Source organism: Pongo abelii, chromosome 21 (genome assembly GCF_028885655.2).
Source record: "Pongo abelii isolate AG06213 chromosome 21, NHGRI_mPonAbe1-v2.0_pri, whole genome shotgun sequence".
NCBI lineage: Eukaryota > Metazoa > Chordata > Mammalia > Primates > Hominidae > Pongo > Pongo abelii.
The window spans coordinates 59,816,435-59,960,613 of NC_072006.2; positions in this window are offsets into that span (position 1 = coordinate 59,816,435).

A 144,179-nucleotide genomic window follows, 5' to 3' on the forward strand; every position below is an offset into this window, starting at 1 on the left:
CCTTTTTAGACTCAGTCTCCTCAGCCATGTAAGGTGAAGCTAAGGCAAGGTTGTTATAAGAATTAAATGAAATGATGCATATAAAGTATTTAACACAGTGCTGGACTCTTACGTGGGCAGATACTGATAATTATAATGATTACCTGGTTCCCCAACATGCCTGGTGAGATCAATCATTAACCATCACTAAATAAATAAATCCCTCCTCTACTAATCTTGGAGTATATTGCACATAGCGGTCCATTTGAGAGACAGCTCAGTTGGAAATAGGCAACCATCAACTTCTATGGCCTATGTCACTCAATTTTCAATCCTTCTTGCACTTCTGTTACAACTTCTCTAAAAGATAACTGTCTCTCTTTTTATGGTGTCCCCAGCCCTACACACCTACACCCAGTGACTTTTGCACATGCTGTATCCTCTTCTTTGGTATTAATCTTTAATGCAAATTTATCCAGCCTTTTTGAGTATGAATAGGAACATGATGGGTAAATACATAATAAATAGATAGATACATATATACATGGATACATATATACAGTTACAGAGTAGATATGAACATATATCTATGTAGATATAGCTATGTGCATATAGTACAGATATATTAGATGGAGTTATAGATATAGTATATGCAGATACAAATATAGATATATAGACACAGACATATAGACATATAGTTATAGACAAAAAGAGATATTGAAGGCTAGGAGGTTGTGTGAATGCACTCACAGCTTTTTCTTGGCCTGGGAAAAATACCTTTTAGTATTTTTCTTGTACCAGGGTAAGGATCTCAATAGCATTCATTATGCTGATTTTGAAGAATAATTTCCCAAATAAAAGAATGTAGTGATGATAAGCTCTTAGTTAGATTTTTCTAAACTTTTAGCTTTGAAAAAATCTACCAAATAAGAATAATGTTGTTTACAAAACCTCAAAGTACTGGTATCTGATAGAAAAGATAGGGACATGGTTGAAAGAATGAACAGCAATCCAAAATCAAAAGCTATTGACTCTGATCATGATCTTTATGTCTCTACAGAGGTATATATTTATGATTTTTATACTTGAACTTTCAACTCTTTGCCAAGTGCATAATCATTTAAAAAAATCTAAAATGACTGATATCTTATTCTAGTCCAAATTGCTGATACTAGGATGGTGTATTATCTGTCTTTTAAACAAAAGAATCTACAAAGGAATGAAAACTATACAAACCCATGATGAAGAATTGAGCTTCAAAACTTGAAATGTTAATTCCTTTTTTTTTTTAATTATACTTTAAGTTTTAGAGTACATGTGCACAATGTGCAGGTTAGTTACATACGTATACATGTGCCATGCTGGTGTGCTGCACCCATTAACTCGTCATTTAGCATTAGGTATATATCCTAATGCTATCCCTCCCCCCTCCCCTCACCCCACAACAGTCCCCAGAGTGTGATGTTTCCCTTCCTGTGTCCATGTGTTCTCATTGTTCAATTCCCATCTATGAGTGAGAACATGCGGTGTTTGGTTTTTTGTCCTTGCGATAGTTTACTGAGAATGATGCCATCAGTCTTTGGAAAAAGTCACAAAATGTATAACGATAATTGGTCTGCATTCTTGTCTGGTAATTAAACTTCTTTATCATGCGGACTTAGTGGTTTGAGTGTAGAAGAACATAGTGGTTTTAATAAAATATTAATTATTGAATTATGTTCAGAAACACGTAGAAAATCATGTGTTTCAAAAATAATATTAGAGCTACTTTTATCTAGTCTTTTATATTTTGAAAGAGTTTGAAGAATAACCTCTCTAGGAACAACAATTGTTTGGTAATGAAGTACAGAAACACACTCTGGCTAATAGAAGCTGAAGGGAATTTTTTGGACTATAAGGAAAGAAGGAAGCTGTCTCTAGAAAGCCAGAATGATAGAATCACAGGCATGTTTTCATCTGAAAGTAAACTGCATGGGCAACCACATTTGGGAAGACCTACTGCTTCCAGATTTTCTGGTCATTATGCATTACAGGGAGGAGCATCAAATCCCTGTAGCTTGAGTCACATGCCCATCTTGATCCTACCAGAAAATAAAAAGAAGGACAGGGTGCAAGGACTCTTCAGAACTCCCTTTGGCTACCCTAACTCTTGCATGTAATAGTCCACTCTCCAACGAAGGACTAGCATGTTTCCCCTTAGATAAAACCAGACTGCTGTTAGGGAAGGAAATAGATTCTAGGCTGCCTTAAAATAAGTGGTTTTTTTTTGTTGTTTGTTTTTTTTGTTTGTTTGTTTGTTTTGTCTTCCCCTTAGATCCTTTCTGCATAGCCTTTTGAATAAGGCAATACGTTATTACTATCTACTGCACATGGAAATGGAGGTTGTTTGAGTTTAAGCAGACTATCCAAGTTCATGGGGCCAGTAAGGAAAACAGACAAGGCTAGAGACCATATTCTTGTGTCTTTTCTAGTAGTTTTCCTACTACACCCTTCTGAACAGACATTTATTTATTATTTGGTTTCTTTCAACTACAAATCACCTCATTTTTCCCTTTTCCTCTAAATCATTTTAGTGGATAACAAGCTACAGAGAAAGTCTGTGTATCACTGTCAAATCACCTTTTGGACAATATCACCCTGCCATGTTTCTGTCAAAATGAATCTGCAACATTGACGGGAGAAAAAATACATAAAGGAAATGTCCTCATTGTTCATTCAGGGACGGACTCAACTGGAAGGAACCTTGGGAGGTGGCATCACCAGTGCAGACTGGATACAATTAGGAGATGCTGGATGCCTCTCTGTGTTCCTGGGCACTTTTGCACTCCCTTAAAAGAGCAATTTCACTTTGTCTCCATCCCAAGCATTTATTCTACCCTTGCAGTTCGCAGCCGTGGCAAACACTGAACCCAATTTTATTTTTGGATGTGTGGACAGTGTCTGTGACATATTGACCATGCCTAAGGTATGGAAGCCTGCGGCTCTTTCTTCTAAGTGTAGGGGAAGAAGCCATGCGGGTATGTACTGACATGGAATGAAAGAACTTCAGAAGCTGTTTACAGGGTTTCCTGAAATTCAGGAGAATGAAGCTTGAGACGTTTAAAATTCTCTTTATAGTTGATTCGAATTTGCTCAGTAGAACACAGATCCCAGAAAAGCCTATCTCATGACACCTACTCACACGGCTCTTTTGTGGGTAGAAAGGAATATCTCCTTTTCCCCTCACTCTGGAATTAAATTTCTGGGGCTTATGAGTTCCTAGGAGTGAGGGAGAAGGGTGTGGACTACAGTGTGTGCTAATTGTTATTATGATCATTCATCCATCTGACAAATGATGCCTAAGTGATATCTGACAGGAAGGCTAGTACTTACTTCCAGAAGTATACGCCCATGAGTTTTTAATCTCAGATGTACTTAGACTCAGAAAATTCAGATATTTCTGTGTCCCTGTTTGACAAACTTCTACCAGCATCCCAGCAACAAGGTAAAGGAAGGGGGCTATAAAGGATGTTTTCTGAAAATACTTTGAGTCACCCCATTTGGTATCCAGCCATAAACAGAACTCTCAAGGAAGGGCTCCCCAACCCCCAGGCCATGGACTGGTATCAGTTTGTGGCCTGTTAGGAACTGAGCCACACAGCAGGAGGTGAGGGCTGGGCAAGCAAGCAAAGCTTCATCTGTATTGACAGCCACTCCCCATTGCTCACATTACTGCCTGAGCTCCACCTCCTGTCAGATCAGCCACAGTATTAGATTCTCATAGGAGCACAAACCCTATTGAACTGCGCATGATCTCGGTTGTGTCTTTATGAGAATCTAATACTCAATGATCTGTCGCTGTCTCCCATCACCCCCAGATGAGACTGTCTAGTTGCAGGAAAACAAGCTCATGGCTCTCACTGATTTTGCCCTGTGGTGAACTATATAATTATTCCATTATATATTATATATTATGTTGTAATATATAGCATTTCTATTATTATTACATTGTAATATATTATTATTACATTTGTAATATAGTACATTGTAATGTATATTACATATATGATTACATGTAATATATTATTACATATAATAATATAATAAAATATATAATAATATAATAACATACATATAATGTATATTACTATATTATTACATGTAATATATTGTTACAATGTAAGTAATATATTACAATGTAATAATAATGGAAATAAAGTGCAGAACAAATGTAATGCATTTGTATCATCCCAAAACCATCCCCCTAACCCCCTGGTCTATGGTAAAACTCTCTTCCATGAAACCAGTCCTTGGTGCCAAAAATGTTGGGGACCAGTGCCTAAACGGACAAGTCCTGACTTGGATAAAGACAGGAAATTGCCACAAACATAGAGAGCAGTGGAGTGAAGATTTCTGATCTAGAAAAACAACAACAACAATAATTCATTGTTCACAGCCTGAGTAGATTTGGGATGATTTGCAGAGCAGTTGGCCTAAGATCCTTTTGAGACCACCAGCCTAAATACTAGCTCTTTCCCCAGACTCACCTTACCCCTCACTGGCCACACATGGGTGAAGCCTTGAAAGTCATTTAACAAAGTACTTGGAACTGAAGGAACGAAAAACTAGAGCCGTGTGTCATTCTAACAATCTGTTATTTAGCCTCTGTGACACTTTTATTTTATTGTTAGTGGTTGATCTTTATTTTAAGGTATATAAAATAAGATTCATTCATTTTTTAAGGTATATAAAGTAAGATTCATTTTTTATGGTTTTGACAGATGCACAGAATCACGTATCCACCACCAGAGCAACGATGTAGAAAATTCTCATCACTTCAAAAATTCCCCCTGTGTTTCTATTTTGTAGTGAATTCTTCACTCCACCATCAAACCTTGGCAAACACTATTCTGTTTTCCATCCCTTCAGTTGTGGGTTTTTTTTTTTTTTTTTTTTTTGAGACAGAGTCTTGCTGTGTCGCCCGGGCAAGAGTGCAGTGGCGTGATCTCGGCTCACTGCAAGCTCCGCCTCCCAGGTTTACGCCATTCTCCTGCCTCAGCCTCCCAGCTGGGACTACAGGTGCCCGTCACCAGGCCCGGCTAATTTTTTGTATTTTTAGTAGAGACGGGGTTTCACCATGTTAGTCAGGATGATCTCGATCTCCTGACCTCGTGATCCGCCCTTCTCGGCCTCCCAAACTGCTGGGATCAGTTTATCTTTTAAAAGAATATCGCGTAAACAGAATCATACATATGTAACTGTTTAAGTCTGGCTTCTTTCACCTGCACACAATGCATTTGATATTCATCCATGTTGTCGCATGTATCAGTAGTTTGCTTCTTTTTATTACTGGGAAGTATTCTGTTGCATAGAGGTACCACGTTTTCTACCCATTCTGCAGTTGAGACATAGTTTTCACATTTTAGAGATTATGAATAAAACTAACAAACATTTCTGGATAGGCTTTTATGTGAACATAGGTTTTTATTTCACTTTGATAAATACCTAGGATGGAAATTGCTAGATCAAAAAACAAGTATATATTTAACATTATTAAAAACTTTTTTTTCAAAGCCAATAGCCAAAATGTTTTTCAAAGTGGATGTGGCTATACCATTTTATATTTCCACTTGTGAAGAATGAGTGTTCTGATGAATCTGCACCTTATTCACATCTGAGTGTCATTCACATCTCAGAAGTGTCAGGTTGGTGGGTTTTCTTTTTTCTTTTTTTCCATTGTATTAGGTGTGAAGTAGTACATTGTGGACTTCATTTGCATTTTTTATCACTAGTGATGCTAAGTAGCTTCCCATCTGCTTATTTGCCATCCTTATATTTTCTTAGTGAAATGTCTGTTCAAGTATTTTGCCCATTTCCTAACTGAATTATTTGCTTTCTGATTATTGGGTTTGAGAGTTCTTCATACATTTTGCATAAAAGTCTTTCATCAGATATGAGTTTTGTGAATATTTTCTCCTAATCTGTGCCTTGCCTTCTCATTCTCCTTTCTTTTGAAGAAAAATCCAGTTAATTTTGGTGAAGTTCAATTTGCCTATTTTTAAATTAGTCTATGAATCATGTCTTTGGTGTCATACCTAATAAATCTTTGCCAAACTCAAGGTCACAGAGATTTTCTTTTTTTTTTTTTTTTTTAAGGAATGCTGTGCTTTTAGGTTTCATATTCAAGTCTATGATCTATTCTGAGTTATTTTTGTATAGGGTGCAAAATATCGGTAAAGACTCATTTTTTTTCCATATTGCAGCATAATTTTTTGAAAAAACTATCTTGTCCCTAATTGCTTTTGCATCTTTAAGAGTCAATCAGCTATAATTTGTGAGTCTATTTCTGACTTTTCTAATCTCTTCTATTGATCTATATGTTTATCCTTTCTCTACTATCATACTCTACACTCTTATTATTTAACAATGTTCTGCATTTATAGTATACTTAATTGGAAAATCAAAGGTATTTTTCCCTAAAAATTTATCGTTTTTACTGCATGCATTTTAAAAGGGTAATCTACTCTCTTTGTTCACTTTTTCGTTAATTTTTACTTTCAAAATTCATAAGCCAACCAGTTTGAAAAAGCCACATACTGTATAATTTCATTTATGTGATATTCTGCAAAAGGCAAAACAGTTTAGTAAACAGATCAGTAAAAGATAAACAGAGCAGAAGTTTTTGGGAGTCAAAGGAGAAATGATAAAATAGCTGAAGCATAGTTAATTTTTTTATAGGGAGGTGAAACTATTCTATATGATGCTATAATGCTGAATACATTATACTATGTGTTTGTCAAAAATCCATAGAACTTTATAGTACTAAGAGTCAGCACTAATTTATGCAAACTGAAAATAAAGTATTTAAGAGACCAGGCACTCTCAGAATGGAATATAAACTGTGACGAATAAATATAACTGTATGGCAAATATGTAAAACAAATTTCCTGAAGTGGGAGAAAAAGGTGCTGATCTAAGTAAATCTGGAAAGGAGTAGAATCTATAAGATTAAAGGCAGAAAGAACCTCACATAAGCACTCTAGTTGGTAGAGATGTTTCCCGCAGGGGTGGGAGTTAACAATTCTGAAACCTCTATACGTGTCTGGAATTGAATGATTAGGTAAATGAATGGCAGATGGGTTTCTCATTGTTGGATGGGCAGTTACAGAAAAACAAGTGAAAAGACTAGAAAGATCCATGTGGTAATAGAGTTGGAGTAATTAGTGTGAACTCATGTTTAGCTAAATGTGGATATTGATGGTTGCATACAGAAATATTGATAGGTATGTGTATACGCACAGATTAGTATATACACATGTATCTACTGATAGGGCCTAAACAACAAAACCCTTGCAGCAATGAGCACATCTAGTGCCCAGAATTTGGTCTCTAATTACATTCTCTAATAAAAGGACCCAGGGCTTAATGAAAAAAATGGTTGATTCTAGGACTGGAACAGAAAATGAGCCTGGAGAGCCTTGTGGTGCTATAAAGAAAAACAGATAAACAAACAATAAAAAACCCTCATTGATGGGATAAATCAAAGAGACATAAGAGTCACCTGAACGAGCTCTCAATGGCCAAAACTAAAAAATTTAAGCATCAAAATAAAGTTGTACTGGATCCCAGCCTAAAGTATAAAATCAATATGCATGATATATACTGGCACAAATAAATGATCAAAAAATGCATAGGGGAGAATAAGCAAATCTTCTATGCAGAAGGATTCTAAATAATTCATTTGTCCTTAAGAAGGTAAAACTTAATTCCCCATGCTTTAAGTTTGGGCTGAACATAGTGACTTTCTTCCAAAGAGTTCACTATGGAAAGGAGGAAAAAAAAAATGACTCTACAGCGAAGAAATCTGACAAACACTGCCTCAGCCTGGCAATCAAAGTTAACAATAGCAGTAATAAGTCATGTTGATAATACGAATCCTTGGCCAGGCATGGTGGCTCACGCCTGTAATCCCAGCACTTTGGGAGGCTGAGGTGGGCAGATCACCTGAGGTCAGGAGTTCAAGACCAGCTTTGGGCAACGTGGTGAAACCCCGTCTCTACTAAAAATACAAAAATTAGCTCGTCTTGGTGGTGCTTGCCTGTAATCTCAGCTACTTAGAAGGCTGAGACAGGCGAATCACTTGAACCCAGGAGGCAGAAGTTGCAGTAAGCCGAGATCGCACCACTGCACTCCAGCCTGGACAACAGAGCAAGACTCCATCTCAAAATAAATACACACACACACACACACACACACACACATACACACACACACACATAAATCCTTGACATAATGTGACATAATGTGAAGGGTGCTTCACCTCTGGAGTCTTCCTTCCAATACACTATAGCCCCAGTCTAATCATAAGTAAAGCATCACATGAATCCCCATTGAGGGGATATTCTTAAAAGGTACTTGACTAGTAAACCTCAAAAATTTCAGAGTTACCAAAAGCAAGGAAAGTTTGAGAAGCTATCACAGCCAAGAGGGGCCTAAAGAGACATGATAAACAAATAAAATGGTGAATCCTGGATGCAATCCTGGAAAAACAACAAAGCGACATTAGGTAAAAACTAAGGAAATGTATATAAGTATGGGTTTTAATTAATAATGCTAATCAATATTGATTAATTAATTGTGACAAATGTACTATACAATATGAACTGTAAGAACTGAGCGTGGGGTATATGGGAACTCCCTGTATGAACTTTAAATTTTTATAAATCTAATTCTATTCTAAAACAAAAAGTTTATTTTAAAAGCAAAAAATGAATCAGAAGCTTTTCTGCTTCAGTTGTAAAAATGAGACTCCAAAGAGGCTTCATCTCATTTTCCTTCATTAATCTAAAATTTCTAAAACTGTTCGCTTGGAAGGATTATGAGGCTAGGTTCTATCTCAAGGGCAATAATGCCACATCTTCCATGGGCTCAAGCAAAAGGGCAGTGGCATGCTGCTGTGGCAGACCTCGGTGCATAGGGGAAAAATGACCACACATTGTTTTGTTTGTTTTGGTATTTAATGGATTGACCAACAGAATGTGGCAGATGTGATAATCTGGGTCTTTTGAAGACAAGACCTAACCAAGCCTGCAACCTCTAGAATTCCTTAGAACAGAGAGTCTAAGCACATTGTCTGAGGGGACTGAAATTCCTTGCAGTAAGAGGCCCCAGACCCACAGAGAAACCAGGTGTAAGTGCTCACTTGACAGCCTCGGTTTAGCTCCCCACCAATAGCCGGCAAGTCTGGACAGGACACATTTGTGAGCCATTGGGTACCTCCATCCCAACTGAGCAGTGAATCTTAGAGATGGCTCCTGTTCTGATCACCGTCTAATGGCAAATGCATAGGAGAATCTGGGTGGCAACTCCCCAAGCTGAGCCCAGTCCATCTACAAAATTATGAAGATTAATAATAAATGGTTTTTACAAGGCACTGAGATTCAAGATGGTTTACTATGTAGCAGTAGATATTCAGAACACTCTGCTAAGTGCTGCGGCTCCAAACTAAATTTTCTAAGAGCATTCCATGTACAAACAAACAACTACAAAAAAAAGCAAACGTTTGCCGTGTGCCTCTTATTTGCAAGACATGGTTCAGCACCTGTAACTTGAAGCCTTAGTGCTATCACCCACAGAAAGAAAGCATCTCTCAAGTAACCATTGTGAAATATTTCAAAAGAGCCACTGGTAGTAAAATTTATGTCTTCTTTTTAAAGATTATGTCTTCTTTTATAAGACTACCCACTGCCTTTTCTCAAGTATATCTGAAGTATGGCTGGTTGGAGTATATCAGGACCCTCAGAGGGGAAAAGCACATGAAACCAGCACACCTGAACCCAGGTAAATGTAAAGACCCTCATTATTATCTTTACCAAATATTGATGATACTTTGCATTAATTTAGATTTAACAGACTACTAAGGGCTTTGTCTCCCCACCTAAATCTCATCTTGAATTTAATCCCCATAATCCTCATAATCTCCACATGTCAAGGCAGAGACCAGGTGGAGATGATTGAATCATGGGGGCGGTATCCCCTATGCAGTTCTCGTAACAGTGAGTGAACTCTCACGAGATCTGATGGTTTTATAAGGGCCTCTTCCCCTTTTACGCGACACTTCTTCCTGGACGCTGTGAAGAAGGTGTTTTGCTTCCTCTTTGCCTTCCTCCATGATTGTAGGTTTCCTGAGGCCTCCCAACCATGCTGAACTGTGAGTCAATTAAATCTTTTTCCTTTATAAATTGCCCATTCTTGGGCAGTTTCTTTATAGCAGTATGAAAATGAACTAATACAACTAATAGTAAGCTTCTAATGCAAGATGACATTTCTAAAAATTATTTTACAGAAAAGATTTTTTTATGAATCTGCCAAGACACCATACTGTTTTAAAATCTGAAGTAAAAGTTAAAGTCTCAACAAGTTATTGTATCTAGTCTGCATGAGTTTGTCATTAAATGATTCTGAAATGCAATGAAAATGGAAACACATTGCTTAATGAGAATGATTTTATCAATACCTGCCTTTTCTTTTAAATTGCTTTCACTGTTTAATAAAAGGGGAATACAGTTATATGAAATGTATGCCAGTAACTCAAAGGAAGGGGTGAGATGCTCTGTGCATATAACTTTGGGAAGGAGTGATATACCAGTAAGGAGTCAAATGTCTTAACTCTGTCCCAGGTTAACTCAGAGCCAGGCATTAAGGGAAGCAGGCAGGTCAGTGATTAGAAATTCTTGTCACCTGGAGTGGATGCCGAGCTCTGCTGCTCACCAGATTTGTGACCTAAGGGTTGTAAGCTGTCAGAGATTCATTTGTGAAATAAGGTATAATAGCACTGGCCTTAGAGACCTGTTGGGGGTTAAAATGTGATTAAGCTTCTAAAGTGGTTGACATAATCTATCTGTCTACCATGTACTAAGCAGTGGTAAACACTGGCCTCTAATTGTTAAAATGACCTTGAATCTCTGCATCAGATTCTGTGCCTGGACTTCTCCTATTCCTTTCTCTTCAGGAAAGACACCATTGTTCACAAACAATTTCAGTTCATTGAGAATCAGAATAATTCCTCTGACCCGTCTGCTTTTGAAAATCATAATCTTAGAGCAGGGACGGGCATAAACATCTGTAGGGATTTGCGATCATGGTCAAGTTATTTAACCCATATGTGCCTCATATTTTCATCCATAAAATAGGGATAATATAGTGCCTATCAGATGAGGCAAATAGGATCGAATAACATGATACATGTGTAGAACCTAACGCAGTGTCTGACACATAGAAAGCATTCACTTTGCGATTATTATGTTTTAATCATTTTTATTAATGTAAAATATTTTCATTAGGCATATCATTAGTAACCTCATGTCCTGATATCTTTGCTACTAGTCTTTTTCCTAGCCATTCATTCTTTCATAAAGTGTACATGAGGGTAACACAATGAAAACACTATTAATAGGGTAATAGAGGACACTGAATGTCTCTTAGAGGGAATATTGCTTTATTTTTTTTAGAGCCTCTCTCTGTCATCAAGCTGGAGTGCAGTAGCGCGATCTCCTCTCACTGCAATCTCTGCCTCCCGGGTTCAAGGGATTCTCCTACCTCAGCCTCCAGAGTAGCTGGGACTACAGGCGCACCACCAAACCCGGCCAATTTTTGTATTTTTAGTAGAGACGGGGTTTCACCACGTTAGCCAGGCTGGTCTCGAACTCCTGACCTCCATCCGCATTGTGGATACTCCCAAAGTGGTAGGATTACAGGCATGAGCCACCATACCCGGCCTATATTGCTTTATTTGTAAAGTTATTTTTAAAACCATGTGGAGTGTCGGGTGAAATATTGAGAACGTGTCTAATGGTTCTCAAGCAACAAGGTGAGGTATTAAATGCTTTGCTGGAGAGATTATGGAGAATTTCCCCCAAAAGTGAAGAGGAGAGAGTCAGAAGGTCCAGGAAGAGAGGGAAATAGAAAAAAATTGATTGTGGGAGACTGCAGGATGGGAGCCAGTATGGGGTGGTTGAGGATTTTCTAAGAATAGGCATATTCACTTTTAAGTTTTCTGCTTCACTGAAAGTTCCTTCTCTACCCATCAAGTCATTCCAACCCATCATAAGAAAGTCTATTTTACTCATGAATATGTTGAACCTGTGGGAGCTTTTATGTATGGTCATTAAGAAAGTTAATGTCCTGGATGTGGGGACAGGTTGTGAGCAAAAAATGACACACATCTAGAAATTGGAATTCCGGAAGCAGGGGTCACTCTGCCTCATTCCTTACCCAGTGCAGAATGTATAGAAAACGTTGAGTCTTCAACATGTCCACAAAGCGTGGAATGGAAGACTCAAGCCAGTGTGAACTCACCATCATGTGTTTGTGCCCAGTCCAGGAACTGGCACATTTTTTAAAAAATGAATATATGAATGAATGAGATCACAGCTGACATCCGGGTTACATTTCATCTCAGGCATTATATATGTAAGCAGTAGTTACTTGCAAACTGTTCAGGCATCATTCTCAAAGTTCTCTGGCTGAACGCTTTAGCTCATTGAGAATATGAGTGTACTAAACTAGACTGGTTGTACATTTATTATGCCCAAATTTTATTCATTTAATGTACTTTTCCTAAATTCTACAATGCACTGTTCCAGGTACACAATGTCTTTGCCTTTTTGGATCTTTCATGCTAGGTGGATAAAACAGACCATAAGCTTTTAACAAACAAAAGTATTTCATATAGCGCTATGAAGAATGTCAACCAAGGTGTTTGGTTAGGGAGGGTCTCGGCAGGGAATTGGATAAGAAGACCTGTTAGTGAAGATGGTCAGATAATTCTTCTCTGAAAAGACTTTTGGGTTGAGGTATAAATTATGACATAGGACGTGGGATAATTTGGGGGTAAAACTTTCTATGTGAAGGACTGTGATAAGAGCGAGGCTGATGGAATAAGAACAAGATAAGTGTGCAGGCTTCAATGGGAGATGGTTGAATGAGATTTGGAGAGGGGTCAGTAAAAATTTGGATTTTATTCGGAGAGCAACGGGAAGGCTTTGGAAGGTTTAAACATGAGAGTGGCATGATCCATTATAAGAGTATTTGTTTTACAATAAACAATGCTCATCTTCTCTATTATCTCATTTAACCATCACCACAAACCTGAACTCTAAGCTTTAGTATCAGGAATGCAACTGGTGCTCAGAGAGGATATTTGCTCTATCCAAGGTCATTTGGGTAAAAGGGAAAATTGAGGATTTTGCAGGATGGCCAGCAAGCATTGGCTGCCTCTCAACTGAAGCTCTCTTTGTTTAATAATTGATGGAAGGGAAAAGAAACCTGTCTAAAATTACTGCTAAAAGACACAATGTAGCAGAGTGAATTTTTTTCAACACTCTCTGCAAAGTAAGCTGAAACTCATCTTTCCAATGAGCATGAGTAGAATGCCGTTCCTGATTTTTTCCAAGTCTGTCTTTTACCCACGTCTTTGCTGAGCATGCATGCGCAACTCCCTACCAGCTTCTAAGGCATTAGCTGATGACCTGCAATCTGGAAAAGGGTCAAGAGAGAGAGATCAGAGTGGACGGAATGCTGAGGGGATGTAGGAGGTACCAGAAAGGGGTGATTCACACAGCAGGCTTCAGACAGCCTGACTCAACAACAACAGAGCTGTGTATAAAGGTTTTTGTGATGTTTAGCTTTATGTGAAATCAAGTTATATACCTTGATGAAACACCTACCAGTTTCTAGAGTCAATATATTTAAAATTAGTTTCAATATGACTGATATACATTGTTTGGCTTATGTAAACTTCACTTGAGTGGTATTATAGTGTATGTATTTTAAATATTTCATTACATTTTATGCTGTTTTATGACATTTTTCATGTAATGCTCTGAATTTTATATGAACTCGGTAAAGAAAACTGTACCTAACTTATATACTATAGTTGATCTTCCTTGTAATCCAGGATTTGAGAACTTATTCCAAAACTTATATTAAAAGTAAACACAATAAAAACACCCTTTAAAGACTGGTAGCATTAACACACTAAAGATATTTTGATTTTAAAAATCAATTAACTAAATACAATAGAGTATACCTGAATATCAGAAAAATATTGTTTCTTCTTGTTCTTACCTAATTCTCCTCCTGGGCAATATTATTCACTTCATTTTTGATGACCCAGTATTTGTCAAATTTCTTCTAGTCACCAAGCAGGATGCTAGGTGGTGTGTAGACATTGGTGGGTAAAACAGACATAGATTCTATGGGGACAAAGGGCAATATATAGACAATAAAGAAAGACAAGTAAGTAAATGAATATACCATTACGAATTGTGTCAAGTGATGGCATGTAGTAGAAGAAAATGACAACACCAAAATGAGGGGATGGCATATACTGTCATCTCCCTTACATCCGATTTCTTCCTTTTCCTTAGCAATAGCACTAGTTATTGTTTGGGAGCAGTGGGATGCTAGTGGTGATGGTGAAATTATATCCCACTTAAAAGAACTACAATTCCCAGAATCCCTTTCAACTAGGCATGGCCTGTAATACAGATCTGACCAATTAGGTAGAAGGAGATGGAAACATTGCTTCCTAAGAGGACTACATCCTCAGTGGTTCCTTTCTTTTATCAATTAGGAACATGGACAGGACTCTGGAGCGTGGTCATCCTGTGACCATGAGGCAAGCAGCATGAAGCAGAGTGCAAAGGAATCTGAACTAACCCTGGGCTTCTTGTTATGTGAGGGGGGAAGAATATACAGCAAATTTACTTAAAAATGTGTATTAGTCAGATTTTTAGTTACTCATGGGTAAATGCAATCCCTAATTAAGGGTGTGAAGTGAGTGCTGAAACTTGCTTAGGAAAAGAGGTGGAAAAATTGAATGGGAATTAAGCATAGAGGTACCACGAAGTATCTGAAATTGGTTATGTCTGTGGACAAACCAAATGCTTAAACAAAATAAACTGAAATTTTCAACACATGCGCACACACACAGAGAGAGTCCTCACACTTCTAGATTTTTAGTTTAAAAAATAAGTATTTGGCACACATTCGTATTCACACAACTCTTTTAGCCATCTACTTCCCTTTACCTGTGCAGGCCTATACATTTAATGAGCAGAATAAAAATACCCATCCCTTAGGCTAAGGTTTCATTTTTACATTGGACTAAAATAGTTCCCAGCTTTGGTTTGCAATATTAGAAATTCGGGGAGGTTTGAAATAATAGTCGGCTCCAGGCCTCGCGCAAGACCAAATGAACCTTAGAGATTCTAATTCAGTAGGTCTGGGTACCTTGAGAGGTGTCTGGGCATTAGTATTGTTTTAAAAGCCCCTTAGGTGATTCTATAAGGCCAGGTTTCAGAACCACTGATCTAAAGGAATAAACTTGAGTCTGGCTGTCCACATACCTGAATCACCCCAAAGTGCAGTAAAGTGCAATAATTCAGTGGCTCAGAACATCCTTTATTTCTTCAGAAAGAAAATCTCCATTCCAGTGTTAAATGCACCAGTAAATGACTGCGTGATTTTGAGCAAATTATTGAATCTACTAAGCCTGTCTTTCCTCATTGAAGACTAAATGAAATAGATGCTGTGCACCTACCAAGATAACACTGTATTATTTGTGGGAAGTTGTGCTAGCTAAGTTTTTCAATCACTATTTGCAAATTAGCAGGGGCTCCAAATGTTAAAACCATGCAATATGGTTAAGATCTATGTAAGTACAATGAAATTTCTACATCCAACACAGTCACACAAACATGGCTGGATTTTCAGTGTTTGGAAGCTACTTTGAGGATGAATTCACTCAAAATGTAGACAACATGACAGGCAAAAATGGACTTTTTGAGTTCTATGGAGACAGTAGAATCCAAGGCATGTAAAACTGAACGGTCAGAAACCTTTGTAAATGCATTTGAAAGAGACAAGTCATGTTTATTAAGATGCTATGAAAAAATGAAAACAAAACTTAATGACTTCAAATATGAGCTTCCAATTTTTTTTAAAAAGCCACTAGGGTAGGCCCACCTAGTTGCAGGCTATGATTTGCAAGAATGCTGCTCTTTACAGGACACGTTTGTGTAGCTGCTCCCTGGTGGGTCACAGCAGGAATGTTATTTACTTAACCACGGGGAATGGTTTTTCAGAGCAACCCCAAGGAAGCCAGAAAGTAAAAGTGTCTTCATTATATAATGGTATCATAGTCTTAGAGTTAGAACAAATGCTTAATACCATCTACTCTGAGCTGTTTATCTTCCAGATTTAAAATCTATGGTCTGTATGTTAGGTGCCTCTGTTAACACATTCTAGGTGGTTGATGGAGGGCAATTGCAAGCCTTTAAGTTGAAGTTAATTCTAGTCCCCTCTGTATTTCTCTTTGAGCCATACTGTCCAATGTGGCAGCCACAGGCCACGCACAGCTTTTGAGTTCTTGAAATGTGGCTATTTTGAGTTGAGATGTGCTGTAAGTATAATGTACATATCAAATTTCAAAGACTTAGCATCTGGCTGGGTGCTATGGCTCATGCCTGTAATCCCAACACTTTGGGAGGCTGAGGCCGGCAGATTACTTGAGGCCAAAAGTTTGAGATCAGCCTGGCCAACATGGCAAAACCCTGTCTCTACTAAAAATACAAAATTTAGACAGGCATGGTGGCATGCACCTGTAATCCCAGCTACTCGGGAGGCTGAGACAGGAGAATCACTTGGACCTGGGAGGTGGAGGTTGCAGTGAGCTGAGATTGCACCACTGCACTCCAGCCTGAGCAACACAGTGAGACTCTGACCTTGGGTGCTCTGTCAGCCTCTGCCTCCCAAAGTGCTGGGAAATCAGGCATGAGCCACTGCGCCCGGCTCTCGCATCTGATTTCTATTGGACAGTTTTAACTTAGATTTCCTATGACAAGGTAAGTAAAGATTTCCTATGACAAGGTAATCAGAAACACAGAAAGATTGACAATCATGTAAAAGTTAAAAAGATGTGGTCAGAAATAAAGGGAGAGAGGGATCATGGAATAAAGGGGTGTGAATTGGTGTAGTCAGGTATGAAATCCTAAATATGTTCTCCGTAAGGGGCTACTTGCTCATCTCTTAGAAACATGGAAAATTCACTGAAGAAAAGGGAATGGAAGCATCTCATTCAGTGTTTTCAGGGACAAGACATCAACATTTAGGGGCTACCAGCTTTTCTCCTTTCAAGGTGTCTTTCTTATTCTATAGGAAAAAAAAACTATTACATATATGTTATAAGCCCTGAATTGCATGCTGACAAATAGGTTCCTCTATAGCTTAAGGATATAGGCAAAATTTTAGTAAAGGTAAGTTATTTTTACCTGAGACATGCCTAATAGTGGTATATATTTTCATATGTTTTCTCTTTTTTAAATCATACAGCAAAATAACTTTGTATATCTTCTAATACACTTATAGGTAATAGCAGCAGACTTAGTAAATGTGATACTGTAGATTGGGCCACTCACTGCTCATTACAGAGTTTCTTGTGTATAGTTTTAGCTAATAGCTTTCATTTTTGATGGAGATTTGTCAGATTTGTGTGTGGAGGTGGGTTGGGGGCGTTACTCTGTTGCCCAGATTGGAGTAGAGTGGTGTGATCATAGCTCACTGCAGCCTCAAACTCCTGGACTTAAGCAATCTTCCTGTCTCAGCCTCCCAAGTAACTAGGACTACAGGCAGGAGCCACCACACCTGGCTGATTATTTTTTCTTTTGTTGTTGTTATTTTTTTTGGTAGAGATAGGGTCTCACTCTGTTGCCCCGGCTGGTCTTCACTCTTGGCCTCAAACAATCCTCTTGATTCAGCCTCCAAAATATTTCTATTAGGTTTAAGATGAAAATGGAAATGCCTATCATTATTCATTTTTCATTGAAATAAATAAGCTTCATTACCAGTGGAAGCTTATTAATTTCTTTGTGGAAATGCATTCCTTGCTGATTAACTCCCCCTTTCCTTCATTTTTAAACTGCAAAAGATTTGTTTCAAAACCCAAAGATTAGGTATATTTCATTCTTTATTGAGCAAGTAACAAAAGAAAATACATTCACATTATTCAGGAAGCAATCATGAAGATACTTTATAGCTCATTTGTATCAATATCAAACTAATTTAATGACAAGTCAAACATCATGCCCTTTAATCATGGAAAACTGTAAGGTATTTCAGCTGAATAAATTAAGAGCAATTAACGAAAAAATGAGCTACACACATGAAGCTCATTATTTTAGATTGTGGGATCCCTTCCATTTACCAGGATTATTTTCTTTGATGTACCAGATGCCTGTTTTGCCCAACAAAAATCAAAATACTCCAAAGCATAAAAGTATGTACCCCATGTGTTGTTTAAGGTGGACTTGATAACTAACATTGGACATTAACATTTGCAACTATTATTCCTTGGTGAATAAATATTCCTTGTCCAAAGGAAAGATAGAAATATTCAAAATAATAAAATAAACACAAATCGGATTCAACTGTACAATTCATGCTGGAAAATTAGCCAAGATTAGGAAGAAAGAGGTTGAACATTGGCCGCAAGTTGTCTGATAAAAGGCATAGATAAATGACATGCTGCTAGTCTTTTGTATTAGACAAAGAGAAACATGTTTCATACATCTGCTTGCTTTGAGCAGAAATCTTTTCTAAACATGTATAAATTTTCTAAAATTTTTCATAAAATATGTAAATATTTAGTAACACTGCCTTAGTGTTCCAATGGTTATACCAATGATATTTTTCAATGTTGGTTTTTAATGCACCTATTAAAGGAAATTCAGGTAATTACTATTTTTTTTCTTTTGCCAATGAATGAGATCAATAGCATGGATAATCCAAAATAGTGGGTGAATTGAAAAATAAACTGGATTCTATGATGCACCATACACTCTCAGTCATGTTTATACACATGGATTAGTGTTATGTGTATATGTGTTGAAATGAAACGTCTTATATGTACACGTTAAAGTGTTTACATTTCCTGAGATGTGACAATCGTTGTAAGGACAGAAATCTTGGAAACATTTTGGGTAACTAATATGTGTCTGCCATTTATTCAGATTTTCCAAAAATATTCTTGGAGCATCTTTTATCATTATAGGCAATTAGGATGTAGTCATGATTAAAATAGTCTACTTGAATTATATCCAGAAGGTAGAGCTGTTAAAGTTATAAATAATCATCATGACAATGTTAGATTCTTAGAATACATAGAGCAGCAATGGCATTATTTCCCAACATAAGCCCCAGTTGGGACAGCCTCTCTGAGGAAGTGATTTTGTTTTTCTTAACTGTTTATTTTGAAAACTTGTCAAATCTACAGAAAAGCTGCACAAATGGTATAATGAACTCCCATATTTCCTCCACTGTGCTTAACCAATTGCTAACACTTTGCCCTCTTCTGTATGTCTCTATCCCAATTTTGTTCTGAACCAATTAAGAGTTACAGGCATCTTGACCCTTCTAAATCCTTCAGCATGTGTTTGCTAAGAACAGTGCCATTTGGAACATCACCATGACACAATATTACATTTAAGGCATTTAACATTAATACAAAACTAGAATCTCAAAGCAATCCATATTCTAAATTTGCCAATTGACCCAGAACTGTCCTTTTTAACAGGAGGAAGTGAATTTGACTAATAACCAAATGTTGAGCCCGACGTAGCCTCATAAAAGGGATTTATGGGAATCAAGAAAGAAGGAACAGAAAATCCAAAGACATCTACATAATATTTGTATACACTTATTTTAAAAAGTGTAGACCTAGCTAATATTCTTGGGATAATATTAACAAATAAAATGTGGTTTAAAATAGGCTAATTAAAAATGTTTAGTGTAAAATTACATATAATAACCTTGTAAAAATTGATACTCATATTATTTCTATTTGGTTTTCCTCCATTTTACCCATGTACTCTTTATTTGCTCCTTGATAAAGTCAGTTGAAGCAATCTGCCACATAGCTCTATGTGTGAGATTTAGGAAAATTGTTGCCTGCAGAATTTCAAATATGGATATGAGGCATTTGGAAGCAATTTCTGATAAGAGAGTACCATAAATTGCTACCCTAAGGTACACTGGTCACATTAACCAACCAAATGTTTTTACTTAAACAAGATTCAGAGGGAGGAGGGATATATTCGCCACAAAACTTAATGGACTACAGTGCTGTTACTTATTAAATAGACCTATTTATATGAAAAATGAACATTTAATGTATACATGTAGATAATATAATCCCCTTTATCTTATCTATATACATGGAAGATTCTTATTACCATCAGTCTGGTGGTCCCTTTTTGCTCGTTCCATTTGCTTGAGAACTGTGTCTGGATTAATAATGAGTATATTTCCCAAAATGAGTATAGACAGAAGGCAAACTGGCCCTTTCCCAAGGACAAAGATAATCTTTCTAGGACTTTCAGAGGGACCGAAGGTCAGTTGGCCCTCATCGGGACCATGGAAAGTCTGTAACATCCTTCGTATCCAGCAGAGGAATAGCCTGAATGTCTGATTCTTTCTAACCTTTTAAAATGATAAAATAAATCCAAAGTATTATAGGCCATCTGGTACTTACAATGCAATGTCTCCAGATAAGTCTGAGCAAAGGGTAGACATATTACTCCCCTTGGGAGAGCATTTTGGTTATATTCATTCTATTTCTCTTGCTTGATCATGACCAAAGATATCACAAAAACCTCCTCTTCTGATACAGTCCCCTTTCTTCACTCTTGAAATTGTCATTATTCTTAATTATTGTCTGGATTACATATTTTTTAAAAGTATCAAAATAAAAGCAAAGGTGATGATAACCCTCAAAGATATGTCACATACATATTTGAAATCTTACAGACATTTATTGCAGCATTGTAAAAACCTACAAAATGCCCAAAAGACCAACAAGAATAGAATGAGTAAATAAATTAACTTAATAAATATTAGCGAGATTAGTCATATTAAAGGGGAACACAGATGATACACACCTATGCCAAAGGAGGGCCATAATTTATGGAGCAAGGGGGAAAGAATACAACAAAACAAAAACCAGATAGCCAATTGCAAAATTAGAGTAGTCCTTTATTTTAAAAAGAAAACAAGCACTGTATGTGCTTATGTGTGTGCCAGCGCATGTTTATTTATATGTATGTATACATGTGTATGTGTGTATAGGTCTGTCTGTGTATAAATGAAGGAAGTCTGGACAGATACCAGCTAAGCCGTTGAGAGTAGTTCTCTAACCTGAATACGTCACTTAAAAAATAAAAAGGTGTGTTAGTCTATTCTCACACTGCTACAAAGAACTGCTGAAGACTGGGTAATTAATAAAGAAAAGAGGTTTAATTGACTCACAGTTCCGCGTGGCTGGGGAGGCCTTAGGGAACTTAGAATCATGGCAGAAAGCACCTCTTCACAGGACAGCAAGAGAGAGAATGAGTGCCAAGCAAAGAGGGGAAAGCCCCTTACAGAACCATTAGATCTCATGAGAACTTACTATCACAAGAACAGCATGGGGGTAACTACCCCCATGATTCAATTACCTCCCACCAGGTCCCTCCCATGACATGTGGGGATTATGGGAACTATAATTCAAGATGAGATTTGGGTGGAGACACAGCCAAACCATATCACAAAGATGTAATCATAAGGTGATAATATGATTTGGCTCTGTGTCTCCACCCAAATCTCATGTCCAATCATAATCCCCAATGTTGGAGTTGGGGCCTGGTGGGAGGTGATTGGATCATGGGGCAGTTTCTAATGGTTTAGCACTATTCCTGTAGTGCTGTTTCATGATATAGTTCTCAGAAGTACTGGTTATTTAAAAGTGGCACTGCTCCCCTCTCCTGCTCCAGTCATATGAGACGTACCTGCTTACCATTCGCCTTTCGCCGTGATTGTAAATTTCCTGAGGCTTCCCCAGCCATGCTTTCTGTACAGCCTGTGGAACCATGAGCCAATTAAACCTCTTTTCTTTATAAATTACCCAGTCTTGGGTATTTCTTTATAGCAGTGCAAGAATGGACTAGTACAGTTAGTATAAAGAGCTGGCAGTTCAGCAAGTACCCAGTCTAGCCCCGTGTTCTTGGAACATGTGCCTTATTAAATAGGCAGTGAAAATTGAATCCAGATTAAGCTCCCTGAGTCTTTTAAGAAATGGTAATTTGGCCAATTATTTAATTTAAATTAAACAAAAACAGCACAATACCACCCACCTACTTTCCTCTTAAACATTTGGATATTTTAGAACAGAAAATCTGAGATGATTTAAATACCTCACTTGCATGTTGTTGACAACTGAAGATGAGATTACATTCATTTAAATTCTAAGCTTAATTTATTCCAGGCCATGTTTTCACCAATTTTCGTTAATGGTATGTAAGAAAAGGTTCAAAACTTCATATAAACTAGATTTTCATAAAACTAATTTTGAGTTGAAAGTTGGAGTAAAATCTCACCATTGGGTGATTGCAAAGTAGAAGCAAAGAGATAAAAAGACACTGACTAGTTGTGACTATTACTCTTTTTTGTACCTCTTTTTCTGTGGATACTTGTGTAGTTAAGTATGACTTCTAAGGTTGCCTTCTGCTGCCTTTTGGTTGTTTTCCAAAGCTTAGAACAGGACAAGAGGAGTTCTTATGATAGGAATCCTATTCTAAGTAAAGTTCTCACCAGCTGTGCAGACATTGTGACCCTGGAGGTTCTACCAGAGGTAGTTCATTGCTCACATATTATCTGTGTAAGATTCCAGCTACATGAAGGGCCAGTAGATCAGGCTATTGGAGGGAGAGCAGTAGCTGTGCTGTGTGTTTTATAACCGCACACCACAATGGGAAAATAAAATAAGGTGAGTCTTTTTTTACCTTCAGCCAACTGAGACGAAGATTTTCTTAAAAGGACCATTTGGGGAATTAGACCTATGCCCTCCTTAAGTTTGGGGAACACAGGAGTTGGTATCTGATGTTCAATGGAAGAATTTAAAAAGGAAGGGAGAGGGTAACAGAACAAAGAGAACAAGCTGCATTGCAAGCTGACTGTACCTTCATTAAGTGTAGAGCAAGAGAGTGTGGACCAGACGTTGCCTGCCATGCCTGAAGGGAGCTGTTCCAGGGCTGTCTTAGAAGAGACCCAGCCAATGAGGCAGGAGAATGGTGTGAACCCGGGAGGCGGAGCTTGCAGTAAGCCGAGATCGCGCCACTGCACTCCAGCCTGGGCAACAGAGCGAGACTCCGTCTCAAAAAATAAAAATTAAAATAAAAAATAAAAAATAGAAGAGACCAAGCCAAGAGGACCAGTGTCCACAGAGGAAAAGTCCAGATGCTGACAGAGAAGGCATTGTTCTTGTCAAGTGAACAAGTTTGGACACTCCAGAAGGACCCCTCTAAGAGATTTAAGAATACCCTAGAAATTGGCCCTCCACTCAGGTGAGATGGTCCAAAGCCAGATTACAACAGTTCCTTCATTGACATTGTGCTTTTGTTCACCAAAGGAGTGCACAAGACACCTTTCTGAAGATTTCACAATACTTAAAAAAAAAAAAAAAATGAAGACTTTTCTCAGTGTCTTTTATAAATGTATGAGGTAGAATAAAAAATTAAATAAGCAGTAGAAACTTATTTAAGACAGTTCCACTCTGGCAAGACCTTTATTTTCCTTATTACTCGTCTCTCCTCCATGCACCCAACCCTATAGCAACCATTTGTAGCTGCTGGTGAGGAGGAAGGGACACTAAAGAGGAAGAAGGAAGAACCCAGTCTACCAGTGAATGGAGAGAGAGAAGAGTTAAGATTGCTGAAGGACTGGTGATTTACTATAGCACGGATGGAACTTTTTATTCACCAAAATGACCCTTCTTCTAACTGAAGGAACATTAAAAAATGACGTGTTTAGCAAAAGACTTAATCCAGGATAGAAAAGGGGATAGCACAGAAAAGGAGTTTCAAGGAGCAGAAGAAAAAAAGAATAAAATTATTTTCTGTTCACACTCTTCCAAGTCCAGTTTGTTCAATCCATAGATTATAAATTACTGTTTCAAATGAGTTTCTACCGCTACATTTATAAAAAACACTCTGAGCAAAGTCTTCATTTTTTTTAAGTGTTGTGAAGTCTTTCAGAAAGATGTCTTCTGTGCTCCTTTGGTGAACAAAAGCACAATATCAATGAAGGCATCTCTTCTACAAGGAAAAGTCATGTTAAAAAAGGGACTGCATCGGCAGAGATTCGGGACACTATTAAACCCATAATTCCTACTACTATGAATAGGAATTATGTGTGAACATCAAAAGAAAAACGAATTCTGCCTGGCGTGCTATCATTTGCTATTGAGAGATTCTGGACTTTAATCATAAACCTTGAAAAGAGGCCATCACACCATTCACAAAGGGGAACCTTGGTCTGGACCGTTCAACAAAGAGTTAGAAATGATACCTGTATTGCTTGAAAGAATCAAACAAAAGAGCCTCCAATTAGCAAGCATTCCATTTTGCATTTTAGTATATGTATTTGTGTATTACCCCAAAAGCGAGTCATATACATAGATGTCAGAATTTGCAAACTCACAGCCCCAGGGATCACTGTTTGCCAAAATGGTGTTTTGTTTTTGCTTTTTACTCATGTTGTTTGTTTTATAACATTTTTTATTGAGGTGTAATTAACATTCAATGCCAGATATATTTAAAAAGTAGAATTTGATAGAATTCTTTGTATGTGTATGCCTGCAAACTCATCACCACAGGCAGGATAGTGAACATATCCATCACCTCCAAATGTATCCTCATGCCTCTCTGTATTAGCTCTCTCCTTCCTCTCTCTGCTCTACTCCCATCCCTAAGCAACCCTCAGTCTGTTTCCTATCACTGTAGGTTAGTTCTCTCTAAAGGTTTATAAAAATTGCATCATACAGGATGTATTATTTTTTGTTCTCTTTCACGTAATATAATTATGTTGTAATCCATCAGGTTTTAGCAGGTATTAATAGTTCATTTCTGTTTATTACTGAGTAGTATATCATTGTATAGATATACCACAATTTGTTTACCTTACCTATTGATGAATATGTGGGTTATTTCTATTACTTGACTACTGCAAATTGTTTCTCTGAATATTTGTGTACAAATGTTTGTATGAAAAGAGGTTTAATTGTCTCATGGTTCCACAGGCTGTATAGAATAGCATTACCTAAGAGAGAAAATGTGTACATTCTTCTCTCTCAGGTAAATACCTAAGAATGGAATGGCTAGATCATATGATAGGTAAATTTAGGCTTTTAAGAAACTGTTAAACTGTGTTTCCTAAGTGGTTGTGACCTTCTAATTTCTAATCATAATTTTATTAGTGTTCTAATTCCTTCACATACTTATTGTTTGGTATCGTCAGTTTTTAAACTTCAACTATTGTGATAGGTTGTAGTGGTACTCAATGGGGTTTTAATTCACATTAATAATAATAATACTGAACATCCTTTGATGTGCTAATTTACCATCTGTATATCTTTGGTGAAATCTGTTCAAATCTTTTGTCTGTCGAGTTATTTCTTTTCTTACTGAGTCTGGAGAGTTCTTTATATGTTTTGGACACACGTACTTTATCAGATAGGTGCAAGTCGTTTTGTTTTCTTCATATAGTCTTTTGAAGAGCAGAAGTTTTTAATTTTGAAGTAAAATTTATCACTTTTTCTTTAATGGATTTTCCATGTTCCTACCTTTTGGGGATCACTATTCGTTAAGCAAGCCCAATGCTTTGAAAAATATTGCATTAAGTATTATCTCTGTCTAGGTTGTTTTGTTGTTGTTGTTGTTGTTGTTGTTGTTGTTGTTGTTTCAAGGGGGTATAGTTAATCCAGTTTCTATTACATTTTAGCCAGATGCAGAAGGTTGGTTGTTACTTTAATTTTTTCTGGCCAATATTTAACAATACACAGACATCATATAAATGTCTACATAATTAGATTCCCTCGAAAATTATCTGGCCATGCAGTGGTCACATCCCTGCACAAAACAGGCTGGAATAGTGTGACCTTCAGTTTGGTTACCTGTTTTCCCCATTAAACTTAATGAGTCCACTGGTAGGAAATGATGTTAATGGCAACATGGTTACTCAGCTTCTCTATGTACCCAAATACAACCGTTTATCTAGGTAAATTGCATGGGCAAAGAGTTTGTCATTCCATTAAAAAATCATCTCTTACTATTAAATGGAAAAAAAGGCACATCTGATTAGAAATGGTGCAAAACTATTACCTTTATTTGCAAAGAAAGGAAGAATGGACATTTTTAGTACTAGGTATATTAGTACCAGGTATTTTAACACACAATATTCAGTAAAACCAATGCATTCAAGTCCTAAAGCAATGCTATGATTAATTCATTAAAATACATATTTATTAGCACATAATGCACAAGAGGAACTGCCTGACGATTGAGGTGGACATATAGAGTGTTAGGACATAATTATCATCTCACAGGTGCAGCCTCCTGGCAATTCTGGAAGATTTGCAGCCTGTTCTTGCAAGCCCTGTTCTTCCAGGCTTGGGAGCTGGTTAACTTACGAAAAATATAATTATTCTTTTCAATGGAAATTGCCTGAGGGTGATACAGATTGGACATATCAGCCTTCATTCTAATTTGGTAGTTTTGCGAGTATTATCCAATTGCTTCTGAGACAGGTCAAGCTATCTCCTCTGGATGTGTGGATAGAAATACTTTCTCAATTTTCTTCCTATGAGGCGGTTTTGTAACTACTTCCACTTACTGTTCAGCCTGGTTACTGTGCCAGGACTGATGAGAGGTATAAAATAAACAGTAAGCAACCCTTAAAGATCAAGCCAATTTGGACTTAGGGCCTGGCATGGAATTAAGTCGTAGTAAACTAGAATGAAGCTGAAGCTTCATGGGTTTTTAGGGCTGAATAGACGTTTCTTTACAGGCACAGAATTATGTATGTCAAAGAGTTCATTTAAGGTCAGAAATATGTCTTTGCATTCAGTCTTAGCCTTGTGTATATGATCAGTAGTCTCTTCCTCACCCTACCGGTCTCTCAACACAAGGGCAGCTCAAAGCCATGAATGGTGGTGCCTGCATGTGGCTTGATCAGACTGTGTCTTGAAAACATCCTTCTAACTCCCAGACTCAGGTTTTACATGTGTTTAAAAAAAAAAATTAATCACAGCACAGGTGTAGTTATAAGCACTAAATAAGAGAATTCATGTAAAAAGCCTAGCATATTGCCTATTTGTAACCTAGACCCACAGCGAATCTTTATTGTAAATATTGAAGCATGTATATCTTTGCTTCTTTACTCACTCCTTCACTAGACTGCAGTTCCATGAGAACAGAGAACACACCTAACTTAGCTGACTATAAAATCCAAGTGCCTAGCACAGAGAAGGAAATGAGTAAACACTGCCTGAATGAGTGGATAAATGGATATATGTGAACATCCAGAAAATATGCTGGGAGACTTTCTTTCATTGAACTCATCGCGATCTTATGTGCATGTGAATATTTGATTAAGGTCTGGATCCTGCACTTGACTATAGGTCCATAGAGGCAAACATTGTGTCTTTACTGCTCACTCATTGCTGCTTTCTGAGCATCTAGGGGTGTCTGGTACATAGCTTTTGATTATAAGTATTTGTAGAATAAATTAATATAGTGAGTGCCTCTGTTTTACCGGGGGATGCATACAGTCTTTTAAGTGGTAATTGAGTAGTTATCTTGATAAACGTCTATCTCCTCCCCTAGTGCATAAGCTCCCTGAGGGTGGGATCCTCTTGTTTTTACCAGCCTTCCAGTGCCCAACACAGCACCTGTAGCATAGAAAATATCTAATATATATTATGGACTGGATAACATAGTTCCCAGATGAAAGATAAGTAACATGCTCAATTAATTTCATATTCAGGAAGAGTTTTGGAAAGAATTTATGTTCCATTGACAACTTATTTTATTTTTGGAACAAAATATTGAACAATCTGGAGGTGAAAAAAATATTATTCTTTGAAAATTCACACTTTTGAGAAATCTCAAGAGGCCCTTCCTTCCCCTTGGTGTTAAACAAGGCCAATGATATTACCTTGCTGAAGCTAAACTGGCATGAATTATTCAGAGCAGCAGGAAAAGCAGCTGCTCATCCTCTCTGTCCCTAATTTTGAAGGGTGGAGAATTGGAGGGCAGCACTGACAACAACAGGGGGGAAGAAAAGATAAATTATTGCCCTAAACCTCATAAGCTACAACATCTGCAGAACTGTGTTTAATTTGGAAGCAGAGTCCACAGTGCCTGCCATAGGTAACAAGGACAAAAAATGGTAGAAAGCTTATGAATGTGTGCTCGGATAGCAGGAGAGAGAGAGAGAGAGAGACTGAGGAAAACCAGGAGGGAAAGGAAGAGAAGGGGATGGGGAGAGACGGAGGAGGAAGAGACAAGGAGAGAGAGCCATCCACCCTAGAAGGCAGGAGGAAAAATTTGAGTTGAGGAACTCGAGGGAAATATAAAATTTAGAGATGGGTATAAGAAAAATATTTTCAAATTAAAATGTGCTACAAAATTAAAAATAAAAGATCTGGCTTTAAGCCTGGCTGCAGTGGCTCATGCCTATGATTCCAGCACTTTCGGAGGCTGAGGTGGGAGGATCACCTGAGGTCAGAAGTTCAAGACCAGCCTGGCCAACATGGTGAGACCCCAGCTCTATTAAAAATACAAAAATTAGCCAAGCATGGTGGCATGCACCTGTAGTCCCAGTTACTTGGGAGGCTGAGGCAGGAGATTCACTTGAACCCGGGAGACAGAGGTTACAGTGAGCCAAAATTGCACCATTGCCCTCCAGCCTGGGCCACAGAGCAAGACTCCATCTTAAAAAAAAAAAAAAAACAAAAACAACAACAAAAAAAGGGGGGGTTGGAGGGGAGGGTGAAGATCTGGCTTTGAACTGAAGAAATTCCCTGTCTCCTAGATCATTTCTACCTCTTTGACACAGAGGATGGTTTTGAGTATTTTAGATATCTTGGGGTCCAGCAGAGTGGAAGACAGGAAGGTGCTATGGGAGAGAGGAAGGGGTAGGGAAGTTGTGGCTGTGACTGTAAATATTGGGAATTTTAGAACTAGGATGCACTTTAGAGGTCCCACCATATGGTCTTGGGTTGTAGAATTTGAGACATGTCCAATTTTCTTCTTGATTAAGAAGACTTTTAGATGATGGATATATTGACCCATATAAAACAATCTGGGACCTACAAAGTTGTATTTAAACCACCCTGAAAACTTTCTGACCACATCAGCTGCTGCCCTTTGTTGAAATTCAAGAGCAGACTGTCAGTCAGTAATGGGAATAGAGCCGAACATGAAATACGGTGCTTTTTGGTGGAGAAGGGGCATGTGATCAGTGTCTCTGTAGAGATAGCACTGTGAGGTTAAGAAACCAAGTAAGGCCCATGCAGCCTTTCATAAAAGAAAATGTGAACTAAAAAGAGGACCTACAAGGCATGAATCCTATTACATTTGTTGAAAACAATTTAAAGACAAAATTAGAAGTCACCCTTTTTTGACAGTCCATAAACACACACATACTTACATGCATATAAGCATATGTATATACACACATTAAACATTGATAGAATTTCTCTTTTTAAAGCAGTGGTTCTCAATCAGAAATGGTTTTCCTCCGAAGGAACATTAGACAGTGTCTGAAGACATTTTTGGTTGTCACAAATGAGTAAGGAAAGGTGTTATTGGCGTCGGGTGGGGACAGGCTAAGGATACCATCAACATCCCATAGTGCACAGGACAACAGGAATGGCCTGGCCCCCAGTGTCAGAACGGGAGAAGTTGAGAAACACCCAAGGAAGAGGAATAACAGAAATTATCTTAGTAAAATAGCAGAAACTGTCAATATTGTGCCAAAGCCTTGTGCTTGAGTCTTTATGACCTGCATGACTAATTCTCAAAACATTCCTTAAAAGGTCATTGTTAGCATTTGCTTAAAGGGAAAGGAAATCTAGGAGAGGTTAATTATCCAAAGCCACTTTGCTCTAAGGAGGAAATACAGAATAGCAAATCAGGTTGGTTGTACTCACACAGCTGGCCTTAAATCCCTCATAAGGAAGGTGCTATCTTTGCAAAGAAAACTACTTTGATAAAAGAGGTGAATTTTAATGAATAGGCCTCAGGTAAAGATAGAGGAGAATCCATAGAAAAAAAAAATTTGATTTGAACTGCAGAAAAAATAAGTAATACTTTTTCTCTCTATAAAAATACAGTAAAATAGTTTTTTTCTCCCTTCCAGTTTGGCTGAGGCAAAGAGACAATATGGAAAGTACCTTTATATTCCAAAGTGATATTCCAAAAGTCAAACTTCCAAACTTACAGGTAGTTGGAAACCACTTTTGTGTATCCTGTTCCAGCTGTAACTAAAGCTTGAATGGCTGAGACAGAAGAGTTGGAGAGGAGAGGAGGATTTTGGAGAGAGCCATAGGTATACTGTGAGTCTTCTTACCCCAACTAGGAAGGCATGGAATACTTTTCTGTCACCTCAGTCCTAGTGAAAGAGGTGGAGGCTTCATGTGTTTTTGAGCTTGTGGGACAAAGGAGGCTGCTGTTGCAACTAGGCCTGAGAAATGTGAAAGGATCATGTCTGCATAGTTAGCCACTTGGCCTTATAGTTGCTGTGAAGGAATGGCCTTTGATCCCCAGGTTTGCCACAACAAAAGTGCATGAATGCTCACTGGCCAACATGGGTGGCATCCCAGTGACAGAGAAGGACCTTGGGTTGTCTTGCATCCTAACCAGGAGTGTTACCTGGATAGATGGCTCATACTCAACTGAAAGACTGAATGACCAGAGGTTGATGGAGGAATCCTGAGCTGAATATTATCTGAGACTATTGGAGCTAGAGATGATGAAAAAGCTGGAGCCAAACCTGTAATGTCTTAGAAGAGACCAAAAAAGGAAGCAGAACTCTCCTCACTTGTTGGGTGGTACTCATATCCACTATGTTCCAATCTAATGGGTCTGAGACTCTCCTGGCCTCTGGATTAATTAAATACAACAATTAATTGACAATCAAGATCTGATTATATTTTTTGAGACAGAGTCTTGCTCTGTCACCAGGCTGGAGTGCAGTGGCGCAATCTCGGCTCACTGCAATCTCCGCCTCCCGGGTTGGGTTCAAGCGATTCTCCTGTCTCAGCCTCCCGAGTAGCTGGGACTACAGGCACACACGACCACACTCAGCTAATTTTTGTATTTTTAGTAGAGTTGGGGTTTTACCATGTTAGCCAGGATGGTCTTGATCTCTTGACCTCGTGATCTGCCTGCCTTGGTCTCCCAAAGTGCTGGGATTACAGGCATGAGCCACCGCGCCAGGCCAAGATCTGATTATTTAAAAAATGTGGGTCCTACTCTCAAGGACTTTCAAATTTAATAAGAGGGAAAAAAATCTGATCACCAACAATTGACTAAGGCAAATGGTCTAACATTCAAAAATTAAAATTCTCACTTTAAATTGTTGTTTTTACAGCTTTATTGTGGTATAAGTGACATATAAAAACTGCATGTATTTAATATATACAATTTGATGAGTTTGGATATATGCATACACCAATGATACCACCATCATAATAAAGGTAATAAACTATCCATTACCTTCACAAATTTTCTTCTGTACCTTTATAATTTTTGTGGTAAGAACATTTAGCATGAGATCTACTCTCTTAACTGTTTTTATTTCTTTTATTCTTAATTTTGTGGGTACAGTTTTATAAGTATACAATGCAGCATTGTTAATTACAGACACTATGTTGTTCAGCAGATCTTTAGAACTTACTCACTTTGTATGACTATAACTTGATAACTATTTAACAATTTTCTATTTCTCCCTCTCCCCCCTGCCCTGGAAACCACCATTCTATTTTCTGCTTCTATAAGTTCAACTATTTAATATACTTTAGGCAAATAAAATCATGAGGTATTTTTTCCTCTGTGACAGGCATTTCACTCAGCATAATGTCTTCCTGGTTAGTCCAAGTTGTGGCAAATGATAAGATTTATTGATTTTTTAAGGCTGAATAATATTCCATTGTATGTGCATATCACATTTTCTTTATGTCTTTATTCATTCATCTGTAGATAGGCATTTAGGTTGCTTCCATGTCTTGGTTATTGGGAATAACGCTGCAATAAACATAAGAGCGCAGATCATATTTTGAGATTCTAACTTCAGTTCCTTTGGATACATACCCAGAGGTGAGATTATGGGGTCATACAGTAGTTCTATTTTTAATTTTGTTGAAGAACCTCAATATATTTTCCCATAGCAGCTATACCATTTTACATTCCCAGCAACAGTGTACAAGGATTTCAATTTTTCCACAACCTTACCAACACTTTTTTTTTTATATAATGGTTATCCTAGTAGGTCTGAGGTGATAGCATATGAGAAGGGAACACTTCCGAACACTCTTTATAAGGCCAGTAATACCCTAATACCAAAGCTACACAAAAACAGTATAAGAAAAGAAAATTGAAGGCTAATACACCAATAAACATAGAATGTAAAAAGCCTCAACAAAATCCTAGCAAACCAAATTCAACAGCACCATGAAAGAATCATATACCATTATCAAGTGGGATTTATCCCTAAAATGGTTTAACATATGCAAAGCGATAAATGTGATATACCACTTTAACAGAATAAAGTATAAAAGTCATAATAAATGCAGGGGTAGCATTTGACTAAATTAAATACCCTTTTAATATAATGCTCAACACAGTAGGTATAAAAGGAATCTATATCAACATAATAAAGGCCATATATGAAAATCCCACAGCTAACATCATTCTCAATGTAGAGAAAACTAAAAATTTTTCCTCTAAGATCGGAAGCAAAACAAGGATGTTCACTCTGATCACTTCTATTCAACGTTGCACTGGAAGTTCCAGCCAGAGCAATCAGACAAGAAAAAGCATCAAACTCGGAATGAGAGAAGGAAAATCATCACTGTTGGTAGATGACATGATGGTATATGTAGAAAACCCTAAACACCTCACAAAAAACCTCTTAGAACTAATAAGTGAATTCAGAAAAGTTTCAGGATACAAAATCAACACACAAAAATCAGTTGCATTTTATATGCTAATAGTAAAATATCTATAAAATAAGAAAACAATGTCATTTACAACAGCATCACAAAGAATAAAGTACATAGGAATAAACATAAAGAAGGTGGCAAAAAACATATACTCATTGATAAAAAAAATTAACAAAACATGAATAAATTGGATCCCATGTTCATGGATTGAAATAATATTGTGAAAATCTCCACTCTGCCTAAAGCAGTCCACAGATTCAGTCTATTTCCTTCATGATCCTAATGACATTTTTCTAAAGAACTAGACAAAAATAATCCTTAAAAAAATAGCTAAAACAATCTTTTTTAAAATTATACTTTAAGTTGTGGGGTACATGTTCAGAATGTGCAGTTTTGTTACATAGGTATACACGTGCCATAGTGGTTTGCTGCACCCATCAACCCGTCACTTATATTAGGTATTTCTCCTAGTGCTGTCCCTCCCCAAGCCCTCCCACCACCTGACCGGCCCCAGTGTGTGATGTTCCCCTCCCTGTGTGCATGTGTTCTCATTGTTCAGCTCCCACTTATGAGTGACAACATGTGGTGTTTGGTTTTCTGTTCTTGTGTTAGTTTGCTGAGAATGATTTCCAGCTTCATGCATGGCCTTGCAAAGGACATGAACTCATCCTTTTTTATAGCTGCATAGTATTTGGTGTATATGTGCCACATTTTCTTTATGCAGTCTATCATTGATGGACATTTGGGTTGGTTCCAAGTCTTTGTTATTGCAAATAGTGCTGCAATAAACATACATGTACATGTGTCTTAATAGTAGAATTATTTATAATCTTTTTGGTATATACTCAGTAATGGGATTGCTGGGTCAAATGTTATTTCTCGTTCTAGATCCTTGAGGAATCGCCACACTGTGTTCCACAATGGGAAAACTAATTTACACTCCCACTAACAGTGTAAAAGCATTCCTATTTCTCCACATCCTCTCCAGCATCTGTTGTTTCCTGACTTTTTAATGATTGTCATTCTAACTGGCGTGAGATGGTATTTCATTGCAGTTTTGATTTGCATTTCTGTAATGACCAGTGATGATGAGCATTTTTTCATATGTTTGTTGGCTGCATAAATATTGTCTTTTGAGAATTTTCTGTTCATATCCTTTGCCCACTTTTTGATGGGGTTGTTTTTTTTCTTATAAACGTGTTTAAGTTATTTGTAGTTTCTGGATATTAGCCCTTTGTCAGATGGATGGATTGCAAAAATTTTCTCCCATTCTGTAGGTTGTCTGTTCACTCTGATGATAGTTTCTTTTGCTGTGCAGAAGCTCTTTGTTTTGATGTGGTGCTGGTTCCCATTTGTCAATTCTGGCTTTTGTTGCCATTGCTTTTGGTGTTTTAGACATGAAGTCTTTGCCCATGTCTATGTCCTGAAAGGTACTGCCGAGGTTTTCTTTAGGATTTTTATGGTTTTACATCTTAGGTTTAAGTCTTCAATCCATCTTGAGTGGATTTTTGTATACGGTATAAGGAAGGGGTCCAGTTTCAATTTTTTTGCATGTGGCTAGCCAGTTTCCCCAACACCATTTATTAAATAGGGAATCCTTTCCCCATTGCTTATGTCAGGTTTGTTAAAAATCAGATGGTTGTAGATGTGTGGTGGTATTTCTGAGGCCTCTGTTCTGTTCCGTTGGTCTATATCTCTGTTTGGGTACCAGTACAATGCTGTTTTTGTTACTGTAGTCTTGTAGTATAGTTTGAAGTCAGGCAGCGTGATGCCTCTGGCTTTGTTCTTTTTGCTTAGGATTGTCTTGGCTATTCAGGCTCTTTTTTGGTTCCATATGAAGTTTAAAGTAGTTGTTTCTAATTCTGTGAAAAAAGTCAGTGGTAGCTTGATGGGGGTAGTATTGAATCTATAAATTGCTTTGGGCAGTATGTCTACTTTCACGATATTGATTCTTCCTATCCATGAGCATGGAATGCTTTTCCATGTGTTTGTGTCCTCTTAATTCCTTGAGCAGTGGTTTGTATTTTTCCTGGAAGAGGTCCTCCACCTTCATTGTAAGTTGTATTCCTAGGTATTTTATTCTCTTACTAGCAGTTGTGAATGGGAGTTCATTCATGATTTGGCTCTCTGTCTGTCATTGGTGTGTAGGAATGCTTGTGATTTTTGCACATTGATTTTGTATCCTGAGATTCTGAAGTTGTTTATCAGCTTAAGGAGATTTTGGACCGAAGCGATGGGGTTTTCTAAATATACAATCATGTCATCTGCAAACAGACAATTTGACTTCTTCTCTTTCTATTTGAATACCCTTTATTTCTTCTCTTGCCTGATTGCACTGGGTAGAACGTCCAATACTATGTTGGGTAAGAGTGGTGAGAGATGGCATCCTTGTCTTGTGATGGTTTTCAAAGGGAATGATTCTGGCTTTTGCCCATTCAGTATGATATTGGCTGTGGGTTTGTCATAAATAGCTCTTATTTTGAGATATGTTCCGTTGACACTTAGTTTATTGAGAGTTTTTAGCATGAAGGGGTGTTGACTTTTGTTGAAGGCCTTTTCTGCATCTATTGAATCATATGGCCTTTGTCGCTGGTTCTGTTTATGTGATGGATTACATTTATTGATTTGCATATGTTGAACTAGGCTTGCATCCCAGGTGCGAAGCTGCCTTGATCATGGTGGATAAGCTTTTTGATGTGCTGCTGGATTCGGTTTGCCAGTATTTTATAGAGGATTTTCGCATCAATGTTCATCAGGGATATTGGCCTGAAATTTCCTTTTTTTGTTGTGTCTCTGCCAGGTTTTGGTATTAAGATGGTGCTGGCCTCATAAAATGAGTTAGGGAGGATTCCCTCTTTTTCTATTGTTTGGAATAGTTTCAGAAAGATTGGTACCAGCTCCTCTTTATACCTCTGGTAGATTTCAGCTGTGAATCCATCTGGTCCTGGACTTTTTTTGGCTGGTAGGCTATTAATTACTGCCTTAATTTCAGAACTTGTTATTGGTCTATTCAGGGATTTGACTTCTTCCTGGTTTAGACCTGGGAGGGTGTATGTGTCTAGGAATTTTTCCATTTCTTCTAGATTTTCTAGTTTATTTGCATAGCAATGTTTATAGCATTCTCTGATGCTAGTTTGTATTTCTGTGGGATCAGTGGTGATATACCCTATATCATTTTTTATTGTGTCTATTTGGTTCTTCTCTTTTCTTCATTAGTCTGGCTAGCAGTCTATCTATTTTGTTGATCTTTTCAAAAAAAAACCAGCTCCTGGGTTTATTGATTTTTGTGAAAGGCCTTTCATGTCTCTATCTCCTTCAGTTCTGCTCTGATCTTAGTTATTTCTTGTCTTTTGCTAGCTTTTGAATTGGTTTGCTCTTGCTTCTCTAGTTCTTTTAATTGTGGTGTTAGGGTGTCGATTTTAGATCTTTCCTGCTTTCTCTTATGGGCATTTAGTGCTATAAATTTCCCTCTACACGCTGCCTTAAATATGTCCCAGAGATTCTGGTACGTTGTATCTTTGTTCTCATTGGTTTCGAAGAACATCTTTATTTCTGCCTTCATTTCGTCATTTACCCAATAGTTATTCAGGAGCAGGTTGTTTAGTTTCCATGTAGTTGTATGGTTTCGAGTGAGTTTCTTAATCCTGAGTTCTAATTTGATTGCACTGTATTCTGAGAGACTGTTTGTTATGATTTCCATTCTTTTGCATTTGCCAAGGAGTGGTTTACTTCCAATTATGTAGTCAATTTTAGAATCAGTGTGATGAAGTGCTGAGAAGAATGTATATTCTGTTGTTTTGGGGTGGAGAGTTCCATAGATGTCTATTAGGTCCGCTTGGTCAAGAGCTGAGTTCAAGTCCTGAATATCCTTGTTAATTTTCTGTCTTGATGATCTAATATGGAGAGTGAGGTGTTAAAGTCTCCTACTATTACTGTGTGGGAGTCTAAGTCTCATTGTAGGTCTCTAAGAACTTGCTTTATGAATCTGGGTGCTCCTGTACTGGGTGAATATATATTTAGGATAGTTAGCTCATCTTGATGCATTGATCCCTTTACCATTATGTAATGCCCTTCTTCATCTCTTTTGATCTTTGTTGGTTTAAAGTCTGTTTTATCAGAGATTAGGGTTGCAACTCCTGCTCTTTTTTTTTTTTTTTTTTTTTTTTTTTGCTTGGTATATATTCCACCATCCCTTTACTTTGAGTCTATGTGTGCCTCTACATGAGACAGGTCTCCTGAATACAGCACACTAATGGGTCTTGACTCTTTATCCAATTTGCCAGTCTGTGTCTTTTAACTGGGGCATTTAGCCCATTTACATTTAAGGTTAATATTGTTATGTGTGAATTTGATCCCGCATTAGGATGCTAGCTCATTGTTTGGCCCATTAGTTGATGCAGTTTCTTCATAGTGGCAATGTTCTTTACAATTTGGTATGTTTTTGCAGTGGCTGGTACTGATTGTTCCTTTCCATGTTTAGTGCTTCCTTCAGGAGTTCTTGTAAGGCAGGCCTGGTGGTGACAAAAATCTCTCAGCATTTGCTTGCCTGTAATTAATTTTATTTTTCCTTCGCTTATGAAGCTTAGTTTGGCTGGATATGAAATTCTGGGTTGAAAATTCTTTTTTTTATACTTTAAGTTTTAGGGTACATGTGCACAATGTACAGGTTTGTTACATATGTATACATGTGCCATGTTGGTGTGCTGCACCCATTAACTCGTCATTTAGGTATATCTCCTAATGCTATCCCTCCCCCCTCCCCCCACCCCACAACAGGCCCCAGTGTGTGATGTTCCCCTTCCTGTGTCCATGTGTTCTCACTGTTCAATTCCCACCTATGAGTGAGAACATGTGGTGTTTGGTTTTTTGTCCTTGCAATAGTTTGCTGAGAATGATGTTTTCCAGTTTCATCCATGTCCCTACAAAGGACATGAATTCATCATTTTTTATGGCTGCATAGTATTCCATGGTGCATATGTGCCACATTTTCTTAATCCAGTCTATCATTGTTGGACATTTGGCTTGGTTGCAAGTTTTTGCTGTTGTGAATAATGCCGCAATAAACATGTGTGCATGTGTCTTTATAGAAGCATGATTTATAATGGTTTGGGTATATACCCAGTAATGGGATGGCTGGGTCAAATGGTATTTCTAGTTCTAGATCCCTGAGGAATCGCCACACTGTCTTCCACAATGGTTGAACTAGGTTACAGTCCCACCAACAGTTTAAAAGTGTTCCTATTTCTCCACATCCTCTCCAGCACCTATTGTTTCCTGGCTTTTTTATGGTCGCCATCCTAACTGGTGTGAGATGGTATCTCATTGTGGTTTTGATTTGCATTTCTCTGATGGCCAGTGATGATTAGCATTTTTTTCATGTGTCTTTTGGCTGCATAAATGTCTTCTTTTGAGAATTATCTGTTCATATCCTTTGCCTACTTGTTGATGGGGTTGTTTGTTTTTTGCTTGTAAATTTGTTTGAGTTCATTGTAGATTCTGGATATTAGCCCTTTGTCAGATGAGTAGGTTGCGAAAATTTTCTCCCATTCTGTAGGTTGCCTGTTCACTCTGATGGTAGTTTCTTTTGCTGGGCAGAAGCTCTTCAGTTTAATTAGATCCCATTTGTCAATTTTGGCTTTTGTTGCCATTGCTTTTGGTGTTTTAGACATGAAGTCCTTGCTCATGCCTATGTCCTGAATGGTAATGCCTAGGTTTTCTTCTAGGGTTTTTATGGTTTTGGGCCTAACATTTAAGGCTTTAATCCATCTTGAATTAATTTTTGTATAAGGTGTAAGGAAGGGATCCAATTTCAGCTTTCTACATATGGCTAGCCAGTTTTCCCAGCACCATTTATTAAATAGGGAATCCTTTCCCCATTGCTTGTTTTTCTCAGGTTTGTCAAAGATCAGATAGTTGTAGATATGTGGCATTATTTCTGAGGGCTCTGTTCTGTTCCGTTGGTGTATATCTCTGTTTTGGTACCAGTACCATGCTGTTCTGGTTACTGTAGCCTTGTAGTATAGTTTGAAGTCAGGTAGCATGATGCCTCCAACTTTTGTTCTTTTGGCTTAGGATTGTCTTGGCAATGCAGGCTCTTTTCTGGTTCCATATGAACTTTAAAGTAGTTTTTTCCAATTCTGTGAAGAAAGTCATTGGTAGCTTGATGGGGATGGCATTGAATCTATAAATTACCTTGAGCAGTATGGCCATTTTCACAATATTGATTCTTCCTACCCATGAGCATGGAATGTCCTTCCATTTGTTTGTATCTTCTTTTATTTTATTGAGCAGTGGTTTCTAGTTCTCCTTGAAGTGAACTCCCATTCACAATTGCTTCAAAGAGAATAAAATACCTAGGAATCCAACTCACAAGGGATGTGAACATTATTTTCTTTAAGAATGTTGAATATTGCCCCCCACTCTCTTCTGGCTTGTAGGGTTTCTGCTGAGAGATTCGCTGTCAGTCTGATGGGCTTCCCTTTGTGAGTAACCCAACCTTTACCTTTCTATCTGGCTGCCCTTAACATTTTTTCCTTCATTTCGACCTTGGTGAATCTGACAATTATGTGTCTTGAGGTTGCTCTTCTCGAGGAGTATCTTTGTGGTGGTCTCTGTATTTCCTAAATTTGAATGTTGGTCTGTCTTGCTAGGTTGGGGAAGTTCTCCTGGATAATATCCTGAAGAGTGTTTTCCAACTTGGTTCCATTCTCCCCGTCACTTTCAGTACACTAATCAAACATAGATTTGGTCTTTTCATGTAGCTCCATATTTCTTAGAGGCTTTGTTTGTTTCTTTTTATTTTTTCCCTAATCTTGTCTTCTCTCTTTATTTCATTAAGTTGATCTTCAATCACTGATATCCTTTCCTCCACTTGATTAATTCAGCTATTGATACTTGTGTATGCTTCACAAAGTTCTCATCCTGTGTTTTTCAGCTCCATCAGGTCATTTATGTTCTTCTCTAAACTGGTTATTCTAGTTAGCAATTCGTCCAACCTTTTTTCAAGGTTCCTAGCTTCCTTGCATTGGGTTAGAACATGCTCCTTTAGCTTGGAGGAGTTACTACCCACTTTCTGAAGCCTACTTCTGTCAGTTCTCCAAACTCATTCTCCAACCAGTTTTGTTCCCTTGCTGGTGAGGAGTTGTGATCCTTTGGAGAAGAGGTGTTCTGGTTTTTGCAATTTTTAGCCTGTTTGCACTGGTTTCTCCCCATCTTTGTGGATTTATCTGCCTTTGGTTTTTGATCTTCTTGGTGACCTTTGGATGGAGTCTTTGAGTGGATGTGCTATTCCTCTGTTTGTTAGTTTTCTTTCTAACAGGCTCCTCTGCTGCAGGCCTGCTGGAAATTGCATGACGACCACTCCTGACTCTGTTTGCCTGGGTATCACCAGCAGAGGCTGCAGAACAGCAAAGATTTCAGCCTCTTCTTTTTCTCTGGAAGCTTCGTCCCAGAGGGGCACCTGCCAGATGCCAGCCAGAGCTCTCCTGTATGAGGTGTCTGTCAGCCCCTACTGGGAGGTGTCACCCAGTCAGGATACACGGGGGTCAAGAACCACTCGAGGAGGCAGTCTGACCCTTATCAGAGCTCAAATGCTGTGCTGGGAGGTTTGCTGCTCTCTTCAGAGCCATCAGGCAGGGACGTTTAAATCTGCTATAGCTGTGCCCACAGCCACCCCTTCCCCCAAGTGCCCTGTCCCAGGTAGATGGGGGCTTTATAAGTCCCTGACTGGGGCTGCTGCCTTTTTTTCAGAGATGCCCTGCCCAGAGAGGAGAAATCTGTCAGTTCAGCCACAGCAGCCTTGCTGAGCTGCAGTGAGCTCCGCCCAGTTCAAACTTCCTGGTGGCTTTATTTACACTGTGAGCATAAAGCCACATACTCAAGCCTCAGTAATGGTGGACACCCCTCTCCACACCAAGCTCGAGTGTCCCAGGTCAATCTCAGACTGCTGCTGTGCTGGCTGTGAGAATTTCAACCCAGTGGATCTTAGTTTGCTGGGCTCCATGGAGGTGGGACCTGCCGAATGAGACCACTTGGCTCCCTGGCTTCAGCACCCCTTTCCAGGGAAGTGAATGGTTCTGTCTCACTGGCATTCCAGCTGCCATTGAGGTATGGAGAGAAGAAAAAAAAAAACAACTCCTGCAGCTAGTTCAGTGTCTGCCCAAATGGCCACGCAGTTTTGTGCTTGAAACCTGGGGACCTGGTGGGGGTAGGCACCACAGGGAATCTCCTGGTCTTCAGGTTATGAAGACCATGGGACAATCGCAGTATCTGGGCTGGAGTCCCCAGTTCCTCAGGCTGGGTCCCTCACAGCTTCCCTTGGGTAGGGGAGAAAATTCCCTGACCCCTTACACTTCCCTGCTTTGACTCACCCTCCATGGGCTGCACCCACTGTCTGACCAGTCCCAATGAGATGAACCAGGTACCTCAGTTGGAAATGCAGAAATCACCTGCCTTCTGTGTCTATTTCACTAGGAGCTGCAGACAGGAGCTGTTCCTATTTGGCCATCTTGATCTCAAACCTGTTTCTGGACTTTTTAATGATTGCCATTCTAACTGGTGTGAGATGGTATCTCATTGTGGTTTCTATTTGCATTTCTCTATTGGCCAAGGATGATGAGCTTTTTTTCATGTTTGTTGGCTGCATAAATGTCTTCTTTTGAGAAGCATCTGTTCATATCCTTTGCCCACTTTTTGATGGGGTTGGTTTTTTCTTGTAAATTTAAGTTCTTTGTAGCTTCTAGATATCAGCCCTTTGTCAGATGGATAGATTGCAAAAATTTTCTCCCATTTTGTAGGTTGCTTGTTCACTCTGATAGTTTCTTTTGCTGTGCAGAAGCTCTTTAGTTTAATTAGATCCCATTTGTCAATTTTGGCTTTTTGTTGCCATTGCTTCCAGTGTTTTAGGCATGAAGTCTTTGCCCATGCCTATGTCCTGAATGGTATTGCCCAGGTTTTCTTCTAGGATTTTTATGATTTTAGGACTTACGTTTAAATCTTTAATCTTTCTTGAGTTGATTTTTGTATAGTATAAGGAAGGGGTCCAGTTTCAGTTTTTTTGCATACGGCAAGCCAGTTTTCCCAACATTTATTCAATAGAGAATCCTTTCCTCATTGCTTGTTTTTGTGAGGTTTATCAAAGATCAGATGGCTGTAGATATGTGGTGGTATTTCTGAGGCCTCTGTTCTGTTCCATTGGTCTGTTTTGGTACCAGCAGAATAGCTAAAACAATCTTGAGAAAGTAGAGCAAAGCTGAAATCATCACACTTACTGGTTTTTATTTAGAAATTACACATCTACACTAATTAAAATAGTATAGTACTGGCATAAAAACAAATAGACCATTGGAATAGAGTTTATAGGCACACTTACACGTACAGAGCAACTTATTTTAAACAAGAGTGACAAGACTACATCAGAAAAGGATAATCTTTTCAACAAAGGGTTTTGAGAAACTGGAAATGCACACACATAAATGGAATTGGAATTTTATGTTATACAAAAAAAAAATCACCTCAAAATTGATTAAAACCTAAGACCATAAATCCCCTAGAAGAAAACATAGGAGGATAGCTTCATGACATTGGTCTTGGCAATTAATTGATGGATATGACAGTAAAAGCACAGGTAATTAGAGCAAATACAGACAAGTGGGACCACATAAAACTTAAAAAGCTTCTATACAGCAAAGAAAATAGTAGAGTGAAAAAAGCAATCTACAGAATGGGAGATATTTTCAACTTATATCTCCAAAGGGGTTGATTTCCAAAATGTTTAAGGAACTCCTACAATCAATTTGATAGCAACAACCAAACAACCTGATTGAAAAAAAGGAGAAAGGACTTGAACAGGCATTTCTCCAAAATGGCCAATAGGTATAGGAAAAAGTGGCCAACATCACATCATCAGAGAAATGCAATTTGAAGTTGCCCTTTTAAGAATGGCTGACTCAATAGATGTCCTACACATAAGACTGTGGCAATTTAACAATGATGGAAGCAATCAGCTTGCTATTATCTTGGTCTACACAACACCAAGTTACTGGCTTGAGTTTGTTGTGCCTTATTTTTGTTTTGTTTTGTTTGTTTTGTCCTTGTTTAAGTAAAATCAACTAGATATCTTAACCTTCTACAAACCCAGGCTGAACAACAGGCATGACTTAGAAATCTTAATGCAAGAAAAGTGATTAAGGGCAGGGATACAATGTATTATTATTCCAATCTGTAGGGGCATCAGTATAGTGGTACAATGATTTTCCAATAACCTAAAAGCCAGCCATATATCAAAAAGTGGATATTTTTTATTGCCTGTGAAATGGTCACTAAACATAATAAATTTCATAAATAATTACATCTTTTTTGGTTTTCAATTGATAAAATTGTTGCTTAAAAATGTTTGGTTCAAAATTAACTTTTAAGTGTCTTAATTTTATAATTATGGTGTCAAATAATCAGAATTAGTAGAATAAAAATTGGATCATAAAAAATAGAAACTCTAATCAATAAATCCTGGTATCTTTTCTATGGCTACACTTGCTTAGCTTTTTATTGAACTTTGGGAACTTTTTCCAATTCTTAGTGACACTTTTAAAAAAATTTTGGAACAAATCAGAATACTTGGTGTGTTAGCACAGGAACTATTTTTTAAATAGAATACATATGGAAATACAGTGATTAAGTATTTAAAACATGTAATTATGAGTAGTTATTAGGTAACTAATTTTGATAATTATTAAGGAACTAATTCTCCAACCTTATTTGCATCACAATTACTTGGCGGGCTTATTAAAACGGATTTCTGGACCTCACCCCCAGCATTTCTGATTCATTAGATCTGGCATGAGGCTTGATAATTTTCAATTTCCTAGGTGGTGCTGATACTGCTAATCCAGGGACCACTTTTGGGGAATCACATATTAGGTTATGTTTTTGTCTGTATTCTGAGGTTGTATGCTTTCAAGAGGTGATTGTGCTCTATTTTAATAAAATGTGTTTTCTTTCTCTTATTAATAAATGGGCAATATCCAATGTAGCTTTTGAAAAATCTATTGTTTTTGGAAGGAAATGCTTTCTCTGAAACAAGTAGCTGAATTCTTGTGATTAGTGGCTAGATAAAACATCACACTTTTTTTTCTTCACACAAAAGACTATATAACCAGAAGCCCTTGAAAAAAATATATACCTGAATCTCAATACGGGAACTCACTAAAATCCTCAATGCATTGCATGTTAGGATCAAGGAGACAAATAGGTATTTTCCCTTGGCTGTTGGTTTTGTGGATAATTCTTACCAGTCATCACATGAGCTCACCTTAGAACAGGGTTGGTGAACATTTTAAGCACTGGATAGTAAATAGTTTAGGCCTCTGCAGTACATGATGTTGTAGCACAAAAGCAGAAATAGGCAATATTTACATGAATGAACATGGCCATTTTCTAATAAAAGTTGATTTGCCAAAGCAGGCAGTGGTCCAGATTTGGCCTATTAGTTGGAGTTGCAGAATTCTACCTTAGAGTAAGATACTCTCCTCTCAAACACCTGGTATTCAATCCCAGTACCCAAACCTGGGTAGCCTTGTGAGGAGCTTTGAAAAACACCCATGCCCAAGGCTATGCCCAGAATTCAGGTTTGGTTTGTCTGAGGTGAGGCCTGAGGGTCTCTGTGTATCCCAGGCTTCCTGAACTAGGAAACTCGATGCTGGTTAATGCCTCAGGGCCAGAGGAAGAGGTACAAAAACTCGCTTGGTGCCTACCGAAGACTTGTCTAGGAGGAAGTGCTATATTTTATACAAATTAACTTCCTCTTGATTGCTGGAGAGATTGATTCACCTTTGGTCTTCCTCTCCTGCTAGAACACACCACACATAGCGATGCCAGTGGGAGAAGCAGCTCAACAGCAAATGAGAAACTAACCAGGGTCCCTGACCTCACAATTTTCAACTAGAGGCTTATCCCTAAAACTACTATTTTAAGGTGCCTACTGCATCTTTGTATATAGTAAATATTCCACGACGGGAATCATAGGGGCTGTTAGTGCTAGGCTTCTCAAAATGTAATACCCAGGGATCATGCTGAAATGCAGGCTCTAATTCAGTAGTTTTGAGTGGGGCCCACCATTTTGTATTTCTAACAAGCTGCAACACGTCGCTGATGCATCTAGTTTGTAGACCGTGCTTCAAGAGGTGGTCTTAGTAGACGGTCACTGAATTTGCTCTGGAGAATGACTAATAGGACCTTGAGATGCCACCTACGCGACGTTCCACAAGATATATTTGAGCATACCACAACCCTGTATTCAAGGCAGCATGTCACAAATACACCTGCCACATGTGAAAATCCACAACATTTTTTTTTTGTAGTGAGGTAGTTAACAAGACAGGCAAAACAATTTTATTTATGTAAAGCATTTCACAATAATTTGTAAACAGTCAACAATGATGAATGAGGTTCTGTGAGATAAAATGGTTTTTTCCATATCATACTGTATTGCTCAAGCCCACATGCATCTCTGTTTTTGCTGAACGTTCACAATCAGCGAACATTTTTGCCAGTACAACATGATGAGACTGTCCTCGTTCCTTAGGTGGGAGACTTGAGTCCTTAACAAGACCATACATCTTTCTATGGCGAAGTCTGTACAGATTTTGTAGAAAAAAAAAATTTTGGCTTTGTAGCTGTGTATTCTCTCTCAGTTGCTGTGCCTCAGGAGTGTTCAGGCATTGCTTACCTGGGTCCTCTGTTTTGAGGTCTCCCCAGGCTGTGTTTCAGATGCTGGCCTGAGCTGCAGCATCACCAGAGGCCTGACTGAGAAATGATCTGCTTCCAAGCTCCTTTGGGTTGTTGGCAGAATTTATCTTGTGGCTGTAGGAATAGAGTTTATTTTATTTTTTTTATAATCCACCAATGGTCATCTCAGATCTACAGCTCATAGGCCATCCAAAATGTCCTGCCATGTGGGCTTCCTCAACACAATGGTTCCCTTCATCAAGCCAACAAAGAGAATCTTTTGCTTCAGTCTGATAAGATGGAATCTGCTGCAATGTATTCTAATCAAGGAGTAACATCCCATCACCTTTGCCATATAATGGAATCTAATCAACAGAGCAGAGCAGTATTTCATGATATTTACCATGTATTGGAAACATGTCAATGGTTTCACTGATTCTCAAGGGAATCAGAGTGTGGATGCTAGGAGAAGGAGATTCCTGGGGGATCACCCTAGGGTTTTTTGACCATAGCTGATAAAAGGTTTGGCTTTGTGTATTTCAAACAAGGAAGTAACTCAACATTTTTGGTTCATTTGATACCTATGTATAAAATAGGCACAAACGCAAAGCCTTATTCATGAAGCTGATAAGAAACAAAATGAGATACCATGTGGTATCATCATAAAGTTTTATATCAATATTATAACTTTTAAGTTTCCTATACATTTCAAAGCTAAGAAGATAGTAAAAGTTGATGAACTTTCAAATTAATAAAATAATTCCATTCCATCTTTTAATCATAGATCACAGGAAGGCCAACTGCAGAGTTGTAAGAACATCATTTTCAGTACTACCAGTTAGGTTAAACCTCACAATGGCATAAAATAATGGAATAGTGATTAAGAATATTGGTTGTAGGATTTCTTCTTCCAGTATGCCGGAGAAGCTCCTTTCAGTTTACCCTTCTTCATATAACTATCTATTCTGAAAAAATACAAAAACAACCCACTGGAGACACTGGAGAGTGAACCAAAGCCGGCTGGAACTGGCAGGGAGAAGGGAGTAGATTGGGTGAGTTTCCCATTATTTAGCAGTTTTGTTTTTTATCCTGAGGGCATGCCCTATCTGCCCTATGCAGGAAAGTTAAAACTATGATATAAAACCTCCAATCTTGGCTGGGAGCAGTGGCTCATGACTGCAATTCCAGCACTTTGGGAGGCTGAGGTAGGAGGATCACTTAAGCCCAGGAATTAGAGACCAGTGTGGCCAACATGGCAAAACCCCGTCTCAACTAAAAATACAAACATCAGTTGGGCATGGTAACGCACACTGTAATCCCAGCTACTCGGGAGGCTGAGGCAGGAGAATCCCTTGAGCCTGGGAGGCAGAGGTTGCAGTGAGCCGATATGTCATCGCTGCACTCCAGCCTGGGTGACAGAGCAAGACTCTACCTCAAAAACAAAACAAAAAAATTGCTGCTGTCCTGCTGGCAGGAATACTAAGAGACTAGGGAAAGAGGCAATCACAGCTGTTAAACAGTGAAATGGTGGAAATACCAGAAAGGAAAGAGCCAGAGAGGAGGAGCACAAAATTCTACCTATCAGCTCTCCCCAGATCACTGGCTGATTCCACAAACACGTGCGACCATGTCCAGTCAGCCCGTATAAGGCCAGAAAAAAGTGAACTGAAACGTAAGCTGCCACCCTAAGCAGGGGAGACTGAATTTTGTGATTTGAGTTCGGCCAATTTAAATAAATATATAAATTCTCTTCAGTGGAGCACAAAATCTAAAGTTTCTATAGCATACTTTTTACGATGTCAAGTATAAAGTCTTAATTATTCAGTATTACGAAAAAAACAAGAAAACGACTTACCCTCAACAGAAGAGGCAATAGACGGAGACAAATCCTAACTTGATCCAATATTGGAATTAGCAGACAAAGATTTTTTAATAACTCTGAAAACTAAGCTGAAAAACTTAAATATTCTTGCAATAAAAATAATGAAAATCTTAGCAGATAAAGAGACATTAAAAATAAAAATTCTAAAATTTTAAAATGTGACACCTGAAATAATAAATAAACTGTATGAGTTTAATGACATAAAGAAGGTAGCAGAGAAAAGAACCAGTAACAGTTGGGCGCTGTGGCTCAAGCCTGTAATCCCAGCATTTGAGGAGGGCAGAGCATTTGAGGTCAGAAATTCAAGACCAGCTTGACGAACATGGTGAAACCCCATCTCTACTAAAAATACAAAATTGGCCAGGCATGGTGGTGGGCACCTGTAATCCCAACTACTTGGGAGGCTGAGGCAGGATAATTGCTTGAACTTGGGAGGCGGAGGTTGCAGTGAACCAAGACTGTGCCACTACACTCCAGCCTCTGAGTGAGGCTCCACCAAAAAAAAAAAAAGGAAATGTGAAGATACATCAATAGAATTTTCCAATCTGAATAAGAGGAAAAAAGTAAAATAATAACACATGATAAGAGACTCAAAGACCTGTGGGAGAATAGGAAGAGGTCTAATTTGTATATAGAGTTTTAGAAAATGAAGAGAGACAATAAAAACAAAAGAAGCGAGGGAGGAAGAAAAGAAATAAAAAGAGGTCAAGTATTTCCTAAATTTGGTGAAATAAATCAATTTATAGACTCAAGAAACTCAACAAACACAAAGCAGGATTGATGCGAATAAAATAATATATAGGCACATCATAGTTAAACTGATGAAAAAAAGGAGAACCTTGAAAGCAGCCAGACAAAAGTGACATATTGCATACAGGGAAGCAATGATTTATCTATCCACACATTTGTTATCAGAAATAATGGAGGCCAGGAGACAGTGGAGCAACAGCTTTAACATTCTGACAGTGTGGGTTACAGAGTCAGACAACATGACTTAAATTGTATGGCCACTACTTAGTATCTGTAACCTTGAACAAGCTATTTGATAGTTCCGTATCTCAATATATTACCTTTCTAACTAGTAATGTTAAAAGATATCTCATTCTGCCATTGAGGAGGTTAAATGAGTTACTAATACATGAAGGTTCTTAGTACTTGATGAATAATATAAGCAAATTCAATGCTTGACATTATTATGATCAGATTTTAATATTTGTGGTCAATTTGAGTGCTTTAAATTTTCAGAAATAATTTCACATGCATAAAGACAAACACCTTTTTTAAAAGATCCAAAAAATAAGAGTAGTTAATTTAAATTGCCAAAAACATCAGGAGTTTGCTAAAGAAAGAATGATTTCCAAAGGGACTGTTACTCAATCTCATCCTTCTTTGTACTCTCTGCAGCAGAAGTTAAACTATTTCACAGCAAGAGGAAGCCAGTTCTCCCCCAGCCATAGTTGACTCCAACGAAATCTCTCACTTTCTCACCTCGGGCTTTTGCCTGCACTTATTCCCCAGTACAGGTAATTAGCAGTCAAATTCTTAATTACTCAATTAGTCCAACCCACAATGCCATCTGAATAAATCAATTAATGTAGCTCCCACAGAAGAGCCCATGTTTACAACATAATAGTTATAATATTGTCCCAGTTAATCAGTGCAGAACCATGCAGACTCTGATATTGACAATGATTGCCTCGGTCCACTGTGGAATTCTTTTTGCACATGACAGAAACAGAAGTAGGACTCTAAATTTACAGCAATTTTCTCATTTTTTCTTCCTCAGACACCATACAAGGAGGTGAGAATTAAAATGCTGAGTGGCCACAAGTCACTCAAATTTAGCTACTGATCAATTTTTAAAATGTATCGCTTGTTTTATTTAACCAATGTACCCTCATGCTTTGTGCCTTGTTCTTTGCTAGACCTAATAGAAGCCTCTTACTGCATAACTCTCTCAGCTTCAGTTTCCACAAAGTGAACCAGTGCTTCTCAAACTTCAGTGTATAAATGATTAACCCAGGGTTCTTGTTAAAGTGGAGTTTCTGACTCCATAGATCTGGCATAAGCACAGAGACTCACTAATTCCCAGGAGATGCTAACGCTACCATTGTAGCAAGCTGACTTGGAGCAGCAAGGGTGTAGAATAAAGATTAGAGTGCTCTCTTCACAGGATTATTGAGGCGGTTGTGAGATGTGCATGGAACAATGAAGATGACAAACTTAGCAAGCTCTAATTAGAGTGTGAAGTTCATTGTTAGAGACATGCCTTATAAGGACCAGAGTCTTATAAAAGAGAGAAAATACATAAGAGGATGAAGACTTACAGGAGAGGGAAACATTGGGAGCATCAGTAGGTTGGGGCTCTGAACTGGCTTTACTACTGATACACTAACATTTTGATGAATTCATCACTTAAAACCTTGGATACATGTTCTTTATGCATTAAAATAAGCCACTTTTGAGATTTTTGTCATTTTCAGATGCTAAATTGCCTTTCATTATAGATTACTTTTGAGTCAGATCAGTTTTGAAATGTACCCTTTTTCCAAGCAATAATTTTCAGAAACCACAGGTAATATGTTAATATTTTTTCTAGCAGATTAAAATACACACATAACTACCATAATTCAAACAATCCTTCCATATATTCCCTAAGATATCATTTCATATATTATGAATTATATGCATTCTTTGAAAAACAATGCATTAGTTAATTTCTGTAATTTCTTGACAAATTAAGCAACAATTCAGTTATGTTTCCAGACTATCTGAATCTTAGAAAAATAGGGACTTCTGAGAAGAGGTATCCTGTAAGCTGACCCTTGAAAAACAAGTAGGCTTTACATTTAGACAGTCTGAAACTGGACTTCTGTGTGTTGGAGTGGGGAGGAGAATGTTACTGTTCAAGGAAAGAAAGAAGAAAGGGCATTCAGGATATAGGGAGTATCAAGAATGCGAGCAGAGGTGAGAACTGGTGACTGATTTCTAACCTGTCCAAGAGCAAAAACATGGGTGGTGTTCTAGGACTTGAGGGATAGTATGAACTGAAACTCCAAGGTTAGAGAGAAACGCTTACACTTGAGTCCAGAGAGATTTTTGGATTTGTCCAGTTCTCTTAATATTCTGACAAACTCTCTGGACTCCGCAAGAAAAATGTACACAGCACACACAGAGAGTGCTTGCACATGCACACACACATTTATAATATTTTGACCGCAGTATCAGGATGTGTATTTCTCCCTAGGACCGATAAGTGAAAAATCTAGAGATCTATAGATCAAACATCCGATAGTGACAGCTTTTGGAAAATTGCAACTTTAAAGATTTAAAATTCTGCCCAGTGTCTCAGCATCATGGGGCCTCTTCTGAGTCACACAGCTCCTTTATGATGTTGGGACAGTGACAGAAAATACAACCCAAACTGGCTTAGGCAAGAGAAAACATAAAACTAATGGGCAGAAAGAGGTTTAGTTTCAGACAAGGCTCCAAATCTCGTCACAGGAATCAGCCTGTCGTGGGGCTGTGCTGTCCTGCTCCACATTAGCCTCAAATCCAAGTTCCACTTGAGGACAAGATGGTACCCATATATTCCAAACCTGGATTCTCTCAGATTCAAGTCACTCCAAGGAAATCCTCCTAAATTTTAACATCCATCCATCCTCTACCAGATTCATATAGTTTCTATGAAGCTGATTCTACTCCTGGTCCCAAATGTGCCATGTCCCTTGGGCCTGGACAGTCTGAAACTAATTTCAGTGGTGATACGAATTGGTTTAGAAATGAGTGTGTGACCGTGTCAAGATTGCTGAGATGCCCTAAGAATTTCCCGAGGCTTCCAAGAGAGAGCAGATACTCTTGACCTCTGGATCAGGACATGAGGGGATGTAAAGCCTGGAGCTGCTGCAGTTGCTTTGCAACCTTGACAAAGGGATCTCACTGAGATGGGAATCAACAGGTGGAAATGCCAGTGAGAGAAACAGAGACAGTGAGTGCAAGCAAGAGAGAAGGTGTTACTGACATATGCTGAACCACTGATCCAGCCGTGCTGGAAACTTAGTAGCTCTGGTCTTTTTAGTTCTGTGACCTGCTTAACCTCTCTTGGATCTGTCAAAAAGATTCTTGTGAGCAAGTGTTTTAGGATAGATGACTTCCAAAGCCCCCTCAAGCTCCATACTTTTTGTAACACATGTGGCAAACTATTTACATGAAGTTCGTAGGTGTCCCAAAGATTAGGTTCTTGTTTCATAACTAATACCATGGTTCCCCAAGTCTACATAATTTAATATATCAGAAAGTAACTGAGACCATTAAGAGACTCATCTGTTTTGTTCATCTAATTGCTGATTCTGTTTTACTTTGAAGACTAAAAATATCTCAAACACTTTCCACTTTTTACTCTTTATTCAATGCTCATTGAAGAGTGATTTCTATTGTTTTTGTTTCTTATTTTATTATTTATTGAACACACAATTAACTCACAATGCTTTTACAGACATACCTCAGATATATGGTGGGTTTGGTTGCAGATCCCTGCAATAAGACAAATATCAAAACAAAAGGAGTCAATTTTTTCTGTTTCCTAGTGCATACAAAGATTACATCTACATTATACTGTAGTTGATTAAGTTTCAATAGGCTATCATTTATGTAGGTTATGTCTAGAAAAACAAGGTACGTAATTTAAAAATATTTTGTTGCTTAAAAATGCCGATGATCTTCTGAGCCTCTAGCAACTCATCTTTTTGCTGGCAGAGGGTCTTGCCTCAATGCTGATGGCTGCTGATGGATCAGAGTGGTGGTTGCTGAAGTTGAGGGTGGCTGTGGCAATTTCTTAAAATAACATCAATGAGGTTTACCACACAAATTGACTCTTCATTTCAGAAAATATTTCTCTGCACCATGTAATGCCATTTGATAGCATTTTACCCACAGTAGAACTTCTTTCAAAACTAGAGTCAACCCTCACAAAGCCTGCCACTGCTTTATCGGCTTTTATGTAATATTCTAAATCCTTTGTTGTCATTTCAACAATGTTCATAATGTCTTGAGCAGAAGCAGATGCCTTCTCAAGAAACCATTTTCTTTGCTCATTCATAAAAATCAACTCCTCATCCAATAAAATTTTTGATTTAATGGATGCTTTTTAATTCTAGTATTTTTTTGCTCCTTCCAACACATCTTCAGTTGTTTCCTCCACTGAAGTCTTGAGCCTCTCAGTCATTTATGAGTGCTGGAGTCAACTTCTTCCAAACTTCTGTTAATATTGATATTTTGACCTCCTCTTATGAATCATAAATGTTCTTCATGGAAGCTAGAATGGTAAATCCTTTCCAAAATGTTTTCAATTTATTTTGCCCAGATCCATCAGAGGAATCACTGTCTGTGGAAGCGATAGCCTTATAAAATGTATGTCTTAAGTAATAAGACTTAAAGTTGAAATTACTCCTTGATCCATGGGTTACAAAATGGATGTTGTCTTCGCCGTCATGAAAACAACATTAATCTCCTTACACATCTCCATCAGGGCCCTTGAATAAAAAGGTACTTCATCAATGAACAGCAACATTATGAAAATCTTTTATTCAGAGCAAAAATAGATCTCCTGATTATAGGCCAGATGGCCAACTAGACACAGGAGGAACATCTGCCAAAGAGGGACCAAGACGCCAGGAAGAATGGCACACTCTGAGCAGATCTTTGCGGGGAAGGCACTGAGAGTGAACAGAGGGAGGACAGACACTAGGCTGAAGAGGGAGGAAGCTGGGCACCCTGCATAGGGATACTGTGCACCAGGACTCATTCCTCGTTCCCAGAGACTCCTGAGGAAAGAGTGAGTTGAACAGGCAAGGAGTGACCCACTCTTGCCATGGACCTCTGGAATCCTGGCAGCAAGAGACCCCATGACCTCAGTGGACATGAGCTGGCAGGAAGAGCTGCTTAGAGAGGTGCTAGAGGAGGGACTGCAGCCTGTACAGAGCCCAGCAAGTTTGGTGCAGGAACATCTTCAGGTGAGAATTAAAAAAGGATCAGGTACTATGCCTATTACCTGGGTGAGGAAATAATCTGCACACCAAACCCCCGTGACTTGCAATTTACCTATGTGACAAATAGGCACGTGAACCCCTGAACCTGAAATAAAAATTAAGAAAAAAAGTCAGTAGTGGTCTTAAACCATGTTCAGTAAGCCACACTGTAATAAACACATATGCTATCACCCAGGCTTTATTGTTCCATGTATAGAGCACAAACAGTAGATTTGGCGTCATTCTTCAGGGACCTAGGATTTTTGCAATGGTACCTAAGCACTGGCTTCAACTTAAAGTCACCAGCTGCATCAGCCCCTAACAAGACAGCCTATCTTTTGAGGCTTTGAAGCCAGGCATTGACTTCTCTTCAACTATGTAAGTTCTAGGCAGCATCTTCCTCTGATATAAAGTTGTTTCATCTACATTGAAAATCTGTTGTTTTACTGTGGCCGTTTCATCAATGATCTTAGCTAAAATGTTTGGATAACTTGCTGAAACTTCTGTATCAGTACTTGCTGCTTTGCCTTGCACTTTTATATTATACAGACAGCTTCTTTCCTTAAACCTCATAGACCAACTTCTGCTAGCTTCGAACTTTTCTTCTGCAGCTTCCTCACCTCTCTCAGCCTTCATAGAATTGAAGAGAGCTCAGACTTTGTTCTAGATTAATCTTTGGCTTAAGAAAATCTTATGGCTGGTTTGATCCTCTATCCAAACCATAAAATGATTTCCGTATCTGTAATAATACTGTTTTTCTTTCTTATTTATCATGTGTTCACTGGAGTAGTATGCTTAATTTCCTTCAAGAACTTTTCCTTTGCACTCAAAACTTTGCTAACTGGCAAACAGGGCCTAGTTTTTGACTTGTCTTGGCTTTCAACATGACTCCCTCACTAAGCTTAATCATTTTTAGCTTTTGATTTAAAGTGAAAGACATGCAACTCTTCCTTTCACTTGAACATGCAGAGGCCATTGCAGGATGATTAATCGTCCTGATGTCAGGATTGCTGAGACTCAGGGACTAGGGAAGCCCAAGGAAAGATAAAGAGGGAGTGAAGCCAATCAGTGGAGCCGTCAGAACACACACACAACATTTATCGATTAGGTTTGCTGTCTTATGTGGGCATGGTTTGTGGCAGCCCAAAACAATTAAAATAGTATTATCAAAGATCACTGATCATAGTTCTTATAACAAATACACTAATAAAAATAAAACTTGACATATTGTAAGAATTACCAAAATGTGACACAAAGGGAACATATGCTGTCAGAATGTTGGAATGGCCCTAACAGACTTTCTCAATGCAGAGTTTCTACAAGCATACAAGCATACAATTTGTTAAAAAAAAAAAAAAAAAAAAAAAACAACTGCAAAATGCAATAAAGTGTGGGGCACACTAAAACAAGCTTTGTCTGTATAATAATTTGGAGTAAGCTGAAAAGCATCCAAGTTCATAGACCCTGAAACCACAAAGTGAAATAGGAATCAATTAGTGACTCAGGCAATGCATTACCTGGGGAAGAGTGAAGCCAGGTGAGGCCTCAGGAATTCCAAAATTAGTTTGTGGTCTGGAATCCACAGGAAGTTCCTTATGCATTAGGTTCGCAGTGGGATTTGGACTAATTTCTTTGACAAGTGAGTAATTTCCAGGTAAATAAAGCAGGGTGAACACTACTTAGACCTTTTTGCCACCCCACCCTTCACTCAAATCAACAGTTCTCCAGTAAATAATTACCTCTTTTCATCTGACCTATGGAACTTAGCAATTTTTCTCCATCAATTTTAAGTGTCTTAATCTCATCAGATTGGTTTACTGTAGAAGAAACATTTTTTTTCTTATTTTTATTTTTACCTTCCTTGATTTTAGTCATTTAAAAACTGAGGATGTATACCATATGCGTTTTGGCTGAGCCTGTTTTATTAGGCATGATGTATTTCAAGGGTGATAAATCTTTTATTTGGTCTGGTCCCAGATCACTGTGTTTCTTATCACTATAGTTAAAGGGAGGTGGTATTCAAAAGCAGAAAGCTAGCTAGACTTCAATCAAGAGGCTCAGGAAGCAGCCTCCACCTTTTCTATCAGCTGATGATACCTTTTCTACCCCACAGTGCCTCAGCTTTCTTTTCCATATTGGAGAAACTACTGGAGTCAAGCATACCTACCTCAGCGGAATAGTGAAAGAAACCTGAATATGCTACAGTGCATTGCAGTCCTTTAAACCTCCTGATGGGAGTACAAACTGCCAGTAATCACATACCTGGAGAAAACATATGAGTTGTAGGAGAGAGAGATCCAATCCAACCCCTCCTGTACTTCCTTCCACCATTTCTAATAAAACACAGGCTGGGAAGCACAATGGTTACAAATTGTTCATTCTGGGAATCTTGTATAATAACATACTTCATATACTTTAAGTGAACTTTGCAACTAATTTCAGGGACTTTTTTTTTTTACTTGCTACATTCCATAGATAAATTCTCATTTGATTTTATACATAGCCTAGAAGTAGCCAATCAAATCAAATACCAACCAAAATGATGTGGTTGGTATTTGGACCACCAAATACCAACCAAAATGATGTGGACATGAAAGCATTTGGACTGGAGCTTTCTCTGCCCCCTTGCTTTGCATTCTTTTAATCATGTTGCCTTCCAGGGAGGGATGTCAGGGAAGATTGCTTCTTCCATAATGCATGGTGCCTCTTTCTTATCAACACCATTCAATATCGCTTTCTTCAGGAAGTTCCCTGATTGACCATCCTCACAGAGATGAGCACCTTCGTTTATTTTGATCCTGGGGACATAGGCTGTGAAAGGAAACAACTTACCAAGAAGAAAGAAGGTTGAGGGCTACGCAGATTTATTGGTGTAAAAAAACAAAGCAAGTCCAGATGTGACTCATTTTTGAGGCATGTTGTAAATATACCTGACCTGTTTTATTTATAACAAAGGAAGATGCCCTGGCTGACAGCCGAGTTCTTTGTGTGTTACTCAACTTTTCTCTTTTTTTTCAGGGGAGAACTAAAACTAGAATTTAGGGAGTGATTGATGGGGATGTGAGGATTGTAGTTTTTTTCAATGCTCCTGTTGGCTTTCTGAATTACTGCCTCTTCACAAGCTGATCATTTATCACCTTTGCCTCCCGCGGTGTTTTACATGTTGGTAACTATTTCCTGCCTTTGCCATTTTAAGGCTAATATTTAAAAATAAGGGGTTGATGATTTTTATAATTCCACTTAGTGATATTAACGAAAATGTTGAAAGCAGCACATCAAAACAAAAACCAACTGCTTCTAGTTTCTGCTACACTGAAGAACTGTACTGACCACCCGGGATTCCCAAAGCCTTCTAAAACTCATGTTTACATGTGTGTATTACACGGTGTGCATGTGTGTGGTTGTCTGCCACTCAAAATGTGGTCTGTGGGCCAATAGCATTGGCCTCACCTGGATCTTGTCAGGAATTCAGCCTCAAGCCTACTCCAAAATGCAGAATCTGCCTGTTAAGCACTCGACATGATTTATATGTGCAAAGAGCTTGAAAAGTAATACATGAGAGATTTTACTACATTTATTTAAATAATGAAATTAAAACCTTAAGAATGAAGAAAAGCTCATATATCACATAATATTGACCCTGTGTGTTCAACTTCATCTTTTGTTCCCATTGTGATAGTATACAGAGAAAGATTTGCTAAATGTTACACAATGCATTTTGTCACTCTTTTTTGTTATACTGTCATGTTTTTTATATATAATTTCAACTTGTATTTTAGATTCACGGATTACATGTTCAGGTTTGTTACATGGATGGCATATCTCGTGATTCTGAGGTTTAGGGTATGATTGATCCCATCACTCAGGTGATGAACATAGTACCTAATAGTTAAGTTTCTCAACCCTTGCTCCCCTCTCTCCTGGCCCCATCTAGTAGTCTCCAGTGTCTATTGTTGCCATGATTATGCCCATGAGTACCCAGTGTTTAGCTCCCTCTCATGAGTGAGAACACACTGTATTTGGTTTTCTATTCCTGTATTAATTAACTTAGGATAACAGACTCCAGTTACACCCATGTTGCTGTAAAGAACATGATTTTATTTTTTATAGCTGCATACTATTCCATGCTGTGCATATACCACATTTTCTTTATCCTATCCACTGTTGATGAGCACCTAGGTTTGTTTCATGTCTTTCCTATTGTGAATAGTATTGCAATGAACATGTGAGTGCATATGTCTTTTTCATAGAATGATATGTTTTCTTTTGGATAAATACCAAGTATTGGGATTGCTAGGTTGAAAGGTAATTTTAAGTTCTTCAGAGAAATTGCCAAGCGACTTCCTTTTTTAAATAAATTTATTTTAATTTCTGGGATACACGTGCAGGACATGCAGATTTGTTACATAGGTAAACGTGTGCAATGGTGGTTTGCTGCACCTATCAACCCATCACCTAGGTATTACTCCCGACATGCATTAGCTATTTTACTTGATGTTCTCCCACCACTTGCCCCCAGATAGGCTGCAGTGTGTGTTGTTCTCCTCCCTGTGTCCATGTGTTCTCATTATTCAGCTCCCACTTATGAGTGAGAACATGTGGTAGTTGGTTTTCTGTTCCTATGTTAGTTTGCTGAGGATAATGGCTTCCAGCTTCATCTATGTCCCTGCAAAGGGCATGATTTCATTTCTTTTCATGGTTGCAGAGTATTCCAGTGTATACGTACCACATTTTCTTTATCCAGTCTACCATAGATGGGCATTTGAGTCGATTCTATGTCTTTGCTATTGTGAATATTGCTGCAATGAACATACACATGCATATATCTTTATAATAGAATGATTTATATTCCTTTGATTATATACCCAAAAATGAGATTGCTGGGTTAAATGATATTTCTGCTCCTAGGTCTTTGAAAAATTGTCACACTGTCTTCCACAATGGTTGAACTAATTTACACTCCTACCAACAGTGTAAAAGCATTCCTATTGCTCCACAGCCTCTCCAGCATCTGTTGTTTATTGACTTTTTAATAATCACCATTCTGATTGGCTTGAGTGGTATCTCATTGTGGTTTTGATTTGCATTTCTCTAATGATCAGTGTTGTTGAGCTTTGTGTCATATGTTTTTTGGCTGCATAAATATCTCATTTTGAGAGATGTCTGTACATATCCTTTGCCTACTTTTTGATGGGGTTGTTTTTTGTCTCATAAATTTAAGTTCCTTGTAGATTCCGGATATTAGACCTCTATCAGATAGGTAGATTGCAAAAATATCCTCCCATTCTGTAGGTTGCCTAGTCACTCTGATGATAGTTTATTTTGTTGTAAAGAAGCTCTTTAGTTTGATTAGATCCCATTTGTCAATTTCAGCTTCTGTTGCAATTGCTTTTGGCATTGTCGTCATGAAATCTTTGCCCTTGCCTATGCCCTGATTTGTATTGCTTAGATTTTCTTCAAGGGTTTTTATGGTTTTGGGTTTTACATTTAAATCTTTAATCTATCTTGAGTTAATTTTTGTGTATGGTGTAAGGAAGGGGTCCAGTTTCAATTTTCAGCATATGGCTAGCCAGTTTTCCCAGTACCATTTATTAAATAGGAAATCCTTTCCCCATTGCTTGTTCTTGTCAGGTTTGTCGAAGATCAGATGGTTGTAGATGTGTGGTCTTATTTCTGAGATCTCTATTTTCTTCCATTGGTCTATGTGTCTGCTTTTATACCAGTACCATGCTGTTTTGGTTACCATAGCCTTGTAGTATAGTTTGAATTCAGATAGTGTGATGCTTCCAAATTTGTCCTTTTTGCTTAGGATTATCTTAGCTATATGGGCTCTTTTGTGATTCCATATATATTTTAATATAGTTTTTTTCTAATTCTGTGAAGAATGTCAATGGTAGCTTAATGGGAATAGCATTCAATCTATACATTACTTTGGGCAGTATGGTCATTTTCACAATATTCATTCTTCCTATCCATGAGCATGGAATGCTTTTCCATTTGTTTGTGTCTTCTCTGATTTCCTTGAGCAGTGGTTTGTATTTCTCCTTGAAGAGATCCTTCACTTCCCTCATTAGCTGTATTTCTAGGTATTTTATTCTCTTTGTAGCAATTGTGAATGGGAGTCCATTCATAATTTGGCTTTCTGCTTGTCTATTGTTGGTGTATAGTAACACTTGTGATTTTTGCACATTGATTTTGTGTCCTGAGACTGCAGAAGTTGCTTATCAGTTCAAGAATCTTTTGGGCTGGGACAACTGGGTTTTCTTGCTATAGAATCATATCACCTGCAAACAGACAGTTCAACTTCCTCTTTCTATTTGAATACCTGTTATTTCTTTCTTTGGCCTGCTTGCCCTGGCCAGAACTTCCAATACTATGTTGAATAGGAGTGATGAGAGAGGGCATCCTTGTCTTGTGCCAGTTTTCAAAGAGAATGCCTCCAGCTTTTGCCCATTCAGTATGGTATTGGCTGTGTGTGTGTTATAAATGGCTCTTATTATTTTGTGGTATGTTTCATCAATACCTAGTTTGATGGGTTTTAACATGAAGGGATGTTGAATTTTATGAAAGGCCTTTTCTGCGTCTATTGAGATAATGTGTTTTTTTCTTCAGTTCTGTTTATGTGATGAATTATGTTTATTGATTTTGCATATGTTGAACCAGTCTTGCATCCCACAGATGAAACCAGCTTGATCGTGGTGGATAAGTTTTTGATGTGCTGCTGGATTCGGTTTGCCAGTATTTTGTTGAGGATTTTGGCATCGATGTTCATCAGGGATATTGGCCTGAAGTTTTCTTTCTTTGTTGTATCTCTGCCAGGTTTTGGTATCAGAATGATGCTGGCCTTATAAAATGAGTTAGGGAGAAGTCCCTCCTTTTCAATTTTTTGGAATAGTTTTAAAAGAAATGGTACCAGCTCCTCTTTGTACCTCTGGTAGAATTCAGCTGTAAATCCATCTGGTCCTGGGCTTTTCTTAGTTGGTAGGCTATTTATTACTGCTTCAGTTTCAGAACTCATTCTTGGTCTATTCAGGGCTTCAACTTCTTCCTGGTTCAGCTTTGGGAGGGTGTGTATGTCCAGGAATTTATCCATTTCTTCTAGATTTTCTAGTTTATTTACATAGAGACTTTTATATTAGGTTGGCCCAAAAGTAATTGCGGTTTTGGCATAACTTTTAATGGCAAAACCACAATTAGTTTACACCAGCCTAGTAGTATACTCTGATGGTTGTTTGCATTTCTGTAGGGTCAGTGGTGATATCCCCTTTGTTATTTTTTATTGTGTCTATTTGATTCTTTTCTTTATTAGTCTAGCTAGCAGTTTATCTATTTAATTTTTTTCAAGAAACCAGCTTCTGGATTTGTTGGGTTTTTTTAAAAGGGTTTTTCATGTCTCTGTCTTCAGTTTCACTCTAACCTTAGTTATTTCTTGTCTCCTGCTAGCTTTAGGTTTGTTCTTGGTTCTCTAGTTCTTTTAGTTGTGATGTTAGGGTGTCGATTTGACATTATTCTAGCTTTTTGATGTGGGCATTTAGTGCTATAATTTCTCTCTTAACATTTCTTTAGCTGCATCCCAGAGATTTTGATGTGTTGACTCTTTGTTATCATTAGTTTCAAAGAACTTCTTGATTGCTTTTTGACTTCATTATGTACTCAGGAGTCATTCAGGAGCAGGTTGTTCAATTTCTGTGTAGTTTTGTGGTTTTGAATGAGTTTCTTAATCCTGAGTTCTGGTTTAAAGTCTGTTTTGTCAGAAGCTAGGATTGCAACCCCTGATTTTTTTTTTTTTCCATTTTCATTTGCTTGGTAAATTTTTCTCCATTTCTTTATTTTTAGTCTATGTGTGTCTTTGCACATGAGGTGGGTGTTTTGAATACAGCATACCGGTTGATCTTCACTCTTTATTCAGCTTGCCATTCTGTGTCTTTTAGTTGGGGGCATTTAGCCCATTTACTATTAAGGTTCATATTGTTATGTATGAATTTAATCCTGTCATCATGATGCTAGCTAGTTATTTTGCAGACTTGTTGATGTAGTTGCTTGATAGCATCATTAGTCTTTGTACTCCAGTCTGTTTTTGCAGTGGCTGCTGACAGCTTGTCCTTTCCATATTTAGTGCTGCCCTTGGGAACTCTTGCAAGGCAGGCACGGTGGTGATGAATTCCTCTGAATTCCTCTGCAATTTCTTGTCTGAAAAAGATTTTATTTCTCCTTTGCTTATGAAGCTTAGTTTGGCTGGATATAACATTATGGGTTGGAAATTCTTTTCTTTAACAATGTTGAATATTGGCCTCCAATCTCTTCTGGCTCATAGGGTTTCTGCTGAGAAGTCCACTTTTAGTCTGATGGATTTCCCTTTGTGGGTGGCCTGGCCCTTCTATCTGGCTACCCTTAATGTTTTTTTCTTCATTTCAACCTTGGAGAATCTGATGATTATGTGTCTTGGGGTGGATTTTCTCATGGAGTATTTTACTGGGGTTCTTTGGTTTTCCTGAATTTGAATGTTGACCTTTCTTGTTACGTTGGGGAAGTTCTTCTTGTTGATATCCTGAAGTATGTGTTCCAACTTGGTTCCATTCTCCCTATCTCTTTCAGGTACCCCAGTCATTCATAGGTTTGGTCTTTTTACATAATCCCATAGTTCTCAGACTATGGGAAAGTTTTGTTTTTTTCTTTTCATTCTTTTTTCTCTTATCTTGTCTGTCTATCTTATTTTAGCAAGACAGTCTTCAAGCTCTGAAATTCTTTCATCCGCTTGGTCTGTGCAGTTATTGATACTTGTGGTTGCATCGTGAAGTTCTTGGTTGTGTTTTTCAGCTCTGTCAAGTCATTTGTTTCTCTCTAAACTAGTTATTTTGGTTAACGGATCCTGTAATGTTTTATCATGGTTTTTAGCTTCTTTGCATTGGGTTAAAACATGTTCCTTTAGCTCAGCAAAGTCTGTTATTACCCACCTTCTGAAGCCTACTTTTGTCAAGTCATCCATATCAGCCTCCCCCCAGTTATGTGTCCTTGCTGGAGAGGTGTTGTGATCATTTGGAGGAAAAGAAGCACTCTTGCCTTTTGAGTTTTCGGAATTTTTTTGTTGATTCTTTCTCATTTTTGTGAGTTTTTCTACCTTTGATCTTTGAGGTTGCTGGCCTTTGGATGGGGTTTCTGTGGGGACATTTTGTTGATGATCTTGTTACTTTTCTGTAGGGCTGCTGCAGTTTGCTGTGGGCTCACTCCAGACCTTGTTCACCTGGGTCCCTCCCACATCTGGAGGTGTCACCAGTGGAAACTGCAGAACAGCAAAGATGGCTGCTTGCTCCTTCCTCTGGGATCTCTGTCCCAGAGGTGCACTGACCTGATTCCAGTGGGAATGCTCCTGTATAAGGTGTTTGGTGACCCCTGTTGGGGGCATCTCACCCAGTCAGGAGGCACAGGATCCAGGCCCTGCTTAACAAATTACTCTGGCTGCCCCTTGGCTGGGGAGGTGCACTCCGCTGGGGGGAATCCCACTGGTCCAGACTGCTTGGATTCCTTAGAGCCAGCAGGGGGAAAGACTAAGACTGCTGACATGTGGAGAACATGGCTGCCCTTACCCCAGGGGCTCAGTCCCCGGGAGATCAGAATTCTGTCCCTAAACCCCTGGCTGGAGTTGCTGAAATTCCTGCAGGGAGGCCCTGCTCAATGAGGAAGGATGGGTCAGAGTCTGGCCCAAAGAGGCAGTCTGGCCACAGTCTGCCACAGTTGCTATGCTGCTGTTGGGAATTCCTCCTAGGTCCTAACCATCCAGTCTCCCCAGTGCTGGCTGGGGTAAAACAGCAGACTGGAGCCTCAGTGATGGTGGCTGCCCCTCCCTCAGGAAGCTCAATTGTCTTAGGCAGCAGGCAGCCTCAGTGATTATGGCCACCCCTGCCCCTGGGAACTTGGTAGTCTTAGGCAGTCTCCAGCCAAGTGGCTGCTGAGAGTCTGCACAGCTCCCTGCTTGGTACACAAGGCCCTGGTGGCATGGGCTCACAAGGGATAAAGGGCCAAGATGGCTGACTAGAAACAGCTGCAGTTGGAGGCTCCCACCAAGAAGGAAAATGGTAAGTGAATCCTGCACCAGCAACTGAAGCATCCAGGTTCTCTCACTGGGACTGACTAGGTGGTCCACACGACCCATGGAGAACAAGGAAAAGCACAGTGGTGTGACCGCCTACCTGGGAGCCACATGGGGAAAGAGGAGCTCCCACCCCCAGCCAAGGAGGCGGTGAGTGACTGTGCTACCCAGCCTGGGAAACCATGCTTTTTACATGGATCTGTACAACTCACAGATCAAACTGCTTTCTATAGTGGTTAAACTAATTTACATTCCTACTAACAGCATATAAGCAAGCCCTTTTCACCACAGCCTCTCCAGCATTTGTGGTTTTTTGATTTATTAAGAAAATCAATTCTGGCTGGTATAAGATGATACCTCATTTTGGTTTTGATTTGCATTTCTCTGATGACTGGTGATATGGAGCATTTTTTTTACATGCTTATTGGACATGTGTATGTCTTTTGAGAAATATATTTTTGCCCACTTTTTAACGGAGTTATTTCTTTTGCTTTTTGAATTATGTTCCTTACAGATTCTAAATATTAGATCATTGTCAGTTTCATAGTTCATGAGTATTTCCTCCAATTCTATAGGTTATCTGTTTACTCTGTTGATAGTTTCTTTTGCTGTGCAGAAGCTGTTTATTTCATTAGGTTTTACTTGTCAATTTTTCTTTTTGTTGAAATTGCTTTTGAGTTCTTAGCCATAAATTCTTCCCTAAGCCTAATATCCAGAATGGTATATCCTAAATTTTCTTTTAGGATTCTTATAGTTTGAGGTCATCTATTTAAATTTTTAACCTATTGTGAGTTAATTTTTATTCATGGTTAAATGTAACGGTCCACTTTTATTCTTCTGTGTATGGCTAGCCAGCTATCCTAGCACCATTCGTTGAATAGGGAGTCATTTTCCCATTGCTTATTTTTGTCAACTTTGTTGAAAATCAGATTGCTGTAGGCGTGCCACTTTATTTCTGGTTCTCTATTCTGTTCCATTTGTCTATGTGTCTGTTTTTGTACCAGTACCATGCTGTTTGGGTTATTATAGCCTTATAGCATAATTGAGAGTAAGGTATCCTGATGCCTTCAGCTTTGTTTTTTTTTTTTTATTGCTGTTGTTTTGTTTAGTTTTGTTGTGTTTTTGTTTAGGATTGCCTGGGCTACTCAGACTCTTTTTCATTTCAAAAGAATTTTAGAATAGTTTTTCTAATTCTGTGAAAAATGGCACTGTATAGGCCTATACACTGCTGGTGGGAATGTAAATTAGCTCCACCATTATGGAAATCAGTTTGGCGATTTCTCAAGGATGTTAAAACTGATCTATCATTGAACCCAACAATCTCATTATTGGTCGTATATCAAAAGAACTATAAATTTTTCTACCATAAAGATACATGCATGTGTATGTTAATCACAGCACTATTCACAATAGCAAAAACATGGAATTAACCGAAATGCCCATCAATAGTAGACTGGATAAAGAAAATGTGGCACATATACACCATGAAATACTACACAGCCATAAAAAAGAATGAGATCATGTCCTTTGCAGCAGCATGGGAGGAGCTGGAGGCCATAGGTGAACTAATGTAGGATCATAAAACCAAATACCACATGTTCTCACAAGTGGAAGCTAAACATTGAGTACACATAGACACAAAGGAGGGAACAATAGACACTAAAGCTTACTTGAGGATGGAGGGTGGGAGGAGGGAGAGTAGCAGAGAAAATAACTCTTGGGTACTAAGCTTAGTACCTGTGTGACAAAATAATCTGTACAATAAACCTCTGAGACACGAGTTTACCTATATAACCTGCACATGTACCACTGAACCTAAAATAACAGTTTTTTAAAAGAAAACAAAGAAAAATAATAATTTTGTATATCATTGGATTTGATGTACTATAATTTTGTTTAGTATATTTGCATCTGTGTTCATAAGTGATATCTGTTTTTTTCCTGTAATGTATTTTTACAGCTGTGATATTAGGATAAAAGTAGCCTCCTATAAAAAAAAAAAAAGAAAAATGGCATTGGTAGTTTGATAGAAATGGCTTGGAATCTGTACATTGCTTTGGGCAGTATGGTCATTTCAACAATATTAATTCTTTCAATTTATGAGCATGAGGATGTTTTTCCATTTGCTTGTGTCACCATGATTTCTTTTAGCAGTGTTTTGTAGTTACCCTTGTAAAGATCTTTCACCTCCTCAGTTAGATGTGTTCTTAGGTATTTCATTCATTTTGTGGCTATTGTAAATGGGATTGTGTTCTTGATTTCTACTCTGTTTGAACTTTATTGGTGTATAGAAGTCTTACTGACTTTTGTACACTGATTTTGTGTTCTGAGACTTGACTGAAGTGTGTTTATCAGTTCCAGAGCCTACGGAGGTGTCTTTAGGGTTTTCTAGGCATAGAATTATATCATCTGTGAAGATAGTTTGACATTTTTAATGTATTTAGATGTCTTTTATTTTTTATATTGCTTGAATGCTCTGACTATGATTTCCAGTACTATATAGAAGAAGAGTGGTGAAAGTGGCATCCTTGTTTTGTTCCAGTTCTCAAGGGGAATGCTTCTAGCTTTTACACATTCAGTAAGATGTTGGACATAGATAACACTTGTTATTTTGAGGTATACTTCTTTCACACCTAGTTTGTTGGAGGTTTTTTTTTTTATCATGAAAGAATATTGCATTTTATTGAAAGCTTTGTCAAGGTCTATTGAGAGGATCATAGAAATTCTATGTTTGGTTAATAACCTTTATTGACTTGCAGATGTTAAAACAACCTTGCATCCCAGGAATGAAACCTACTTGACCATGCTGAATTCACTCTTTGATATACTGCTAGATTCAGTTTCCTAGTATTTTGTTGATAATTTTTGCATCTACATTCATCAGGGATATTGGTCTGTAGTTTCCTTTTCTCATTGTGTCTTTGCTAGGTTTTTGTATCAAGGCAATACTAGCTTTGTAGAAAGTGAACTCAGCTCTGCACCAAGCAGACTTAATAGACGTCTACAGAACTCTCCACCCGAAATCAATAGAATATACATTTTTTTTCAGCACCACACCACACCTATTCCAAAATTGGCCACATAGTTGGAAGTAAAGCACTCCTCAGCAAATGTAAAAGAATAGAAATTATAACAAACTGTCTCTCAGACCACAGTGCAATCAAACTAGAACTCAGGATTAAGAAACTCACTCAAAACCGCTCAACTACATGGAAACTGAACAACCTGCTCCTGAATGACTACTTGGGTACATAACGAAATGAAGGGAGAAATAAAGATGTTCTTTGAAACCAATGAGAACAAAGACACAACATACCAGAATCTCTGGGACACATTCAAAGCAGTGTGTAGAGGGAAATTTATAGCACTAAATGCCCACAAGAGAAAGCAGGAAAGATCCAAAATTGACACCCTAACATCACAATTAAAAGAACTAGAAAAGCAAGAGCAAACACATTCAAAAGCTAGCAGAAGGCAAGAAATAACTAAAATCAGAGCAGAACTGAAGGAAATAGAGACACAAAAAACCCTTCAAAAAATTAATGAATCCAGGAGCTGGTTTTTTGTAAGGATCAACAAAAGTGATAAACCGCTAGCAAGACTAATAAAGAAAAAATGGAGAGAAGAATCAGATGCAATAAAAAAATGATAAAGGGGATATCACCACCGATCCCACAGAAATACAAACTACCATCAGAGAATACTGCAAACACCTTTATGCAAATAAAATAGAAAATCTAGAAGAAATGGATAAATTCCTCAACACATACACCCTCCCAAGACTAAACCAGGAAGAAGTTCAATCTCTGAATAGACGAATAACAGGATCTGAAATTGTGGCAATAATCAATAGCTTACCAACCAAAAAGAGTCCAGGACCAGATGGATTCACAGCTGAATTCTACCAGAGGTACAAGGAGGAACTGGTACCATTCCTTCTGAAACTATTCCAATCCCTAACTTGTTTTTTGAGGCCAGCATCATCCTGATACCAAAGCTGGGCAGAGACACAACCAAAAAAGAGAATTTTAGACCAATATCCTTGATGAACATTGATGCAAAAATCCTCAATAAAATACTGGCAAACAGAATCCAGCAGCACATCAAAAAGCTTATCCACCATGATCAAGAGGGCCTCATCCCTGGGATGCAAGGCTGGTTCAATATACGCAAATCCATAAATGTAATCCAGCATATAAACAGAACCAAAGACAAAAACCACATGATTATCTCAATAGATGCAGAAAAGGCCTTTGACAAAATTCAACAACCCTTCATGCTAAAAACTCTCAATAAATTAGGTATTGATGGGACGTATCTCAAAATAAGAAGAGCTATCTATGACAAACCCACAGCCAATATCATCCTGAATGGGCAAAAACTGGAAGCATTCCCTTTGAAAACTGGCACAAGACAGGGATGCCCTCTCTCACCACTTCTATTCAACATAGTGTTGGAAGTTCTGGCCAGGGCAATTAGGCAGGAGAAGGAAATCAAGGGTATTCAATTAGGAAAAGAGGAAGTCAAATTGTCCCTGTTTGCAGATGACATGATTGTATATCTAGAAAATCCCATTGTCTCAGCCCAAAATCTCCTTAAGCTGATAAGCAACTTCAGCAAAGTCTCAGGATACAAAATCAACGCACAAAAATCACAAGCATTCTTATACACCAATAACAGACAGCCAAATCATGAGTGAACTCCCATTCACAATTGTTTCAAAGAGAATAAAGTACTTAGGAATCCAACTTACAAGGGACATGAAGGACCTCTTCAAGGAGAACTACAAACCCCTGCTCAATGAAATAAAAGAGGATACAAAGAAATGGAAGAACATTCCATGCTCATGGGTAGGAAGAATCAATATCATGAAAATGGCCATACTGCCCAAGGTAATTTATAGATTCAATGCCATCCCCATCAAGCTACCAATGACTTTCTTCACAGAATTGGAAAAAACTACTTTAAAGTTCATATGGAAACAAAAAAGAGCCCGCATTGCCAAGTCAATCCTAAGCCAAAAGAACAAAGCTGGAGGCATCATGCTACCTGACTTCAAACTATACTACAAGGCTACAGTAACCAAAACAGCATGGTACTGGTACCAAAACAGACATATAGATCAATGGAACAGAACAGAGCCCTCAGAAATAATGCCGCATATCTACAACTATCTGATCTTTGACAAACCTGACAAAAACAAGCAATGGGGAAAAGATTCCCTATTTAATAAATGGTGCTGGGAAAACTGGCTAGCCATATGGAGAAAGCTGAAACTGGATCCCTTCCTTACACCTTATACAAAAATTAATTCAAGATGGATTAAAGACTTAAACGTTAGACCTAAAACCATAAAAACCCTAGAAGAAAACCTAGGTATTACCATTCAGGACATAGGCATGGGCAAGGACTTCATGTCTAAAACACCAAAAGCAATGGCAACAAAAACCAAAATTGACAAATGGGATCTAATTAAACTAAAGAGCTTCTGCACAGCAAAAGAAACTACCATCAGAGTGAACAGGCAACCTACAGAATGGGAGAAAATTTTCGCAACCTACTCATCTGACAAAGGGCTAATATCCAGAATCTACAATGAACTCCAACAAATTTACAAGAAAAAAACAAACAACCCCATCAAAAAGTGGGCGAAGGATATGAACAGACACTTCTCAAAAGAAGACATCTATGCAGCCAAAAGACACATGAAAAAATGCTCATCATCACTGGCCATCAGAGAAATGCAAATCAAGACCACAATGAGATACCATCTCACACCAGTTAGAATGGCAATCATTAAAAAGTCAGGAAACAACAGGTGCTGGAGAGGATGTGGAGAAATAGGAACACTTTTACACTGTTGGTGGGACTGTAAACTAGTTCAACCCTGTGGAAGTCAGTGTGGCGATTCCTCAGGGATCTAGAACTAGAAATACCATTTGACCCAGCCATCCCATTACTGGGTATACACCCAAAGGACTATAAATCATGCTACTATAAAGACACATGCACACGTATGTTTATTGCGGCACTATTCACAATAGCAAAGACTTGGAACCAACCTAAATGTCCATCAATGATAGACTGGATTAAAAACATGTGGCACATATGCACCATGGAATACTATGCAGCCATAGAAAATGATGAGTTCCTGTCCTTTGTAGGGACATGGATGAAACTGGAAACCATCATTCTCAGCAAACTATTGCAAGGACAAAAAACCAAACACCGCATGTTCTCACTCATAGGTGGGAATTGAACAATGAGAACACATGGACACAGGAAGGGGAACATCACACTCTGGGGACTGTTGTGGAGTGGGGGGAGGGATAGCATTAGGGAGATATACCTAATGCTAAATGACGAGTTAATGGGTACAGCACACCAGCATGGCACATGTATACATATGTAACTAACCTGCACATTGTGCACATGTACCCTGAAACTTAAAGAATTATAATAATAATAATAATAATAATAAAAAGAGTTTCTATCCTGGGCTACTCCTTCTTTTTCCAGATACTGTAAGTCATCTAAATTAATCAAATGATGACTCTTCCTCACCCCAGAAAAAGGAAATTAAAACTTTAAATCAAAAAAAAAAAAACAAAAACAAAAAAAGAATGAGTTAGGGAAGAATCCCTCCTCGATTTTTAAAAAAATATTTTCAGTAGAATTTGTACCAGCTCTTCTTTGTATATGTGATAGAATTGGACTATGAATCCATTTGGTCCAGGGCTTTTTTAGTTGGTAGATAATTTTTTTATTACTGATTCAATTTCAGAACTCATATTGGTCTGTTCAGGGTTTCAATTCCTTCCTGATTCAATGTTGGAAGAGTTTGTGTTTCCAGGAATGTATCTACTTTCTCTAGATTTTCTAGTTGTGTGCATAGAGGTATTCATAATAGTCTCTGAAGATATTTTGTATTTCAGTGGGATTGTTTGTAAGGTAACCTTTGTCATTTCTGATCGTGCTTATTTGGATCTTCTCTCTTTTCTTCTTTGTGAATCTAGCTAGTAGTCTATCAACCTCGTTCATCCTTTTGAAGAACCAACTTTTGTTTCACTGATTGTGTGGATTTTTTGGTCTCAATTTCATTCAGTTCAGGTCTGACTTTGTTTCTTTTCTTCTACTAGGTTTACAGTTTGCTCTTGTTTTCCTAATTCCTCTATATGTGATGTATAATAATTAATTTGAGATCTTTCTTTTTGAGGTAGGCATTTAGCACTATAAACTTTACCCCTAACACCGTTTTTATTGTATCCCAGATATTTAAGTATTTTTGTCTCTGTTTTTATTATTTCAAAGATCCTTCTTATTTTGGTCTTAACTTCATTGTTTACCCAAAAGTCATTCAGGAGCAAATAGTTTAATTTTCATGTAATTGCTATCATTCTTTTTAAGCCATCAGTGGGGACATATCATAAAGAGCATGACATACTGCCTCCAATTAGCTGATGAAAGATGACATCTGTGCCAATGGGCCTGGACTGCAGATGATAGCTGTGCACTCTGGCCTTATTCCTTCATTTTCCTATATGAGCAGAGCACAATTTTGTGAACTCGGAGTGTGGACTTGCTTCTAACTAGTAATATTTCCCTATCTACCTACCATCATTAGTTACCATTTTTTTCTGAGTATAAACTGCTTAATTTCAATGCTTTCAATTTCTGAAAATCAGGCAAAAAAGTAAAATCTGAAAAATAAGTATGTCTCCAAACCAAAGTGGTTTGTGGTGGTGGTGGTGGTGGTGGTGGTGGTGGTGGTTTGGTTGGTTGGTTGGTTTTTTTGTGCATGTTCAATTTTAACCAAGTCAGCATTCTTGATTATGGTCTTTCAAGGTATGCCTCTCAAAGAACAATAAAAGCTGCCTCACTCTAAGAATGGAAAACTGTTTGTAACTCTCAGGTGCCATAAATTCCACAAAAATAGGTTACCATTTAAGTTGGCATCAAATTTACCTGAGGCAACAGCATTTTCATTAAATAGCTATGAAGAGATTAAAAAAAAAAGAATAAAACTAGCACTACCACCAAAAAATGGTAATTATCAAACGGAATCCATTGCCAAGCTCTGAGAGAAAGCTAACCACAGTGACATTTATGTACATGTAACAGGACTGGTAGGTGGTGATATGATTTGGCTGTGTCCATACCCAAATCCCATCTTGAATTGTAGTTCCCATAATCCCAATGTACTGTGGAGGGGACCCAGTGGGAAATAATTGAATCATGGGGGTAGTTACCCCCATGCTGCTGTTCTCATGATAGTGAGTGAGTTCTCATGAGATCTGATGGTTTTATAAGGGGCTTCCTCCTTCACTCAGCTCTTATTCTCTCTCTTGCTGCCACGTGAAGAAAAATATGTTTGCTTCCCCTTCTGCCATGATTGTAAGTTTTCTGAGGCCTCCCCAGCCATGCAGAACTGGGAGTCAATTAAACCTCTTTCCTTTATAAACTACCCAGTGATGGGCATGTCCTTATTAGCAGTGTGAGAAGGGACTGATACAGGTGGGTACTAGACAGTCTTTTCCTTGCATTTAAGTTCTGGGACCTGGGTTCAGTTGCAGAAAAGCAGAATTTGAGGCAATTTGATAGCCCTCTCCCTTTCTATATGTGTTTAGAGATGGTGGCTCACAAGAGCCGATAGAGCAGAGAATGTCAGCATATTGTCTGTGTGCTGGGGTGGGGTCTGTCAGAAGTGCTGGTGCCCTGACTGTGTTAACAACAGGAAGCTTCTTAGACACAGTGTGCTGGATGTAATGACTTTTTTTTCTTTAAGAAATTTTGTCATTCAGATAATCAGATTTAAGCACTGTGAGGAGAGGAAGATTTCATATTTAAGGATAATCATGTTTTTCCATTCCCCTATTTGTAAGGGATTCCTGATCTCTTACTTGTCCCTTTCTTCTTCCTCATGGAAGAAAGGTCGATAACATAGTTGATGTGTGGAAATCAGGAGCCTCTGGTTCTTTTGGTTGGAGCTCATCTAACAAGACCTTGAGTGTAGGGTTGCAATCTTATCCTCCCTCCTCTTCACTCAGAAAGCTAGAAGCTGAAAGAAGAGAAGCTGGCGTGCTCTATCGATTTAAGTTTCAACTTGAGAATGGAGCATAACAAACTCATTTTAGATTTCACGAAAAGCTACATCATCCAGCCAGGATGTTTTCAACAAAAAAAAGTTGGGTTTTGTTCTCCACCTGCTGACTCTTGTTTGATTTATCAGTTGGTTCAGAACTTGAACAGGAAGGAAAGGTGGTATTCTTTGTGTTTCAGAGTACAAGACACAGTAAAAGAATGAACACTAAAAATGTATGCAGTGGGTTAAAGGCTATGTGTGTTAATGAATCTCAAACTGTATATTTGAAAAAGAACCCTCACCAAAGATCTATCACTGATGAATGTGAGAAAGAATATTTTTCTAAACTTCAGAGAGAATATCTTATTTATATATTTTTAAATGAGGTTATACATTCAGTTACCTTTATGCATATGCATATTAAAGAATAGTAATTTGTTAGATCCAAATATTTTAAATATACCACAACATATGTAATACTGTATAGTGATATTTTTTGTTATTTTAAAATATACAAGATGCCTGAAAAATGGAAATGGTCTGGGTCTCTCCTGACCTCTAAAAGCTCTTAATGGGGCTATTCTGAAGTGGCTAAAGAGCTGGGTCAAAGACCAGCCCAGGCTCACTTCTGAGAGGTCTCTGTTCATTCAAATGTAAACAGAGAGGAAAACTGAGTGTTGCTAGGAAAAGGAATCTGCATAAACTCTAAAAAGGGAAAATGACCTGGAAATATATAAACCCTAGGTTTCCAGAAATTATTTGTGCAGGAACCACCATAAATTCACATGAATGTGTTTATTGTCCTCAGTAAAATACAAAAAGGCATTCTCTGAAACAGAAGCAGGAAGTCGTAAGATCAAAGGGTTGTTGAGAAGTTCATTTATATGAGAAGTGTTGGGCAAGATTAAGAATGATTGGAGGAAATTAAAAGTGGAGAGTGGTAACTGTGATCCACATTGGAGACAATGAGGAACAAAATCCCTTCTATAGGTAAAATACATCTTTGTTGCAGAGGACAGATGTAAAATGTTTTCTAAGAATTTAGACAAAGGAAAGGCTAACATGAAATAAAGACATAGAATGAAGACGAAGGAGATCTGTGATCAGGGTTCCAAATGAAGAGACCAGAACAGAACTAACAAAAAGCACAGAAGACTATTTCATCTACTTATAATGACAGCAACAACCATAACCTTCCTGAGTTTAGCAAAATATAAAAAGGAAAACTGAGAGAGTGTACTGCGTGCTCAACAAAATCAGAAAAGAGAGCTACAAGAATGTACACGTGGTCATAATTTTTAAATTCTATGAGAGAGGTAAAAATATCCTTCAAGAATATTTGAAGGAAATGAGGAAAAGAAAAGGTTACTTAATAAAGCAAAACAGACTGGCTTCAGAATTATTACTACAACACTTAAAGTTATGCAACAAGAAGCCAGTAAGGACTCAGGTAATACAGCGTTTTAGTAAAAAGAAAAATGATAGGTGAATATACAACTCACTTATTGAGTAAGAAAGCAAAATTAAGAACTTGAGATCAGAAGGATTATGGCATAAAAATATGATAGGCAAACACTGAAATCAGTCAAGCATAGCATTGAGGCCACATAATTTTATAAACCTAGAGACAAGAGTGGAGGCACGTATTAAAAATCACTTTTGAATGAGAAAGTTTAGGATGGCGAAAACTAAATGATAACCTGTGCTAAAGAAGGTATGCAACAGACGAAAATAAACTCCCTGAATAAAAGAGTTGGTCTAAATGTAGGATATCACAGTATTATTACTAATGATGAAATAAAGGTGGAAATGCAGTTGTGTGTACTTATAAGTGTAAGTAAATGTTTATGATGCTATTAATACAATTTAATAAGTCTTGTAAATAACATAAAAACCTCAGACATGAAATTGAAGGAATGGCAATACTAAGAAAATGTAAAACAAGATGACAAAGTCAGACCAAATGTACACATTATAATAAGAGTAATAAATAACTTTTTATTATAAAATGTATACACTACAGGATGTTTATAAGAAACGCAAAATGATTCCAAAAGGTTCTAGGTAAAATGATAGGCAAAGAATTGCCAGTTTATTGTACAAGTAAAGAAAGCAGAAGTTTCAGTATTATTGTGAGATGAAGTAGAATTCAAGCAGAAACACAATAAATGGTGAACAAACTAATGTGTTTATTGGCAATGGATAATACTCTTAATGCGAATGAGCAAATATGAAATATTAAACACAAATATTAACTTTATTTTTGACAAAGGAGAAATTAGATATGGCTCCCAAACTCAAAAATAAACAGCCGGGGGCGGCGGGTGGGCAAGGAAATATTAAAACAAAAGATTGTAATGCAAAATGCCTAATGTACCTCTGCATTAATTCAACAAAAACTTGAGATTCTTTCTCTGTGACATAACTGAAGCATTGAGAATGCAGTGGCGAATAAGCAGATGTGCTTCCCAACTTCAGCATGTTTGCAGTCTATTTTGAATAAAAGGAACAATACAAAGAAGAGAACAATGAAAAGCTGTGGAAATAGAGTGAAGGAAAGTTTTGGTGATGAAAATCTGCAGATATTTCACTCATTTCACATCAGGTTGGTAGAAGCTGCTTTATCAAGTGTATCCTGCTATGTTAGGTACATGAAGAAAATAAAAAGGCACACCAAATTAGCATCAACTACTGCAAAAATAAATAAGTAAAAATTCTCACAAGAAAATTAACTTTTTTTTTTTGAAAGAACGTGGTCCAAGAATTGCTTCCTTCCAGACCATGGGCCCACACATTTTTACAAGCTTTCCTGGTACATCTCCCCCAGCCTGGTTAACAGAAAGAGCAAAATTGTTCCCAGAGAGGGTATTAAAAGCATGGCCATGATCCTGTGCATCATTTGCTGCCAACAGACACAAAAGGGATGACTTGTGTATTCTCCAGGCTCATCAACTGCAGACCTACCAGTGGCTCATTTGGTCCCTTCCTTTGTGCCTGGCACCCTATCCCCACTTACTGAAAATATTTAATAGAACAGAACCTTCTTTTCTTGCATTTAGCTGAAATAAAATTAGTTCACAGTAACAAATTGTTACCTTAACTAACTGGACATACTAACAGACTGAGATGTGTGGCAATACATTTCCTCTTATGACATTTTTATCTAGCAGCATAAGATGACTACAAATGGCATCTTTACTGACATACAGACCAGTTCTACATTTCACATGTGTTGATTTTACTCCTGATTTTCTCTGCAGTCTTCTAGAGGTTGAACATGACTCTTGTTCATTTCCCTTTGGATTTTCCGTATTTAATCATTTTCAAGTAATAATTTAACTTGATAACATGCACTTGGATTTAGGAGAAATCCCTTTAAGACTTCACCACCAGAAACAATATGGGGTGTGTACCTCATGCATTCAGTAGCAATGTATTGTATATCTGTTTTGTGATATCACTGATGGTCAAGAGACATTGAATTGTGTATTGCTCTCTTCTTCCCAGCTGTGAAACGTTCTAGTTTCTGAGTCTGGATTTTATTTTATTTTATTAAAAAAAAGAATTTTGAAACGAGGTCTCTTTGTTCCATTGCAATAATTTTCAGTACTCTCTTGATCTCTTATTAAGTCATTCTGTGCCTTCTCTCAGAGCACATTGTGACTGAAGCATTAATTAGCCTTCAGAGATCCTCAGACATGCTTCTTTCAGCAAAGATCTGACATTTGGGGACTGTCAGTCACTTGGAGTTACACTGAATAAAAAATTCATATTAAACATTTCAACAAGGAGTTCATATACACTGGCAGAGGGAGATGGAAGATTGGTAGAGTAGAAGGGAGTCCATTTAAACTTACTTTATATATTAGACAACATGGGGTAAATGACGTTTGGAATTAATGAAGCATATAATCATAATTACATGGCTGGTTCATCATCCTACCTTCCAAATTGTGCCTGAAATCAGCTAATGGCGTAATACATGTACAATTCCTTGTCCAGAGCCTATCTATGGTGGCATGAGTATTCAATAGCTTAGCCAACATTGTCAGTAAGAAGCTGTTTCTCTAGCAGAAGAATGTATTAGGTGCTAACCAATGAGATAGCTGCAGCAGGCTTAACAAAAAAGCTTGCATTTTCTGTTCTTGCCTTTTTCACCAGATTTCACAGATTTGAGAAGGTGGGATGACATGGAGGAAAGCTGATGTTATGAAAGCATGGAGTTCTTCCAAGGACTCCCCTTGCTCAAATTAGTGTTGAAAAAATGGAAATGAAAGATGGAAACTGATGTTTATTAAATGGCTACTATGTACCACGGGTGTTGCCTATACCAATAAAGTATTTCATACAGAATAGATGCTCAATAAATGTTGAAATCAGTAAATAGATGTATGGTGTATATGTATATGTATGTATTATACATGTATATTATACACTATACATGTGTGTTATACATGTATATTATACACTATACATGTGTGTTATACATGTTTATTATACATTATACGTGTGTGTTATACATGTTTATTATACATTATACATGTGTATTATGCATTACATTATACATGTGTATCATGTACACATGGTCATCTTGGCTATTCCTATGCAGTATTCTTGCTAGAGCTTCCCTCCATAGCTAAGAAAATAAACCACTGAAAGATGGTTTATTATATACGTGTTACACATATAATATATAATACATTATATAATACATAATATGTATGTTACATGTATAATGTATAATACATAATATGTATGTTACATGTATAATGTATAATACATATACATATAACATATATAACACATGTATATTTAATATACAATATGTATTATACATTATATATGTAACATACATATATGTATTTATATATTATACATGTAACATATGCATGTATTTCATATACATATGTACATATATATACATAAATATATGTGTCTAGAATTATAAAGTGGTGGTAAAGACCCTGGAGTTTTGTGTTTCGTGGAGTTGGGCCCATGCTTAGGCAGTACATCCTTAAGCAAATGGAATATAATGACTGCTGTCACAACTTTTCTTTTCCAGGTTATTACTGTTAATATATCCCTCACCATTCCATAACTTTTACTTTAATAATTCTCAGGGAAGATCTTGTCACCTCCCTGAAAAAGTCATGTCTGAGCATGAGCCCCCACATTCAGATTGAGATCCTTATGGAATCACTGTACATTTCAATATTTCGCCTAACTCCCTCATGAGGTTAGTGGTTTATTTTCTTAGCCTATAGAGGGAAGCTCTGGCAAGAATACTGCATAGGAATAGCCAAGATGACCTATGGGATGCCGTCCAGGGCCCTGCTTCCATGATGGGAAGTCCAACCACACGCTGCTAACAGTGAACTGCCATGTGGCCCGTTCTTTCACTATAAGGATAGACAGCTATTTACTGCCCACATCCATTTACATCACTGATTTACTGTGACATTTGGGGTTTGAATATCTGTTTGCCACATCCTAGCTCTGTTAACACTTTGTATATGATCTGACATAACAGAGAGCATAAACTAACCTTCCTCCCAGCTCTGTATTTGATCCTAAAAAGCAAGTCCTGGTATTTCCTTTTTCCCATAATTAAAACAACAACAACAAAAAAGAATATCATGTATTGCTACTTAGAGTCCTCACAGGAAACAATGGAATGCTCAATATGTTTAAAGAACCAATAGGGGTTTGTGACACTCTCCGGGATTAATGACAGTGGATGACTTGACATGAACGGGGGGAAGAAAGGGAAGAAGGTGGCCAGGAGTGGTGGCTCATGCTTGTAATCCCAGGACTTTGGGAGGCTGAGGCAGGTGGATCACGAAGTCAGGAGATCAAGACCATCCTGGCTAACATGGTGAAACCCTGTCTCTACTAAAAATACAAAAAATTAGCTGGGCGTGGTGGTGGGTGCCTGAAGTCCCAGCTACTCGGGTGGCTGAGGCAGGAGAATCTCTTGAACCCGGGAGGCGGAGGTTGCAGTGAGCCAAGATCGCACCACTGCAGTCCAGCCTGGGCGACAGAGCGAGACTCAGTCTCAAAAAAAGAAAGGAAAGAAGGTTCTTGGAACCTGGGAAGAGCTGGAATGGTGGAAGAGGCAGTGCAAGGCAAGAAGTGTAGCCATACACAAATGCAGCTACTGCTCAAACCAAACAGGCAGGGAGAGAACAGTGGGGAATAAATACCCTGACCTTTCTTCTTTTGTTCCTTGAATTTTGTTTGACGTCACCTATTGGTTGGTCACTACTGAGCATCAGAGGACAGGCTGGTTAGACCGATGCAGTAGGAGGTAGCTATGTGGACAGAGAGTGGCAGAGAAGGCATAGTGGAGCTGGGATAAGGGCAAGCATAGGAGAATCAGTACCATTTTGTCTTTTCCAGCCCTGGGTCTCCCTCCAGCTGCCGCCCTCTCTCCCTTCAGCTTTACAAGCTTCAAAAAAGCTTGCTGCTATAGGGCTTGCCTCCTGTTGAACATTGACACTGGGAAATCCAGCGTTTATTTCTGCCTCTGCTCTGAAGCCTTCTTTGACCAAGTCACACTGGCGTCCTTATGGCTAAATCCTACATCCATTCTTCAGTTCTCTTATGGCAAAACCTCCTCCCACGTGGGCCATTGTTCTCCTCTGCTCCCTTCTTTACTTTTTTGGCAGTCATTGTAAAGATCATGTTAATGACAAAACAAAACAAACCAACAACAGAATCGAAGAGCAAAATGATTGTTTACAATACCATCCTGTATTTAATTTCAGATTTATTATTATTTTCTGAGACAGGGTCTTGCTGTGTTGCCCAAGCTGGAGTGCAGTGGCACAATCTCAGCTGACTACAACCTCTGCCTCCCAGGTTCAAGCAATTCTCACGCCTCAGTCTAGTGAATAGTGGGGACTATAGGCACATGCCACCATGCCCAGGTATTTCTTCTTCTTCTTCTTCTTCTTCTTTTTTTTTTTTTTTTTTTTTGTATTTTTAGTAGATATGGGGTTTCACCATGTTGGCCAGGCTGGTCCCGAACTCCTGACCTCAAGTGATCTGCCTGCCTCCGCCTCCCAAAGTATGGGACTACAGGCATGAGTCACCACGTCTAGCCTAATTTCAGATTTGTATTTGTTCATTATTTCTAGTCTATGTGGCATTTCACTTAGCACACAGAGCATATTGCATCATTTTGCCAGTTTCTTTCTTGTATTCCCCTCCTTCCCTTTCCTACCTCATCCAACTTAAACCATGTGAAGAACCTCGCATGTGTGTTCTTCACAGCTTTCTCCATGACCCGTACAAGCATATGCAAAAATACGTGTACACATATAAGGTGACTTTAATGTGCTGTTTTTTTTTTAATTGCACACGCACATAAAATAACACCATATATGTTTCTCTACAACTCCACTCTCAATATAATGTAAATTATCCTAGGATGATTTGGCTGGAATTTATTTTGTTTTACAATACTTTACCTTGTGGCTTTCCAGATGCGCATCAGGCTTGGCACAGCTTATCCATCTGGCTAGGTAGGTGTCTGTTCTTTATTCAGTTCAAGGTGAACTCTCCTTTAGTCAAAAACAAGAAATCTCTAAAGGAGCCACCAAGTTCCTTCCTGAAATATTCTGTGCCCATAGTTTCTGATATCCCCCTGTCCTGGTTTTCTTCCTCAAATTCTCTCCCCACCTATGTGTGTGAAATCCTCTTTCTCTGTTTCCTTTCTTCATGCTTACCTATGAGTCAACTTTTTCTATGATAACAATGCTTAATAAACAACCCTATAATTTTATTGGCTTAAAATCACAAACATTAAGCTGAAAAGGGTGATTTTACATTTCTAGTGAATTTCTGATTAGTAATTTCCCCTGGAGTAATGTCTTAGGTACGTTTTTGTGTGCCAGTTTATTTCCTACAGATCCTTTTTTCATATTTTAATTTGCCTGAAGCCCTTCTCCAAGCCTCTCTATGCCAAAAAATAAATAATAAAGTAAATCATAAAGTTTTTCTTGGAAATCAGTACAAGGTGCTGTGATGAATAACAAACTGGAATTAACTCTGTGTTTCTTAGGCCATCATACGGGACTCAGGTCTGGGTAAGCCTCCTCTCGGTCTTGTTAATACAAGGCCAAATAGTTTGTTATATCTTCATTATTTATTTCAAGTCTCCAAGGAATAAAAACACCGGTTTTTCTAACCTTGACTTCTATTATGTGAAAATTGATCTATATCATTATATCTTAGTAGTGTCTACAAAACAGACCAAATGTATTAGTGTCTAAAAACAATACATAGAATACGGAAGTCAATTTATATCCTCCCAGTCAGAGATACTTAAATTTAGAAATTTCTAATTATCGTCCTCACCATAGAAATTCAAGAAGTGAGTATGCCACACTCCTTCATGGAAAACTAGGGTTGGCCAGGTGCCAGGGGCAGAAAGGGTTTTGTAGGGCATTAGCTATACAGTGGAAAATATGTACCTTAGAAAATATGAAGAGATAAAATGGTGAAAAAATGCAAGAAAGCATAAAGGAGAACCAAGATCCTGAGTCCAAGGAAAGCACATAAAATCCCACAGCTGGGAGCCAGAATAGGGGATTAAGACGTAAGTTACGAAGCTGAGAATTGAGCACTCTGGACAAATGAAAGTCGGGGAGGTGACCGAAGTTCCTATTTTCTAGAAATGTTTTCAAATATCAGGGCAGCTCAGAGTGATAAAAGCCCAAGTCATTTCCATCTTTTGACTAATTCAGTTTTTTAAACATCATAATAAATGCCCAATCGGAAGTATAAAAATTGTGATATAGTTTAATGCTCACTTTTAACAAATTAATCCTTTTAACAAAAGCTTTGTAATGCAATGCAACTGTGCCATCCACAAAGCAATGATCAAACTTTGAATTAAAAAAACACACATTTGTAGTACCTGTTTTGGTCAAGTTTGGGAAACCAAGTAAGTTGAATGCTGTGTTATTTCAATTTTGTCAATATTTCTTTGTAATTGAGTATATAATCTAACATTTACATTAGCAATGTAAACTTTACATTAACAATGTAAGGTCTTTAATGAATGTGAGGCTTGGCTCAAGTCTCTTGGCCCCATCATCTCTGTCCCTCCCAGGATAAATCTTTTAAATCTCAGCTGGCCACTCATCTTTATTATTGTGATGAGTTTGGCTGACCTCAGGGTTAGCGTCAACACTGTATGAATTTATATAGCCATGAAAAAACTGACTTAATGTTTCTGGGGCATCCCTGATAGGTAAATTACCTTAGAGACATGTTTTATTTATGTTTTTGTTTGTTGACTTCTTTCACTCTCTTGCATGTAAATCTTTGTGTCTTAATTTGCCTGGACTTGTAATTCTCATGACCACAGCAGGACTACAAGGGAATCTTTGGAAAGCGCTTCTTTAATTTGATGAATACAGACAGGTAATCTGAATAAATTCTGTTAAAGTATATTAATTATCCATTGTGGCAGTCCACACTAATCAATTTCACCAGAGGTTGCCTGTGTTCTAGATCGCTTTCTGCATGGAAATCATAGTCAAAATCATTATTAGGACCCATATAACAGAGAACACTAGGGACATATCAAAGTTAGCAAAATAAATAATGTAATACTTATAGAACCTCTTCACTTACACAGTTGTCTTTATATTAATAGCCTACTCTTTTTAAAGAATAATATAAGTAACTGCACACAGGAAAAAGATTGATTATAGTAAACTAAAGGAAAAAAATGATCCTCCATTACAGAATCTAGCACTTGGAAACTCCATAATATATAGCTTAGCTCTTTACATTTTTTTTTTGAAAAGTGTATGTATTTAAAGTGTTCCCTTAATATCTTTGAAGATAGATTCTTGAAGTCAACTTTTTAATTTTAAAATAGCTACATGTGCTTCAAATCTGGTAGTTCAAGATAACTTAATCTCCCTAAGAATATAACTCTTACAGCTGTAAATGACAAAAAAAAAATCCGTTGATTTAATCAAATAAGGAATGTACTGAATCATACAACTGGAATGCCTGGGGTGTGGACTGACACAAGTCTTGCTTCAGCTAGGGTTAGATTCAGGGGCTTAGATCAAAAAAATATTAATTTTTTCTATCTCAGATCTACTTTCATCAAGGTTAACCTCTTTTCCAGGTAGCATTCTCTTTCTCTATATATAACATAAAGGTCATTTATTACTCCAAAATTACATTCTACCAGTTTATCAACCAAAGAAATAGTGCTTCTTTCCTAATCTTTCCAGCAAACCTCTCAGGTAGGATGCCCATTATCTCAGCCCTAGTCACAGGCTCATCCATGAACTGATCCTGTGGCTGAGAAATGAGGTGCTCTTAATGCCTCTACTGGAAACACGTAGAATGAGAATGGAACAAAGGTGTCTTCCAAGGAGAACACCTAGAAGCAAGAGAGATGAATTTTGGGTGGGTAAAGACAACTTGTTCATTAGAGAGCAGGATTATGCCTGCTTTTCCTCTGGCCCATACTGCATGCCTCACTCCTTCCCTGCAGCATCTACCTGTTAAAATGCACATGGTAAAAAGGAGTACATGTTGAATAAATCAAGGCATGAGTTTCGTTTCAGAGTAGAATGGGAAATTGATTGGCTCTGAAATCAGAGAAAACTGTTTTCTAATTGTGGGTCTATAACATACTGAGAGATCTTGGGGAAAATTAGTGTGTGTGCTTTCATCTTCTCTTATGTAAGTCAGGGATAATATAGGGATTTTTAAGAGAAAAAGATGTGAATATATGTAAATTACATAGTCTAGGCCTTTTTGTTTAAAAAAATTAAGTCTACATTAAAATACAATTCCATTCTTCTAGAATTATCATTTAAATTTAACTTATTTGAAATTTAATATTTTATTAAAACCTAATTGATTTTTTCATAGGATTAAATAATGTAATTTAGTATCTATTGATTTGGGTTCAAACATATTAAATAAATTTTAATGCAACATCTTTGTGTTTTTCATAAAACAAAATTGAAACACATTATTTAAGGACATTCTATACTTGACCTATTTTCTTATAAAAATATGTGCCTGCCCCTTTAATGTTTGGAATGGGTAGATAATTCTGTCACTTTGTGTAAGTATATAAAAGAGGGAGAAAAATAATGACGTTTTATATCCTGAAAGAAATAATGTTTTACTCTTTCCATTTCTGTTTACCCCAGCCTCCGGAGGACTTAGAGGCAATATTGTGGAAGAGTTATCTTTTGTATATGTAATAGACCAAAGAATAAATATTAAATCCGCTGCTTCACTTCTCCTGTATCCCCAATGTCCCAAGTGGGGTCAACTCTGATATCTTTTGCTATGACAACAATCCCAGAAAGATAAAAGGGACTGGCATGCTAACCTAAGGAAACAACCTATTGACAATATTTTTGTTGTGATTTAAGAAAGAATGAGCCTATCAACAAATACACTTCTTCAGTGGTGGATGACATTAAATTTAATCACGTATAGTTCTTGTTTTGGATACACTGGCAAAAAATAAGATGCCAAAGTGACATTCAGCTTATGGAACACTGAAAAAAAATTCTACAATAGACTTTTCTACATTGTCCCATCAAAAGTAGTTCAGGTAGGTGTTAAAGAAAAACTATTGTAGACATGTCTAGACAACACCAAATCCTGTCCCTGTGCACATTTTGGAAGAACTAGGGACTGAGTGGGGAAAAAGCCCCAAGGTATTTTGGAAAAGGCTAATTGTGTATGCTTCCTGGAAGAAGCAACACCTGATACGTAAAATATTTAAACAGGAAGTGATTCACCCTATTGCTGTTAGTCCATTGGGCTGTCATCATACATCATAGACATGACTCTAGACAGTGTCATTAGAAAAAGTTCACTGACAGTGTAATCAGTTCAATCCCTGGTGATCTTCTTCCTAAACATTGTCTAGATTCATCTATCCCCATACTTGGTAAACATTTTCACTAATAAGCCTCTTAAAAAAAAAAAAGAACAAACTCCCATTCCCCAAGTATGTGGAGATTCACCCAAAGTAATGACACATTCTTCAAGGTTTGTTTTATTTTAAAAAGCAATTTGCATCTCAGCTTCTATATAATTGAATAAGTGTGCTTGCTTCAGTGAACTGTATAGTGTAAAAATACTCATTTGAGTCTATTCACATTGAACGGACCAGATCTTTAAGTAAAAATGTGTGCAGCAGCTAGATTTGTGTGACTCTAGCTTTAATATTTATTTCACAACACCGTTCTACAAGCACCAAGAGAAATGGAACTGTGACTCATTTCTTTGCTGTACCCCCAGGGTCTAGTCAGTACCTGGTAAAGAGTAAATACTTGATAAATGTTTGTTGACTGAATGAAAGAAATAAGTAATTAACATGCTGTGTGTATCCTCAGCCTTCCCATTTTCTCAGTGTACACCCCCACGAGGATGTGTACTTCCATTTGAAAAGCACTGCTTGATGGGATGCAAATTGAAGCCAAGAATCAGAATTCACAGAGACAAATTAATGGAACAATTTTCTCTTCACTTCTGTGATTTTATTAGCTGAATTATGGGTACAGCTTATTTCATGGATCAAATGACCGAGTCTTCTAAGTCTGTGGACTCGGTACTCAGCAATTATCCAGTTAATATGATTAATGTCAACAGTAAAAATGAGCATCAGCTTGGTCACGGGGGTCTCATGTTTCTGAGGCTTGGAAACCACATTGAATCTGCGGAAGAAATGTTCTTTTGAAGGAATTAAGCTCCGGAGGATACCTTGTTCCTATCCACTGCCTCCATATGTCTTCTGCCCTCTCATTCTTCCTCCTCCTTCTCGGATGACTCAATGTTTTTTCAGATCTTCATTTCTGGCCATGCTGCATGTATGTATGTTGTCAGTCTGAATTACCTCCAATTTCTCAAGCATCAGAAAGACAATGCTGTTAAAATATGATGGCAAAGCCCTGACTAGACAGTTGGGTATGATGGCCTATGGTCATGTGGGAGAGGAAAATAATCGCTGATTAAAAATATTATTTTACTTCAGAAATGCTCACTTTTTAAGTGAAAAGTTGTCTTAAATCCAATACCAAAAATAAAAAATCAATGAAGGGCATTTGGGCTACCTTTTTTTGAGCACGTCTTAGATGCTAAGTACTTAAAAACATGAACCTATTGAACCTGTTCACCTCTCTGCACCAACCTGAGTAGGAAGGTCCTGCTGTCCTCTGAAGTCAGGGCAGGGACACTTGGAACAGTGAAGCCTCTTGCTCAATCATAGGTGAACCTTGTCAGAACAAGGGTCCAGTGCCGATCTGACCTAAGGAAACTACCTTTGACAATATTTTTTGTTCTGATTTAAGAGAGAATAAGTTTATTAGCAAATATACTTCTTCAATAGTTGATGACTTAAATTTCATCAGGCCTAGCCCTTGTTCTGATACACTGGCAAAAAAATAAGATCCCAGAGTGCCATTCAGCTTATGGAATGCTGAAAAAAGAATTTCTACAACATTACTTTTGTATGTTCCCCCATCTAAAATAGTACAGGTAGGTGTTAAGTAAATAAAGACTATTGTAGGCATGTCTGGACAACACCAGATCCTATCCCTGTGCAGGTTGGATCATCAAAGCAAGGATGTAAAGGATTAAACTGAAGTTGTGGATACAATCAGAGTGGACATTTGGTCAGAGATGCAGATAGAGAATTAATCACTATTAATAATTTTAACTTAAAAGCTCTGGCAAATCTGAATTCTTAACCACTGCGTTACATTTATTTTGGCTCTTTAGCAGGTCAAAGACAGAACTATCAATTAAGCACCATCTAATGTAAGACTTTTTTAAGTCTGGCACGCGCACGCACACATACACGCAGAAAGAATAAGCATATTTCAGTATATGTGGCTGGGTAAAAATGACAATGAATTATTCTTGCAACCAAATTCAATAGTCCGAATAGGACAAAGTGAAATATTGTCACTTTATATCTCTTGATTATGTTTTAATATCTCCTAACACCACAGCTAATCTTCAGGGTACTAGAATAGCTTGTTATTGAAATCAAATAATTTGAAGGCTTCACCTAGAAATCTTCTGTTTGAAATTTGGCCATCAACATATTACTCTATCACCTGGAATGAAACTTCACCAATGGGCTGAGACTCACATTTATTTTAAATTTCTCTTTACAATGCAAAATATTCTTATGACAGACAGCACATATTGCCATAAATCCCATTTAGAACCCATTTTTTGGAGTGATGACTATATAAGAGTTCTAGTATATACAACCTCAAGTGGGTTTTTTGTTTTGTTACGAGACAGAATTTTGCTCTTGTTGCCCAGGCTGGAATGCAATGGCACAATCTCGGCTCACCACAACCTCCACCTCCCAGATTCAAGCAATTCTCCTGCCTCAGCCTCCGGAGTAGCTGGGATTAGAGGCATGCGCCACCACATCCCTCTAACTTTGTATTTTTAGTAGAAATGGGGTTTCTCCATGTTGGTCAGGCTGGTCTCAAACTCTTGACCTCAGGTGATTCACCCACCTCAGCCTCCCAAAGTGCTGGGATTACAGGCATGAGCCACCGCACCCAGCCTGTCAAGTGGGTTTTTATCATCTGCATTTGCAGAAAGATAAGGGATTTTCCCAAGGCCACACAAATCAGATATGGTAGAGCTTGGATATTGGGCACTTTTCTTTAGCTTTTCCCATTGTGAACTTTCATATTCTATAAGGAAATTTAGAAATGAGTACCCTAACAGAGCCTTAAGAAAATGGGACACTGAGTAGTGAATTTTGATAAGACTTATCAATAGAGGACAGGAACAAAAACGTGCTCATGGCAAGGGTACATGTTCCAGCAATAGTCACAGTGACAACATGAAGATTCCCAAGGGCTAAAGTTAAAGACTAATCCTCATCAATTCTCAGATTTGCCAAAGAAAGCCCAACTATAAGGATTGGTGGCAGTTAATATGATTAATGGAGACAGCACACTAAAGTGTTTTGTCAGCAAAGATATTTTCCATTTTGAGCAATTTAATTTCAAGAAGTTCATATTCTATTCAGGAGGGGATGCCTAAAATATCTCATCTGAAAAAATAAAGAATTGCATAAAATACTTACATAGAAAATGTATGTGCACATATGGTATAAAGAGCTGTATAACTGTTACTTGAAGAAGGCCTTCAGTGGGAGTCTTCCAGGTTCTCGGTGTGTTGAACAAAGAATTGAACAAAATGCACAAAGTAACAAAAGAATGAAACAGTGAATGTAGGGATTTAATGACATGAGAAAGCACTCCACAGGGTAGGAGTAGGCCTGACTCAGTGACTCAAGGGCCTAGTTACAAAATTTTCTGGGGTTCATTACCTTTTAGAAGTCTCTTATTTGTTATCACCTATGTGGATGAAGGATCTGAGCCACAGCCAACCCAAGGCCAGAGTGGATTGGTGCCTTACACAAATGAAGGAATGGCCTGCGCTTGGCCAGGCCAGTCAGGGGCACTTTGTATTTCCCATTTGTGACCCAGTGGAAGGGAGGAGGTTGTAAGGAGAGTAGCCTTTTGATCCTTTGTCACTTGGGACTGGGAGGTGGGTTCCCCTTTTGATTCAGTTTTAGGAAGTCAGTGCAAATTGGCCTTCGGTTCCCTGTCTCCAGACCCTATTCTCCTGCCTCAACTGCAAGATGGGGAAGGGTGAATTGTGGTATCATCTGCATCACAGTGATAGCTTGAAACTTGGGATGGTTGAAAGCCACGAAGGAAGCTGGAGAGATGGCAGCACTTAAAACACCTCAAGTACAGGCATTGGGGAAGCCCTACATTTAGGGAGAAGAAGAGGATTTTTCAGGACACAGGTGGAAGTGGCTAGGCAGGCCAGGGTGAAGCACGAGGATTGACTTGGGTCATCAAAGCAAGGATGAAAAGGTTTCAATAGAAGTTGTGGATACATTGAGACTGGAAATTTGGCCAGACATGCAGATATAAAACTAATCACAAGAATAATTTTAACTTAAAACAAAAATGAAATATCTTTCAACTAATATGTAAACAGAAAAACTCCATTTCTGCAGGTCTTTCTTTTGAATGTGGAAATGCTCTGATTTCGTGTGCCAATTATGTTTCCTAGATCATGCAACCTTGCCAAAGCCATCTATAGAATATAGAGCAATTATGTTTTCCCCAAACATGATGAAGAAGCATTTTTCCCTATGCAGTGGAATCCTGGTGAACTTCATTATTTTCCCTTTCTTTTTTCATCGCTACCTTCGCCTGCCTTTTTTACCAGCACAGACTTGAACATTTGCTACTTTCTTTATCTCTCCAAAGGCCGTGTTTTATTTCTCAGCAGCTGCCCTGTTTCTAAGGAGGTGAAGTTCCCTTTCAAAGCTGAACTTCAGACTGCACCTTGACCATTATTACTGCAACTCTCAGCTCCAGGACAGCATTTAAGCCAGACTAACCAGAGACCTGCTTCCCCAGCCTGCAATTGAGGAGAAAAAAGCAGACTGTAGCAGGAGGAATTTGCTGTAGATTGTATGGTATTGCTCACATGAAGCTTCTTGGTATTTTTTCTTTATATGAGATCAATTTCCACACTTTTCTTCAACTCTTTCCTTCCTGGACTTCTATGAGGTCAAACTACAGATAAAGGCAAACTCATAGAGGCAACTAGAAAGGAGATGGACTATTGGTCTTTATTTTCTTCCTTCTCTTGATAATCTTACCCCTTCTCTTCCTTCCTCCTCTAAAATTTACCCCAAAATTGAACTTTATGGATGGTAGAGAGTTAGTGATTTATTATTCTCTAGCAAAAGAGTATTTTTCCTTTCAGATGTGTGTCTTTAGAAGTCCTATTTTAATATCCACAGGCACCCCACAGATAGATTGAAAAAGAGGATATCTGCAAAAGCCCAGTTAGCCAATTTCGTGAGTGTGATCAAAGGAGTTCAAAGGAAAATTCAGGTCTCAAGGAAAGAGATAGGGGAAATGAAACAGACCAAAGACTGTTCTACTCAACCTAGTGGAGGACAGAGGCTTTGAGGATAAGGGAAGAGGAGGAAGAAACTAAGAAATAAAAGAGGTCAACTCATGATTGAGCTAGAAAAACTACAACTGGAAAAGATGTTATAGGTGGCAATTTAGGGATTTCTGAGTAAGACTGGGACTTGAAAATAAGTATCTAGATCTCCCCTCCTGTCTCTGCACTGAAGTTTCTAAAGGCACATTAAGGTGTGGGGAAAACACTTTTAGAGCTGAGGACTTCAGAAGGAGGTCATCAGCTGGTGAAATTTTGAGTTTTTCTCATAAAAAACAGAACTAGATTGAAAGAAGGAAGACACAGCAGGGAAACTCCACCTCCACTACTCCACCAGCTCTAAGAAACATCTTTAGGATGAAAGCCTAGAGGACCATGTCGAAACCTTATTAACACAACCTAAACCAGAAGAGAAAGTACTGGAGCTAAAATTGGGCCATTTCCTGTGAACCCTCTGAAATTATTACCAAAGAAAGTAGAAGGGAACATCAGCCTTGGGATAAATGTGTTGCCTGCAGATAAACAGTGTAGCAGATCCCATCTGGGGCTCTAATTCTTAACCTCTCTCGACACCAGCACCTTTTGCTATGTGACATCAGAGCTGTCTTCCCTTGCCTGCCCCATTTCATGGGCAGAGTAAACCCCACTCTACCTCCTGACTTACAGTGTGGCCATGTGACTTGCCTTGGCCAACAGAACAAGGCAGTGATGCTGATGTGCCAGTGCAGGGGTGACACCTTAAGGGACTTTGCATAATGCCTTTCACATGGGACAGAACTAACCCAGAACAACCTGCTGATCTTGGCAGATCAGCCAACCCCCAAGCTCAAAAGCTACATACTTGTTTTTGTTGTATGCTGTTCGAGATTTTTGCAGTTGCTTTTTCACAGTAATAAGTTACCAATACAATACACAAGGGCTTGTCCCTAATCTACCAAAGATCATAGTGGCCTAGACCTGCTATGTGACCATGAAAATAAATGACACAATGTTTTGAAAACAGGGAGTTCCTGCAAATGAATTCACCAAAACCATAGAAATCAGATCCAAAGATGGATAAAGGAAACCAGAATGAATGTTGTTCTTCTTGCCCTGGATGGGCAGGTTGACTTAGTAATGTAAATCAGTGTTGAAGCTATTCACATATTTTTTTTTCTGGATTCACTTATTTGACACTAATCCAACAAATATATTTTAATGCATCCACTATGTATTAGGCAGTAAGTGCTTTAGAAAAAGTGCGGAAGAGCAGGCAGACATGGTTCTGGCCTTCAGGAAGGTTGATGTCCATCATTTCAGGAAGCATGCATGGTGTGTTTTGGTTTTTTGCTGGTCACTATAAAGGAGAAGATAATGGAGTAACTTGCATACATTTATGGAGGGCAAATAATATCCCATAAGAATCGCTTACAGAAACAAGTGTTTTTGAAGACAATAAAGAGTTGTTTGTCAAACAAAAATTAGAAGTGTATAACATTCATATTGTCTTCCTTAGCCCTCCCCACAAAAAAACTTTAATATGTATACTGCAACCAACCAATAATAAGAAATTCATAAAACAATTAAAGATTAACATTAAAACCAGGCCTGGGCGTGGTGACTCATGCTTGTAATCCCAGCATTTTGGGATGCCAAGGTGAGAGGATCATTTGAGGTCAGGAGTTCAAGACCGGCCTGGCCAACATGGTGAAACCCCGTCTTCTAAAAAAAGCAAAAATTAGCTGGGTGTGGTGGTGCATGCCTGTAATCACAGCTAATCAGAAGGCTGAGGCATGAGAATCACTTAAACGTGGGAGGCGGAGGTTGCAGTGAGACCAGATCCTGCCGTTGCTCTCCATCCTAGGTGACAAAGCAAGACTATCTCAAAAAAAAAAAAAAAAAAAAAGAAAAAGAAAAATCGAAAGCCATTTAAGCATGGAGGACAGCCAAAATAATTACTAAATACATAAATGTTTTTAAAATTTTAAATTTACTTTTAAAAATATCAAAAACAATACATAAGGAAAACATCCAGAATATAAAATTTTAAAATACAAAATCTAATAGTAACCCTGTGCCAGGTGTTGGAAAACTATGGCCCACAGAACAAACTTGCTCACTGCCTATTTTTATAAATCTTTATTGGTACATAGTCATGTTCATCCATTTCATATTGCCCATTGCTGCTTTTACATTCTAACCACTGAATTGAATAGTTATAACAGAGACCTTATGGCCTAAACAACCAAAAATATTTGAATTGCTACCAAAAAAATTGCTGACCCTCACTCTACAGTGATAAATTGGGAATTCTTAATTAAATGAGTAATATTTTCAAAAAATAAATTTCAAAATTTATCCAAGAAAAAATAGTGAAAAAAAACAAAAGGAAAGCAATGGATGGCAAAATAGTTGTTCCATGAATACATCTCTAGAGAGCTTTGATGCTAATTTACTCAAATTTTCAATGCTGTACAATCTTCTCTAGAGCAGAGCAAAAGAATAAAAGCACTTCTAGTTAATATTATGTGGCATAACTTTGATATCAAAACACAAAGCTTTATATAAAAAGACGCCAAATATCAATCTCATGTACTAATATTGACATAAAAGATTAATTCAGTCCACTACTACATAAGAAATATAAATTAAAGTTTATGTCAAGAATGTTAAAAAGCCTCCATGTTGTCTCTTGAACTAATTGATTGGTTGCTTTCAATTCCTAAAACACATTAAGATGTGGGGAAACCACTTTTATATGGAATCACAAAGACGCTATCATCAGGTGAAAAACTGTGAGGAGTTTTTGCCAGAAAAATTATAGAAAGAGGCTGGGTGTAGTGGCTCATGCCTGCAATCCCAGAGACTCAGGAGGCTGGGGTGGGAGGATCACTTGAGCCTGAGGGTTCGAGGTTGCAGTGAGTTATGATCTTGCCACTAAACTCTAACCAGGGCAAAAGAATGAGACCGTGGTTCTAAGTTTTTTTAAATTAAGAAAGTTATAGAAAGAACCAGAATGAAATAAGTGATTTCCACTTTTTCAGGCAAACTAGGGCTACCATTTTTACCGTTACAGTACCTTCTTAGGAAGTGGGGAGGGCAATGATGGAGAACACATGTAATCTACAGATGAATAAAAGGCATTTGGTAAAATGTAACATCATTATCACTTATAAAATAGTAATAGAAACTTCCTTATGACATCAGACTCAATGTTCAAATATTTGAGCATTATCACCGAAGTTAGAAACAAACCCAGTGACCACTATTACATAGCATTGTTCTGGAAGTACCAGCCAAGGTAGTGAGACAAGACATCAGATTGAAGAATCCTAATCCACTGGCTACTGCTATTGCTGTGAGTGATAGACTGATACTCTGCTCTGACCCAGGAGTCTTTTGTCTTCTGACAGTGTCCATGAAACTGTGGCAGGCTAACTTCACAGTAGGGTAAAATCTTGATGAGCTTGGAAAAATGTGTTAATTTCCTTTCAGTGCAGTTTTTCCATTTTCTAAAATAAATACAACTCATGGAATTTTGAGGGATGTTCTAAGAAAACGTGAGTGGCACGTGGTAAGCACAAATTTCCCCATTTTAATATTTTGTATTAATAATTTAATTGGAATGAGTAGAATCTTTGTGTTTTAACCACAGAGGATGGTGCTTCTGGTTCTCTGCTTCTCTTCTCTGATCTGGCATTTTTACTTCTTACATTGTAACCTTCAGATCCTCTGAACTCAGTCTCAAAGTCTAGCAAGTTAACTAGTTATCTTGTTAATCAGCTTTACCAAATAGCCAAAGTCATTATCCCTGTAATTTTTTTGAAGTATAAAGAATAATGTATTAATTGACAATGAAACTCTGCAGAATGCAGTCTATTTTTAATAAAATGAAAGAAAATAATACACATGTAAATACCATTTATATTTTATCTGTGTTAGCATATTACCATAAAGGCACTTTTTCTCTCTCTCTCTGTCTCCCTCTTTCTCTCTCTCTCTCTCTCCCCCTCTTTCTCTCTCTCTCTCTCTCTCTTTCTCTCTTTCTTTCCCTCTTTCTCTTTCTTTCCCTCTTTCTCCTTCTCTTTCTTTCCCTCTTTCTCTTTCTCTTTCTTTCCCTCTCCTGAAACAAAACAATCTTATCTTTTGCACATAACATTCTCATGATGTTTTTTGTTATTTTTAATACATATATATTTCCATAAACAATATCCAGTTTTGTTTTGTATTTGCACAGTTCACATAATAGCATCCCTGTAAACTACCCTCTTGTAGTTTTCCTTCTGCTTTACAACAAACATGCTTTAGAGAGTTACCCAGGTTGATTTATGGAGATATGATTCATTCATTTTATCTATAGTAAAGTATTTTATGAATAGACTACAATCTATTTATCCACCTCCCCATTGGGAAGCAAGTTCTTTCTACAAATACTAATGCCATTTTCCAAATGGAGAAAATTTGACTCAGATACAGCATGGACATTAAATAGCACTAAGAAAATTTCTGCTTTGCACTTTACACTCAAAGAATGATAGAGTCATTTGAACTGACTACAGTGGTTAAGTATGTCTTTTGAGATTTTTCCACAACACACTAAATTTACCTCCTAGTTATTATCTCCCCTGGAAGTTAATAGAAGGTCAATTACACTATAACAGTGTAATTGATGGAGGTTGGCAGTATTCAAACATTTTTTCCTTTTTTTTTCTTTTGCATGCTAAATTGAATTGTTTCCTTTGCGAGATTTAAAAAGTGATTGAAGCCAGTTTTCTTCCATTCTCCCCCATGTCCTTGTACATATAAGAAAAGAGAGACAATTTCTTACAGCCCCAAACACAAGATTTTAAGAAAAGGCAGGCAAATGTTGAAGTTTTCTTAACATTTTATTTATCATGAATATTATCAGTCTGTTTAAAGCAGTGGTTCTCAACTGGGGCAATTTTGCCATCTCCACTCCACACCTGAGAACATTTGTCAATGTCTGGAGATATTTTTGGTTGTCATGACTGGGGTGGAGGTGCTACTGGCATCTGGGGTGGAGAGGCTATAAATGCTCCTAAACATCTTACAATGTACAAGATAGAGACACCTCTACTGCCTCCCCCAACACAGAATCGTCCAGTTCTAAATGACCATAGCACTGAAGTTGAGAACCCCCCTGGTTTAAAAAGGCAGAAACCAAAATTATATCTCTTGGCTGCCATCTTTATTCCAGGAGAACCCTTATACCAAGGCCTGACCTGGCCCTATGAGGACATAAGCTAAATCATAAGGCAGAGAGAATGTTCTCTCTGTCGCCCTCCTATACATGTCAGTTACCCCACACAGCCGGTTTTAATTTCTGTCTTATCTCCCTGTTATGTAAGTCCCCAGCTTCCTTTGAAAGCTGCTTCAGCTCCAGGTCTGTGTATCCTTTGGAGGTGGACCTCAGGTGGCTTTGTTGAGCTGAGCAAGTCAACACACTTTTCCCTTTCCTAGCTATCTATTCCCCTGAGGTTGTCCTCCACAGCTACTGTACTAATCTCCAGGCAGCAGCAACAATGGGCTGATTGCAAAGAAGGTGAGCAGGAAACACCCCTGGCTGCTCTGTAAGAATTCAGGGTACTCTGCCCACTGCCAGCTGGCCAGTGTTCTCAAGTTTAGGTTGGTTCAATTGGAGCTAACTATCTAAGTAGATGACACTAGAGCTGGTGGCATTTTTGTAACACTTGACAGCAGTCCAGAAATACATGGGAGTGTGAATAACAGGGCAGCACAGCAAGACAGAAAGGTCAATGACTTGTGCTGGGTTCTCCTGCTAACTAGCCGTGTGACCTTGGGTAAGTCACTTTCAGTGAAAAATGACTCACAAAATAGACAGTATGTTCTTAAGCTGCATGCACCCAATAGCAAACCCAGAAAGGGAAAAGTGGAAGCTCACCTTCCATGAACTTCACAATCTGACATCCTAGAAGCAAGCTGTGTTGATTTCACTATTCACATAAGTTTGATTTTAATTTTAAATTGCAAAACCTTTTCAGTGCTTAGGATTTCTAAAAGTCTTAATTGAGTCTTGACTGTGAAGGATGTTAGATTTTCAGACTCCAGACTTCTATCTCCAACTATCTCAGGGTCCATATTCTATAGACTGAAGGCTTTTGACCCATCACTTCATTAAACATATAATTCTGAGCACTTATTTTTTATTTATTTTTTTATTTTTTTTTGAGAGGGAGTCTCGCTCTGTCCCCAAGGCTGGAGTGCAGTGGCGCGGTCTTGGCTTACTGCAAGCTCCGCCTCCCAGGTTCACGCCATTCTCCTGCCTCAGCCTTCCGAGTAGCTGGGATTACAGGTGCCTGCCACCAAGCCCGACTAATTTTTTGTATTTTTTAGTAGAGATGGGGTTTCACCGTGGTAGCCAGGATGTTCCTCGATCTCCTGACCTCATGATCCGCCAGCCTCGGCCTCGGCCTCCCAAAGTGCTGGGATTACAGGCGTGAGCCACCGCGCCCGGCCCTGAGCACTTATTGTGCACCAAGCATTGAACTAGATCTTGGAATTTGCAGAAATGAATGATACTATGAAGTACATTACAATCATTCACTTATCAGACATCTACTGAATCCTACTCTATCAGACAATGTGTGTAGCAGTCAACTGAGAAGAGTTCCTGCCTTTAATGATGTCACAGTCCCATATAAAAATAGATGAATACCCAGGAATAGTAGTATGTTAGAGTCACAGAGTATAGAAGTACGGGGAGGGAGATAATATAACCCATTGAGTGGTGGAGCTTTCTGGAGGAGATGACATCTGAAAAATATAAGCTATGTCAAGGTCTAAAGGAATTCCATACTTGCTTGTTTGCTTTAGTCCTTTCATTGAATATTTATGGATTATCTACCATGTGATGGGCAACATGAGAAGTTTCCAAAATGAAGAGAACAAATAGTCGTGGTTCCAAACTTCACAGAACTTATAGCCTACAAGGACTTATTGAACATACAATTCAAGGCTCTCACTTAGAAGATGTGAAGTCCAAGCATATAGATAAATTCCTTGTAAGTCTTTTTAGTGGCAGTTGCCAGAATAGAGCCTGAGTCCTGTGGTTTACCATAAAGCATCTTAATATTCTGTTGTATTGAACTTCATAGTGGCTTGGATCCTTCAAAAGAGCCGTTCCTACTATCTTAAGAATTTGAACAGAGTCAGAATGGCTGACTCTGTAGCTTTCACAGTTTCTGCTTCTAGAAACTGTTGCCATCTTATCTGACTATAAACTTCCAGAAAAGTCATTCTTCTGGGTTATACAAGGATATGTTATTCTGTGGGACACTCTTACGATGCATGCTCTTTATCAGCTGCTGAGGGAATTTATCAGGTTACATGATTCTAAGAAATGTTGGTCCATGGTCTTCAACAATTTTCAAGTTTTCAGACTGTTCATTCCCACAATTTTTTTCAATGTGTCCTTCCTTAGTCACATTCTTCAGTTCCATACCATTTTTTTTAATTGGGTACTTCTGATCTTCTTTTCTGGTTGTATACTATTTACACTCACTTTGCTGCTTTGGATAATGAGTACTTGCTTCCTTTGCATCCATTCCTCTTTATCTAAGTACAAGCTCCTTCTCTTCCACTTTCAGCCAATTATTTCTGCTGAGGCAAAACTTCTATGTGCAGGGCCAGGGTATTGAAATAGGAGGCCTAAGATGACAAGAGCCAAGTATCAAATTCCTCCTGTCATGGTTATTATTAAGTGCTTAGAATGCAACCTCAGTTGACCAATTGCGGAACACTTTAAGACATTTAAATGCGTAATTTAAGAAGAGCATTTATTTTCTGCTGTACTTAAACCTGGAATGACAGAAGGCTAGCTCCACCATGAGATAAAAGAGTAGACCTCTAGGAAGCCACCATGCAGAGTTTAAGAAAGAAACCAGAGTAGTAGCAGTCCGGCCAAGAGTTGGATGGAAGACTAAATCTTGGTGACTTTGGTTGACACCAGGATACATCCATGTTTAAATAGTTTGCTTGCTACCTCATTTTCTAATATATAAATTCATTGCTAGTATATAAATACAATGATTTTTGCATTGTGACCTTGAATCTAGTGGTCACATTTTCCTACTTTTTCGGTGTACCCTGTAACTTTTTAAGGTAAGTTGGAAATTTTGCATAAAGTAACACTAGATACTGAACTAAATATTTATCCTCAGGAAATATGGCCTCTTCTCTGTGTAGTCATGAGAATGAGGCCTTGTTTTAGTCTGATCTGTCGATGAGCTGGATTAGCAATGCCGGCATTTGTGGGAAGATTATTCCCAGTCAAAGCCCTGGGAAATAGCAAATCTTCAAATGTTAAAGAAACAGAAAGAAAAATTGCAAGTCCAGGATGGATTGAATGTGAAGGGAATGTGAGGAGATGAGTTTTGGGGATTCAGCAAGGGCCTGTTATATAGTTCCTATTAAAGATTTGTTTTTTTCTTTTGAAAGAAAAGCAATTTTTTTTTTTAAGTAGGGGAATGGCGTGATCTAACTTGGATTTTCTTTTTGTTTTGTTTTCTGACTGATTGTCATGTGGTGTACAGATAATGGGCTGTCAAAAGGCATGGCTCAAAGTAGACAAGCCGGCAGTCATCACAGGGGGCATGAGGGTTTCTTTAACAGGTGAGGCAGCAGTAAAATGCAAAGAAGTAGATGGATACAGACTATATTTTGGAAGTAGAGATGATGGCATTAGCAGTTTGGGGAAGAGAGTAGAGGAACAAAGAAGAATCAAGGACGATTCCAAAGTTTCTTACTTGAACAACCGAGAAAGTCAATATTAACTGAGAAGTAGTAATGGTAAAAAAGAAAACAGGTTTAGTTCATTCTTGGACATGGTAAGCTTAAGAAAGAGGCCTAATAAGTGTCTTCATGGATTTGTCATGGAGGCAGATGACTACCAAAATCTGGAACTCACAAGAGAGCTCAAGAGTCAAGATAAAACTATGGGAGTCATCAGAAGAGTTAGAAAACTGGTGACCCAGAATAGAATTTCTAAAGCAAGAAAAAATTGGGAAGTGCATGGAAAACATTTAGACTCAGAAAATTCTTTCTGACAGGAACACTTAACCACATGATAGGGCTGTCTGTTGTCAAAAACGGAAGTTCTTCTTTTGCCTTAAGTTGGTTCGCTCAAGTAAGAGCCAAAACTACGGTCTATTTTGTGCAGGGAGATTCTGACAGTATAGAATTTCAACGATGTCTGTGCTTTCAGCAAGACTTCATGTGTTTAACATTTGTTGTGAATAGAGCCCTAAAATTTTACCACCTTCCATAAACATTTATTGTTTTTCTGGGTTTCCAACTCCAAGCAGAAAGTACTAGTGCTTTATCACACATTTCTTGAAGTGTGTCAGTGTCAAAGACACAGAACATATTAAGCATATGAGCCACAGCATATAGGTCCCTAGAGAAAAGAGACTTAGATAGAAGCATGGACCATTGTTCCCTACAACTATTTTTACTACTTGACTAATAGAGTTTTCGCCATCCTTATTACATTTTTCTATTCTGCCTCAACAAGCTTTGCAGACCACGTGGCTAATACAAATTCTAGCAACATGTTTCACTTCTTTTATTGCACACCTCAAACCTTATTACTTGTTCATTGTATTGCAGCTGGGATTTAGATTTTTATAAACATTTTCTCAAATGCTGTGCACTTTATAAATTTATGATTTTTATTGCAAATCAATAATTTTTATCCACCTATTACTCAGCAAGGGACATACTTTCCTGAATAAACTATGCTATTACCTTTAACTTTTTAATCCAGGGGAAATTTTAAATTAAAAAAAAATTCTCAGCACAAGACAGGCAAGAAGACAGAGAAAGGGGATGTGGGATTCAGGAATACAGTAGAAAGTCATGAGTACAAGTCTTTTCTCCAGTGATGTGTCAAATTTCATAAATCAGCAGAACTCCTTTTTTCTTTAAAAAATTATTGAAATGGTTGTTCAAGGACAGTAGTTTCCAACTGGGGATGATGAAGTTTTCCTTCCCCTTCCCCCATAGAAGGCATATGGCAACATCTAAAGATATGTTTGGTTGTCACAAATGGGAAGGAGTTACTCCTGTCATCTAGTGCGTAGAGGCCAAAGTTGCTGTTAACATTCTACGGTGCACATGGTAACTCCCCACGATAGACAACTATCCAGCCAAAATGTCATCGGTGCCAAAATTAAGAAACACTGGCATAGAATCTGGGGCCTAATGATTTTGTCCTTGTTCATGCTAAGCCATATCCACAAAAAACAGTTTTCAATTTTTTTGTGTATTTCTATTTCTTTTACATTTGAAATCATTAAAGATCCACTTTTGATAGAGTTTCAAATAGGCTAATATTATCTAATCCTTGGAGACTATGAATAATGTCGTCATATGGATTTATCAAAATGCCAGTGGATGGTCAAAGTTGAATTCCTTAGATATAGCTTATAAACTGATTAGGAAACTTTAACCTGTTTCAGAATAGTCTCACAAGTCACTGGGGTGAAATTGTTGATGGGGAATATATTTAACATTGGTTTCTTCATAAACACATAGTCGGCTGACTGACCATTTGTTTTGTGAGATTAACAAATGGAATTAAAAATGACTATTGTTTATTTATTATTTTAAAATTTCAAATGTCCCAGTTTTATTTAATTAGACCAAGCACCTGCATATCATTTTAAGACAATTACCTACTACTTATGTTTTGAAATTCTAAATAGTATTTTGTACTGTATTAATACAATAAATTAATTATGTGTAGTTCTTATTTATAGCTCTTATTGTGATTTTAGGAAGTGAATAGTTTGCCTAGAACAGATATTAGAATATAAAACTTTTCAAACCTTCTTAAATACATAATAGGGAGAATTTAAGCAACTAGAGGCATAAATGTACAAATCAGTGTTACCCAATGTGTAGGCTGAGTAGTCCTGAGAAGTGCAGAGTATCTGAAAGGATTCTTCAATATATGTGCTTCATAAGGAAATATTTAATAGTTGTAATAAATTGATAATCACTAACATTTATTATGCAAGAATAATGTCCTAAGACCTTTAAATGCATCAGATTATTTAACCTCCCTAGAAACTTAGTAGGCTGACACTATTCTATCTCCATCTGGAAGACAAGGAATATAGCTTACTCACAGAGGTTAGTAATTTACTCCATGTCACTTGGCTACTAAGAAGTAGAACTGGTTTTGTCTATCTCAAGCCGGAGTTCTTCATATAGAAATGCTATGTATAAATGGCTTTGTTATTAAATATACAAAGTTGAAATGCATTGCTGAACATGGAGTACTCTTTCTGTCATTGTGACCTTTCTGAAAGTATTGAAAAATAAGACTCCATACAAAGTTTTCACTTTACACAGACTGAGAATGACGATAATAAATCTTCTTTCCTTGCATTTATGTGTGTTTATCAATTATTCACGCAGCATTAGAGATGGTTGATGAGATCTTCCCACAGTAACTTAATCATCGATCATGAAACAGCACATGGACTGTTCTACCTTTGTCTCTAGCCTTAACTTTCTACTTCAATTAATACCATTTCCAGACGTCTTACTGTACCTGTTAAAAAATAAGTAATTGTTTTTTGCAGGGCCATGTAATTTAATTGAATCAGGATATGTGTCTCCCTCCCAGACTAATTAGGTTCTCAACTACTCTTCTGTGTGATGAGAATATTAGGGCTCCAAATAGCAAAAATTCATCAGCATGGTTAGCTCTGACGCCCAAGGAGGCAGTGACGGTTCCTAGGAACTGGAGCTTGGCAATAAAAGAAAATGGAATGAATATACTTTCCATATCATGTTCCCCCTTAATATTTCTGCCATGAGGTTACTCATCATGTTTTAAAAGAACCAATGATATGGAACTCACTTCACTTCCTACCTAGGCATCTATTTCATCTTCAGACAGCTTTAACTTTTTTTGTTCTCATATTGAGCTGAAATCTGACTCTGAGAACTGTTTAATCTTTGACTGTAAGTGCAAAATAAACTACCTGATTAGACAAAGATTCAATAATTTATTAACTTCTGTGACAGACTGGCCACACCAAAATATTCCATCGCCATGACCTTGACATAATGCTATGTTAACACCCCTCCATAAAGTCTGTACTTTATCCCCTTGAATCTGGGTGGGCCTGTGGCTATGGTGGGAGGAACAGTATCTGTCTGGTCCTTTTAGGATGCTTGCCTTTGAATTGCATCCCCTTTGCCATGAGACAAATCTCCCTCATAGATATTATATTGTCATGGGGAGACAAAAAATAAACATAGAGAAGGAATAAAACATAAATATTGACCTCTAATGCTATAAAGAAAAATAAAAATCCTAAAAGGTAGTAATTGATAAAAGTAGGAAGATACTAATTCACATATGGTCATTTGGAATAGAGACTTGAATGAACTCAAGGCCAAGACAAGTAGATATCTGGGACCATACTGTTTCACACAGAAGGGAGGGAAGTATAAATGGCCTGAGGCAGGTGTGTGTCTGATATACTCCAGTGAAAGCAAGGAGGCCCAGGTGACTGAAGTGTAACAGGGCAGAAGGGAGAATGGTAAGAGATCGGGTCAGAAATAGATGCTGGAAGTCAACATACAAAAGACCTGGAAGAGCCTGCACTGCACATGAGATGGGAAGCCCCGGGGGGGGGGGGGGGGGTGAATGAAGGAGTGACTTCATATGACTCTCATGTAGAAGGATGACTGATGAGAAGCAAGGTAGTCAGGAGGACCCATTAGGAAGTTGCTGTCATGGATGGAGGGAAAAGATGATCTCAGCCTGGCGAGTCTAGCAGCAGTTGAGGCAGTGAGAAGAGGCTCAGATTATCATCATCATAATTATGGGTACATTTTTATTGTTAAAACATACATTCACATGTATATGCATTCACATCACATCATTTCTCTGCAGTTACTGTTGCTAGTATTGTTAGCAACAGTTATTTGTGAGTAAAGATGAAGAAATGAAGGCTCGGAGAAAACCAATGACAGCCCCCATATAGCATTCTATTTATGTTTCTCTTTGTCTCTCAAACTAAATGAGGTTGGTATTCAAACCTAGACTTTCCAACTTCATGTCTATGTTAGTTTACTAGGTAAACAGGTAATACCGCTTTTCTGATTTAAAATTCATGTTTAGTACACTGTCAATATTTAGAAAGAAAAATACACAAAAAATGAAAACAAAATAATTCATAATCTTGTTATGATACTCTGAGATATTGTTGGCATTCTGGTGTATTCTCACACTATATTTTTACTACTTTTACATTTTATGTAATACAATATGTATAGTGTTTCATAGGCAACATTTCTATTTTACAGTGTTTCATAGTTATGAGTTTAGAATTATTTTGCAATATGATTATGAATGGCTACATGGTCTCAATGTACTATTATTCATTTAACCAAACCCTGATGGTTAGACATTTAATTTTTTTAAAAAGTCTACCTTACATGATCTAAGATGAACATCTTACTTGTAAAAATACTCGTATAAACAATTCTTTTTGACAATAAATTCCTAGAAAGGAAATTTTTACATCAAACATAGGTAAAATTTCGCTTTAAAAAACATTAAGAGACCACTCTCTACAATCATAAAATTAAACACCTATCAAAAGTTTGAAGGTATCTAGTTCCCTGTAATTCCATCAATATTCATCTTTGCCAAAAGGAAAGGAAAAATGGCTCATCATAGCATTACAACTGGCTCTTCCTATCTGTGCGTCCTGCATCTGTAGACTTAAAGAAAATTGTGTCTGTACTGAATATGTATAGAATTTTTCGTCTTGTCATTTGTCTAAACAATGCAGTATAACAACTACTTACATAGCATTTACATTGCATCACGTGGTGTAAGTAATCTACAGATGATTTAAAGTATATGATAGGATGTGTGTAGATTATATGCAAATACTGTGCCACTTTATATAAGAAACTTGAACATCCACAGATTTTGATATTCCCAGGAGGTGCTGGAAACAATCCCCCAGAGATATCAAAGGATGACTTTATTTACAAATGCAAAAAGCAAGCAAACAAGCCTTTAATATTTGACAATAGAAAATTGATTATATGAATTGTGGAATATTTAAGTGGTGTAATTTTATCCTTATACATTTGAAATTGATATGCCCTTAATTATTACCCATTTTACAAACATGTCTATCCAGATCTAAACAAGTGGGGTTTTTTTGTTTGTTTTTGTTTTTGTTTTTCAAGGAGCAAAGCAGATATACCACTGGTTGCTGTACGATGAGCTTAGGTGGTACATGGACACAGTAGTACATTCAGCTAAATAATGAGAAATTTGGCTCCTTTTAAATTTCCTTTTAATTTCAATGTGGTACTAACCTTAACTCTTTTCTAGTACCAACTAATTTTCCTTTTGATAAAAAAGCTTATTAATCATTGTTATTTAATTTTGATGGTAATAAAATAGTTAAAACTTGCATGGTACTTTATTATATGTCAGGCATCATTCCAAGTGCCTTACATTTATTAGCACATTTCATCTTCATCACAACCGTGCCAAATAACCTGTAGAAATTTCATACTATTGTTTTATGTCATAAATTTTTGTGCCACTATATTCCACATATGGCAACTGATATTTCTATCTAGTTTTCTATATATATATTTGGGTGAAATAAGTTGATTAAATGAAAAGAACCTCAGTTAAAGATTAGCGTATTGTTACAGAAGAGATCATGAAAGTGATAGGGGAAAGATTGAAATTTGAGGATCATTAGTCTAGAGGGGTGTTTCTCAAATTTTAATAAACATTTGATTCACCTAAGGAGCTTGTTAAACTACAGATTCTGATCCAATAGGCCTGAGGTGAGCTGATATTCGGCGTTCTTAACTAGCTCCTGGGTGAGGCCACGCTGCTCACCTGTGGACTAAACTTTGGAAGAGCAAGAATATAAAACCCTGTCAGCCACGTGCATGAAGTCATTCAACAGGTGAAGAAAATTAGAAATATTGGTGTTGAATTCTGGTTACTTGGACTCTGGTGCAACATCCAATGTACATAAAGCTAACTAATTTCATAATTTGTATGATGCAAAATATTCAATAATATATGTGAAGAAATTCCTGGGACTTACATTTTTCTACTGGTGCCGAATCAGGAAAAAATAAAAACCAATCTTAATGTATTTATCTTTCAACTTACACTTTAGATTCAGAGTGTGCATGTGCAGGCTTGGTACCTGGGTATATTTTGGGAAACTGAGGTTTGCATATGAATGATTGCATCACCCAAGTACTGTGCATAGTACCCAACAGTTGATTTTTCAGACTTTGCCCCATTCCCTCCCTCCCAACTCTACTAGTCTCCAGTGTCTATTATTGACATCTTTATGTCCACGAGTACCCCATGTATAGCTGCCACTTATAAATGAGAACATTCAGTATTTGGTTTTCTGTTCCTGCATTCATTCACATAGGATAATGGCCTCCAGCTGCATCCATGTTGCTGCAAAGAACATGATTTTGTTCTTTTTATGGCTGTGTAGCATTCCATCTTGTATATGTACCACATTTTCTTTATTCAATCCACCGATGGATGCCTGGGTTGATTCCATGGTTTTGCTATTGTGAACAGTGTCTTTTTGGTAGCACAATTTGTTTTCTTGTGGATATACACCCTGGATTGGGATTGCTGGGTAAAATGCTAGTTGTAAGTTCTTTGGGAAATCTCCAAACTGCTCTCCATAGTGACTGAACTAGTTTACACTCTCACAACAGTATATGTAAGTGTTTCATTTTTTCCACAGCCTCACCAACATCTGTTGGTTTTTGACTTCTTAATAAAAGCCATTCTGACTATTCGAGATGGTATTTAATTGTGGTTTTGATTTGTATTTCTCTGATTAGTGATGTGGAGCATTTTTTTATATGTCTGTTGGCCACTTGTATTTCTTCTTTTGAGAAGTATCTATTCATATCATGTCCCGATTTTTTAATGGTTTTTTTTTTTTTTTTTTTTTTTTGCTTACTGATTTAAGTTCCTTATAGATTCTGGATATTGGACTTTTGTCAGATACATAGTTTGCAAATATTTTCTCTCATTCTGTAGCTCATCCATTTACTCTGGTAATAGTGTCTTTTTCTGTGCAGAAGCTCTTTAGTTTAATTAGGTCCTACATGGCCATTTTTGGTTTTGTTGAAATTGCTTTTGGGGACTTAGTCCATAAATATTTCTCAAGGTCAGTGTCCAGAATGGTGTTTCCTAGGTTTTCTTCTAGGATTTCTATAGTTAGAGGTCTTATATTTAAATATTTAATCCACCTTGAGTTAATTTTTATATATGGTGAAAGGTAGGGGTCCAGTTTCATTCTTCTGTATATGGCTAGCCAGCTATTCCAGAACCATTTAGTGAATAGGGAGTTCTTTCCACACTGCTTACTTTTATAGACTTTGTTGAAGATCAGATTGCTGTAGAAGTATGGCTTTATTTCTGGATTCTCTATTCTGTTTCATTGGTCTATGTGTCTGTTTTTGTACCAGTACCATGCTGTTTTGGTTAGTGTAGCCTGATAGTATAGTTTGAAGTTGGGTAATGTGATGCCTCTGGCTTTGTTCTTTTTCCTTAGAATTGCTGTGGCTATTTGGACTCTTTTTTGTTGTCCCATTTTAATTTTAGCGTATTTTTTCTACTTCTGTAAAAAAAAATGACATTGGTAGTTTGATAGGACTAATGTTGAATCTGTAGATTTCTGTGTGCAGCATGGCCATTTTAATGTTATTCTTATAGTCCATGAGAATAGAATATTCTACCATTTGTTTGTGTAATCTATTTTTTTTTAGGAATGTTTTGTAGTTCTCCTTATAGAGATGTTTCATCTCCTTGGTTAAGCGTATTCCTAGGTATTTTATTTTTGTGTGGCTATTATACATGGTATTGCATTCTTGATTTGGCTCTCAGCTTGAACTTCATTAGTGTATAGAAATGATACTGATTTTTTTTACATGATTTTTGTATCCTGAAACCTTGCTAAAATAATTTATCAGTTCTAATAGCTTTTTGGTGGAGTCCCTAGGATTTCCTAAATAAACAATTATATCATCAGCAAAGAGAGATAGTTTGAAAAGGCATTCTTTTTCTTATTTGAATGCCTTTTATTTCTTTCCCTTGCCTGAATGATGTGGCTAGCACTCCCAGGACTATGTTAAACAAGAGTGGTGAGAGTGAGCCTCCTTGTTTTTTGCCAGTTCTCAAGGGGAATGCTTCCAGCTTTTGGCCATTCAGTATGATATGGCTATGGGTTTCTCATAGATAGCTCTTGTTATTTGAGGTATTTTTCTTACCACCTAGCTTGTTGATGGTTTTTATTATGAAAATATATCGCATTTTATTGAAAACTTTTTTCGCTTCTATTGGGATGATTATATGGTTTGTGTTTTTAATTCTGTTTATGTGGTGAATCACCTTTATTGATTTGTATATGTTGAACCAACCTTGCATCTCAGGAATGAAGACTACCTTAACATAGTGAATTCAGTTTTGATGTGCTGTTGAATTTGGTTTGCTAGTATTTCCTTGAGGATTTTTGCATCTATTTTCATGAGGGATATGGACATGTAGTTTTGTTTTTCCTTTGTTTTTTGTTTGTTTTTTCATTGTGTCTTCACTAGGTTTTGCTATCAGGGTGATGTTGACTCTGTAGAATGAGTTAGGAGAACCACCTCCTCAATTTTTTGGAATAGTTTCAGTAGAATGGGTACTAGCTTTTCATCATGCATCTGGTGAAATTTGACTGTGATTCCATCTGGTCCAGGGCTTTTTGTGGTTGGTAGGCTTTTTATTATTCATTTAATTTTGGAACTCAATATTGGTCTATTCAGGATTTCTATTTCTTCCTGGTTCATTTTTGGGAAATTGTGCATTTCCAGGAATTATTCATTTCCTCTAAATTTTCTAGTTTGCATGCATAGAGTATCTTTTGTATTTCTGTGAGATCAGTTGTAATGTCACCTTTTTATATCTGATTGTGCTTATTTAGATCTTTTTGTCCCCATTAATCTAGCTAGAAGTCTATTGATCTTGTTTATCCTTTCAAAAACAAACTTTTGATTTCATTGATTCTTTGTACGAATTTTTGGATGTCAATTTTGTTCAGTTGGTGCTCTAATTTTAGTTATTTTCTTCTGCTGCCTTCAGAGTTAGTTTGTTCTTGTTTTTCTAGTTCCTCTATATATGATGTTTGATCATTAATTTGAGACCTTTCTAACTTTTTGAGGTAGGTGTTTAGCATTGTAAACTTTCCTCTTATAATATTGCTTTTACTGCATCTCAGAGATTTTGGTATGTTCTGTCTCTGTTTTCATTTCAAAGATTTTTTAAATTTCTGCCTTGTTTTCTTTATCCAGAAGTCATTCAGGAGCAAGGTGTTTAGTTTCCATGTAATTGTTGGTTCGGAGAGATCTTGTTGGTATTGATTTCTATTTTCATTCCACTGTGGTCTGTGGGTGTGGTTGGTATAATTTTGATTTTTTTTAATTTATTGGGACTTGCTTTATGGCCGAGCATTTAGTCAATCTTTGATTACATTTCATGTGTAGATGAGAAGAATGCATGTTCTGTGGTTGATACGTACAGTATTCTGTAGAGGTCTATTAGGTCTAATTGGTCAAGTGTCAAATTTAAGTCCAGAATTTCTTTCTTAGTTTTCTTGTCTCGGTCACCTAACGTTTTCAGTGAGGTGTTGATGTCCCCACTATTACTGTGTGACTAAGTCTTTTTTAGGGCTACAGGTACTTGTTTTCTGTTTTGGTTTGTTTTATTTTGTTTTCATACGGGGTCTCACTCTGTCATCCAGGCTAGAGTGCAGTGATACGATCATAACTCACTGCAACCTCAAACTCCTGGGCTCAAGTGATCTTCCTGTCTCAGCCTCCTGAGCAGCTGAGAATACAGGCATGTACCACTGTGCCTGGCCTCTGTGTGTGTGTGTGTGTGTGTGTGTGTGTGTGTGTGTGTGTGTGTATACAAATATATATATATACAATATATATATAAATATATATACATATAATATATATAAAAATATATACATATAAAAAAATATATATATTTTTTTTCCTAGATACCAGGTCTTGTTATGTTGACCAGGCTTGTCTTAAACTCCTGGCCTCAAGCTATTCTCCTGCCTTGGCTAGAACCACTTGTTTTATATATCTAGGTGCTCCAATGCTGGGTGCATACATAATTAGGATACACAAGTCCTCCTGTTGAATTGAATACTTCATCATTAGGTAATGCCCTTCTTTGTCCTTTGTTACTTTTTTTGGTTTGAAGTCTCTCTTATCTGATATAATAGTAACCCCTGCCCTTTATTTTCTGTTTGCATGGTAGATCTTTCTCCAACCCTTTACTTTGAGTCTGTGGGTGTCAATATGTGTGAGCTGGGTCTCTTAGACAGTAGACTAATGGGTCTTTTTTATTGTAATCCAATTTGCCACTCTGTGCCTTTTAAATAGGGTATTTAGGTCAATATTGGTATATGAGATTTTGATTCGGTCATGAAGTTATTAGCTGATTGCTTTAATAGTTTCTATCACGCAAAATCCTTTTTAAAAAGTAACCCCAAATATAAATCCTCCAAACAATGTAATTTACATCAGCTCCAAACAATGATTTTACTTTGATTGAGTGAGAAAGGTTTCCTCCAGCTGGAATGTGCAAAATATAATTTGAGCTAAGACAATGAAATCTGACTCATTTCTTTTAAGGGATTATTTAGTGCAGCCTTTTCTTAATTATCTTTTAATCTTATCTTTTAATTTCTAACTCACCTTACTGGATCATATGCCTTCAGATTACAATATGAACTCTTTCTGTGCTAGACAATCAGACCCATTCACCTCATCAGCCCTGAACTTGTCAGCTAAAACAAGGTGACAGAGCCTGACATTCTAGTGCTCACTACAGTAAAAGTCAAGCAGCTATTCATGTTGCACAGCTGCCACGTCTTCTTTATAAAATATTCATTCACATTATGTCATTCTTTATTCAGCTGCCAAAAATGAAACAGTTGAGGAATCTTCAAGTCATCAGAATGCAATCGTTGCCCATAGAGGCACATGTCAATGTATCTACGATTAATTTGGAGTGTGGATGGGACAGTGGTCCTTGAACTTCTGTCAATGGCTTTAAAAATGATTAGAAAAAAGTTGCCTAGAATACTCTCAGACATTCTCAGCTTTCATTCATACACAGTTGGAGAAAAAGATCATACACATTGCAAATAAACATTTTGTATTGTGATGAAATACTCATGAAATTTAGCATCCTAACCATTTTTAAGTGGACAGTCCAGTAGTGTTACATACATTCACATTGTTGTACAACATCATTACCATCCATCTCCTGAACTCTTTGCATTTGCAAAACTGAAACTTGATATCATTAAACAACTCCACATTATTACCTCCTTCAAGCCCCTGGCAGCCATTGTTGTCTTCTGTTTCCATGAATTTAACTACCCTAGATACCTCATATAAGTGTTATGCCATATTTTTTGGTGTGTCTGGCTTTTTTCACTTAGCATAATGTCCTAAAGTTTCATTAAAGTCGTAGCATGTGTCAGAATTCTCATTCTTTTTAAGGCTGAATAATATTCCATTGTAAGTACAGTATATACTACATTTTATCAGTCCATCCATCGATGGACATTTGGGTTGCATTCACCCCTTGGCTATTGTGAATAATACGGTTATAAAAAAGGATGTGTCAATATCTCTTTGAGACCCTGCTTTTCAATTCTTTTTTTATATACCGAGAAGTGAAATTGCTGGAACATACGGTAGTTCTAATTTTAATTCTTTGAGGAACCACTATACTTGTTTCCACTGTGGCCACACCATTTTACATTCCTAACAATAGTGTTCAAAGGTCCCACCTTTTCACCAATAATTTTTATTTTCTGGGATTTTCCAGTAGTAGCCAACAGTATAGTGTACTTACAGTGAAATATTATTCAGCCTTAAAAAGAATGGGAATTCTGACACGAGCTACAACATTAATGAAACTTTAGGACACTATGGTAAGTGAAATAAGCCCAACACAAAAGGATAAATATGGTATGATTCCATTTATAGGACATGGAATCTCAACGTGGAGAAAGCAACATTCCTAAAAAGAAACAAAATAAGCCAGACACAAATGGACAAATATGGTATGATTCCACTTATATGAGGTAGTATTTCAATGTGGAGAAAGCAAATTCCTAACAAAACACATCCTGGAGAGAATAAGCAGAAAATGGGCTCTGGTAAGTGCCAAGGTTGTGCATTAGGCAAAAATGGCATAGGTTGCCCTTGGAGATCTCAAAGCCCAATAGGAGAGTGTCGTGCTGGACCCCTGTTAACTTCAGAAGGGATGGCACCAAGTTCAGGAGGCCGAAGAAGAGACCCAGAGCCAAGAAATGAGATATAGGATTTTATTAATGGGAAGCTTACAAACAGGGTAGTCCAGTGGCAGTGGGCTGGACAGGAGAACCACAGTCACTTGCAAAAAGCACGCAGTTTATATAGCAACTTAGCACCCTCCCCTTAACAACCTTCACCTGGAAACCTTTAACCCAAAACACGGGGCCTCTATGCCTTGTATGACCCACATCCCATGGGATGGGCAGAGGGCTCCAATGTTCCTCGTAGATAAGAAACAAACCTCTGGGTTGCCCACCCTCAGACTCCTTAGCATAAAACGCAGAACACACATTCATGTGTGTCTGTCATATGAGGTCATTCTCAGGGTATGCTTAAGCTAAGTTATTGCTGTCAAGTACATCTACCATACAGAGATTTCAAAAGGAAAATAAAAAGTCAAGCTCTTTCTTACTGACAACTTTTGGTTAATCACAGCCACTCATTTTCACCTGACCCTAACTCCCACAGATAGTCAACAACTCTTAGAGAAGGATTTGGGATTAATTCCAACCTATTTCCATAGCAAAGAAAACATGTCAAATCTCCTAAGCAGTGGATGAAGATGACAATCAAGATTTTCAAGTAGTATTGTGTTAAATTCCTACTTTCGAAAGTTTTGCATATTATTTTATCACCTCAACAAAAGAAAATCCTAAGTCCTTCTTTTTAAACTCTACAGAGTGTAAATATATTGCTCCCTTGCCCCCAAGTGGAAACATAAATGAAGGGAATTATGAATTAAAATTATATCAGTTATTGATGGAATAATGCTACACACACACACACACACACACACACACACACACACAACTAAATTCACTGCCTTAGAACAAAAATAATTTACTGATATGGATAAGACTTAAGTCAGCTGGGGCATGTCTTCAGACCGGACTTTGTTGGACACGCCTGATTCAGGCTGTCACAACTAGGGTGGGCCAGGGTATACTCAGGTGTGGGTGACTTATGCTTCTTGGACAAATGGTCTTGCCAGGGCATGTACTGCTTGTGGCAGTAGCAGAGGCAAGACAGCAAGCAGAGGCGTGCAATGCTCAGAACTACCATGCTGACACTCATCAAGGGACACTGGCCAAAGAAAGTCCAACTCAAAGTCAAAGGGTGGGGATGAACAATGGCAGAGGGGTGGGTGCATGGAAGAATGAAGAACAGAGGACATTCATTCAATCAACTACTTTAGCTGCCATTTCTTGGCCGTTCTCTGTTTGACTCCACTGTGGAAACTAAAAGTTGAGCTCCATGCTCTGTGAGTTCTAAGCCAAGAAGAGTTAGGTTGTTTCAATCTGCTCTGCTATACTTTCAAAAGCTTTGTCCTCTCTGCTGCTTAGGGCATCCTTTTTCTAACCCATCATCATAAAACTGAAGTTGCCCTCAAATTAAAATAATTATTGACTCTAACAGAATGTAGAAAATCTTAAGCTGTGTGCAGAGTAGTAAATGCATCTTCTCTTCTTTTAGAAACTTTTCCAGGGAAGCAGATACTATGTTTATCTATGCCCAAGCTTTTCTCTCTGCAGTACTGAGCACCACAAACAGCAGCCTCTATTTATCAGCAACTACAGAGGAATCTTCTAAATGGTGAACTAGTCAGCCAAGATGTATGGAAAAGTCCATGTGTGACTCATTTTCCAAATAGAATGTACATCATTAGAACAATGCAAATAAATTCTCACAATTGTCCCTAGTCTTGGGATATGTGTGTAGAATGTGCTGGTTTGGCAGAAGAATTCAAATTAATAGATGTGACCTTCCAGTGACTTTGCCCCACATTCTCATAAATTTGTTTTATTTGCTAACAATGCTCCGGGGAGAGATACTCTGAAGCTTTCCAACATGAAAACTCACAAATTTGGCATGATTTTATAATTCTAGGAGTCCATTAAAAATAAAATAAAAGCAGGATTGTAACTTACCAGGGTGCCTTTGTGTTTTGGTGAAGCTTGGAAATTATTCATAATATATATTTTGGAATTTAAGTCCCCTATTCTTCCAAAAGCAAATTCTTTGGTGGTGTTATTAAACATCAAATAATACCCCGACAAATTGTTGATGAATGCTGCCTGCAGACCCAGCTGTGTGAACAGCATTGCTGGTGGGAAAATGAGAATGTTTTCTGATGCCTTATGGAACCCAAGCAGCAAAACTAATATTTCTGTGTTCATTTCTTTCTATTTTCTTCTGTTGTGCATGGTATTGGAGGCACAGCAGCAGGAATTTGACAGGAAGGGAATATTTAAAACACAGACAAAATGTCTCTGTCCTCTCTGGCATGTCGGTTTATTTGTGAGAATCTGTCAGCCACTGGCATCAGTCTTCATCTTCGGGTTCACAGTTTTGTTCACACTTCCTAAAATAAGCTAATATACTTGATACACAGCACATTAAATTCTGCAAATGGCCCTTGGTTGAACTATAATATCTAGTGAAGCTTCCCTCCCCAAATGCAAGCTGCCTGCCTTCAGGAAATCTGTTCATTTTCTTCATGTTCATTTCCAATATCTTACACAATACTCTTAAAATATTCCTTGAATAAGTAAGTGATGGCTACATTCCACCACCTCCATTCTGAAGCTACGTCAGCCTGTTCAGAAAGCTTGGCCATGTGATGAATCACTGGAGAAAATGTTCTTACCTTTTACCTGGTGTTCAAGACTGTCAACATTCTAGCTGTGCCACGCCTATAGTCACTATTCGCTGGGTGCTACTCTATGAAGTCTTGGTGTTGTCACATTTAGTCCTGGTTCAAATAACAACTCCACTTACATTGATTGTGCTTGTTTGAGAAAGTTATCAGCATCTTGCATCTTCAGTTTCTTCGTTCATTAAACAGAGAAAACAATAACAAAAATTGTATTTGGTCATTGTGAGGTATAAAATGTATATGCATAACCAGTGTGTGGAACAGATAGGTATAAATGTGGCCATAATCAAAATTCAATTTTATTTGTTTTCTCTTGTCCTTTTATTTGTTTTCTCTTGTCCTTTTAAAATATACTCACTGGGAGTCATCTTCTTGTGTTCCCTATTAAGAGGAAGGTGATGGTCAAGATTTATTCAGGGAAAGAGTTAAACGACTAGTTACGAGAATATGACGCAGAGCCATCAACTCCATCTTCCAACTACGGGATTCCATTCCGGAGTTCCACGGCTCTCCTTAGATCACCCATCACTGAGCTTGGCTGAGGACCTCATCATTGTTTATTTCACAAAATTATCTCTCTAATCATCTTGACCGTTTTTATAATTTTCCCTACATCACTCATCACTAAGCTTGGCTGAGGATCTCATTGTTTATTTCACAAAATTATCTTTCTAATCATCTTGACCCTTTTTATAATTTCTAAATGGGATAAGGGGTTCAAGAGGTATGCAGTGGTTTGGATCCTTTCCTTTGAAAATCTCCATAAAGCAGTTCACACTCATTATGGTATCTCATCCATTCTTTGGGCAACTCAGGGAAAAAACTAAAGCATTATCTAAACTTGTTACAACATAGCAACTTTCATTTTGTTAGTTCTCCAAAAATCTCAGTCATCATAACTAATGTCCTCAACAACTCTAAGGGAAGACTCTTCCAGTCAGACTTTTTCATTCCTAAGCACCTATCCCAGTTCTTTTTATATTTTCCTAGGTTAAGGCTCTTTTGCTTATCCCACATTCCTTTCCCAAAACTTTTTTTCCAATTCCTCTGGGCCTAACCAAATGCTACCTGTTTCAAAACACACAACCTCCCCAAACTAAAAATCACTCCATTCATATAATAACGTGGAAGAATCCAATATTAATGACAAACTTTTTATATATCTTCAATCACCTATTTATTGAATAAACATTAATTGAGCACTATATAGATCACAAACGTTGAGAAAAAATAAAGACAAGACACAGACCCATGATCCAAGGCACTTACATTCTAACTGAGAAAAAAAAAATGTGATTTGAATACAATGCTAGGACTGACATGACAAAGTTGCTAGTGGAAGACATCTAAGCAAAGGCCTAGTAGGGTATGGCTGGAACAAGGGTTAGAGAAATAAGTGTCAAGGAATTCATAGAGGAGTGTTACTTGAATTGAATCTCCAAGGATAGAATGCAGTCAGCCAGATAAAATGGAGAAAAGGGTTCCAGCTAAGGAAGGCTGTGTTGGCAATTAATCTATATTAATGTAGATTATCTCAAACTGCTATTGATTTTTTTTCTTACTTTTATTTCACATGAGAAAAATTTTATCTCATTTTGTTCATTACAAGAATTTTCCCACTAACAGAGTATTTTTTTTCAAAGAGAATTATAATATACCCTGTACATCTCCAGGAATGATAATTTTATTGACCCCAAATGAGAAGGACTTCTGTAAAAAGATTCCTACAGTGTTTGATTCATGTAATTAGTGGGCTGTGATTGAAAGCAGACGCATGAGACATTTTGTTCTATGGAGTGAAGGTCCATTTAACTCACCATTATTTATCACCAGAATCCAGCACCATGCCTGAACCAAGATTGTCACTGGAGAAATATTATGTGACTGAATAAATTAGTAGTAAGTAATTTGGCCCCTTGATGAATGCATCTGCTGAGTAGAGAATTCCGAGGCTTACCTATGCCTGGGTGTGTCATCTTCTCAAGCACTTAGCATAACCTGAGTATATAGCAGAACTGTATTTTCTAGCCTCATTGTAGTTCGACTGTTATAATGTGACTGAGTTACAGCCAAGAGAATATAGGTTAAATGGTGAGCATCCCTTCCAGGACTGAATCATACATGGCCCCTTTGAACAATTTTCTCTTTTCTCTTCTTACTCTGCAAGTCTATGGAGGTCACATGGTGAAGATGATGGTGATTCCAGGTGGAAGGAACCTGGGGTCTCTGAATAACACATAGAGGACATCCCCACCTACTCTTCCATGTCAACCAATAAATCATTAGAGAAAAGTAGATAATGCCTGTTCTCAAGATGATGAGGCATGTAGATAATTTTGAAGCATTTAGTTTTAAAGATGTATCTTTATCCGAATGCATGATAATGAGTATCTTTCATCTGTGGCAAGTTTCTTTGCCGGAGTGATATGATGTCTTCTTATCAAATAACTGCATTCATCAAAAATGAGTTGATTTAAAAATATTAAATAAATATGTAGATGTGACACAAATATAGATAAGACAAAAGAAAAGTAAGAATGGAATTCCAGAAAGCATTGCATTAAAATAGTATAATTTTGGACATCCCTGGCTGTATTGGTCGCTGTGATGTTTGAGACCACTATTCCTGTGGGTGGGCAGAGACCTATCCTTCACGAAGAAGGTGTAGATGCCAGAATACAGTGAGAAAAACAGGAATCATACAAGGTGTTTTAACAGAATTTAATACAAGGAATTTGCTTAAAGGGTATGAGAAAATTGAAAATCTAAAGGGGACAGTGAAGGAATACAGGCATATTAAATGCAGCCATAAAAAGCAGGAGGTGCAACCACACTGTCTGGGGTTGGGGGATTACGAGAAACATATTGGGATTACAAGAATCTAGAATCTTTGAGATGTAGCCCCATGGAGCTAGGACTCAGCTCAGAAAGGCAGGGCTGGCTTGTTCTAGTGCCTTAAAACCTTGGCAAAGGGCTCAGTGGACATTTTACCATGCTAGTCATTCTTTTTTTTTTTTTTTTTTTTTTTTTGAGACGGAGTCTCGCTCTCACTCTGTTGCCCAGGCTGGAGTGCAATGGCGTGATCTCAGCTCACTGCAACCTCCGTCTCCCGACTCCAAGCAATTCTCCTGCCTCAGCCTCCTGAGTAGCTGGGATTACAGGCACATACCAACACGCCCGGCTAATTTTTGTATTTTTAGTAGAGACGGAGTTTCATCATATCGGTCAGGCTGGTCTCGAACTCCTGACCTCATGATCCACCCATCTCGGCCTCCCAAAGTGCTGGGATTATAGACGTGAGCCACCGCGCCCGGCATGCTAGTCATTCTTTACTCCAATGGGAAAGCATTTTCTGTCCCATGTGCGTTGTGTTCTTTTATTCTCTCATACCCAGACATATTGAACCAAGAATAATGACAATGAATATAATATTAAATTAATAATAATGACAACCACATGGACTAAATGTGTCATTTACTGTGCTAAATGCTTTTCACACATTTTCTCATTTTCTCCCTTAATATTCAAAATATGTATATGAGTCGGAAATAATTATCCCAGAGCCTAACATTTTACATCTGAGGAAACTATGATTCTAAAGGTGGAGGAAACTGTACAAGGTACCAAAGTTAAAGTAGTGGAACTACGATTTTAAGACTTTTTTTCTCCCTGATTCCAAAGCCTCTGTTTTTAATCATTATGCTCCAATGCTTGAATCTTCAATCACAGATTATTAAAAAGTAAGTTATAGTATATCCACACAAGGGAACATTGTACATCTATAAAAAGTGGTATTACAAAAGTACGATTATTTATGTAAGGGAAAAAGCAGGTTGTAAAAGGGTGTATACGCTGATCACATTTTTCTTTTCTTCTGGTTTTTTTTTTTTTTTTTTTTTTTTGGAGACAGAGTCTTGCTCTGTTGCCTAGGCTGGAGTGAAATGGCATGATCTAGGCTCACTGCAAGCTCTGCCCGCTGGGTTCAAGCGATTCTCCCACCTTAGCCTCTGTAGTAGCTGGGATTACAGGCACCCACCACTAAGCCGGGCTAATTTTTTGTATTTTAGTAAAGATGGGATTTCGCCGTGTTGGCCAGACTGGTCTCAAACTCTGGACCTCAGGAGATCCACCTGGCTTGGCCTCCAAAAGTGCTGGGATTACAGGCGTGAGCCACCATGCCTGGCCTGATCACATTTTTCTTGGAAAAAAAAAAAAAACTGTTTATAAAAAAATGAATAAAGATGATCACTCAGTGAAGGCTTAGGAATATTTATTATCTTTCAGAAATCTATATTTACTTTTATAAAAGTAAGCATGTGTTACACAAGACACCCATTTATATTTTTTTTCTTTAAATCAATTACTTTTTCATATTACTATGCTGGAACTATATGTAGCCATTTAGAAGCATGCTTTAAAGACATAGTTCATAAAAAAAACTTCATGATAAAATATATATCCTTTAAATATGTTCTTCACCATGAATCTGTTTTGTTAGTTTTTAAAAGTAAAATATTTAAGGGAAAATTAATATGTGTTGGCAATCTGGCAATCTCTGGATACAAAAAGCCAGGTGATTTTAATTTTTTTCCTTGTACTTTTTTAGTCTTATAGTTGTTTTCTGGAATTAACCATAGACCAAAAGCAAGAGCTAGTATTGTGTGTATTTACCTGTGTACGAGTATGCATATATTTTATTCTAGACAATGTCCTAAATGTTTAGAATAAAACACACAGCTTATGTCATTTAAATTTATTATGAGGTAGTTTCCATTTCTACATTTTTTACTTTAGTGTACTAAAGCTGAGATTGTTTAAGTAACATGTTCAAGGTCACTCAGATAATAGGCAGCAAAGCCAGAATTTTAACCCAGATCTATAAAAACCAAAAAGCAAGACCTTAATGAATACACTATTTTATAATGCTAGTATGTATATTTTTAAATCACCCTACTAAATTAACTGACCTTTTACTCTTTGATGAGACTAAATTGAATTTACCTATATAATAACATTAATTCATCCAACAAATATTTATTTAGTGTCCTACTACATTTGACACGTAGTGCCCTAATAGAGAACAAAACAAAACCCACTCTGGTGGATTTTTATATTCTACTGGAAAGTCATAGAAAACAAACAAACAAATAGGTCTAACTCTGAAAAAATGAATGAATGAATGAATAAAACTGGTAAAAGGCTGTCAAGTAAATATGGTATTCTGCTTTTTATGATGAGGTAACATTTGGACAGAGGTCTAAATGCTTTGAGGGAAAAGGCAACATTGATATATTTGGGGACAGTTTTTTGAAGCAAGAAGACGACTAAATGCAAAGCTCCTGAGGTGGGATCAATAGGAATAGCACCATGTAACCAAACAGAGAGGTTGGTTCCAGGTGGGGTGCAGATGAAGTCTTATATACCCTGATAATGACATTGTATATATGAAATGGGAGGTCATCCTAGAGTTTTAAGCCTAGAAAGCGTGATTATCTGGTTTATTTAAAATATATTATTTTCAATAATATGAGATTAGATTTTCCAGTATAGAAACAGAGCACGAAGGTTACTCGAAATGTCCAGATAAGAGATAATTGAGCCAGAGACTGGATGATTCACAGTTGAAGTGTATGAAGATGTTTAGTAAGCAATCTTTTTTCTTTCTTTTTTTCTAATTTAATAATATAATATCTTTAAACCTTGGATTTAGCCCCGGGGGACTTATAATGGTAAGGATTATCTTGGGGGAGTCAGGAGGTAAACTTAAGCTCTAGACAGCATTCTGATGGCAGTGGGTGGTGTAAAAGGTAGTACATCTGTGTCTGTTCGATTATCATACCCACAAATTCACTTCAGATGGCAAATCTACTTTGGGACTCAGTGGATATGGGCTGGGATATACAAATCTACTTAGGAACTTACCAGTTAACAACTACACATATATGTCTACCATCGGTAGCCATTTCATGAGGACTTTCTCATATATATGGACTTTCATATATATAAAAATATATATGAGGACTTTCATATATATGGATATAAATATATATGAGGACTTTCATATATATAGGAATAGTACCATGTAAGACGTACCATGTAATATATAATTCATATATATGAATATATATGTGAATAGCACCATGTAATATATAATTCATATGTATGTGTGTATATATATATGGGTGTTAAATTTTAAATGAACTCTGCTGAACATCATCTGTAAAATTTCTCTAGTTAGTAAGCTGAATAATGGTCTATTAAAAATGCACTCTATTGTCTCTTCAAACAAGAACAATTTAATGAGTGGCAGTGGATTGTTTTGCATTTGAAAAATATTTAAGTTGACTTGCCACACTTTGATTTCAGTGCAGGTTGTGTGTTATTTTTGTGTTGTTTCAAACCACACAGGTGTCATTTCTCAAAATGATCTGGAACATAATTACTCATCAATGAGTAAGAAAATTTTTTCTTAGTCCTTCTTTCTTCCTCTACACAAAGATTGACATTCATTTTCATAGAGCACAATTTTGAGGCTTAGATTTTCAGCTTTCTAATTGCATTTGCAAATAAATGTTATGCTTCCTGTAATTGAATAATGGAAACAGGAAATGCTAGTTTATCTCAATAAGATAAGCATCATCATGGTTTTCCTATTTTTCTGGAACCCATAGGGCCAGATTCAGCACTTGAGGTGACTAGCAATACTCCAGCATCTCAATTAAGGAAATGCTTTGAGAGATATTGTGAATATATTCCAATCCTTATTGGTCTAGGTTGTAGATGAGAATCCTGACATCTGTTCTTTGCTGTTCTCAAAGTGCTTTTCTGTAATAATTTGGTCCTTATACCACCTTCAGCATTAGGGAAATGAACTTTACTTTCATGTTTTATAGAAATGGGAACTGACATGCTGAGTGATTAAGAGATCGGCCCCAGGTCATGTAGCCAAAAAATGATGGAGAAGAGAGTCAAACACAGGTATGCAGATTGGAAGTTCACAGTTCATTTTGTGCCTCCACTGTCCCTCCCAGTTTGGATGGGGTAAATGCAATAATAAACCAGACTCCTCCAATCACAAGTGACAAACCCAATTCAACCTGGTTTAAGCCAAAACATGAATCTGTAACGTGATGTTGGAGTCCACAAGTAAGACTGCTATAAGACTGGACTTATAGGTAAAAATATGCTTACAGTAGAAAAGACAAGGTAGAAATGCTATCATCGCAAATCTGTTTCTATCAGCTCTGCCTTCTACTCTGTCAGCTTTAGTTTCAGGCTCCAAGTGGCGGTGACTGGTCAGTCCAGGGCAAAAGAGAAAACTCACTTTCTAGTAGTTCTAGCATTGTCTTAGTCCATCTTGTGTTGCCGTAACAGAATGCCTGAGGGTGGGTAATTTATAAATAAAAGAAGTTTATTTGGCTTATAATTCTGGTGGCTGAAAAGTTTAAGATTGAGCAGCTCCATCTGGTGAGGGCCTCAGGTGCTTCTAGTCATGGTGGAAAGTGGAAGGGGAGCAGGTATGTGTAAAGAGATCACCTGGGGAAAGAGAAAGCAAGCGAGAAACTGGGAAGGCCAGACACTTTTTAACAGCTCACTCTCATGGGAACTAATCCATCCCTGCCAGAGCAAGAACTCGCTTACCCCACAAGAAAGGGCTTTGATCTATTCATGGGGGATGCACCCCCATGACCCAAACTGCCTCCCACTAGGTTCCACCTCTCAACATGGCCACACCGGGGATCAAATGTCAACATGAGTTTTGGTGAAGACAAACCATATCCAAATGATTCACTGTGATTGAAGGACTTGGATCATCTGCCCACCCTGGACCAATTGCATCATTCAGGAAGACAAAATTACTCTGATTAGCCAGGCCTAGGTCTCCATTCAAACCATGTGGATTGATAATAGAGAACTAATGTTTCCTCCAATAGGCTCAGGGTGCTATTACAAAAAGAAGGATAATAGCAAAACAGATATCCATTACAAACTTATAAGAAAATGAGACAATTTTGTTTGACCTGGCTCTGACATTTTCAGTTTTTTTTCTCTTTAACAATTGTGTTAAGTTGTTTTTTAACCATTGTGTTAAGTGAGTGTTTCTAAAATTGCAATATGAAAATTTGTAGTTGATTAATTTAAAATGTCTGTTAATAATTTCTGTTAAATGCCTTTCAACTTTGTGTTTTCCTGTCTCCGTCTCTCTAGCAGGCTTCTGGTACATAAATAAATGGCAACAGCATACAATAGCCCCAGCACCAGGCTGAGTGGGTTCAGATCAAGCTCTGTGACTTTTCTTGACTTGGATAAGTTAGTTAACCTCTCTGGGCTCCAGTCCCTTTTCTTCATTTGTAAAGTAGGGATAAAAAAGAATACTCACCTCATGGGGTTGTTGGGAGGATCATAGATAATGCCTAGAATTTGTTGGGCATGTGTAAGTGTTCAGCAAATATTCAACCTGATTATTGAACAAATCCCTAACTGATTGGAACAGCTTCTGGAATTTAGGAAGTTATCAGTGAATATTACTTTTTGCTTTCTTCCCTTCACCCAGCAGCATTTTTGGGGGTCTCAAGAAAGGGTAGATTCAAATGTTCTCTTTTACATTGCTTTCAATTCTCTTGCAATAAATGCAAGATGAAGCCTTTACAAATTGATGTATGTGAAGCCCACACATCTGGCTAGTTGACTGTGGTTCTAATTGCCCAATCTAATGCTTTTAGAAAATAATCACTTTCTTGCAAAACAAACAAACAAAAAATTTGTACTTGGCCAAAGGGAAATCAATCCTGTGTTCTGAATAGCTGAGCTCTCCTCAACATACAGAGCAATGCTCAGAATGGAAACAAGCATGTAAACAACAGCTACAGAAAATTCAAAGCCTAGGTACAGAGCACCTTGATTCAGCACCTCGGGGAAATTAGAAACAGTCTCTTTTCAATTTAGTCTTAAAAAATCAGCTTCATCCACTTTGTTCTTAAGAAAAATGGAAGTTACAGTCAAAATTAAGTTTCCTGTTACCTGTATGAGAGTGACCATTGTCCCTGTTCTTACATGAAGCTGTAAATTTGATTATAAGTACTTGCATACAAATGTGAAACAAAAGTCCTGGGGGAGAAGACGAAGCAAAGGAAGTTACCTCCAACTGTCTAAGTCAGTCATATCAATGACCAGCTTGGGATCATGTCATTGAACTTTGAAAATCCCCATTGCCTGCACCACCAGCTACCTCCAATTAAGCCAGGTTTTTGTGTAACTGTGGTTGAATATCAAGTGGATCAGCAGACTCAAAGCAGGAGTTGATGCTGGATGCTCCCATATTAATATGACAATATCACGATTATTTTAGTATTTTTCTTAGTAGTTTAGATGTATATAGAATTTCAGGAAGCACTTACATTTTCTAATAGCATTCACTCTTTAAAATAATCGCTAAAATGGTTTATTGTGTTCATTTTTTAAATGTGGAGATGGAAATTGTAATTCAGGGAGGTTTGACTTATGTAAATTTGGGTGGTTTGTAAGCAGTAAGGAAGCCAGGCAAAAGCAAACACTGAGTCAGTGTAGTATCATAATTAGGGTGAGTTTGGGAGCTAGACTCCACATATGTGGTCGTATTTAACATTCTAAGACAGTTTCTACCTCCACAAATAATTATAATGAGACCTGCCAAGGATTAAACCAGTTAATACATGTAGGACATTGATCACAAGGCTTAGCTCACAGAAATGGTAATTGCAATACCATTGCAATAATGGTAGCTTTTAGTATTATTACTTTCATTCTCACTCTAGAATTTTTTAAGCAATATATTTTATTTCCTCATAGTCAATAAAATACATGTGTAGTTCCAGGCATGAGCATTTTCTGTAGAAAAATCAAAATGATCTTTTCTATTTCCCTGGCAAAATACAGTTTCTCAACTTAGTTCTTGATAGACAAAATCTCCAGCACCCATACAACTATTGCATTTGAAACCAGATTCTTGGGGATTATATGTCTAGATATTTGCTAAATCTTCATTGAAAATTGTTTCCTTGCAGAACATGCATGTTTAAAATAGCCAAAGAAATGTGCGTTGAATCACCTAGATTATTGACTTAAAAAAATTAAATGTCAAATATCCTCCTAAAAGCTTTCTGACAGAATGACAAGTTAAATTTTCCACAAAACAGTTTGGCCTCTAAAACAATCAGTTGCAAAATGCCAAAAGTAACCAGGAGGGGTGATTCATGACTTCCACACCTGTTTTGAGGTAAAGAAGCCAACAGGGGGTGGCAATTACACCGAGGCAGCCATGTGGACTCCCCCTCCTTCTTGGCCAATTAACGCTAAAAAAGATCCTTTGTATTTATGAAAAAGATGACTTGGGCCTATCTCTTGAAAATTCAAGGTTGGCATATTATGGGTGCATACTGAAATATTCCGATCATTAGGCAAAAAGACTGTAAATAAGTTGGCTTTCATAATGCTATTTTTCAAGTCAACTTATTACTGGCAGGGTTTCTCAAAGCATGACACATACCTCACCTTTATGAAAATCATCCAGAGTACTTAATATAAATTCGGGTTTTCAGGCCCTGCCTTGGATGGACTAAATTAGAATCTTGGGGCATAAGGCCCTGAAATCTTTATTTCTAAAAAGAACCCCAAGCGATAACTTTTATGAATGGGTTGAATAAGCTTTGTATGCACGTGTGCAAATCTTTTTAAATAATCCTACAAGAAAAAATATGTCAATGCTTATTTGGATTTCAATCCAGAATCTCTCTGATCCCTTTCTAAATATTTATCTTCTCCTCGCATGTGCAGTCCCAGGTTTCATCCTAACAATAAATTTCAATAGGAAACAGCTCTAAGAACTCTAGCAGCTTGAAGCTGGAAGCCATCATTCTCAGCAAGCCAAGACAAGAACAGAAAACCAAACACCGCATGTTCTCACTCATAAGTGGGAGTTGAACAATGAGAACACATGGACACAGGGAAGGGAACATCACACACCGGGGCCTGGGCGGAGGTAGGGGGCTGAGGGAGGGATAGCATTAGGAAAAATACCTAATGTAGACGACGGGTTGATGGGTGCAGCAAACTGCCATGGCACATGTATACCTATGTAACAAACCTGCATGTTCTGCACATGTATCTCAGAACTTAAAGTATAATAAAAAAAATTAAAGACAAAAACAAAACACTCTAGCAGCTTGTGCAATGTGGAGAACAAAGGCCATTTCTGCATCTCAGACCTGCTGGACAATGGGTGCGTTTGTGAGACACTGGGCAACTCACCAAGTTCTTTCCCTTTCCCACTGGCCTTAGTAGCAGTTCTCTCCTCTCACTTCTTGTATATACATGGTCTTCAACTCCGTCATTTAGGGGATACAATTAGAAATAAAATTCTGGAGTCTGCCTGCAGTTATTTAAGTAGGTTACTAATAAACACGTGGTAAAATTCTTTTATATTTTTTCATTTTAGTAATGTAATGATAGTTACATTCAAAACACATGCCCTCATGCAACTGTAGGTATACACGCAGACACACACACACACAGACACAAGTTGAGCTGTCCAATTAGAAAATTTTAAAATATATAAATATAGTATGTATATACTATATGTATAAAATATACATATAGTATATATATATACTATATATATAAAATATACATATAGTATATATATACTATATATATAAAATATACATATAGTATATATATATACTATATATATAAAATATACATATAGTATATATATATACTATATATATAAAATATACATATAGTATATATATACTATATATATAAAATATACATATAGTATATATATATACTATATATATAAAATATACACATAGTATATATATACTATATATATAAAATATACACATAGTATATATATATATACTATATATATAAAATATACACATAGTATATATATATACTATATATATAAAATATACACATAGTATATATATATACTATATATATAAAATATACACATAGTATATATATATACTATATATATAAAATATACACATAGTATATATATACTATATATATAAAATATACACATAGTATATATATATACTATATATAAAATATACACATAGTATATATATATACTATATATATAAAATATACACATAGTATATATATATACTATATATATAAAATATACACATAGTATATATATACTATATATAATATACACATAGTATATATACTATATATAATATACACATAGTATACATATACTATATATAATATACACATAGTATACATATACTATATATAATATACACATACTATATATAATATACACATAGCATACATATACTATATATAATATACACATAGTATATATATACAATATATAATATACACATAGTATACATATACTATATATAATATACACATACTATATATAATATACACATAGCATACATATACTATATATAATATACACATAGCATACATATACTATATAATACACATAGCATACATATATATAATATACATAGTATACACATACATATATAATATACATAGTATACACATACATATATAATATACACATAGTATACACATACTATATATAATATACACATACTATATATAATATACACATAGTATACACATACTATATATAATATACACATGGTATACACATACTATATATAATATACACATGGTATACATATACTATATATAATATACACATGGTATACATATACTATATATAATATACACATGGTATACATATACTATATATAATACACACATGGTATATATATATACTATAACATACACATAGTATATATAATGTATATAGTATAATATATAGTATATATAATATAGAGCACATATAGTATATATCTTAAAAAACCATTTTCTCCATCTTATATTTTAAAATCCCTTCATATTGTATTCAGCTATTCTATGGTGGGGGAGGGGCAAAATTGAAACAGGAGTAACCTTGTAATGTCATTAATGGGTAGGATGTTTTTCCTCATTCTTGCCAATTACAAACAATAATGTTCGCCCCCCTCCTGACATAGGATGTAAAATGCCCTTTGCTCTCACTTAATTAAAAACAAAATTCAGCTTTTTTCAAATCACTAAATTAACACAGGAAGAGTTATTAAATTAAACCTGTGCTGTGCAATTAAAACAAACTTTCACATCATTTCTCTAGAGGTAATGAAAAAGGTTAAATATGCAACCAGAGCTTTCTGCTAATCCATAAAGAAGTCCACAGGGCCCAAGTGAGTTGCAGAGCCATCTCCAAGACAGAGTGACTGCTGTGTGAAGCAGTCAAGGCCTGCTGAAAGCATAAGACTCGTTTCCTATGTTTCAAGACAAAGCAGACACTTCACACTGGCTACAAGGGAATTGAGATTTATGGAATTTGTTGAATATGTCTATTCTATAGGCATACATCTTGTTTCATTTAATCCTTATAACTGCCCTAACGGGTGGGCCCAGCTATCTCCTTGATAATATGAAAATCAAGGTGGTTAAGCCAGCAAGGAGCAGGAAACATTCCATCCCAGGATGGCCTGATTAGGGACATTCCACCAAGGAAGTTCCAATTCAAGACCCTACATGTGCTGGCAGTGTCTCTCCTCAGTGTCCTCATGTTTAACCCCAATACCTTTTATTCTTTTCATTCTTGTCTAGGGATTGGAAGACTATGGCCAAATCCAGCCACTGCCTGTTCTTGTAAATAAAGTTTTATTGGAACATAGCCACCTCCACTCATTTAAATATTGCTCATGGCTGCTTTTATGCTACTACTACAGAGTCAAATCGTTGTAACAGAGACCTCATAGCCCACAGATACTAGAACATCTGTTACCTGGATTTTCAAATAAAAAGTGTGCTGTCCCCTGCTCTAGTCATACTGGGAGTCTTCTCTGCCCCAAGATTAGAACAGGTCCTTTCTTGTCCCTCAGGTTCTCCCCACATGCTGTCCCCTCTGCCTGAAGTTAACTTCGTGGTATCCTTTTATCAGGGACTCTCTCATCTTTCAGGACTGTTTTCAAAGGACATTTCCCTGAGGGGTCATCCCTCATTAACCAGGCCCAGGCTTTATTTTTTCGTGGCTGCCATCCTCTTTAAGTGTAATACTTTATATGTTGTCAGCCTAGAACGGAGCTCCATGTGGGTAGGGATCACATCTATGTATTCATTTGACACAAGCAAGGCCCAGCTGTCCTGGAATGGGTGCTCACATAATAAATTAATATTCTAGAAGAAATTTGGCAGAAAAAGATACACTGTAGCAGAGATAGTCTCTCTGACTTATTCTAGAAAAACACTGTTTAAAATGAGGAAAATTTGCTCTTTAAAACTACCATTACATGTAGAGATAGAACTACAGAGTTAAAAATATATTTGTAGATATAGAACCTGTCATGTGAATAAGCTGTTGTTAAAATAGATTAAACCTTTTTAATAAAGTGTAATAAGGTAAGGACAAATAGCACCCAGCATTAGGTTAGGTTTTATTTCAAAAGTTGGCTTATTACAACCCCAGATGGTTTTTCCATCATCATATCTGGTGGTTAAATTTCAAACTGCCCCTCAAAAACTTTAAGACTAACAATCTTAGTAGTTATGAAGCAAGGCAGACATTTAGGCCATAAGAGAATATTCTAATTCTTCCTTTCCTAGGTGAAAAGCAGACACCATGGGCATTTTAAAAAACAGGTCAAAAGCGAATCTTACCTTGGTCAGCCTGTCTCACCGGACTTCAGCACCTCCCCTCACTTCCTAATCAGTCCCTTCCAGGCCCTCATTAATGTACGATTTTATCTAGCAGATAGGAACTGAAGAATTTTACAGTTTAATAGACTGATTAAAGTAAGTACCTATCTAATTGTCTTAGGCAGTGCCCCCAAGAAAGGTAAGAAAAAGTGTAGTGAGGGCTAAAAAACACTGTTCAGCAGAGCAGTTAAAAGAATAGGTTAGATTCAAATCCAGGTACGTGAGGATGCATGTGTATGTGTGTGAGCATATATATATGAAATATACATTTGATTAATGTTTCAGTATAACTTCTCCAGTGTTTTCACTCGGCAATATTTTTTATGTTGCAATATTAAATATCTTCCCTATTCTTTTTAAAGGCTGTATGATATTCCACAAGAAATTAGACACTCTTGTGTTCTCTAAACACTTCAAGCTTCTGTTATGATAACCCCCATGGCTGTTATTTATTATACATGGCTGTGGGAACTGAGCTGATCAGGGCTGAGAAAATAGTTCTAATAGAGAGACTGTTTTCAATCTCAGTGGTTTTAAGTCAGGAACTGAATGCACTTGAAGGACTTAGAATTTGATATGCAATTAATATATAAAATATGAATATATAGTTGAGTATAGAAAGGAGCATTATTAGTGGACATAGGTGGAATAAGATTTAGTGAAAAGAGTTTAGATCATTTTTATTTTTAGGCCTCAGACATAAATCTGAAATGCTTAACAGAACAGAGTGTGGCAAAGAAATACTTTTCAAAATTATTCAAAGTAATTTTTAGTAATTTACTCAAAGTAAATTTGGAATATCAAAATTTCAATATATTATTAGATTCTCTACCCAGAAGTCCCCACATGTGCTAATTCCCAATATCATCAGTCTGTCCCTATTACACCTTTGAAATACCTATGTTATTGCATTGTGTTGTCTTTATTTGTGCATGCCTGCTGCCTTAACTCTGAGCTTATTTTGAAGGCAGAAACTGTGTCTTATTCATTTGTATATTACCAGTATCTGACACAGTACCCAACACAATGTAGGTCCTAAAAAAGTTTTTGGAATGAATGAATTAATCAGTGGCTTCATTAAAAACATTTGATCCATATGCCAATGTTAGGAAGACAGTTTGCTTTAGGATCAAGCAAACCTGGTTTTTAAATTGCTCTGCCGTTTATTAGCTACGAGACTTTAGAGGAAATAAACTCTCAAGGCCCAATTTTCCACCTGTAAAATGGGGGTGATAATATCCTTACAGAAGCATTGCACGGATTAAAGGAAGTAGGACATCTGTATTGGTTAGCTTTTGATGCATAACAGATCACCCCACTTTTGGTGCCTTAAAACAATAAACATTATTTCTCACACATCAGTGTCAGTCCATTTAAGATGGTCTCGCTCACATGTCCAATAATTGTCAGGCTATTGGCTCAGATGCCCTGGTTCTCCTCCACAGGGCTTCTCTAGCAAAAGATTTCAGGCTCATTCTCTTGGTGGCATTGGGGTCCAAGGGCAGTGGGATAGAGCAAGCCCAGATGTGCAAAGCACCTTTCAAGCCTCGACTTACATCACATTTCCTATTGTCTTATTTGTCAAAGTAAACTACATGACCAATCCCAGAATCAGTATGGGAGGGGTCTACCCAAGATGCAGATGGAGGTTGGGCAATTATTGCAGCTATTTTGCAATCAATCGACACCCAGCATCTTAAGTGTTTAGCACAGTGTCTAGAAAATAAAAACATTTGGCTGGGCGCGGTGGCTCACGCCTGTAATCCCAGCACTTTGGGAGGCCTAGGTGGGCGGATCATGAGGTCAGGAGATCGAGACCATCCTGGCTAACACGGTGAAACCCCGTCTCTACGAAAAATACAAAAAATTAGCTGAGCACGGTATCAGGCGCCTGTAGTCCCAGCTACTCAGGAGGCTGAGGCAGGAGAATGGCGTGAACCTGGGAGGCAGAGCTTGCAGTGAGCCGAGATCGTGCCACTGCACTGCAGACTGGGTGACAGAGCGAGACTCCATCTCAAAAAAAAAAAAAAAGAAAAAAAGAAATAATCATTTAATTTAGGTTAGCAATAATCATAGCACAACCATTGTTGTTATTATACAAAAAAGCATTTTTTATAAAGAAAATTATCATATACGATCATATATAACTTCCATGATACTTTCTTGAGATCCTTCTTAGCTTCTAACTGCTCCATCTGTAAGTCTCTGCCTTATCAGGAATCCATCACTCTTCTTTCCCACGGAATTATTACTACTGACAGCTGATGATGATACTTACTTATATCTTGAGATGGAATCTAAGTCTGGGTTCCCTCCAAATCAGAATTTCAGCAAGAGCTTTGAGGCAGATGGTTTATTTGGAAGGGAAAGCTGGGAAACAGGAGAGAGACAGAACAAAGTGGGGAAGAAAAGACAGCCCAACATAGGAATGAGTTGCCTGTGATGTTGTGAGAAAAACAGATGAATTGCTTCAGGATCTCTGGGAAGCATAAACTATGCTTCTCTATACTGTCTAACCAATAGACAGGAGACTGAGCATTAACCCCTGGCTCCCGCCTCCCCTGCGTTGAATTTGCTCATGGAACATTAAGCCCTTCTCACCTCACTCCTGTACTTGCCAGCTGTGCTTGCCTACGGGCCCAGGAGACTCACACGTCAGCCCTAGAGCTTGATTTACAGAAACTACAGGGGCATACTTTAGGTGGGATACTTTCAGTGGGAGGTGAGCTGGAAATGGCCACCAAACCTGCCGCTGAAATTGAATATGTCCCAAGGAGATATAACAGGAACACCCCTAGCATCTTCTGTGGATGGTAAAAAGAGAGAAAAAATAATTGCAGGACTTGCAGGCAAGAGTTTCCCATCATAACTCCTCTCCACAAGTGAGCCCACACTGCCCTGCGGGGCTTTCACTGCCAGTGCATTTCTAGCAACATTGGAAACATAACCAGGAAAACAGTGATGCATGGCCCATCGAGGAAAAGGCATAATCGTCAATAAAGTTACAGTTTATTTCACAATTTGATCTGAGCAGTATTGTTTTATGCAAGTCTTTCTTAAAATGTAAAGTGGCTTGGAAGATATTTGAAGTGTTACAAATCCTAATACCTATGTTTTGTTTTGTTTCGCTAATTTTTTTGAATGGGTATCTTTAAGAAATTGTCTGTCTGTCATATAAAGAACTGGTTATCAGGTTATTCAAAGAAGCACTTAAAACTAAATGGAGAAGAAAAGCCTGAAGTTGTATTTATTCTAATAAGTTGATGCTTAAGGATTCAGTGTGATTTTCTTTTCTGCTTTTTAGAAGCAGCAGAAACAATAAACAATTATCTCTTGGCATACCCTTGATCAAGAGAGCCAATTACAAATACTCTGTATTTATGTTCCCTGTGTTTGGTAAGACAATTTTAAATATAGACATCGACACTGAAATTATACCTTGTCCATTTGTCTTGCATACACAGAGAACCTTAGAGGTTGAAGAATTCACTCCAACTTCTCACTTCGTTTTTTAAAAAGAAAAATGAAATTGGTTAAATTGGTAAAATCAAACAGATATCTTGACATCAGAACACAAAGTCAAAGGCAAAGTTTCCAGGACATCGAAGTCACTTACATCCTCTGCTCAGCTTGCAGAGAATGCAGCATGTTTTATTTCCTAATTAATCACAGCTTAGTCATGTGGCACTTAAGTGCCTACAACTTGCTTGGAAACCAGTAGGAATTAAAGCTGGGCTGGGAAGGCTGTAAGATCAAGCCTTTTATGATTGTTCTTGGGAATTAACTGATAAATAATATATGCAACATCCCACTGATTCAAGGAACACTGAGTTTGATCTTGGAGATCCACTTACAGAATTTTTGTAAACAAGTCTGATATGATTCCTGATATATTGTATGCTTTCTCATGAATTTTATTGAATAAATATGCACACATAGGCAGTCTGATTCAGGCATATGTGTATTATTTCTTTATTTTTCAGTTTGATAAAATGTTTATTTGAAAGTAGTTTTAACAAAAGATAGATAAAAATTATGCTTTTGGGTTGCTCTTATGATTTGATATGAAATAAAAATAATGACATTGCCTTATATAAATATGATTTTAACAAAGTAAAAACTTAGTTTCAAAAATACAGTATTCTAATTTCAACAGTTACATTATACACACAAAATCTCCTGTGATATTGATGAAAAGAGGCTTGAGAAAGCTGAATATGAAATTCTGCAATGATGTATGATCTTATAGACAAGAACTCGATATACTGGGGCATGAACAGGGATATAGTTAGTTCTGATTAACACGTCAGCAAGACGCCATTCATGTAGTTCCTGGGCTGCAAATGACAGACCATTTATTGGGGTTATACACAAATTGTTCAAGTGAAGAATCAGTCAACTAAGGCATTTTTAAACAGACTGTTTACTGGGGTTATATCAAAATTGTTCAAATGAAGAATCAGTCAACTAAGGCACTTTAACACACTTCATGTAAGCAATATTTTCTAGCAAGCATTACTAAAGAACATATCATGGAGAAGGCTTTGTGCCATGAGCAGAATAAGATAATATACCTGGTTGTGCAAATACAACCTCAAATATGTCATTGTTCCTTTTTTGCAGAAAGAGGGATTACAATTTAAAAAGTATTTTATGGGAAAAAAATACATAGATGAGCTGAGAAGGACATACATCATGACACTGTTCAAGTTTCAAGATGGGAATCTGAGGTCTGAGCACAATTTTTCCCTCTCACTAAACCCTTAGAAATGAGGAAAAATAGATGAAAGAACTTTTGAAAAAATATATTTTCATATTTATGTTATCCACTATACTTTTCTGTGTGCTTAAAGTGCCATAATAAAATTACCAAAAAAAAAAAAAAAGGAAAGAGAAGGTATTTCAGCAAGCAAAGAATTAATCTTTGTATTTCCAGGCTTCAGTAGGGATTGATCCTGACCTTGTTGCTCTTTAACCTTTCAGCTGACTGTGCCATGTCTCATAAACTGTCTCAGAATCATACCTCAGCTGCAACAAATCTCCCACCAAGTTGAAGCATCTGCATATTTAACCAATGTGCTCCAATTCCAGCAGACTGTTTATCATGTAATTTTCTGTCTCCTGTGTCTAAAACAGAGGACTCAGACACCCTGCTGTCCCATACGGAAGTCCTCTTGCTGCTTAATTTTTAATCTTCATATATTAAAAACCCTCTGGTGCTCTTTCCAGGCAAACTAAAATCAGAAGTGCAAGGCCGGTATCCACAGAAGTCTGCCAGTCCTGACAATTGGGAAAAAAAGAAAAAACAAAACTTCCCACTTTCTAATGAAACAGGAGAATTCCCTGATGCCCTCATGGGACTTGTGACAGGGCTGCAGCATGCTAAAACCCATTAGGGTAGTGGGAGCATGCAGACAGGCAGGTGCAGGAGCCAGGGAGAGCACTTTTGGGCTCCAGGGCTGTGGTAGCTTCCAGGGGTGTGTTACAATTTAATGCTCTTTTAGTAGTTACTGTCCACAGATGGCTAAGTGTTAAACCAGCACAGTGGAGAGTCAGGGTGACAGCCTCTTACACCCTCCCCTCTTGGTACTCAGGTCCTTGTCCAGTGTCCAGGAAGAATCAGGTCACACGGACTTGAAAAATGGTGAATGCAGGGATTTTATCGAGTGATCGAGGTGGCTCTCAGTAGGATAGATGGGAAGCTGGAAAGGGTATACAGTGGGAAGATGATCTTCCCCCTGGAGTTCAGCCATCCCATGGCTGATGTCTGCTTTGACCGTCACCAGTCGAGCTCCTCTTGATGTTCAGACACTCCTTCTCTTCTCTTCTCTTCTCTCCTTTTCTCTCCTTCTCTGCTGCTCTGCCGCTCTTGTGTTCCTCTGCTGTGGAGCTTGGGGTTTATATGGGTACAGGATAGGGGTGTGGTGGGCCAAAGTGGTCTTGGAAAAGGCAACATTTGGGTGTGAAAACAGGAATGCCTGTTCCCAGTTAGGGCCGCATGATTGCAGGCTTGAGGATGGGGCCTATGCTGGGGAACCATGCTCTTTTACCCAGTATTTCCTTGCCTCCTGTTCATATCACAAATTATTAACCTGTCTTTTGAGTAACTACAATAGAAACACATTTTAACCATTGTTGCTGCTGCTCTAGAAAGCACTTTATCTCATTAGGGTGAGTACTCCCAAAATGACTGAAGGAGTTCTTCAGCCTCAGCATGATCAGTAGTATAGCTAAGTGATTCTCACTTGTGGGGATTGTGCTGTGAGATGTTTAGCAGCATCCCTGGTTTCTACCCAATACATTCCAGTAGGATTCTCCCAGTTGTAATGACCAAAATGTCTCCAGATTTACCAAATATCCATGCAGTGGGAGCAAAATTGCCCCCAGCTTAAAGCCACTGGTTAAACACAAAAGGATTTAATGTATAAAATGATGTACTTAAAACGTGTTCCAAGTTATATTGAATCAAGCTCCATGGAAGCTTCTGAAGATACTTCTCAGGACACCACAGAAACTGAACCTCCAGAAAATAGTGGGAGATCAGGAAGCCACTGACCCAACTCTTAGACGACTTGGGGATAAGGATGTCATAGACCCAACTCCTACATTCAAGACCACCTAGACTCCATCACATTTTCTTCCCAGTGCAATAGATAACTCTCTCTCTTCCTTTAACGCCCACAACTTTAGAGACTGCATGCTATTCATCTTTGCCTACAGTCTAATCACCAGCCAACAGAATAGCTACAGTCTGGCAAAACAGCTCACCTGAAATTGGATCTACATGCAAAGGGCACAGCACATGGAACATAATAAGCCCCCACTCAATAGAACTGTGTCTCTACAATAGAGAGACGGCACAGACTAACATCACGGATCTAAAACTTTACTGATGAGATATTTCATATTCTTTTTTTTGTACTAAATCTTCAAAATCTGCTGTGTATTTTATAGTCAGAGAACCTCTTGTTAAGTGGTTAACATGTTAAGTGCTCAGTAGTACCTAGCATACGGAACAGCCTGGGTCTACATAATTTAAGGTCATCATTCCTAAAAGAAAAACTTCATGCTGTAGAAGCAGTATAGTGTCATTAGAATAGCTGTAATAACAACAATAGCTAACACGATTATGGTACTTATGATGTGTTCTGAGCACTTCACAGGGATAAACTCATTTACTCTTCTCAATAATGCTGTGAGGATAGCGATATTATTAACAGATGAAGATTGAAAGGCATGGGAATGTTTGATGCCTGTCCAAGGCTACAATAAGACATAAATCTCAGAACATACTTAAATCAGGAGGACGGAAGAGAATATGAAAGGTAAATGTACTAATTGCCTGAGTTTTGTTTTTCTTGTTGTACAAAAGGAAGCAATGAAAGTTATTTTGTTCTGAAGTTGTTAATAATATAGGATTAAAATATGCTAATTAAGGAAATACAAGTAACATTAAAATACTTTCAAAATGCTGAAAGAGATGTACGTGGGAAAATGCTAATTAACTGAAAATGAAATTAATGCTAAATAATTGCCCATGTACAACTGAAGCCATCTTACCACCGCCAGGTATAAGAATCCCACACACTGTGATATGTAGCAAAACCTTCCAGGAATAGCAAGAACACAAAAATCATATAAACACACTAGTGGCTGTAAACATCCTCATAATATTCCATCCTTCACAAATCCCAAAGATATAAAACAAAAGTTAAATGCTGAAATTGGAGTATAGCATTTTAAAAAAGGAAACAGCAAGGAAACATACTGAGCCTACTGCAGAAGTAAGAGCAAGTCTCAAACATAATAAACATAATAAATAGAAATCACATATTCATTAAAAATACTTTCCTAATGAATAAAAAAATCAAAATATACTACAAAATAAAATACATACCAAATCAAAGTAATGAAAATTGTTTTAAAATAAAAGGATGAACAAAAATATACCAGAGAAATAGAAAAATATTGAGATTATATAGCATCAGGCCTGGTATTACTGCATTATAATATATAAAGAAATAATGTATAATGTAGCTTTGAAATGTATAAAGCAGTGCTTTTAAAACTTGCTTAATTCATAGACTAGTTTCATAAGTTTTTGTTATGCCTTCATGAAATTTAAATTGTAATTTGCTCTACGATTTCTTTACATTGAATTCTTTTAAATTAAATAGATACATCTTAAACAGAAGCAATATGTCACCATCAAAATACAAAATCATTCTCTATTGCAAAAAATAGAAGCTAACTATTAAACAAAAACTAAAAATTGGAAATTCCCCTAGATGTGCTAGTGTCACTCAAAGTCTCAGAAAGAAACAGATAAAAGGATTTTTGAAAATAGACTATTTACAAAGGTTTGGACTGGTGGGACAAGTATAAAGAAGTTGACAAGGAATAGTGTGATGCTCTGGAAATAGCAGCCGCTGGGGACAGTTACCCACCCTTGGCAGGAAGGACACAGAACGGACAGCTTTTCAGGAGGCCTGGCTCCTAGAAGCTGTTGCATTTGGAGAAGAAAATGTTGCCAACCCTAAGTGGCCCAGAGAGAAGGATCCAGCAATTCTCAAATCTCTTGCCATTGCCCTGTTCAAACATACTTGTCTGCCTCCTGAGGCAGAAAGCAGAGGCAAGAATAATGGAGAGTAGATGGGTGTGGGCAACTAGAAGATTCTCAAAACAGCTCTATTCTACCCAATATTCTTACCAAGTCTTGCTCTTCTCTAGTAAAAATATACTAATACCACCAAGTTCAGATTTTCTTCTATCATAATGAAGACTTGAAGATAAATGAAAAGGAAAGCACTGCCTCCCAATGTTCATGCCATACCCATGTACAGTTGAAGCCATCCTACCACCAGTCGTAAGAATCCCACACACTGAGATACGTAACAAGACCTTCCAGATACAGCACGAACACAAAATCACATGAACATACTAGCGGTTGTGAACACAATCATACCATTTCATCTTTCACAAGCACAAAAGATATGAAACAAAAGTTAAATATAGATGAATCTGAATGGCATAGCCCATAAATGTAGATTATATTTTATAGACAGAGAATTCAGCTACTTCTTATGTGTATATGGGGTATTTACAATATTGACCACAAATTAGACTCCAAACAAATTCAAAATTCCGAAGAATAGAAATTAGACATATATAATTGCTCATACTCTCTGACAACAATACAACATACCTAGAAACACGTAACAAATGAAAAAAAAACTTGACTACTTAGAATTTAAAACAAAACATTTTCTACTGAGTAACTCTTGAACCACAGAAAAAAATCAAGTGCAATTGCTGAATAGTTAAAACACAATGATACTGAAAACTCTCTGTATAAAAAATATGCAATGATGCCAAAGAATTTGTTCAAAAGAAAATCAGAATCATAAATGTTTCTTTACTGAAAACAGAAAGATGAAAACAGAAAAACAGTGTATTCAACATAAAAAATATAAAAAAAGAACTCAAAGAGCTAAGGAAAGCAGAAAAATAGATCAATATAAAAGCATGAATTAATTTGTTGGAAAAGACAAAAAGTAAAATTGATAAGTACATAAAATAATCAAAAAGGAAAATAGAATCAATAGAGAAGAACGCATACATTGGAAAACAGAAAAAATAAAACTGAAAAATTTATAAAATAATTCTTTTTAAAATAAGAACAAATAATTTTATTATGAAAAAGAAATACATCGGCCAGGCGCGGTGGCTCACGCCTGTAATCCCAGCACTTTGGGAGGCTGAGGCAGGCGGATCACGAGGTCAGGAGATCGAAACCATCCTGGCTAACATGGTGAAACCCCGTCTCTACTAAAAATACAAAAAATTAGCCGGGCATGGTGTGGTGGGTGCCTGTAGTCCCAGCTACTCAGGAGGCTGAGGCAGGAGAATGGCGTGAACCCAGGAGGCAGAGCTTGCAGTGAGCCGAGATTGCGCCACTGCACTCTAGCCTGGGTGACAGAGCAAGATTCCGTCTCAAAAAAAAAAAGAAAAGAAAAGAAAACAAATACAAAATACATCAATATGCAAACTTATTAGGAAAATGGAACTGATTAAAAGAATATTTAACAGAATATTTGCTCAAATCTATGCTAACAAATTTGAGAATGTGACTAGACCATTTTCTATAAATATAAAAGTACTATACTGCAAACTGGTCCAACAAAAAAATAGAATTCTTCAACAAACTCAAAACCAACGAAGAAATTGAGAAAGTTGTCAAAGATCGAATTCTCAATAAAGTTTCAGACAGTTTCATGCATGAATTCCTACGAACCTTTAAGAAATAGATAATTCATGAGCTTTTTAAATTGTCCTAAAGCATAAACTTAGAATTAATGCTTTCTAATTCTTTTTACAAAACCACTGTAGCACAAATACCTAAGCTTAACAAGAATAGCACTGAAAACAGAACCTATAAACCAAATCCATGAATATTGATGGAAAAATCACAAAATATCAACAAATAATCCACATAACATTTTTAAAATAATACATTGAACTAAGCGGGTTTTAGTTCAGATATTCAAGAATAATCTAATATTAGAAAAATATCATTTTCATTCAGCATATAAATCAGCAGAAAAGTAATAAAATGATATGATCATATCAATAAGGCCAAAAACAAACATATGGTAGAATTCAGCATTCAATCATATATTTAGTAATATCTATGTCATTTATTATAAAGTAGATGCAGCTGCTAAAATTTAACATGTGATATATAAAATTTCATAAATGAATGAATCACAATAATTTGTTCCTGTAGCTACAGCTTTCAATCTGAATAGAAAAGAGTCACTTCCTCCTGAACAGAAAATAGTAGCCTGGATAGAAAAGCATGTATGTCAAAATTTTGCAAACACAGGCGCAAATAGGGCTCACCCAGGTATTAGCTAGGTAATTACGTCCAATTATATTATCTATTCAAGACTCAAAGTTTTGTAACATGAGGGCAATAAAACACATCTTGCCAGGTTATTTTCAGGATTGTAAAAAACAAATGCAGAACACTTAGTACAAAGTAGGTGCTCAACTAATGCTCTCTTCATTGCCGTTGTTCCTAGCTGAGGTAAAATAATTTGCACAATTTGCATTTGAATCCAAGCTTACAAAATAAATATTTTCTTATAAAATCTCTACCCCTCTACCACATCCACTTAGGGAGAAGACATAACAGGTCAAAAATATTTTTCCATTATAAAATCATTCTTATGTGGAAAAAAATGTATAAAATGAAAATGTACAATATAGAATGAAAGTTTCTCACAGTTAATTCTCTGTCATAGGCTTCATTATATTTGATATGTATTCCTCTATGCTTGGGATCCTAGTTGGGACTGTACCCTTTAAATACATTTTTAAAACAAAATTGTAAAGTGTTCAACAGAAAAATACTTAATTTGACAACTTCATTTCACACATTGCTTTACAGTTACTTATATATTTTACAACACCCAAACTGGCTGTGTCTTTGATCTGATCCAAAGTAATATAGTATATAATATAATCTGTCAGTATTTAAAATCCTAGGTCATTGGTCAAATGTGGAAATGTTTCAAGAGATTATAACTGTGCCAACCTTATCCCTTCTCATCATGTAAACAAATCAGTTGGAAGTGGATGACTCTTAGCGGTAGCTCAGTCATAACCATTTTCAAATATGAAGGACCAGAAATACAAATAGATGGAACAGAATCTCATCAGATGACATGCAGGTATGCTTAATTATTTGTCTATATAACAAAAAATTTTAAAGTTGCCCAGTTTTCCACTTAATTTGATCAACATAGATAACTATACATTGGAAGTTCCTCAGTGGCAAGTAATACAAATAAATCATTGTCTCATCTTGAACTATCTCGTTGAACTGTCTACAATTGATGAGTTTAACCATGTAATTGCCAAGATTCCAATTTCCACTGGGCTAATGAAAACCTCAACACACCGATAATACCTCAAAGTTTTTTCCTGTTCAAGTTTTTAATGTTGCTTGTGGTTAAGGTTGGTCACAATTAAATACCGGATTATTGTCTAAAAAGCTTATTGTTGTTCTTGTTTAGCTGTCTAATTTCTTTTCGTTAATATGCTCTTAAAGCTGTTACAAAATACTTTTTCCAAGCTAATTTGGCAAAGACATTTTACAAAGAGCAGGTAATTTTAAAAACATCATTCTAAAGTTGATCTTTCATTATTTCTCTAAAAAACAACATAATTGGTAGGACCAAGGTCACCTACAGATCAGTCTTTAGGCAAATCTTGTATATTCAAGGTATAAAACTTCTCCCTGAGCCCAATCTCATTATCTTATGAGAAAGTGTTAAGATAAAAGTTATAAGATTATTTTTCCCTTGCTTTCTGCCCCACCTCCCTACTTTCATAAAACATCTTTTATCAGGCCATGTCCTGGAAAATCAGACATAATTGCAGTAACCTTAACAAATAAAGGGAGGAATCTGTCATATCTTATTTTTATCAACTTTGTTTTGAAAGCTTTCGATGTGTAGCTTCTTCTATTAAATGACTTAATGCATATGTGCTCTGCAAGAGGAGAATAAGCCATGTGTATGCTGTCTGCTGTATCTAGGGGTGTCGTTTGGAGAATCAACTTCAATTAAATCTAATTACATTCCCCTTCAACTAGAGAGGCATGAAAAGGACCCATAAACTTAATTTTAATTGTAAGTCAATTACATTGTGAAGACGCAGAAAAAATATTAAATGAGTATGACAGAGTCATCGTGCATGGATACTATACTCTCAGACCTCATGCAAAGAGAATTACTAGGAGTGAATTTAAATAAAAATCGGTATTCAAATGTTACCCAAAATATTGTACCCATTTTTTTTGAACTAATACCCATATTTCCAATGGGAACACAATCTAATGTCGAAAGACGTCATTGTTCATTGGGAATGAAGAATGAAAATTCCGTGCATTCAGGTCATTCAAGGGAAGAGACAGACAGGGATTCTTTAAAACTCAAGACAACCAGCCTGCTCTGTAATCATGGGCAAAAATAACAAAGTTGTTATTTTTATACATACCTTTCAATTTGTTAATAGACTTTTGGAAAATAATGCTCATAATTTCAGAGGAATGTGATGTTGCCATTGGCCAGGCCCAACTTACAGAACCTCTCCTACAACTAAAGGTGCCACTCAAAGTGCACAGACCAAGAACCAGGGCAGGGTGCCCCTACAGGAATATGGCACATCGTGAACAGAAGTGAGGCGAATGGCTACTAAGTAGCACAAACAGCAGATTTCCATGATCACAGGCATTCTAAAATTATTTCTTTGATTAAGACATATTGGTGGCAACTTTAGTTACTGTGCTAAATTGCCTAACCTCTCTCCAAGGCACTTTAATGAAACTGGTTTATTTTATGAGATTAAATGAAACAGTCTTCTAGAAATAGTCCTCATCTTCATTGTGAAGGTATTATTCAGGACATTTTTTTCATATATTCCACACTGTTCTTTTTCTTTCTTTTTTTAGAATCCATGTGAGAAATTTTTATCTGTTCTTAGCATCAGGAATAGTTATGACTCCTCTGAGAAATATGTTCAGTTTCATTTTCTAGAATCCTGGGACTTGTGTAACTAATCATGTTTCCCTAATGTTTTCCTATTTTTAACTCTCTGAGAATACTAGCACCCTTAGCAAGTAAATGTACAGGAAACTTATGTATGCTTTTTACAAAATTGTTGTTATTACACAGACCTATTTACTCTTAACTTACAGTTTGAATTAGTTCAGTGCATTTTATATTTTCTTATAAGATATACAATTTGTTTAGTCAAATGAGCAAAGATATGAAATCATATCTTTGAAATTATATCTTATGGGAATCAAGCTAGTAATGGAAATGGGTCAAGCATCCCGCATGGGAAGGGCATCTGGTTCTCTTTCTAATGATACACTGGTTCCTCTGATACAGCCAATTAGTGTCACATTGAGGATTGAGACCCATATGGCCAGATCTTTTAAGAAAAGGCAAAACTGCATCCTAAACCCATGTTGCCTTCAAAGATAGAGAGTGAATAATACAGAACTATATAATCTTCCTTAAGTTAATATATTTTTGTCTTCATTAAAAGCATAAGAAATGAGAAACATTTTATTTATTAAAGCAGAAAAGAAAATGATGGAAAGGGTATTTGTTAGCTCATGGAGTCATTGAAGAGTCCACAGTGCCTGGTTGGGAAAATGGGCAAGAACCAAGGATTTGCGTCTGAGCACAAACTTGACTGCCGGAATGGGAAGCCCTAGTTCTGCCGCTCTGGACATTCAACAGCATGCTGCTGGATCGGCTGCCACCAGCACCCTGCACACTAGATTGTCTACACCTTGGAGACTGTGTCCACCTTTGACATGAATCCCAAATGCACCCTGCCTCTTTCAGGAGCATTCAGTAGACTAAGCTTAACTGCATGTTTAAGGCAAAGCTGCCAGAAATCGGTGAGAACCTGTACCTGAGCTTTGATCCTTCATTGTAAGAGGGTTTTCTAAACATAGGACAGGGATTCATAGATGTGGTATGCATAAGCAGAAGGGCAAATCTCCACCATAGGACTCGAGCAATATCCATCTAACAGTTTTTTGAAATGAACAACAAACAACCTATTTTATGTTAAGCAATATTTTTTTTCTTCTAAAATATCCAGTTGACTATTCTTTTAATAAATACGAGATGAGAACAGTTTCATCTTTGGGACTAGTAGTTATTATCCATTAGTGTTAGGGCTCTATCTTTGAAAGTTATGTGGCATTATTAAATAATAATATTCCCCTTGTTAGGGTGATTAAACAAAAATTTAATGATCTCTCTGTGAGAGATAAAAATAAAAATACCTAGATGACAAAGCAAAAGCCTTTCAAATACCCTTAGAAGAAACCAACTACAAGGCCCTAGTGACAGCCTCCACATGCTATCAAAAACCAGTAGCTCAACCTTATTAAGTTACACTCACCTGGAAAGGTTAAAAGTTTTAAAGTGTAGATTCCCAAGACATCCCAGAGATTCTAATATAACCCTCCTGGGTTGGAGCCCAGTCTTGGTATTTGTTAAATGTTTTTCCAGGTATTTTCAGCACTGAGATCAGCACTATTCTGATCCCAAGAAGAAGGAATTGGTACCGTAGATAGAGGGAAAAAAAGGGAAAGGAAACTTTTTTATTTGAGAAGACCACAAGTAGACACCTTTATAAAAACATTTATCCCACTGACATATTATTAGAGCCATTTACTTGCATGAAGGATGAGATGAGAAAAAAGTTTATATAATTTCCAGAGGATTGTAGTACTATTGAGTGCTGATATAATAATGATGATAATAATTGTGAGCTCAGGAGAAAGTACAGTGACCGACTCCCAAGGGCGGCC